The 144,179-nt window shown below is 35.7% G+C and overlaps 2 protein-coding genes, 1 non-coding gene and 1 pseudogene across 11 annotated transcripts; 2 read left to right on the forward strand and 2 right to left on the reverse strand.

Moving 5' to 3' along the window:
* The first annotated feature begins 8,279 nt into the window (after window positions 1-8,279).
* LOC149835179 (fatty acid elongase 3-like pseudogene) lies at window positions 8,280-9,472 on the forward strand (annotated as a pseudogene).
* Window positions 9,462-75,235, reverse strand: LOC149835180 (uncharacterized). Of its 9 annotated transcripts, none has more exons than XR_016432823.1 (23): window positions 75,082-75,235; window positions 69,200-69,525; window positions 68,399-68,502; window positions 65,456-65,524; window positions 51,995-52,055; window positions 50,682-50,821; window positions 41,831-42,020; window positions 27,297-27,358; window positions 25,384-25,472; window positions 24,920-24,992; window positions 24,777-24,836; window positions 23,438-23,584; window positions 23,227-23,265; window positions 22,244-22,281; window positions 18,403-18,489; window positions 13,915-14,080; window positions 13,762-13,839; window positions 13,403-13,534; window positions 11,890-11,966; window positions 11,562-11,631; window positions 11,272-11,334; window positions 9,886-10,020; window positions 9,462-9,749 (listed from the first exon to the last, which is right to left on the reverse strand). XR_016432823.1 is itself a non-coding variant. In XM_090011751.1 (23 exons), exons 1-22 carry the CDS (start codon window positions 75,139-75,141, stop codon window positions 9,886-9,888), a joined length of 2,271 nt encoding a protein of 756 aa, XP_089867877.1. In that variant the 5' UTR covers window positions 75,142-75,235; the 3' UTR covers window positions 9,462-9,749. The 9 variants fall into 9 exon arrangements, 5 of the variants coding, with proteins under 5 accessions (XP_089867877.1, XP_089867878.1, XP_089867875.1 ...); XM_090011751.1 differs by having other exon boundaries at window positions 13,398-13,534; XM_090011752.1 differs by having other exon boundaries at window positions 9,873-10,020; window positions 13,398-13,534.
* A 13,456-nt stretch (window positions 75,236-88,691) lies between these two features.
* Window positions 88,692-104,562, forward strand: LOC149835181 (putative 1-acyl-sn-glycerol-3-phosphate acyltransferase 5). Its single transcript, XM_090010440.1, has 4 exons — window positions 88,692-88,769; window positions 89,335-90,299; window positions 91,394-91,524; window positions 104,071-104,562. The coding sequence occupies exons 2-4, from the start codon at window positions 89,566-89,568 to the stop codon at window positions 104,505-104,507; spliced, it is 1,302 nt and encodes a 433-aa protein (XP_089866566.1). The 5' UTR covers window positions 88,692-88,769; window positions 89,335-89,565; the 3' UTR covers window positions 104,508-104,562.
* Window positions 104,563-143,452: 38,890 nt separating this feature from the next.
* LOC149835182 (U5 spliceosomal RNA) lies at window positions 143,453-143,569 on the reverse strand. The gene has a single exon (XR_016432904.1). It is a non-coding gene; the product is annotated as a U5 spliceosomal RNA (small nuclear RNA).
* Between the last annotated feature and the right edge of the window lie 610 nt (window positions 143,570-144,179).

Raw genomic sequence — 144,179 nt, forward strand, 5'->3', positions numbered from 1 at the left:
TGCTTGGGTACAGAAGTTAAATTAACCTCAAAATAAACCAAAGTGAGGAAGGTACCTTTAATTTCACGTCAAACATGATATTTGGTATAATCTTTCTTCATGTGACCATCGCTCTTGCAAACAAAACAACTAAACTTTGCATCTTGATGTTTTTTTGTTTCTTTTGCGATGGAGGGTCCACTGTAGTCTTTTTATCCTTTTTTCTTTTCTTATATTCATCTTTAGCGGTAACTACCAAGTGAACAGTTTCTGTCTTTTCTTATTTCATTTTTTTCTCCTTACACATAATGGGAAATGAGTTTATTTAGGGTTCATTTATCCTTTTGGCAATTATAACTAACCTTAAATTAACTATATTATGCAAGAAGAGATATCAGAACTAAATACACGAGTAAGTCCTCAGACAACTCTAACTTTAGTGTTGTTATTTTTGAAACAAGATGAGACATTTTCATAATGTAACCCCTTATATTTTTTTTACCTTTATACTTCATTAAAATAAGACTTGAAAGGAGAGTGCTTGTCTCAGCCTTTTCATTTTTAACGAAACATTTTTCAATCTCCTTAAGAAACTTCTTGGCATTAACCACTTCAGACATAGCGCCTCTGATGGTTTCCAGAATTGCACATTTCATGGTCATAAGACTGATGCGATTGGATCGATTCCATCTATCATGGTTTCTTTTATCCTCAATGAAACTCTTATCTATGAGAGTAATGAGTTGATCCTCTTGAAATGCAATTTTTAAATTTATGTACTCGAGAACAATCATAATGTTCTCTTTTTAGTTTTTGAAGTTTGTGTCATTCAAAACAGAGATTGAATTGATATTTATAGCCATTGTAGAAGCAAAAGAATTTACTAAATCAAGAACAAAATAAACCAAAACAAGTTCACAATTAATATACATATTCACATGCATTAGCATTAATTGACATATTTAAACTATGGTGAACCACATCACAAGATATCCAGCACAACATTGATATTTAGTCTTTGGACAGAAATGTCAATTTGTAAGTGTTACTTTTATTACAGTAATCAAACATGGATAATTAATCATGTCAAACAATAAGGCTTTCTTTGGATCGACTTATTGTTCACATAGAAAACATGATAATCATCCCATATTTATTATTGAAAGTATATTTAAGCTCGGCCAAATAGTAATTTTCCTTTAAGCCAGTCACTATTCTCATGAATCTCAAATATACGAACATCTTAATATTCCAAACAAGTCAATTTTTATAAGAGATGTTACTTTTGTAACATGTTTTTTCAATCAGCTCGTTTTAGAACTCATTTTAGAACATCAGACTTTAATTTCGAAGAAGAATATCAAAGTTTGAATATAATATGTAATTACATGCATATGAATAAGAAAAATAAAATCATAATCCAAATTTAGTCGAAAATATCTGAAGTCAACCCACTAAAGAGACTCAAAAGGCATACCTGATGACATGGACCCAATAATAAAAAAAAATCTCAAAAAAATTCTCCCATTATTTTTTTTGAGTTCTAAGGCATATGTGAAACAGTCTTGGGCTGATGGGTCGTGTCAGACCAGACCTAACCTGCGGGTCAGGTCAGACCAGACCCATCCCAGGTTAGACTTGACCCAGCCCGGGTCGGTCCCTGCACAACCTGATGGGGGGCCAAACCCATCCCCACCCGCCACTGGATCTAGGTCACCTGACAGTGGCTGGGGTGCACAGCCAGCCCCAGACCACCATCGCCAAACGCTGGCATGGCGTTCAGCAAGGGTGACCCAGCGAGGACCAGTCGGCCCTCCTGGTGGTTGAAATCCTAAGGGAAGGGTCGAATAGGCCCTCCCATTCGTCAAAATCTTAAGGGGAGGGTCGAATTGGCCCCTCCTTCCGGGTGTTGCCTAATGACGTGGGGAGGGTTGTCCAGCCCTCCTCTGCCTATGCCTTGTCGTCGGGCGGAGGAGGGGGCCATCTAGCTCCCATCCATATCCGATTGAGAAATCGAGGAGGACCATTTGGTCCTCCTTTTCTTCTCCTTTCCTGCTCAAAATCGGCTGGCATTCTGCAAGCCACCTAACATCGTCTGGTGGCCTACGGCCACCGAAAAAGGGTAAACCACCCTTTATGATAGGTCGTCGGTCCCATCTGCCCTCCAACGATGTCGCCAACTCCAACAGTAAATAATTTTTTTTATTAAGAGCCCCTAATATCGACGATCAAAGGAGGAAAAACTATTTTAAAAGCCCAGCCCTGATTCCATATGAAATAGATTTTTATTCATTTTTTTAGCCCAGTCCAGTCCTAGCCCAGCCCTGACTGCAGCAAATAGTTTGATTTGTCCATATGAAATAGATTTTTATTAATAATAGTAGCCAGTTTTTATTTTATCTCAAAAAAAAAATTTTGGGGGCGCTGCACCCGAACCCCCGACTATCACACCAATTTTTTTTTTTTGCCCTGTTTGCCCCCCCCCCCCCCATGAATCCTAGCTACGCCACTGGGTGGTCGTGGGGACCCACCCGAGGTTTTCCTCGCTTCGGCAAGGGTTCCTCGTCATTAAAAACAAAACAAAACAAAATTGGCTTATTCATACCAAATCAGCTGAAAATAGATCCTACAAAAGGCTAATTTGGTTTAACAATATTAAAATGTTTAATATTTTAACCAGTTTTAAATAATTTTTTAATATTTTTTATTGTTTTTTGTAGTGACACGATTCATCTTTTGGTAAAAAATCGAATGATTTCCTTCGATTGGGTTCGATTATGAATGGGCTAAAACTGATTAACAGTTTATTGGAACTCAGTAGTGATTAAACTTATTCTATGGTATTATCAAAGCACTATTATCTATTTTTCTCATGTGTGATTTGTCAACGTACTTTAGGTTGCTCAGCCTAGAAAGCTCGTTACATATTTTTTTTTCAGGAACCAGATGATCATTTCAGTGACTTGTGACCAAAAATTCTAATGGAACCTGCCTTTTGCTTTATTTTTCCACGAACAGAAAACTCCCCACTGTTTCAAACAAACACAACATAAAGTAACCCCTGAGAAAATTTCTTTCTTGGCTAGGTGAACGGAAAACTCTGCACCACCTCCCGTACAGTAGCGTGAAAAGATGATTGCACAAATATTTGTGCATTAAGCACCTCATCACCCTCCATCTTGGGGACAGGGCCTGTCAGGTGTGAGGCCCAAGACCTGATAGAGGGCGATGAGGTGCAATCATATTGCACCTGATCTTGACTCTATATTAGCAGGCTTCTAATCAAGGGTGTAACTGGGTAGGGTATATCCCATCCGACTCAATGAACTGACCCGACCCAATTTTAGTGGACTCATGGGTTCAGGTCTTCTCGAAATATAAGCCCATAATGAAAATGGGTCGGGTCGGGTCTTGGGTATTGCAAACAAAGACCTGAACCCATTTGGACCTGACCCACTTTTATACCGACCAAATGGTTCTCCGTATTGTAAAACCAAACCAACCCAAAAATGGCCTGATCAACTGAACCAAACTCAAACTTGTGACACATTTTGAATATGATATATCATTAATGTCTTTTTATTTCAACTTGAAATGATTGGTTGGTGCCAAAAATATTTTTTTTATTTGAGTTTTGGCATTATTTAGAATAATTAATAAACTTTTCATTTGTTAGCATATAATCTTTTTAATGAATAATTAATTTCAATCATTTATATATTTTTCATTAACAGGTAATTAGATCTGAAATGCCAATCATATCATGACCCCAACAAATCATGCCCGAACCCGTCAACCCATATGAGTTTACTTTTTTCAGCCATACCCAGTCTAGCCACTCCTGAACACTAACCCAAATTAGATCCTGAAATTTCAATGTTTGCTACTGTTTGCAACTGTAGTCTTTGCTGATCATTACTGGTCATGTGGAGCTTGGGTAACTGATGGTTGATATCTCAGCTGGTGAAGCCAGGAATATGCACAGTAAAAAGGGGAAAATGTAAAAAAAAACTAAAATCCAATTAAATGTTCATGTTATTTAAAAAAACTAAATATAAAACCTAAATCCTAACAAATATCATTCATATATAGAATAATTAAAAAAAAATCAAAATTATAAGCATAACTAAAATCAAGCATGTGGGATCAAGTTTAATGTTGATTGAAAAGAAAAAATAAAGAAGTACCTAAATGCTAATTGAAAAAAAAATACAAAAAACCCTAAAACCTAATTAATTATTAATAGCTCATGCTATTTTAAAAAAAAAACTAAATGAAAACCCTAAATCCTAAAACAAACATCATTCACATGTATATGTCAATTTAAAAAAAAAACTAAAATTCTAAGTTTCTAATTAAAATTAAGCATGTAGAATCAAGCTTAATGTTGATTAAAAATAAAAACACAAAAATAACTAACTAAATATTCATCTCATTTAAAAAACAAAAAATCAAACACCTAAATGCTAATTAAAAAATATAAAAAAACCTAAAATCTAATTAAATATTCATGTAATTTAAAAAATAAATAAATATAAAACCTAAATCTTAACAAACATAATTCATATATATAATAATTAAAAAAACAAAATCCCTAAAATTTTAAGTTTATAACTAAAACCAAACATGTGAAATCAAGTTTAATGTTGATTGAAATTAAAAAATACAGAAATACCTAAATGCTAATTAGAAAGAGAAAAACACAAAATAATCTAAAACCTAATTAAATATTCTTGGTTTGTGCTATTTAAAAAATAAAAATTAGATAAAAAAAACTAAATTCTAAATAAACACACACACACACACACATATATATGCTAATTAAAAAAAATCCTAAAACCCAATTAAATATACATGCTATTCAAAAAAACCTAAATAAAAACCCTCGATCCTGACAAATATCATTCATAGTTTCATACATAAGATAATTGAAACAAAAAAATAACAAAACCCCACAAATTTTGACTAAAATCAAGCATGTGGTTTCATGTCTAATGTTGAAGGAAGAAAAATGCAGCAATAACTAATAAATATTTATATTATTAAAAAACCTAAATGCTAATTGAAAAAAAATACAAAAATCTATAAATCTTAATTATTGATATGCAACTATTTAAGAAAAAGTAAATAAAAAACCTAATTCTTTCTTAACAAACATCATTATTAATTTTATATGCTAATTAAAAAAATAAAAAACCTAAACAACTGCAAATTGAAAAAAAACACAAAAATCCCTAATCCTAAATAAGACACAAGAAGAAGTCTGGTTGTTCATCGTGTCAGAGAGACCGTCTGATGGCAGATGGTTGGACGCAGCCATGTACTCAGGCTACCGGCAGAGGCAGTACGCCTGACCACGGCCTGGACATGAATTTAGAGAGAGAGAGAGAGAGGATATGTGCAGTGGCACCTTCAGACGGTGAATGGCCGGAGTCGTCCTCTTGTTTGGTGGCATTCAGAGAGAGAGGTGGGATCATGGTAGAGAGAGAGTGTGTGGTGAGATGCAAACTCGGTTATATCCACTCCTGAACAGGAACTCAAATTAGATCGGGTCAGGTCGGATCTTACTTTTAGACCCGATTCAAAATCGGGTCTGATAAGACCTGAACGGAACCTGACCTGGTTATATCCCTACTTCTAAAAAAATATAAAAAATTATTATTTTACAGGGTATGAACTGGATCTGGTTCATGTAACCCATATAGGGCAAGAATTAGTAAAGATATGATAAAAACATGATACTAAAACTTTTCTTTCTGTTCTTCTAAAAAGAAACTACTTTTTCAAAATTATATGTGCTGATATTTTCCAAGATTTTTTCCAATAGCGCTTTTAACAACTGGCGACAAATTTCATTCAAGTTTGAATTCAAAAATGACAACTATGACAATGACTCAAAAGGTTTTAAGAAGCGGTCGCCTTAGTTATGGGCATGTCAAGATGACTTAGTTAAATATTGGATGATTGGGAATTAGAATGGTGGCCTCAACCTTTGTGGTCCTGCAGTCATGCACTTGCCAAAACATCACCGTCACAAGAGGACACGAAACCGTCGTGAGCGGTATACCAGCAGCAATGAGGCTTGATGAAATTTGATAAGGCTCTCAGGACAGCAAGCGGAAGTATGGCAGGTAGAGCCAGTGCGGCTAGGTCTATGATACTGTGGGTGGTTTCTCCATGTAAATATAAAAAAATAAATAAACAGTACAAGATGACAAACAGACTTTCAATAGGGATGAGTGGTGCCTCAGAAAGCATGACAACCTGATCCCCAAAAAATGGTTATCGAAAAAAAAAACTTCTTAGTTTGGCTAGCAGGCTTCTGATTGGTAAAAGTAAAACCCTTGAGATCGTCCTTGCCCATTACCTTGTGGTAAGATACACAGGACACCCTCTGTAGGTTTTGAATTCATGACATCTCAATCAACTGATGGCAGTGGACCGGGAGAAAACAGGCCACAGCCGGCCTCATCTTGTTTGGACCAGGGGTGGAGAACATGAAACCAGGATAGAGATGGGGATGAAGGTTAAAATCAAAACCCGTGTGGGGATGGAGGCGGTGATGGACTTACGCTTTTCCCCGCCCTGATCTCCGCCCCGCCCCGTTCCCAATCCTTCTAAGGAATGGCAATGGATCGAGAAAAAATGAGTCCCGCCCCACCTCACCCCTTTTGAACCGGGGATTGAGGACGTGAGGCTGGGATGAAGGTTAAAATCCAAACCCGTGCAGGGATGGAGGTCCGGATTTTGAGACAAGATGGGGGTGGAGACCTTGTCCCCCACCCCCACCCTGGTCCACTGTCATCCCTAAACTTGGTGACATTAACAAGCAGATCCTTTTTTCAGAAACCTTAATTGGAAGAGAGTGGATACCGCATCCATGGAGGCTCATTGCATGAATCAGACGGCATCTGAGGGATGCCCCACCTCCCGATTATAATTTCCAAAAGAGCTGCCACGGAGGTACGAAATCAACTGTAGACCGACCTAATGAGGCCAACAAAAGATGTCAATTATTAAAGAGAATGGCAAGGAGGACCCCGATGTGTACCCTCAATTTCTTTTCCTAAGCAACAAGCTTGCTTACGCTACCTAGGCAATGCATACTACAATTCAGTTCCGCTCATCCCCTATGTCATCCTTATCTTCATATGCCGTCTAGAATCTCATGGGTGCAAGTTATTTCGAGCAAATCTGACCCCATGAAAGGATCCAGCATGGTCAATTCGATATCGATCTTTGCGTCGTGTTTTTGACAAAAATATGATTTTTTAAATCAACAAACTTCAACATTTTTACAACCCTTGGTTGCTGGACCACTAAAAGATCCCGCACAAGTCAAATTCTGACACCGATGTATACTAGATAAACCACTGTAGATCACATCAAACGGGTCAGATTTGATAAAAGAAAACAGGTATAAACGAAAAATCCAAGACGAAGTATGACGATAGAGATGACATAGGGGATGAGTGAAACCGAACGGATACACACCGACCTTTCTAGAATCCAAGAACCATAGGGCCCATAACATCGTGGGACGTGCGCCACCAGGCCAACTGCCCAAGACAAACAAGGGCCCGGATGGGCATAAAGTTGTCTTCCTTCCCGAAGCGAAGAGCTCGTGGACACCACCTGAACAATAAACGCCCCCATCTTTCAAGAGCTATAACCCCCATCATTCACATCGTATGGTACGCCACCACAAAGGAGGGCTAGACCTCTAGCCCAACTGCCCAAGACAAACGAGGGCCCAAATGGGTACACAAATTTCTTCCTTCCCAAAGCGACGAGCTCGTGGACACCAGTCACACCACCTGAACCGTAAACACAAGCCATCTCTCTACAGCTATCACATATCAATCCCCCTCACATCGTAGCACCCTTCTCTAGACTTTTGTAACTGCATTGACAAATGGAACAGGTGACACGAGGAGAGAGTCGACTCAGGAGAAGAACCATGAGGATCTGTCGCTTTGACCACCGATCGCCACAGCCAAAGAGGCACGCAGGAAAACTGTGTCCCCACTGCAATCAATGGAAATGAGTTCATTTACTCAGCTAAGATTGAAACACACCCACGGGTGTCACGCTCAGATATTTATGAGGCAGCCTGACCACCAACGCCTAACGTCGTCTTAAGCCGAAGCCCACCAGGAGGCGAGGAGAGACCCACGCACCAGACAGGGACGGAATACTCCCCAAAACAAAGTTCCCCCCCTGCAGCAACACGAGAAAAGGGATCGAGTGATCTCACAAGGACAGCCAAAGACAAAAAAAAGGAAAAAGCAGAGGGAAAGGTACCACCAACAGACCCAACCACAGAGAGACTGGAGGAGATGGTTGGATACAGAAAGAGAAACGTAAAGAGAGACTGATTCAATAAGAGAACCTTCTCTCTTCGTTTGCCTTATGCAAGGAAAAGAAGAGGATGGCGGCGATGAGTAGCATGGTGGTGTTGGGAATGCAGAGATTGCAGTACTATCTAGCAGAGCACCCCATGATCGTAAACTTCAGATGGAGCGACGCCCATTCTTGGGGATCAACTTGGCCATTCTTATTCTCCTCCATAGCCATCTACTTCGCCTCTGCGCTGTTCCTGAGCCTCCTCCTGATCAAGCGCAGGCGCCCCGTCCCGCTCGGCCCCCTTCCGGCGCTGCACAGCCTTGCCGTCGCTGTCGTCTTCGCGACGATCCTTGCCGGGCTCAGCCTTTCCACGGCTGCGGAGATTCGCGACACCCGCTGGTTGTGGCGCCGGAGCATGACCCCAATCCAGTGGCTCCTCTGTTTCCCCCTCGGCACCCGCCCCTCCGGCCGCGTCTTCTTCTGGTCCTATATGTTCTATATCTCCCGCTTCCTCCTCTCGCTCCGCACCTTCATCTCCATCCTCCAGCGCCGCCCGCGCACCTTTTTCCGCCTCTTCCACCACTCCATCCTCATCTTCATGTCCTTCCTTTGGCTCGAGTTCTCCCAATCGTTTCAGGTCGTCGCCATACTCTCCACCACGTTGGTCTACTCCGTCATGTATGGATACCGCTTCTGGAAGGGCGTCGGGTGGCCAGCGTCGTGCTTCCCCATCGTCGGGAATTGCCAGATTCTTCTGCTGGGCTGCTACGTCGCTGCTCATGCTGGCGTCCTGCTCTTGCACTTCAGGAAAAACGGATGCAACGGGATCGGAGCGTGGGTGTTCAATTCCTTCTTAGACGGGGCTCTCCTTTTGCTCTGTCTCGGTTGCTACGTCCAGAAACATCTGAAGAGAAGCAGAATGGTTGATGATGTTCACCACAGTTCTATGGCTGGCAATGGAGCAGAGTCTTCTGAGTTAGAGGTGAAGAAAGAAAGCTAGCAGAGAACCCAGAAACCTGACTCTGGTATACACAACACTTTTTAGAGTTAGCAAATAATGCTATCCCTGAAGAGTGTTAAATTTTTTCCCTTTTTTAAATTGTAAAAATGTTGAAACAGCATAATTGCAGATTCCGTTTGAAGGTAATTCCTCACGTGTATATTGAATTCTTTTCTTTCACTCTTTTTCCACATTTCTAATTGCTCTACACTGCAGAATCTTTATCTCGTTTAATACAATGTCCAAACAATTTATCAAGAAACAAAAATTAAGTGCAGCAAAGCTTAAACAATGGGAAGATTTTTAATCATTATGAGAAGATAAAGTCCCCATGTATGTAAATCATGTCCTGGCACAGTACAAACTCTTTATCTTCTTTCTCGCTTCTGGCATGACTGTTGGTAGAAACAGATTGAGCACCCTCCTGTAAATGCAGAGAGCATCCGTCAAGAAACCTCTGTGGCGCATATACTCTAACAGTAAACCATAGTGGGCTTAGCTGTTACTAGCACCCAAGAAGGACAAACAAAACTGGGTCTGCGCCTACCCATAGAAAATACCTATGCCGTTCTCGTCAAGTACTCAATATCTGCTCCAACTTCTGCAATCTTTGCTTCTTTTGAAGTCATTGCAGCCTTTGCAATATTATCAACATCAAAGTCCAATGCTACTTGCTTCACAAGACCCTCCAGCATCTGTGTTTGCAAAACATCAAGGATAGCAGATAAAGTAGGTGTGTCTACAGGCATCAAATGGCATCCTCATAGGGTACTAATTCACTTTGCGTAGACAAAAAGCTTTTGGTGCAAAGAACCAACCAGATACGGAGGAAATATCTAATGGAATTTAAGCTACAAGAGAAAGTAATATAGCCCAAAGCAGACACCAATGTAGAGTGAGATGAAAAGAAGACATGAATATTTATGTCATATTTTATGAAAAGGAAAATCACATTTAAAAGAGTTACAGCGAGAATAGGCTTTAAAGAAGGGAAAATGGGAAGAGAGTTAACTCATATTCAAGAGAAAAGAAGATTCCAATCGCAAAGAAGAAAGCAAAAGGGAAAACAAAAGAAATATATGAAGAAGGTCAAGATGGCATAAATGCCTATGAAACCAAAAAGTTAAAGAAGATGTGAGCAAAAGATCAAGATTTTGGAAGTGTGTGATATATATATATATATATATATATATATATATATATATATATATATATATATAACATTAAATTTAGATAGATTCAACATTATTAAAATGACTAAAATACCCTTAAAAGAATGGCATTTTTTGAAAAAAGCATGGTTACTTTTTTGGGTATTATAAGACTTAAATTGAAGGAAAAAGAAAAATCAAACACCTTTTTCAAAAAAGTAACTTTATCAATCTATCAAGGTTACTTTTTTGACCCCAAAAAACTAACCATGCATTTTTTTCAAAATTGTCATTCTTTTAAGGTATTTTAGTCATTTTAACGAGGTTGAATCCATAGTGCCATTGATATGATTTATATGAAAAAAAGGCTAAAGTTATTCTCATTTTGATCTGTAGAGTCCAGTCTTCTTTCTCTTCGCAGTCTTCTTTCTCTTCACTGACCTTAATGGAATAAATACATGGGGACTACAATGTTGGACCTCACTATTTATACAAACAACAAAGTAAAAATTCAAGCATATTTATAATATAAACAAAAATGGATCCCTAGCATAATGAGTTACTGCCTTCCACCATGGAAGAGTCAAATCAAAGAAGACCTAGTAAAGACAGTTTTGGAAATCATTCAATCGCCAATTCCTCGTGCAGACATTAATACAAAGAAACTAGCTATACATTGATGACAAAGCATGCGTTCACATGATTTTTATCCATATAGCAGCATCATGTCTTATCTGATTCTATCAAAATAAACTATCATAGTTCACAAGTATACAGGCCTATATCAAAGGATACAAGTGATCCAATTGCAACCAGAGCTCGGAATTTGGTATCTGGATCTTGATTTTCTTCTGTAATCTGCCACCCTAAATCATCAGTATATTTTCAAGGTATCAACTGAATACAATAATATTTGATTAAATAAAATGGTATCGGCCTGAAAATTTTTAAAATGGTATCACTATTGCCACCTATTGACTTGATGAAATGTTCCAGATTCAGGTAGGATGCAGATACAACCACATCCGGATCAATCTTTTATAACATAATTGGAATAAGCACAAGCTTATACTTGATAAACATACCTCTAAAGCAGCTGAGAGAACTTGAGCTTGGCCCTCTTGATCCTTGTCTTGAACCAAAAGCACTGTAAAACTGCAAAACAACTGTAGCAGATTAGTGGTGGCCAAACATGATAAACGACTTTACAGTAAAAGAGTAAAGGAAGCATGACCTTCTTTAAATGTGACGCTATTAAGCACTAATTTTTAAACGGGATTCTCAAGTCGTTGATTTCCAGAGTTCTCAAGCCAACTTTGAAAATGCTCACTAAACATGGGTAATATACTAAGATCTTTGAAAAATACCATCCAGATGCAAAAGGGAAAACTAAGTTGAATCAAAGTGACTTACTTGAGTAACAAAGTGGAATAGGACAGCTGTACATTTTTGTTGGGGTAAGTGCAGCAGATTGAGAATTTATCAAGAATCTGCAGCACCAACAACATAACCAAATGATAAGAAACTCGTCGTATCCATCAAAAAACAGATTATGAATGAGGTACCCTATCCAAAGAAGACCGAAAAGAGTAGGTTAACCATCAAATGAATTGAACACTAAAAGAAATAGAAAAACATTGGACAAAATAAGTCAAGTAAGAAACTCCAAGGGACTCAACAGAATCGTTAAGAATGGATAAAAACGTTAATAGTACAAGAGAAATCCAAAAGAGCTGTCGATGGGTTAAAATAGATGCCAAAGTGTTTGTTAGCTTTACACAAAGCATAGTATGAAGCACATATGATTATGCTTATGGCATTTAAATTTAATGTAAGATAAACTCTAGTTGCAAACCCAATTGTGTGTCTTGTTGAAAAAGACTCGAGTGCATATAGCTGAAAGTTCGAACCAGACCTCAATCCACTATAGGCAACTGAATATGCAGTCCATAATGTGGATTAACATTTACTTTACATATTAACAAACGTGTAGCCATATGCTACATTGCACCTATAATTTAAAGGTTTAAAATCATTAAATGGGATTTAGTCCTATATTGAGTAAAATGAGAAGTAATTTGCCTTTTCTCTAGTATAAAAGTTAAGAAGTACATCAACATATAGCATGCTATGCAATTGTGTGCTGCAGTTTGCAGTGTACAACTGCACATAGAGGGGAAAAATAATATATAAAAGATAAAGGTTAAAAATGACAGCCACAGTTTGGTCGCAGAGGACACAGTCAAAACCATGTCCGATGTGTGTTGGCATACCACAAGTCCTTTTATCGTTATCATATTTAGCGGGAACGCCTGGTGTCTGGCGTGTCCTCATGACAAAGCTAACCATCCATCAAATGAAGAAATCAAGATTATGTTTAACATGAGGAATATGAACTTCACAACTTCATTTACCAGAATTGTAGTCAAACCACTTTAGCCTGTTTGCTGATTTCACATGCAGTCATAGGGCATTGAGAAGGGAAAAGAAAAGCTGGTTTGACAACACAAAAACATGAAATTCTGATAAACGGAAAGATATGACTGACAGGAAAAGCTTGGACAGCAACAAATTGAGGAACATGTTATCCATCAGATAACCAGATTAAAGATTGCACTGACACAAAAAATATGATACTGAATTGGTACACCATGCAGAAATCGGAATTGAACCAGAAGAAGCACATTGTGGCACAAATTAAAGTGAGAAATATGAACCTATGGACTCAAAGCAATGATAGGAAGCAGCCAACTTGATAAGCAAATGTCAGAACTAATAATCCTAGCAATTTAGTTGGTTCTACTCAGGATAATGAGGATAATGATTACCACTAAGATATGAAAAGATAAATAACTAAAACCCAATCATACACGAGCAGTTTAATTCAATACATTATATACATTGAAACAGAAAAAACTGACCTCACTACGATGAAGATGCAACCACTTGTGAAAACAAGAATGCTTGAAAAGATTTACAACAGCTCGGATACTGGTTAAAAGATTTGCTGTCAAGGGTGTGTTTGATGTGGCCTTCTGAACCATCTGAATAAGCAGATCTGTCAGAGGAGAGCATGCCAATTGTAATTCGATGTGTAAAATGAAAAAAAAACTATAATCATACAATGTAAATGATAATCAGAATTGAAATCTACTTGGCAGAATAAAGTTAGGCAACCATGGTAGATGGTACTCAATCGACATGGAGCCCATGAATTTACCCAACATGAGATTCAGCAAGCAGATTCACAATGAGATCAAATTGCAAAATTAATATTACAAATACCATGTCCGTCTTCAACATTCTTGTGAAGTAATCTGGCCCCATCAGGATGCAGAACAATCATTCTCATGACATCAATTACTATACAACAAAACAAATCATCAGAACCAAGGAGGAAACACAACAGAAATATTAAAAATTTCCACAAAGGCTTACCTGGAAACAGCATGGCAATGGGCCAGGAGATTAATAATTTTTCTAACAAGCGAATATCCACATCCGAAAAAGTACTGCTGTGATAATGTGATGTATCTTTCAATACAGTGATAATAGTGTTTAACCTTGACAACTCTGTGTCCATTATTGACAAATGCTTTTGTGCCTGTGTAAAATAAAAAGGCCTCATCATCTTTGGAACACATATATGCATGCACGTATACACACATTTGAAATATTTAAGTTATAGCAGTTCAAGAAAGCATTACACATGATGAAGTGCTCCAAACTCCAGGAGTATACTTCACAAGATGAAAAGACAAGCTTTGCATTTCTCAAAATTCATGCAAAGAAAAATAAAAGGAGCAGGGTTTGCCTCACAATCTCCTTCCAAAATACCCATGAACAGACATGTTCTTAGGTGCCAACTTGATTAGAATAAAGTAAACCAGTAACTAGCTTCTACATTATTCACAATCAATTGTTGCAGGGAAAAAAAGATGAAACACACGCTTGCCTTTATCTATTCTTCTGTATGGAAAATAAACCCCTTGAAGCCTAATAAAGGTATAACATATTACAGAAGTTATTCTCTAGAAAACTACAGATAAATACCACAAGCCAACCAATATTCTCATGCTATTCAAAATTTTAGACAAAATAATACCACTAACATGACATTAATGAAAAAAGGAAATTTTTTAAGGAATGGTGATAATGCATGAAATGCATATCATATTATCATAAAATCATGCAATTATATGAACTTTTATAGCTTAAACACCCTTTTTTATGTTGTTTTAGGTGTGAAGGAGCTAAGGTTCGAATTTCATCAGAATCGAAGTTAAAACAAGAAAATTAGAGCATTTTTTGAGAAATCAGATCCATACCGATACGAACTGGATCCAAATTTGATCTAAATTATACCAAATGGATATCAAATCTGGTTCACACGTCCCCAAGATCTAAAGTCTTTGATTTGAAATTTTGTAAAATATTTTTCTATATATGGGAAACGTCCAGCACTGAGAAAAATGTCATACACATAGGGTTTCACACCTTTTTTTACCAAATCCCCCTTTCCCCTTTCTTCCTCCCTGCCTCTCCCTCCTTTCTGCTTCCCTTCTTTATACTACTTTGCTTCTCTATACCATCATGTTTTTCATTGTTCGTATTTTCTTTTTCTTTATTTTTTTTTGTATTTGTTGCAGGTAGACATGGCCAAAAGCTTGTAAACTCGGATTTGGTGCGAACCACCATCTACCTTCACAATCGGACAGCCGAGAACCCTCTTCCTTTGCAACCGACCGATCTCTTTCTTCCAACACTGATCTCTCCCTTCGTTAACTCGGTTTTCAATCGTACCACAGCAAGAAAAAGACGTATATGACGTGAAATCTGAAGTGTCAGTCCATTCTTTTCTACCCCTTTTTTTTACTTTTTGGTTTTTATTTTTACTTTTTTTAGTGAAAAATATAAAGAAAATAAATTTTGGCCATTTTTCTTTTTCGTTTTGTTTTGGGTTTTTGATATATGCTATTATTTGTCGTCTAGAGTCTAGATCTGAGGTCAGATCGTTTTCTTTTTTGTGTTTTTGTCGACTCTTGAGTCGTCCGAGTAAAAAAAATTAGCCGAAAAAGCTCGTTGGGTAAGTTTTGATTTGTAAAAATTGTTTGTATTGATTCGTAGCATAGATTATTTTTATATTTGTGTTGATTTGATCAATTTTAGAGTAGTTTTAGAGTAGATTTGAGTTTCTTTTTTTTTAGATTTAGGTTTTTTTTAAATAAAAAATAAGAAAAAATAGTTTTTTATTGATTTTATTGAATTTCAGGCATAATTTTAGGTTTTTATTGAAATCATTAGATTTAGATTGATTTATTTTCATTGTTCACATGATTTCTAGTTCAGTTTAGATTAGATTTAGGTTTAGATCAATTTATATTATGTTCTTTGTTTTCGGTAGTTGTTAGATTTAATTTTTTAGAATTTCTTAAATACCCAATTAGGGTTTTGATAGTTTTCTTTGATTCTTTTTAATTTTCACAATTAGATCTGAATATTTCCTGTTTATTTTCAGTATTAGGTTAGTTTATTTAATGTTTAAGTCATGTTCTTGCCTTTTATTAATTGCTTAAATTAGTTTTTATTTAATTATTAGATTAAATTAGAAAAATCAATAGAAAATAGATTAGTTAATTAGAATTTTTTTAATTCAACTGAATAGATTAGGTTTAATTTCTGTATTTATCAGTAGTTTTAATTCCAAAATTTCAATTTCATTAATCAGATTAGAAAATAGATGTTTTTGTGTAATTATCATTTTTAATTAACATTTAATTAATAGCCAAATTTAGATAGTTATTAGTTTCTGTTTTTATTTTTAATTAGCTATTTTAAATTCATGTCTTATTCTTATTTTCATGTTAATTAGATCAGTAATTATTTCAATTTCATTAGATTAACTTAGATGAGTTTGCTTAAATTAGTTTAGATTAAAAGTAATTCTAGCCGATTTCATGCTTTGTTTCAATTATCGTTTCTAGCTTAGTTTAGGTTATTTTCATTTAGTCATATTTTGCTTTAGATACAAATTTTTTATTTCAGTTAGTAGGTTAGTTTTAAATTAATTCACGTCAATGTAGTTCTTGTAGTTAAAGTAGTTTGTTAAAAAATATTAACCAGTTTCTTGCTTTCCTTTTAGTTCATAGTTTTAATTTGATTAAATCAATTAGATTGAATAAGTCAGTCAATGGTCTTTATTTCTAGATTATTAATTAGTTAAATACCGTACAACATATTTGTTATTTGATAGTTGTTAGTTAGTTAGTTAGTACATGAGTTAATTCTTGATTAGTTAGTTTGTTATTTATTTAGTTAGCTTCTTGTTAATCTTTAGAATCTTGATTTTCGGTTAGCTTGATTTCTTGATCTTTTTTTAGTTAGTTAGTTAACGGTAGTAGTTAGTTGTTTCTTGATTTTTGGTTAGTCTTTAGATTAATTCATTGATTCTTGAATTCATGTTGGGTTAGTCATTTTAGTTAGTTAATTATTAATTGCATTAGTTAACCCTTAATGATTTGTTTATTTTCTAGCCGATAGAATAAAATTAGAATAATCATTTTTTAGTTCATAATCATAGTTTAGTTAGTTAATTTCATTCTTAAGTGTTCTCTTAATATAGTTCCATCTTTTATTTAGTCCCTTTAATTTTTTATTTGATATTTCTTTGCTTATTGTTTAGAATAGGGTAGGTCCCTTTCTGTGTTTTTATTTAGAGGTCCCAACTGTGCCAGCATAAGGAGGAGGGTGGGCTGAGGTGGATACAGAAGAAGAGGATCATACAGCTCCTTGGATTTTGCTAGAGGGCCCGAGCATATTAGAACTTTTATTGTTTTTGTTCCCTTTTGTTTTTCAGTTAGATTGTTATTAAGAATAGTGTAATTTTCTCTTTCTAATTATTAATAAAGTATAATTCAGTGAATCATTTTACCTAAGTTTTGTTCCTTGAGGAGACGATCCGACTTCCTACTCTGCAATGAGTGCAAGAACTGGTTTTAGATTATTATTTGGTGAGCAGTTCTTGGTTTAAAAATATTGTTTTCAAAATCGTCACCAAATGGGGTGAAGAATCTGCCAATTAAATCACAGAAAGCCTTGATAGATAAAATGGGATAATTTATTTTCACCTGTTTGACAAAAATTAATACTAGCGACCAAAGACATCAAAATTAATCTTTATTGATAAGTTCCACATGAATCAAATCATTTCTAACTTTCCTCTTCAAAATAGGAAACCAGAAAATTGTTTTCATTGAGCAATTCTAGTTATGCCAGAATGATAGAAGCAAATAAGAAATGGAAATGACAATGGCCACCCTCAGTACGGCTAGTATAGACCATCAGGCTTAAAAATTATCTCAATTTCTCGAACATGATGAAATTATAAGTTCAAAATCAAGTTCCTCTTGAGCCACCAAACAGAGGAAATCATGCCACAAATCAAAATGAACAGAAAATTTGGTTTGAAACAAAACCAAATGCAGTAACCTGTGATCCTGATTGCTACTGTAGTTGCCAGAGTGGGAACCAAAACCGGAAGCAGTACAGGAATCAGAATCTGGAAGACACGGGAGGCAAGTAGAAAAAGTATAGGGAATCATTTAGAATGTGATAAGTGAACTATGTGAACATAAGAATTGAAATTCCTGAACATAGGAATCCTAACCACTTCCACTTCCGACTTCTGGAATCAGGACTTCAACTTGCTCTAAGTATTTCCAATAACTATGGTTGCTACACTCCTTTTGAAATACATATTCATCTCAAGCAAAACACTTACACATCAACCAATCAGAAGAGAGAATTTTCTAAATGCATGCCAAGGAAAATAGATGAAGAATTCGTGGTTCATTCAGCCAGAAGCAATCATAACCAGCAACCACATCACACATATATATTCCAAGTGAATAAATTTATGTTCCTCACCACATCATGCAATAGAGTGTCATTGAACTCAACAAACTTCCGTAGAATACCATCAAACTGAGCAGCATCAAATGACAACATTCCTTTCTGAAAATACAACACCATCCATAGGCATGTTAGAATTCTAAACATCAACAAGAAATTCTCATGGAATTGGGACTTTTAGATGGAAATGTCAAAATTTTCAAAAAAAAAACTAAAACTAATTTCATTCCTTCATGGGCAATAATCAGACAGAGACTAAATTTGTGGACGGAATACTGCAATTGAGGTTTTGGACATAAAGATTCTGCAGATATCACAAAAAAAGAAAAAAAGTATGCCATACGCATCCGCCATCCTCCTTGATGGCTAAAGAAATCTAAGCACGAACACAATTACAAGGTCACCTAGAGATGGATCATTTAGAATTAACTAGGAATAAAAGTTCAGTAGAAGCAGCTGGGGAATATCCTAAAGTAGTCATCCACTACTTCACTAACATCTTTGCCAAAAAGAACCTCAAACAAGCCGCATCGTGATAAATGAATAGACAATTAAGCGTACACAAATAGTGTAAATGTTGTCCACAAACACGCATAATAAATACGCATGGGAACTTTTCTCATTAGCAAACAATCCTGGAAGCTTACAGTTAGTTATAATGTCCTATATGACACAAAGCCTCGATGCAACAGCAGAGCTGAAAGTAATAATAGATGAACACCTCTAGTCCTAAAATTTACATCTAAATGTACAAGACCTAAGATTCCTTTAGGCTTACCCCAACATGAAGGCTAAGCCACATGAAATGCTGATTGCAGCACTCCATAGAATATTCTTTTCGCATTTTTTCATAATATAGCCTTTGTACCCAATACCAACAATTCCACCAGAGATTCTTCCCTAGAATTTTAGGTGAAAAAAACATAGCTTAATCCTCTCAAACCAACAAATCTTAAATCACAAGTTGCAACCGATATCATGACCGGTGTGATACATCTCATTTTAGGGTTCCCTAAGCAACAAAAATCTTGATTAAAGAAAATAATTTTGTAGACATTAGAAAAAACATTGAAAATATAAAAATAAAGAATGATAAAATATTAAACGAAAAAAAAAATCAAAAAAGTGAAGAGAAATTTTAACAGCAAAAGTTTATGCTTAATTCAAAATCAACATTGTTTTTTGAAGCTTTACTCCTTGGACCACCTCATGTCATGCAACCAAACCACTATCATTCCAATCTTCCAAGAACCTCAATTAAGAGAAAACATCCAGTTGCTCCCGTAAAACATTTCAATATATAACCTTTTCACTAAATTTAAGATATCCCTACAACAAAAGAACCTTCAACAACCATTAAATATGTACTTCTCTTTACCAATGAAAAACTACTAGGGAGAACAGTTGTCCTTGATGGAAATTCATGGTGAATTATAACCTTAGTTGTCAAAGGCAGCGCCTAGGTGACCTAGGTGCAGCCCCACCGCCTGGGCTTTTGGGTTTGGGCAGTGGGGCCCTCTTTTACCGGCTAGGCTGAAAAGCCATTTTTTTACTCTCTCTCTCTCTCTCTCTCTCTCTCTCTCTCTCTCTCTCTCTCTCTCTCTCTCTCTCTCTCTCTCTCTCTCTCTCTCTCTCTCTCTCTCTCTCTCTATATATATATATATATATATATATATATATATATATATATATATATATATATATATATATATATATATATATATATATATATATATACCTCTCTCTCGCCTTCTCTCTGTTTCTTGATCTCTCTCTCTCTTTGCTTCTCGCCTTCTCTCTCTGTTTCTCGCTCTCTCTTTGTCTCTCACTCCCTCTCTCTATTTCTCGCCTTCTCTCTATTTCTCTCTCTCTCACTCTTTCTCGCTCTCTCTCTGTTTTTCCTGTTTTTTTCTTTTGTTCCTTCTTATTCTCTATTCTTTTTTCCTTCTTCTTCTCTATTTGTTTTTCCCTTTTTTCTTCTTCTTCCTATTTTTCCTTCCTTTTTCCTTTTTTTTCTTCTTCTTCCTGTTTTTCTTTCTTCCTGTTTTTTCTTCTTCTTTTTTTTTCACTTTTTCTTCTTCTTCCTGTGCTTCAGTGTTTCATATATATATATATATATATATATATATATATATATATATATATATATGTGTGTGTGTGTGTGTGTGTGTGTGTGTGTAATGTAATTTATAATCTGTTCTACTGTTTCTGAGTTATATTTTTGAGTTATGTTTGTGAGTTATACACTTATATTTCTGAGTTATATATCTGTGTGTATAATAAATATATGATCTGTTTGACTGTTCTTTTTCACAGTTCACACTTAACATGCACCCACACATATCTGTGTATGCAATTCATATATAATCTGCTTGACTGTTGTCATTTTTCATAATATGATGTGTTAATTGTGAGCTTTGTGTTAGATTGAATGTGTCTAAGTTTTTTGGCATATTTTCGAATAGTGCAAAATTGTTAGTGCTTCTTATTAGAGTGACTGAAAAAGATCGCATCCATGTTCTAAATTTATTTCATGAAGTTTGGGCTTTTTATTGGATTTATTAATTTCTGTAAATAGATTGAGTTTTGTTAGGTTATTAGTTAATGGTAAAATAATGCATCACATCAATAGTTTATGGATGTGATTTTGTTGATTTACACACATGCACATGGCACACCCACACACACACACTCTTTGATTTGAAAATTATCCATAAATGAGCTCTCACCCACACACACATGCACACTTACAGTTATATATATATATGTGTGTGTTACTGTGCTTCTGTGATTTTTTCTGTGAAATTCTGAACTTTTATGTATATACTGATTTAGTATTATATTTTCTGTGAAATGCTGAATTAGTATTATATTTGTTTTTGTGAATTCATATTTTGTTGATTATACTGATACATTATAAGTAATTGAATATATATGTATATACAGTTTTATATATATATATATGTATGTAATTATGTATATTCTACAATATAATCTGAATTTTTATTTTTCTGTGAAAGCATGCATAGTTAATTTTGTTGATTTTCTTTCTGTCTTTTACAGCCCGAAAGCATGTTAGTTTTGTTGATATATGCATAGTTATTACTTTCTGATTTTTATTTGTTTCTGTGAATTTTTTTATAAAAGCCCAAAAGCATGTTTAGACTATTACTTATTATGTAATATATTATATATTTATATATGTGTGTCAATGTGTGTATCTGTGAAAGACTGAATTCATATTTTGCTGATATGTTATTTGGCAAATTTACATGTTTTTTTTTTCAATTGCTCATTTATTCTTAATTTTTTTGAGCAGGTTATAGTTGCATCATGGTTTGTTTATTTAATTATTCATTTCTTCTTATTTGTCTATTGCTTGTATTATATCTATTGTTGTTGACAATGTTAAATTTTTTGTATACATGATTTTATTTTTTGTATATTGTTCATTCACATTGTTAGTTGTATGATTTGTTTATTCAATTGTTAATTTATTCTTAATTTGTTTGAGCACGTTACGTAATATAATGGATTTACAGTGTTCGACGACATATTATTTGTCTGTTGCTTATTGCTGATTGATTTTATATCGTATACATGTTTCTTATTAATTTTAGTAGTTTGTTTACATACTTTGTATGTTTTTAAAAAAAAAAATATTTGGGATACCGCCTAGGCCCTGCCTAGGCTCACCGCCTAGCGCCTATGACAACTAAGATTATAACCCATATCCCTTGTGCCAAAAGTAGGGGGGAAATGCACGATATACAATTTAGTTTGCCTCTAGCAACTCTGACCAAATAATTTCCAATATGACCTCTTGTCAAATTGTCAATCGAAGAAAGAATTTTACCTTTGGTAGATGCTTGAAAGTAGCCACCTTTGGAACAACTGCAAGAAACTAAGAAAAACATGAACAACATAATACAATCCAAGTCACACAGGTTCAAATCAAAGGAAGAAGGTGATTAAGCATTTTTAAAATGTAAAGAAAACTGTAATATTACTATGTTATTTAGTGATATCAGCAAAGCCAAATTTGATTTTATCATGTTAGTTTTTAAAAATAAAAAGCTTTCCATCTAAAGTAAAAGAAGGAAATAACTGTATGAAAGATAAACTCATAAGATAGAAGAATCCAAATCTTCTTTTTTTTTTACTTCAAATTACAATAAGAACAGAAACATGCTCGCTCGCTCTCACTGCACGCACAGACACAGACATGTATGTATGCATGTATGTATGTGTATATACATACGTACATACATACATACATATATATATATGCTTGAAAATATAAGGGTTTTCTCAAGGGAATGTAAAAGACAAAAAATAGATGGCCTTTTCTTGAGAAACTCTCGGAGATTTTAAAATAAAGAGCATTTAAAATAAAATTTCAACATAACTGAAATTCTCAAAAAAAAATTATGATAATATCACATTGTTAGCACAATAATTTCATTTTATAGGTTTTTTGCAATTTTATTGCAAAATTTTGAAGCTTTTATCTTTTATGGGAAAAACATTAAAAACATAACAAATACAAAATTCTCAAAAAAATGTTATGATAATATCACATTGTTAGAACAATAATTTCATTTTATAGTTTTTTTGCAATTTTATTTCCATATTTTGAAGCTTTTGTCTTTTATGGGAAAACATTAAAAACATAATAAATACAAAACATGATCACTCACATGCACAGAATGAGAACAAAACCACGAAATGTTCTCATAATAATTGCAATGAGATGATTCCAGCCATTGATACATAAAAATTCCAATGAATTACATGATCAAGCAGCTGAATGCAGTCTTACAAATAAGAAAAGGATACCTGGCATGCAAGAAGATCCACCTGGAACATGAGCATTTGCTGAAACATAAAACAAACAGATAGTTCTGTTAGTAAAGCCGGCCAACAATAAGTTCGAGTTCATTGCAGAAGATATTTAAAGCCAGTTGGAGCTAACATGTGCCATCAACATATTTTAGGTGGAAAAAGGCCACAAGTATACATTGAACTAATCAACTATACTGGTACCCACCTCCGGTGTAAGGGTCATGGAAGGATGCATCCAGTGGAATATCCTTCTGTCCAGTATTCTGCAATATAAACTCCACAACTTGTTGACGGTATGAACTTGGAAGGTTTTCTTTCAAAAGCCATTTGTCAGCAACAGTGTAGGGGTTATCTGATGACAGATCATTCTTTAAGAAACAGATAGCATCACAATAAAATATCTCCATTCCCACCATAACATTTAACATGCCAAGATACAACCGTACGAGAACTTTGCACTCTACATTCTGTAATGCACAAAGCTAAAGAAAAAGGTTTACAAGATGAGTTTTTTGAACAGGTTCGGCAGAGTCAAAGGCTGCTTCTGGCTGGATTAACCAAAAGAGAAGGCAAAAAGCCAGCCAAACTCTCATGCCATGCACCTTAGCAGAATAGGCATCAGCCATCATTAGAGACCATAGGTGATCGACACAAACATTTGTGTCTTAAGATATGGTAAACTGAAGTTGGCAACTAGAAAACTAACCATTTTCAAGCAAGATATAGATGATCACAGGTGCAATTTTTAATTTGAGCACTGACAAAACTGTAAGAAACTAAAATGAGTTTGAGTGAGTCTATAAGAGTCGAAATGCTTCTAGGTTAGTCTTAGAGTAACTTCGGTTTTGATCAGTTTGGGCTTAGCGGGTTGAGTCTGATGTCTAGGATGATAGGTGCAATTGCCAATTTGAGTAAAACTCACTTTCCAACTTTTATTGACTCGCTTGGACTCATTTAGATTCTTACAATTTTCTCATGACTCAATTTGCCAATTGCACCTGTCATTCCAGATTCCAGAATCCAGAATGATAGGTGAAATTGTCAATTTGAGTCCTGAGAAAATTGCTATGGATACTAGACATCAGGCGCAACCTGCTAAGCCCAAACCAATCCAAAACTGAAATTTCTCTCTAAGACTCACTAGACTCATTTCAACTCCTACCAACCCATTTGAACTCATTTAGACTTACAATTTTCTCAGGATTCAAACTGAGAATTGCACCTATCAGATAAGGTCTTCAAGTGGCTCAAACTTCAAAGGTGCAATCAGAAACAACTACTTTGCAAATGTGAGCTTTATCAAAGATCACAAAAAACTAATTCCAGCCAATTACCTAGGAGAACAATACAATAATGGATTTAAGTATATATTATTTTATGCATGATTCTACTAGCAACTTGTACATAGTAAACAGTAATTCACAAATTAACATTACATATTATGATGAACAGAAGACTTACAAGAAACATTAAAAAGCATGTGCCCAACATAGCAATAAAACAATATTTTCACATTGCAACCACCAAAAGGAATGATAACAGACCTGTCCTATTGTATGGCAGTTTTCGGGTGGGTTCACCATCCCCAATGTCCACATCAAACACTGGATATGACATACTGTCAGTCGAAAGAAAATGACAAAGAAGAAAATAAAATGAAACTTTTAATTATTTCCTCAAGTCTTACCATAGTCATATCGAACGCCATCAAGAATGTTATGACTTGAATTATCATCAGGCCCATCAACAACTTCACCAATCTGAAATCAGAAATACAGAATCAGCTTAGATATATATTGTTAGATCCATGAGCCGAAGCAAGTGTCAAAAGATTTTTAGAACATCAATACAATGGAAAACAGGATTACAATATGACAGAAAACCCCCACTTTGTGATATTAAAAGCACAGATTACACTGAGAGAGTAGAAAAGGAAAAGTTTCTGATATAATGCACAATGATGAAGTTGCATTACAAAACAGCAACCACTTTGTCACAACTATTTCTCAAAAGATATGCAGAGGTAGCTTACCGAAGATCAAGTGCATCTAAAAGAGAGGAGTGAAGAGAGTTTATAGATTCACTTCAGTAACATTAAAGAGAACAAAAGAGAGAGAAACTACAAATGGATGAGATAAACCAAATAAATACCTTCTCCCACTTTTGATCCCTTAAGTTCCAAGAGTATGCCACACCATTATCTCCTTCTCTAACAACTTTTGTTTGTCCATCATGTGATCCTGACAAATAAGAAATAGAAATAACATTACACTTGAAATATCATTAGCTATAAAAAAATCAGAATAATAGCGGAACGGCAAATGCTATCAGCAAAACACATGCAAAACATATGAAAAAAAAAGGATCCAGAAAAAGTAACACTACATCACAAGTACATCTTCCATAAGAAAAGAGTAGAAAGAAATCAACTATCCTAGTGGTGAACATCTTGAAAAATTTACACTTTATACAGATCATTGGATTGGACTGTAATGAAATGATGGTCTTCAAATGTCCACCAAATTAATACAAAAGTGGACAATCACCAAGAAGGAACTCACTATGGAGTTTACTCACAAAACCCACTGAAGGTCACACACAAGATAAAATATATATATTAATATTTTATTGAAGGAGGTATGCAAGAAGCACAACATAAAAGAGGGGGCTCACCCCCTACTTATATACAACCAAGAGAGCTCAAATGAGCTGTTGGAGCTGGTCCAACGGCTCTAAATAGAGCTGTTGGAACCGTTCCAACAGCTCTTTTTGACTAGTCAACTTTATGTTGACTGGTCAAAAAGGAACCAAAGAAAAAGAAGAAAAGAAGAATACAAAAAGGGAAAAAGTTACAAGAAAATGGAACCAAACAAAAGAAAAAAGAACACAAAAAGGGAAAACAGTTACAGCAAAATGGAACCAAACAAAAGAAAAAAGAACACAAAAAGGGAAAAAAGTTGCAGCATATATATATATATGGGGAATGAAAAGCTACCCACTGAAAAACCTACCAAACCTACCCACTATGAAACATTTTATCGGGTTTTCGGTGTTTTTTCGAAATTCAGACCTTACAGATGTGATATATGTGATTGTTTTTATAGGAATCAGTTCTTGGAGCATTTGATTCCAATGCATGGATAGGTTTTTATGAGGTTTCAAAAATCAACGGCCTACAATTTTCATAAATTTTTGAAGCTCCAAATACTATTTTTTCATCCAAAATGAGTGATCCAAGTGTCAATTTCTAGTAAATCAATCATGCTGAACACATCTGTAAGATCAGAATTTCAAAAAAACACTGAAAATCCGATAAAATGTTTCTTAGTGGGTAGGTTGGTAGGTTTTCTAGTGGGTAGGTTTTCAATTCCCATATATATATATATATATATATATATATATATATACACAATTTAACATGGACACCATCAGCAAAATCTCAACCAGTTAGGTATGGATAGGGTAGAAGCAATCCAAGCCAGCCTGAGCTGACCTGTGCTGCTGTGTTTGCATTAGCTATTCCAGAGGGCATTGAAGCTTGATGCTTGGTAGAAGAATAGCTTCCAATATAGTAAATAAACATCATCAAGATTCAACACCATCATCCTTCCCATATGGTTGAGAAACACCATCATCATCAAGCCCTATCCCAACTGCATGGCTTTTGCTTTACAAGTCCTGCTCCATTCCTTCCTATTTAGAGCTACAACCTTGGTCATTATACAATCTTGCATAGAACCGCTCACTGCCTTCCTCCAAAGTCATCAATGCTTTTTTCTTAAAATTGGAAGCTTTGTTATGGTCAAGAAACATGTCATGAAAACACAGTAATGCTATGTCGAGTGCAGTTTAATGTGATTGTGCATACTCGTTCCTAGATGAATTTGTCCTGTTGATAGCCACAGCACAACCCAGATAATATAGAAACACTTACATTTCATAAGTAACTTACAAAATTTGCAATTTCAGTACACACGTATTTCAACAACTAAAAAATGTGTATGCACAAACGCAGATAACTACACAGTATGCACAGGAGCAAGAGGATATTTTGCATATCAAACCTGGTATTTGCAATGACTCATGCCCGGGTAAATCAGTCAACTTCAGCCCTCCAACCCTCTTCCTAGAAGTAAATAATAGGAGACAAACAACAAACATGAAAAGAGTGTACTTGAAGCTGCATCTATTGACCTTCAACATCAAATCTCTAATCACATATGCTCAATTTGCTTGTAAATAATAGGAGTCAAACAACAAACATGAAGTTATACTTGAAGCTGCATTTATTGGCCTTCAACATCAAAGTTATAATCACAGATGTTCAGTTTGCTTCAGCATCATGGCCAACAGAAAGGAAGTTTAGAAGTTTTACTTTTTTCTTCTTTCTTACTAATATAGAGAATGAAGACTGAGTGTTTGCTAATATGCTTCCCTCTTATCAATGAATATGATTAATAAGAAACTCTACTGAAGAAATACAGTTCACAAGGGAAACATTTTGTGACCAGAATGAAATAGGAAACACACCAAAAATATGTGAAAGTGAAGAAACATCTTAAGGAAGAGATGCAAAAATAGTACATGAGGCAAAATAAATGTTTCAGTAGATCTTTTGTCAAAAATTGGACAAAAGACCAAGAAAAAATGCCCCTGAGGACTGTAGTTTGCCACTCCTAATAAATATGCATCATGTTAGTGTACCAGACACCATAATGCATCACTCAGATGATGGCACGGTAGAAGCATCTTGAAGATATAGGAGGCAAATTTGGAGCTAGAAACAAAGGCAAACTGTTAAGATATATATATATATATATAAAAAAAACAAAATACCCATCAGCAGTATCTCGGTCTTTTTACTGTAATAGGTGCCAGCCCGTTAGGGGCTGATATTTTAATTTTCTTTTTGTATTTTATTTTTCCTTTTAGCTTTTTTAATTTTGTCTTTTTTCAAGATATGATGGGACAGCTCCATATAGCTGTTGGAGCTGCCCCAACGGTCACAAATGTGACCGTTGGGTGCAGCCCCAACAGCCATATGGAGCTGCACCCTTTAGCCTCCATTTGTATTATAAATAGGCCCTTTGTGGCCTTGTATTTTCAACTCTTTAAGAGTATCTTTATGCAGTAACAAAGTTTATTTGACCCTTGTGTGGGTGGTTTGATTATTCAATCAAGTATTCTACATTATTGAAGTGTGTTATTGCATGTTTATTGGGTTGAATCCATTTCATTACATGGTATCAGAGCTTTGGTGCTCTAAAAGCAATTTTTTAAGAGGAAGATCGTGATAGCATCAAGAGGAGGATCATGAGCTTAGCGAATACAACGAATCATGGATTATTGCATTGGAAAGTGCACCATCTCTCAAGCAAATCTAGTATCTCTCTCTCTCTCTCTCTCTCTCTCTCTCTCTCTCTCTCTCTCTATATATATATATATATATATATATATATATATATATATATATATATATACAACAACAACAACTACGCCTTCATCGCAAAACAATTGGGGCCGAAGAAAATCATTATGGGTCTTCCACATGAATCCTTTTCCTCCAATCATTTCTATCAAATGCCATGTCCTCGATGAGGTTCAAAGCATTCATATCCTTTCCTATCATCTCCATCCAAGTCTTCCTAGGCCTACTCTGACCTCTTTTAACTAATATATTTTCCCATTTCTCCATCCTTCTAACTGGAGCATCATTAGGCCTTCGCCGAATATGTCCAAACCACCGTAAACGATTCTCTCTCATCTTATTTTCAATGGGTGCAACGCCTACCTTCTTACGTATCTCCTCATTCTAAATCTTATCTTTTATTGTATTTTCACACATCCATCTAAGCATACGCATCTCAGCTACACTCATTTTTTGAATATGATGTCTCTTGGCAGCCCAACATTCCGTACCATATAATAAAACGAGCCTAATAGTCGTCCTATAAAACTTTCCCTTCAACCGCAATGGCATTCTATGATCGCACAATACTCCAGTTGCACTTTTTCATTTCATCCACCCAACCTTTATCCTATGATTTACATCCCCATCAATTTCTCCGTACTTTTGAATGATAGATCTCAAATATTTGAAACAATCATTCACCGGTATTTCTTGCTCACCAAGCTTCACTACACTCCCATCACTACTTCGTTGCTTACTAAACCGACATTCCATATATTCTGTTTTACTCTTACTCAACTTAAAACCTCTTGCTTCCAATGTTTGTCTCCATAATTCTAACTTAGCATTAACCCCAGCTCTAGACTCATCAATCAAAACAATATCATCAGCAAACAACATACACCACGGCACATTTTCTTGAATTGATCTCGTAAGCTCATCCATCACTATAGTAAATAAGAAAGGGCTTAAAGCAGATCCTTGATGTAACCCAACCATTATAGGAAAATTGGTTGTCACCCCTCCATAAGTGTGGACATTGGTTACTACTTTTTACATATCTTTAATTATACTAATGTACTTGAGAGAAACACATTTCTTCATCATTATCCACCAGAGAACGTCCCTAGGTACTCTATCGTATGCCTTCTCCAAATCAATAAAAGCCCTATGCAAATCTTTGTTCCTCTCGCTATATCTCTCAATAAGTTGTCTAAGAAGATGTATAGCTTTCATAGTTGATCTTTCAGGCATAAAACCAAATTGATTCTCCGATATCATGACAATCTTCCTCAACCTAGACTCAATCACCCTCTCCCAAAGTTTCATAGTATGATTCATGAGTTTTATACCACGATAGTTTGTGCAATCTTGTATACACCCTTATTCTTATATAGAGGCACCAAAGTACTATTCCTCCACTCATTAGGCATCTTATTTGTCCGCCAAATCTGGTTAAAAAGATTTGTCAACCATTTTAAACCTTTCTCTCCCAAGCATTTCCAAGCCTCGATAGGTATACCTTCTGGGCCAACTGCCCTTCTTGATTTCATTTTTTTCAAAGCCTCTGCAATTTCTTTTTTTTGAATCTTACGCATGAAGTCATGATTCATCTCATGAAAAGGAATGGAGAATTCTCCAAGATCCTGAGCATGACTTCCATTAAATAGCTTATCAAAATAATCTTTTCATCTCTCCTTAATCTCCACATCTTTGACTAAAACCTTTTTTGTTTCATCTTTGATACATCTAACCATACCCAAATCCCTCGATTTCCTATCTCTCATCTTTTCAAGCCTATAAATATCCTTCTCGCCCTCTCTCTCTCTCTCTCTCTCTCTCTCTCTCTCTCTCTCTCTCTCTCTCTCTCTCTCTCTCTCTCTCTCTCTCTATATATATATATATATATATATATATATATATATATATTCTTCTCATTGTAAAGAAATGAAGAATGAAAGGGAAGTAATAGTCTTCATTCTCGTACGCCTAAATCATACAAACTATGTGATGTGGGCATCCATAGTAAAGCACAAAATATAAGAAAAGGGACTATGGGGTTTGGTGGACGACATAGTGACAAATATCGCGAGATTTATGAAAATCTCGCGATAATATCGCGAGAAATTGCCTGAAAGTTTAAAATGGCAATTTCTCGCAAGATTTATGAAAAAAACATAAATACCGTGATTTAAATGAGATATTTACGTTTTAAACAGCTATTTATCGCAGAAAAATCATGAATTTTTATTTTTAAATAATTTTTATTGATATTTTATTATAAAATTTATTTTTATATTTTTTAATTAGTTTTTTATTGTTGAGATTTTGCCGAAAAAATGCAAGATTTATGAATTTTTTTATTTCTAGCAAGTTTTTGAAAAACGAAAAATTACCAATAAAAACATTTGTCACTATGGTGGACGATACCAAAAAAGAGCCTAAATTCATTCTCACTAAAATTGAGAATGGAAAGGAAGTTGCTCTTTAAGGAGAGAAAATGTCTAAAGCCATTTCTGATTATAAAAAAAGATGGAAAGAATATAGGATGGGTCATTCCAAGATAATTGGATGGTTCATCAATAGTGTGGACATCCATCAGTGATTTATTTTGGCGAAATTTGATTTCGTTAGTGATGCGTGAAAATATCTTAAAGACATATATAGTCTTAATGACATTGCTCACGTACGTAATGTTCAAAACAAGGTAAGAATCATGACTCAAGGAGAGAGGAGCATTAGGGAATACTATAATGCACTCTCTCTTCTTTGGAATGAATTGGTTCTTCTTGAGCCAAAATGGCATTGCCCACAAGATGTAGAACTCTGTGAAAATCAAATTAAAACATAGTACTTCTACCAATTTATTAATAGGCTTAGGCCTGAATTTGAAGGAACCAAGTCGGCTCTCCTTCGTAAAGGAGGTGTATCATCCATAGTAGAAACTCTTAAGGAATTGGCTATGGAAGAAAATAGATTGAAGAAGCCTTCCGCTTCAAAAGATGAAGGGTGTGTGCTTGCTATGTCAAAGCCTGGCAATCATACTAGAAGCTATAAACCTCCTCATTTTGTAAAAAATGAAAATGAAAGAAACCCCAACAACTATGAAAGAAACGAAAAGATGGGTGACCATGAATACAAAAAGGGTGAAAAATCATATGATATCATTATTATGAATCGGGACACATCAAGTCATTTTGTCCCAAAAGAAAGAAGGATGATCATAGAGAAGACAAAAGAGTTGCTTCGGTTGAAAGGAGTGATGTAGACGTCTCCAAATGTATTGGCTCGCTATCTTTGGCTCAACTAATGGAGGCGCTACGACCAATACTTAAAACTCAAGCTTTTTCTTTCTCGGGAGCGGTCGTATCCACAAGTGATGACCCTGATAAGACTTCTTGGATCCTAGATTTTGGTGCTTCGTTTTATATGACTCCAAATGAATCCATATTAACCGAATGTAATTCTAACCCAAATGACTTATGTTTCAATCGTCGATGGAACGTCCTTGAAAATTAAAAGTTTTGAGATTTTTCAAAGACCACCAATCTTTCATATACCAAATATTAAAGTAGTAACAAAGTTAAATTTAAATCTTTTAGCGGTTTCTCAAATTAAGGACCATGATTGTAAAGTACTATTTTCATCCAAGGGTGATATACAAGATTGCACAAACTATCGTGGTATAAAACTCATGAGTCATACTATGAAACTTTGGGAGGGGGTGATTGAGTCTAGGTTGAGGAAGGTTGTCATGATATCGGAGAATCAATTTGGTTTTATGCCTGGAAGATCTACTATGGAAGCTATACATCTTCTTAGACAACTTATTGAGAGAAATAGAGAGAGGAACAAAGATTTGCATATGGTTTTTATTGATTTGGAGAAGGCTTACGATAGAGTACCTAGGGACGTTCTCTGGTGGACAATGATGAAGAAAGGTGTTTCTCTCAAGTACATTAGTATAATTAAAGATATGTATGAAGGAGTAGTAACCAATGTCCACACTTGTGGAGGGGTGACAACCAATTTTCCTATAACGGTTGGGTTACATCAAGGATCTGCTTTAAGCCCTTTCCTATTTGCTATAGTGATGGATGAGCTTACGAGATCAATTCAAGAAAATGTGTCGTGGTGTATGTTGTTTGCTGATGATATTGTTTTGATTGATGAGTCTAGAGCTGGGGTTAATGCTAAGTTAGAATTATGGAGACAGACATTGGAAGCAAGAGGTTTTAAGTTGAGTAAGAGTAAGACAGAATACATGGAATGTCGATTTAGTAAGCAACGAAATAGAGATGGGAGTATAGTGAAGCTTGGTGAGAAAGAAATATCGGTGGATGATTCTTTCAAATATTTGGGATCTATCATTCAAAAGTATGGAGAAATTGATGGGGATGTAAATCATAGGATAAAGGTTGGGTGGATGAAATGGAAGAGTGCAACTGGAGTGTTGTGCGATCGTAGAATGCCATTGCGGTTGAAGGGAAAGTTTTATAGGACGACTATTAGGCCCGCTTTACTATATGGTACAGAATGTTGGGCTGCCAAGAGACATCATATTCAAAAAATGAGTGTAGCTGAGATGCGTATGCTGAGATGGATGTGTGGAAATACAATAAAAGATAAGATTCGGAACGAGGAGATACGTAAGAAGGTAGGCGTTGCACCCATTGAAAATAAGATGAGAGAGAATCATTTACGGTGGTTTGGACATATTCGACGAAGGCCTAATGATGCTCCAGTTAGAAGGATGGAGAAATGGGAAAATATATTAGTTAAAAGAGGTCGGGGTAGGCCTAGGAAGACATGGATGGAGGTGATAGGAAAGGATATGAATGCTTTGAACCTCACCGAGGACATGGCATTGTATAGAAATGAATGGAGGAGAAGGATTCATGTGGAAGACCCAGAATGATTTTCTTTGTTGGTTCATATCGCCGACCCCAATTGTTTTGGGATGAAGGTGTAGTTGTTGTTGTTGTTGTTGTTGTTGATGATGATTGTTTAATACAGGATCTCCAATCCGAGAAACCGATTGGGTGAGGCCATAGAAGAGGAGATTTCTATATAATGGACAATCTTGAGTTATCAAAACAATTTTTTTGTAATTTTGTGGAAAAGAAAAATATAAAAAATTAGCACAAAAGACTAGGACATCCTATAGTGACCAAATTACACTTGTTTTCATTTCTTTCAAGTTATAAAGAAAGAGATTTTGTGTGTGAAGATTTTATTCTTGGCAAAATGAAGTTTTTGCCCTTAGACTAAGACATTTTATAACTAAAAATCCATTTGAGTTAGTACATTCGGATGTATAGGGACCGACTCCGGTTATATCTAAAGGAGGTGTATCCTATTATGTTGTGTTTGTAGTAGACTATAGTAGACATTCTTAGATATTTTTTCTAAAACAAAAATCATAAGTATTTTATGGTTTTAAAAAATTTCATTGTTATATGAAGAATCAATTTAAAACTAATATTTAAATCTTTAGAACCGATTCCGGGAGAGAATTTGTGTCAAAAAATTCAAAAATTATCTTGGCCTACATCGGATTATTCATCAAAAATCTTGTTCATACACTATTCAACAAAATAGATTAGCCGAGAGGAAGCATAGACACATTATTGAGACCACTAGAACACTTCTTGTGTCTAGAAATGTTTCAAAAGTTTTTTGAGCCGAAGTCGCCCTTACGGCAGTCTATTTGATAAATAGAATGCCTTAAAAAAACATTGAAAATATCTCTTCTATTGAAAAATTATTTAAAACATCTCACGATTATAAAAGGTTAAGGAACCTTGGATGTAAATGTTTGACAAACTTTCTCCAAAAGCAATCCCTTGTATTTTTTTAGGCTATATCGAAAACCAAAAGGGATATAGATGTTATGACATTGAAAGAAACAAATTGTATGTTTCGCGAAATGTCATTTTTCTTAAAAATGAAATGGGTTTTAGCAAGGAAAAAATCCAAGAAAGTTGCTACTATTCATTTTTTTTTATGTTGTCAATGGACATGAAAGGTGTGAAAACATTCATGACATGCATGAGCGTGAAAATGAAGACACTCATGATGCACATGGAAATGAGGATCTTAATAATATAGATCTATCTCATAATAACATACAAACCTATACTCGACGTACCGAAAATCATCCACAATGTGTTTTACAAAGGTATTCCCAAAATCAAGATGTAGATTCTTTTAGTCTTAGAAAATTCATAAGAATTTCAAAAACTCCTAGTAAATTTGTATCACATGATTCCTTTAAACCAAGGTATAGATCATGCTTAATGACCATACACTAAAAATTAGAACCAACTTCTTACCATGAAGCTAAAAATCATCAAGAATGGATTAAGGCAATGAATGATAAATTAGAAGCATTGGAAAAAGCAAAAACTTGAGAAATCCAAACATTACCCAAAGGAAAGAAGACCATAGGATCTAGATGGGTCTATAAGATAAAAACTAAATGGGATGAAACATTAGAAAGATAGAAAGCTATGTTATTAGCCAAGGGATACAGTCAAGAATATGGAGTAGACCACGATGAGACATTTGCTCATGTTGCTCAAATGACCACTGTGAGAACTCTCATTTCTATAGCATCAATTAAAAAATTGCCTATCTTTCAAATGGATGTAAAAAATACCTTTTTGAATGGTAATCTGAATAAGGAAGTCTACGTGGATCTGTTAAATTGTATCAAATCATGTATGTATATATATATATATATATATTTATATATAGAGAGAGAGGGATACATATGCATATATATATGCATATGTATCTACTACTATATATATATTCTTTATGTAGCCCCAGGGGCATTTCTATCATTTCCCATTTTACGCATATTCACGCTTGTGAATGTGCATGTAACTTTTCTTCTTTTTCCTTTTCTAAGTCAAAGGAAGGGGAGACATTGGACTCCCCTCCAACGTCTAGTAGGAGCCCCTCTTTTTGGTCTCCTCTTGTATTATAAATAGGGGTGTATCCCCACTATTGAAACTCATTCTTTTGGGAGCCTTTGTGCTCACCCTTGTTCAATAGATTCAATCTTTTGCATTTCAAGTGTTCTCTTTGTACCTTTGTGTACTTTTATTCAAGTGTTCTTGGTGTGTCTTTGTACATGTATCCCTTTGTGGAGCTTGGATCCCTTTGTAGAGCTTGTGCTTGTAGTGCACATCTTTGAAGATATTTTTACATGGTATCAGAGCAAAGTTGGGAGAAAAGAAGATCGTATATTTTGTTCTCTCTATTGGGTGCTTCGAAAAGCATGCCATCAAATTTTGGTGACCGGGGTAAAGACTAGTTTCTTCATTCAATATTTTGGAAGCATTCTACATCGAGTAGGACTTTATATCTCCTTGTGGTACACATCTCTTCTCTTTTTTCTTCTCTCTAATGGGCGAAAAGGACTCTCACTTCTCTCTTGGCTTCAAATTAAATGGATCTAATTATCATATATGGGCCAGGAATATGGAGGCCCATATCAAAGGTAAGGGTCTTTAGGGATATGTTCAAAGAACTATTCCCGAACCCGAACCTAAAATCACTATCTTTAAGAAGAAAAAGAAAAAGCTTTTGAGGAATACAATAAAAGGCATGAAGAGTGGGAGATGAAAAACTACGAAATCATTTCGTGGTTTTTCTCTTCGGTGGAAACAAAGATTAATGCCAATATATTGAAATTCAAAAAAGCATATCAAGTATGGGAGTATCTTGAACGAATGTATACGTCAAGAGACTTGTCCCATAAATATTACCTTCAAAAGAAAGCTTTGACTCTTCATCAAGGAGAGATGTCAGTTAGAGAATATTTTGTTGAATTATCGACTATTTGGGATGAACTTGCTCTCCTTGAACCTAAATGGAGTGAAGAGGCAATCGAATTGAGGCAAAAACAACTTGAAGATTATCACTTTTTTAATTTCTTAAATGGGCTTAGACCCGCGTTCGAACAGTCTAGATCCTCTCTTTTATCTTCTTTTTCTTCTCCACCTTTAGAAGATGTTCTTACCAAATTAAGTGGAGAAGAAAGTAGATTGAGAATGAATAAGGGGTATAAGGGCATGATTTAGTTTAAGTAATCCTTAAATTCTTTAGATAAAAATTCTTCCCCTGAATCAGTGCGAAAAATTGAAATGTCATCTTTGAATTGATTTTTAACTAACTGATGAAATATTTGAAAGTGTGAAAAGACTTCAGATTTGTGTTTAAGAAAATAGATCCAAGTGTGTCTTGTGAAATCATCTACAAAAATTACATAATAAATAAAGTCACCTTCGGAGCTAATAGGTGCGGGGCCCCATACATCTAAGTGTATTAATTCTAGTGGTCTACAAGAGACAAATGTTCTTTCTTAAAAAGGTAGTCTTTTCATTTTTTCCAGAATATACTTTTCACATTTAAAAGTTTAAAATTTATAAAAAAAAAAATCATCTTTGGAAATAACTAGAGCTTGAATACACTAGGATGTCCAAGTCTCCTGTGCCATAAGTCTAAGTCAACCTTTTGAACATTACAACACAATGCATTCTTAGGTATGTCCAAAAAATCCATGTAGTATAAGGCTATAAGCCTCCTTCTCTATGGTCTTCTCCAATCAGCTTCCCTGACTGGTGATCATGCACTCAACATTCATGAAAAGAGAAAGAAACATTACATTCATGGTCAATTAATTGTGAAACAGATAAAAGATTTAAATTTAATTTGAGAATATATCTAACTTATAGAATACAAAACCTTTTTTAAGTTTTCGAAATTCTCAATTCTTTTAATTTCAAGAGATGTTCCATAAGCAGTAAACACATTTGACCCGTTTGAGTTATGACATTTAGATAAGACAGTAATATTTGGGGTCATATGAAAAGAAGCACTTTAGTCAAGAAGTCAAAGAGATTTACCTAGATCTGAGGTGCTAATGGAAGAGATTGTGGCTCCAGTAGAGGACAATGCTCCCTTGAGCAATAGTTGAAGTGCCCCCACTAGTGCTAGAGACATGCTTCAAATGGAAAATTCATTGGATTCTTGCGAAGGTCCGACAGAGGCAACCTTCTTTTCATATGGTTTCTTCAGTTTTGGACAGTAAGTTTTTACATGTCCTGGCTCACGACAGTAGTAACAAATCATTTTTCTCTTCTCAAAATCATTTCCGTCAATCATTCTTTCATAGTTTGGAGGTTTGTAGGTGCGAACATGATTCCCCGGTCTAGATACGGCTAGAACTGAGTCATCATCACTTTTGGCAACTCTACTCTTAAGCCAATTTTCCTCCATGCTCAATTCTTCTATAGTATCATCTATCAAGAGAACCTTTCCTCGATGAAGATGAATGGATTTAGTAGTTTCAAAATCTGATTTTAGACCATTGACAAATTGAAAAAAGTGTTTCGCATTCATTTGATTTTGACGAAGTTCGATGTCTTGTGGGCAATGTCACTTTGGTTCGAGAAGAGCCAACTCTTCCCACAATTCGGACAAACTATTATAATATTCTTTAATGCTTTTGTCCCCTTTAACCATATTTTGAACTTGATGTTGCAAATTGCACGCATATGCAATGTCTTTAAGAGTATACATTCTCTTAAGATAGTCCCACGCACTATGTCACATGGGTGCGGGTGCGGGTGCGACACGGGTGCAACGCAATTTTAAAAATTTTAGACACGGGGACTCGGCTATATATATTTTAAAAAAAAAGTGCACAGTTTGTGACTGTGCACAGCACACAGTCACTGTGACTGTGCACAACACAGTCTCTTTATATATATTTTAAAGAATATATAAAAAAATCATTTTTTTAGTTTTTTCACCCTAAAATGGATGAATATAGACTCGGTCAAAGTTGACCGAGTCCAAAACATGGATGAACTCAGCCCCGGTGCGTTGACCGAGTTCGACCCTTCATTGACCGTGTCTGCCCCGTGTCCTTAGTCGCACCCGTGTCGGGCTGTGTCAACGCGGGTGCGTCAACCCCCTAGCCGAGTCTGTGTGACATAGCCCACGCATTATTTGCATGTTCAAACTTTGCAAAACTTGAACATATTTTGATGTTCACGCTACTTATGAGCCAAGACATAATCGTGGCGTGTCCCATCCTCCATTCTTTCCATTTTTTCTCGTAAGTGGTAATAGCTTTAGTCTTTTCTACCTCCGTGAGAGGTATTTCTTTCTCACCTTCGATCTTTGTGAGGATTAGTTTAAGTTCCAAGTCGGTTTCATCTACTAATCCCCACAACCCCTTTTCCCATATTAGGTGCTTCATGATTGAAGTTCATGTGACGTAGTTTGAATCATTAAGCTTGATAGGTTTAATGGTGACGTTATCATTGTCATCCATTTTACAAGGCTTAAAAAAGAAGAAAATAACAAGAGTTGAGAAGAGAGATATACTCTACCATGAATGGTAGATGCAAGCACACCTCCAAGCTTTGCTTGAACACACTTTTATATATACTTGAGGAAGAACGTCTCTTCTCCAAAAACTAGAGTGGCACACTTCTCAATGCACTGAGATAAATAGCTTGATCATAATCGTAGCTCTGATACCATGCAAAAAGATGAAGCCCACAAACGAAGCTTCAAATGAGGCTCATAAAAGATCTCTCTCAATGAACACAATGGTTCATTCAAGACACTCACAATAACCGAAATACTCAAAAGAGTATACACAATAAGAGAGGGGAAAATTATATATCATTTAAGTGGGAAAACCCACACTCAAGAGAGTTAATATTACAAGAAAAAATGGACCCATATTTATAGAGCATACAGGATAGAGCTGGAGGGAGTTGTTGGGCTCCCAACGGTTCTAATTGGAGCCGTTGGGAGCCCAACGACTCCAATAGTACATGTTGCTTTTTTACTATGGTCAAAAAGTAACATGTCCTAAATTGTCCAAATTAAAAACCTAGCTAAATTCTAACTAGTTCCTAACTAAACTAAAAAAGATAACTAAACTACAAATACATTACATATGAATATTACATTTTTTAACAAGAATTTCTTAATCATGGATTGTTTTTATCATCCTCTTCCTCATTAGAAGTCATTGCATATTTTGATTCTGACTGAGGAAGGGATGTAAATGATAGACGCTCAACTATTGGTTTATGTGTGTTTATAGGTGATTCTCTAATTTCATGGTGATGCAAGAAGCAACAGAAGGTGTCGCTTTCCTCTATTGAAGTTGAGTATCGTGTCATGGCAACAACCACATCTCAGTTAGTATGGTTGTGGCAACTACTAGAAGACCTGGGAATTCACATCGCAGAACTCTCTAGATTATGTTGTGACAATAAGAGCGTGGTCTACATTGCAAGCAATCGTACATTTCATGAGGGCAAAACATATTGAAATGGATTGCTACTATGTTCATGAAGAATTTCTGAAGAAGACCATCAAATTGCCTTACGTTCCCTCAGAGTACCACTACCAACTAGCGGACTTCTTCCCTAAAGCGCTTCTGTCACCTCGATTTCGTTTTCTACTTAACAAACTCTCGGTTGTTCCACCATGAGTTTGAGGGGGGTGTTAAGATATATATATATATATATATATATATATATATATATATATATATATATAAACCAAAATACCCATCAGGGTATTTTGGTCTTTTTACTATAATAGACATCAGCCCGTTAGGGGCTGATATTTTAATTTTCTTTTTGTATTTTATTTTTAGTTTTATCTTTTTTTATTTTCTTTTTTCAAGATATGATGGGACAGCGCCGTATAGCTGTTGGCGCCATATAGATGTTGGAGCTGCCCCAACTGTCACAAATGTGACAGTTAGGTGCAGCCCCAACAGCCATATATTGATGCACCCTTTAGCCTCCATTTGTATTATTAATAGGCCCTTTTTGGCCTTGTATTTTCAACTCTTTCAAGAGTGTATCTATGCGATAACAAAGTTTATTTGACCCTTGTGTGGGTGGTTTGATTATTCAATCAAGTATTCTACTTGATTGAAATGTGTTATTGCATGTTTTATTGGGTTGAATCCATTTCATTACACAAACTACTTGTATTTCCCAGTGCATAGATCAGACAACAAAAACTAGCAGGGGTGGATCCTGCGTGTAGCTGAGTCAGGCTTAAAATCAGACCTCAGTAAGACCTGCCCCCACCATTAGTCTGCCCTGACTCTTACCAGGCTTAAGTTAGGCCCAGAAACAAATCCTATTAACAAGCATTTGAGGTCAGGCTTACAACAAGCCCACAGGAAACACCCCAGACCCCATTCCAGCTTAGTCAGCCATCAGGAAAGATGGGCCCAGAATAGCCAGGTTTAGGGCTGTGCTTGCAGCCTTGACCCAATCTGGTCTAAGTTGGACACGTAGCCTATATCCACCCCAAGGCATAGCAAAAAAGGGAAACAAAAACACTGATATGACAATTGTGATACTATGCCAAGTGAGATAATGTACTTGCAATATCACCCATCTTCATGATGTGGACATTTTTTTAGTCCTTTGCCAAATTCATACACATGAAAAACAGTCTTTGTGATCTGATGAGAATAAAAAATGGTACTCATTTGAACTCCAATCCCATAGCAGAGCACTTTGAGATAAATACAAGAAGAACCATAATCTGAACTGCGCTTGATGGAAAAGAAAAACCCACACCAGAAACAAATTCAAGATCCCTTTGTGACTTGCAAATCAACATATGTTATTATTTCTATTAGAGTTGCAAACAGCCACATGATTCAAGTTAATAGGTTACATTTTAAGTCTCTCCAAAACCATGTCAATCATGTTATGGTTAATCTCATGTAGACAAGCTTACTCTCTAGTTTAGATTCCTCACACCTTCAAGAGACACTGCTGCCAAAAAAAAACAGTTATCATCTCTTTTACTTTGTGAGTGTGTGAATATCAAATATTGCAACTTAGTTCACAACGTAACAGAAAAACAAATTAAAAAAGGAAGCATTATGGTATTTTCAAAATATCAGTAAATTAAAAACAGGAAGATTTATGCAAATTAGGCCGTCAACAGGTCATGAATTTCTAGAAGTCTAAACTACCTGCATTAGTGATGAATAGTTCTAAATATGGTTTCCTTTTCCCAAAAATGGAAATATTCATTTGACCAAACTCAAAATTATACTGCAACTGCCAATCAACACAAAATATCCAATGGTAGCAGACATTAAAATCACACCTGTTACACTTGTACTCTGAAAGTTGAGCTGCATATGCTTCAATGTCTGATACCCCAGACATCCTGTCTCTGTTTGTTGTCCATATCCTTGCAACACCATCAGAGCAAGCCGTTACAATATCACCATTACTCAGGAATTTAACATCCCAGACACAGCCAGGGTGTTCAATGGTTTGTATACAAGCTCCACCTACAATGTTCAAGATTATACCCACAAAACAGCTTTAGCTAAATCTATTAAAACTTAAAAACCTGACAAGGATTACAAGAGTGATGAGGATGGGTTTGCAAAAAATAGACCACAAAAAATGGCTTTTTAAAAATTCACTGTGTATATGTGTGTACATCTGCATTGGCATGCACATGTTTGTGCAATTGTGCATGTGTGAGCATGGGCCTCTCTCTCTCTCTCTCTCTCTCTCTCTCTCTCTCTCTCTCTCTATATATATATATATATGGAGAGAGAGTAGACGGTAGTTGCCTACACCGTTTCATGCCTACCGCGAGTGAAAAGCGGTTTCTGGGTTGTTTTTCGCAAATCTGACCGTGCAGATGCATTCGACATGGCCAATTTGCTAGGAAACGATACTTGGATCGTGTTATTTTAAAATGTGATTTTTTAAGCCTTGGATATTTATGATATTTATAAAAAATTTACACTTTCAATTTTCAGACCTCATAAAAACCTACCCGGCTTTGGAATCGGACGATGCAAGAGTCGATTCCTACAAAATCAAGTACGTAGAACCAGAGTTACTGAAAGCTTTATAGATAGGTTGGAAGTGTGCTTCCCCGAAACTCGCTTCAAAACTTGAAACTCCTCGGCTTACAAAACTTGATAGGAATCTCGATTCACCCAGGCTTCTCCTATGCTTCTCACATGTTTCTTCCTTGCTTCCCTACATGATTCTTATATGCTTCTTTTATGCTTCTCACTCACTTCTCATGTACTTTCGTTAAAATGGCAACCATTATTTTAAAATACTGAGAAGAATTTAATTCTTACACTACGAAATCACAAAATTTAAGAATAATCAATTTTATTTTAGTTTTTATTTCTTTCTCCTTTGATTTGTATTTTGTTTCCCATTTGATCCCATATCACTTCCTCTTTTATTCCTATTTCACTTTTAAATCCATTTCTCGCTTCCCGTTTCTTATAAATTTTAAAATATCTCACTTATATCTTTACGTTTTGTTTCTCGCTTCCCCTTCATAGTCTGGTAACCTTGGGCAGAACGCATTTGTATGGTCAGATTTGAGAAAAACACTGAAAAGAATCCTTCAAAAGCCCCGTAGGCTGCGGTAGGCACGGATAGATGTATATATGTGTATATATATATAGAGAGAGAGAGAGAGTCGAGCAGGGTCTGAACCCCGATCTGGCTCTGGAGTGGTGTTCGCAGGTTCAGATCCATGTTTGACCAGACTTGACATATGCTAGCCATACACAGGTCTGTATATGGATAACATGAACTAGACCTTGTTAGAAAGTGTCTTTGAATACATTAGGTTCAATAAAGAACCCATACACATGCACATGAAGTGCAAATAAACCCATTAAAGAGAACAACACAAGCACATAATGTGCTAACACATAAACCCACACAAGGGGCAAAAATATGACATAAAGTCATAAGTTGAATATTATTGAAAAAGAATGAAGAAGGGGGTATAAACCCCATACAATGGAGCATAAGCTCCTCTAAGGAGTATTGAATACAAAGGGGGGAGACCCCTATTTATAACACAAGAGAGGGGCCACCAAGGGGGCTCCCAAAAGAGTCGTTGGGAGCCCCCAACGGTCACATTTGTGACCGTTGGGGGCTCCCCAACGACTCTTTGGGGAGCCTCCCTAGGTGGCGCAAACCACAAAAAAAGAAAAAATTAAAAAGAAAATTAAAATAAAATTACAAACATATTCCAAATGGAATATACGTAAAAACTGTGAAATGTCTAAACTACCCCTATGCCTATAAATAGATAAATATATATTTTATATATATAATTAGGATAATACATATGCATATATACCATATATGAATATGTATTATTCTTTATATATATAAAATATATATAATATTACAATTGTCGAATGATACATTTTAACACCCCCCTCAAGCTTTGCGTGGGGGAACGAAAAGATTGAAGAAAGCAAGAGGAAGAATCTCAAGGCTTCAAGAGCCTTCAGTACGAATGCCATTGTAAATGTCTCCCTCCAATGTCTTTAATGATGAGCACCTTCCATGATCTATCCAAGGTACTTCTTTTCCTCTTATCTTCAAGATCCTGAGGAACAACAACAAAGAACAAGTAAAAAATATCTTTGCACTTTTACTCAAAAAGGAACATTCCTAACAAGGTGCAAAATGTATGCATAATAGGATAATTACTTTAGCATGAAAAGAAAATTTAGAAAACCAAAGTTTTCAAAATCATATATCATGTTTAAAGAGTGAGTGGAAACATATTGCAAGAATGCATAATGCATTCATAAGGTCCAATATTGGACAAACACAACCCCATAATGTGGGAATAACAAAATAGTCCACTAAGGAACACCACAATAATCCTATGAAGAGGCATAAGCAACATATACTTTATTGAATGAGATCCTAAAAAGCCATAAAGAGCATATGCATATATTATCATGAAATGAATTAATACGTAAATGAATCATTAATGAACATGCTTCAAACATGTAATGAAGTGTCAAACAAGAGAAACGAAGTCTCCAAGCATACTTTAGACAAAAATAAACACAAGAGTTCACAAGGTTTTAAATCCACTTACGAGGCAAAATGAATAGTGTTATTTGAGTAGAGAATCTTACCCATTTAGGAAAATCTCACTCAATTGACAAAAAAGGACACATTTTGCATTAAAAAGTGGCCAAAATACCATAAGCACTTTAATATATAGATTAAATGCCAAAAAATCAACTTGATTTTAAAATATGCATATCAAAAATATGATTCACTTGAATATCTTAAAACACAAGTCATGAATGAAATTTTGCAAATTTCAACAATAGTTTATCCATTACAAACAACTACCTCATTAGTCCTCCAAAACCCATAAATCAAGTGTATAAGCTACTAGATCAAGAATATAAATATAATGCCATTAAAGGCCAAAGACACACACAAAGGTGTGCAAAAGAACCTCTTGTCTACATATAATAATACTTGAAATGAGTGCATCTACGACAAGAACAAGAGAATACACGCCAACATGGACCAAAAGCATATCTTGTCTACGTAAAAATACACTCAAAACCAAGTATGTTCAGCTACTAGAACAAGAGTAACAAGCCAACCATAGGCTAAAACACAATAAATCTCTTGTCTACATAAGATGGCACTTGAAATGAGTGAAATAAGCCAACCATGGGCATACATCTCAGCGACTAGAGCAAGGACACAAACGCCAACATGGACTAAAATCACACACCATGATGTGAATCAATGTGCCTTGTCTACATAAAATAACACTCAAGACAAGTGTGTTCAGCTACTAGACCAAGAGAGCAAAAGCCAACAAAGGGCTACCAACACACGAAGGTGTAATAAAATTCTTGTCTACATATGATGACACTTAGATAAGGGGCATAAAAGGAGAAGACTTTTGAGGTAATCAAACTTGTAATGACAAACATATATATAAATCAAACCTTGAATCAATAGAACAATATTCTTCAAAAAGAATACCCATAAAAATAACATTTTGGGATAAACTATGTAAAAGTGTCTTCAACAAGATACAACAACCGATAGAACAATATTCTTGAAAATAAATGTGTGAACATACGCACACCAAGAACATATGGAACACTTGTGCACAAAAGCACAAAATCACAAATGTGCAAATGCACTCATAATTTTCATAAACAATGGAAGGTTGGGCAATAATCCCTAAAACCTTGATTTCAATATACCTTAAAACATTTTAAGGTTTCAAACATCATATATCCATCACATTTATATATAGATAAGAGCATCCATAAGATCAATGGCCAACATCAAACTAGTGACACACTCATATACCAAATCATTCTAGAGTCCCAAGGTGCTCATAACTCACCTCAACCCTCATCTATAATATGGTAAGTGGACAATCTAAAAAGACATAACAACGAGTGTTACACTCATAATTAGAGATCATATACCAAATCATTCTAGAGTCCCAAGGTGCCCATAACTCACCTCAACCACCATCTATAATATGGCAATTTGGACAATCTAAAATGATATAACACGAGGTGCCCATAACTCACCTCAACAAACATCTCTAATAAAACAATAATAAGGCCAAAACAATGATGCATTAAAGAAACATGTGATGGACAAATATAAATGCCACAAAAATGCAATAAACACTTTAGGAATCATTTTTCAAAGAAAAGAGGACCGATTAAAAATTGAATCAAAGGTCCAATATAATCAATCACAATAATATGCTTTATAACAATAATTTTGCATAAACATGAATTATGCTTAATCTTCAAAAGAAGTCATTTATACAAAAAAGACTTATTATGCAACTAACACAATTATGAAATATTAAGCAACATCATGCGTAAGAACCGATTTGGAATAATCAAATAGTCAAAAACAAGCCTCAACTATGATAGATATAAAGTGCAATTAAATGCACACCAAATGATAATAAATGCACTTTTATGCAATGCAAGATTTTTAAATGACAATAATCTTGAATAAGCAAATAACAAACTTAGGCGAATATAGGCATTCATAAAGATGGTGAAGTTTGAAAAATCTTATGAAATCCACTATTGTAACTTAAAAAAAAATGATGCTCACAAGCAATCTCAAAAGATCCACAAAGGGTTACAAGTATTAATGAATCGTTGAAGGATATTATGCAAGGAAAAAGATACTTACAAACAATCTTCTCACAACCATGAAATCTTCATAAAAGAGTATATACTCACAAGAAGAGTATAAGGACCGAAAGGCTCTTTAAAGAGAGTTCAAAACACACAAAATTCCCAAAGAAGGGGGAAACTCCACTAAAGTGAGAGAAATTCCAACAAAGAAGAATAATAGATTTGTTAAAAAAAAACTTATGATAAAGTAAGATTGTACTGTGGCATAAATCTATAAAATTAAACATTTATTGAGGAAAAATTCAAAAGCTTTTAAGTTTTATCAAAAAACATGACTTAATAGATTATTACGAACTCCTAATGTAATAAGTACGCAACAAACATTAGTGAAGACCATAAATTTTATAATGAGACAAGCTCTTTAAATCAAATTGAAAAATCTTTTAAGAGTATAAAGATGCAAAGAAAATCACCATATTCTATAAGACTATTTTAAAACTTAATTCAACCGGAATTATATAAAAAAAACTTTCTTAATTAAATGTTGCTCATATAAAAAGGACACATTGGGTAAGTGAATCAAAACTTATTAAGGAATTTAGCATTTTTCGAAAAACTACATCTCACAAACATTTTAATCTTAACATACCTTTCTTTAAAGACTTACCATATATAAAAGGTATTCTTATAAACAAAGTTAGATTTAAAATATAAATTCAAGGCTCCAATGGTCATAAATCTTTACCGACCCATTAAGTTTTTGAGCAATCATATATCTAATTTTTTTGCCAAACAAGTTATCATTTTCAAATTTTTCAAAGAAAAACATACGAAAAAGTATGTATACGAAAAAAATTCAATAGAGTATCAAGTAACTCAAATTTTTATAAAAAGACATAATGACAAAGAGTACACATAAAAAAACATATTAAATTCTTCATACAATACTTAAGGAAATAGAATGCATACCTAATAACTTTAAGAAAGAAAAGAGAGAGAAATAAATACTTCACCATTTTTCTTTAAAAAAAAATTTTGAATACCACGCTTCCCGATGCACCAAAGAGCAATTCGATCTCAACTTGGCTCTGATACCATGTTAGGAAGTGGCTTTGAATACATTAGGTTCAATAAAGAACCCATACACATGCACATGAAGTGCAAATAAACCCATTAAAGGGAACAACACAAGCACATAATGTGCTAACACATGAACCCACACAAGGGGCAAAAATATGACATAAAGTCATAAGTTGAATATTATTGAAGAAGAAGGAAGAAGGGGGTATAAACCCCATACAATGGAGCATAAGCTCCTCTAAGGAGTATTGAATACAAAGGGGGGAGACCCCTATTTATAACACAAGAGAGGGGCCACCAAGGGGGCTCCCAAAGGAGTCGTTGGGAGCCCCCAACTGTCACATTTGTGATCGTTGGGGGCTCTCCAACGACTCTTTGGGGAGCCTCCCTAGGTGGCGCAAACCACAAAAAAAAGGAAAAATAAAAAAGAAAATTAAAAATAAACTTACAAACATATTCCAAATGGAATATGTGTAAAAACTGTGAAATGTCTAAACTACCCCTATGCCTATAAATAGATAAATATATATTTTATATATATAATTAGGATAATACATATGCATATATACCATATATGAATATGTATTATCCTTTATATATATAAAATATATATAATATTACAATTGTCGAATGATACATTTTAACAGACCTGACCAAACCCAAGAAAATATTAATTGTATAAAATTTTGCATTGAAAATTTTGGATCTTAACCAGAACTTGAGTCTGGAGACTCTGGACCTGGGACAGTATGAAATTTTATAAACCATATACTGGTTGGATCCTGTGATTCAACGTGAATACAAAGCAAACCTATTTCAATAGTATTGACTTGGGTCCCACCGGATTTGGTCTGGGTAGGAATTGGGTCATACCCAACCAGTAGACAGGCCTAGTTTTATAAATGAGAGAGAGGGGGGTAAGATAACGAAATTAAAGTCTTTTTAAAATGCAAGTTAACTTTTATTGGATGAAAAGATGGGTTCTGTCACTTGGGAGTGAGGGCCCTTACAAGACTTTGGGCTTTATAACAACCAACACCACCAAATCTCGTGTCAAATTACATGAGAATTACTTAAACTAATATATCAAAACTATTACAGTACTTCAGAAATAAAGCAATTAAACAAAAAAGTGCATCCATCGCCAAAGTTGCAAAGCCGACAACAAGTGGCAATAATGGATTCTTAATATTATTACTTTATAAAACCATGAAAAAATGCAATTGAAATTCACCATTGCAATCCACACAAATTAACATCTTACATTAGAAAACTAAAGTGGAATTTATAAAATAGCATCTAAACAATAGGCAATAATCAAAAACATGGCTAAGGATTTCAAATTATTAAAAATGCACCTAACCTTTTCTCTGATAATAAAAAACAGACTGTTTTGTAGATGACCTTGGGTTTATATTAACTCAAATAAGGTTAAGATCACAAATTCACATTTTTCCCCTTGCTATTCTCTCTCTCTCTCAACCTAGTTCCCTTATTGCAGCGAGCAATGGCTGTTCACCAAGTCTCTCTCCAATCTACCTGTTATTGATGTCTCTTCATTGCTACTATGTTTATATGAAAAAGAAAGAAAAAAAAGAATGCAAAAACAAGGTGGGTATGACAGAGTTAAAAAGATAATGGTGATGGTGGTACTGAAGAAGAAAAAGTGGAGAACGATAGGTGATTGTGGAAGATGTTAGAGCATAAAATATAGATGGGCAATGACAAGAAAAAGAATACGCAGTTGGGGTGGTGGTGGCATATAGATAAAAGAAGTGATGATGGTGGTGCTAAATCATTACTGAGAGTGAAAAAAAAGGAGATGGTGGAAACTGATAAAGAAGGGGGAAGCAGGAAGAATTGCACAATGCACACACACACAGAGGAGGGGAGATGATGGGTGGTGGAATTAAGCAGATATTGAGACAATGAAGAAGAGATGGTGGTGGCTGGGAAAGAATGGGGAAAATGTAGAGAGAGAGAGAGAGCTATTGCAAGGGTAAAATTGTCAATAAAATGCATATTCAAAAGTCGATTGGACGGTTTAGGACACTGGCTTTTTTAATTAACCAACAAAATTTTTAGGTGTGACTTTAAAATTTTCAAAAACATAGTTTCTTTTTTTATTATCACTCAAAACGTAGGTGCCCTTCCCCAAAAATAAACTACATGTGGAAAAAATGTTTAGTCACTACTCTGCCATCAATTAAAGACCATTATCATAATAAAACTCCATATTCATATAATAGTAATATACTAGTAGTGGTGGTAATGATCGTAGTAGCAATAGCAGCAGTAACAATGATGATGATGATGGTGGTGGTCTATGTCACATGGGTGTGACACGGGTGCGGCGCAATTTTAAAAATTTTGGACACGGGGACTCAGCTATATATATAGATATTTTTTAAAATATATATATATAAAATATATTCAATGTGTGCATATATGTGGATATTGTCCTCTTAAAGTTTGGCACCAGCATGAGTGTTTTTACAAACTTTGCAAATTGTACTTTTGCCCTTGCAGAAAGGGGGGCCCAGGGGCTCCCCCCGGAGCGGGGAATTTTTTTTTCTGGGGCTTATGTTTGAGACTCATGCTATTTTTTTTTTTAAATATATAAAAAGATCATTTTTTTGTTTTTTGCCCTTAAAATAGACATTTTTGGACTCCGTCAACGTTGACCGAGTGCAAAACAAGGACGGACTCGGCATCGACTCGTTAACCGAGTCTGAGCCATGTCCGAAGCCGCACCCGTGTCGGGGCGTGTGGACTCGGGTGCGGCGCCTCCCTATCCGAGTCCGTGTGACATAGGTGGTGGTGGTGGTGGTGACGATGATGAAAATAAACCAATATTACAAAAGAAGTGGATACAAGTTACAGCAACATGAACTATGGATTACACAGACCAAGAGATATGACCTTTCCAAATTTTGACTGAACAATCTTCACCGCCACTTGCTATGAGTCCGGAAACATGAGAATCCACAGAGTACACAAGAGATGTATGTCCAACCATTTCCACCAAAATTTCTCCTGCAAACGACCATAACTTAATGGACCTGTCATTACAAAAACATCAGAAATATCATCATTAACATTAAACAATAATATTGGATGTGTTAGATAATAGCAATAATAAGCTAGTTGTGAAGAAAAACTAACTCATAAAAGAATGATAGTTCACCAACCAGAAACTCAATGTTATAGAACTCATGACATTTCTAATATGCCAACTAGTTCTATTTACTCCAAGGAGTCAGTTTAATTCAAACTGTATCACCCAAGAAAAATGCCTAAAAAATGGCCACAAGAAAAGTTTCAAATTTTGTGGAACTCCTGATTGACAAGTGATACAATAGCCATGAGCTATGATGAGAAAAGGTCAAAAAGGTGAGTGCTAAGTTGGAAAACAAAGGGACAAAAGTATTGATCAAGGGCTCACTTACTCAAAGTAGAACATATTAGATCAGGAAGGATTAGTATTATACCTATACTGCTTTCTCTGTTATCATTTATCTCATAATCGAAGTGAATAATAGCAGCTTGCAAGAATAAACTCTATCACTTATCTTGCAAAGGCATATTCAAGTTGGCACAAAAATATGTGAGAAGTGGTCCATTCAGATGACTGCATCTTACAAGATAACTTATCAACAGCATATTATGTTTGATAACCGGAAAGGTGTCAGTAGCAAAGGAATCATAGCCGTATGAATAACATTACTGCTTTAACCACACTGTTTTCCAGCTCTGCATGCCTTAAAGGAATTCCTTTTAATGATACCATCCCATAGAAGGTGAGTGGGAAAAAATTTTAAGTAGTAGGAGAGAAGCATGGTAAGATCATCAGTAATAATCCGTTAATTTTTTACAAGGCAATACACTGAACCAAAACGAAAAATAATAATATTCACATGATGAGAAAGCAGAATATAGCATCACCAGGGACAATGCTGACTACGACCAAAATGCACAAGCAGAAGATTCATCAAATTAAACCAAAGGAAATCAATGTCAGTTCAGAATGAAGTCACAGAGGTTTAACCCCTGAAGTCAGGAAGCACCAATTTCAGAGTAAAAATCTTTTTTTGTTTTGAAATAAGTCAGAGTATTGGATCAATGTTTTCCTCCCAAAAGATCCTGCTATCTAAGGTCAAACAGAAAACAGAGGCAAAATAATATATGTATCATTTGCCTATCGAACCATGAAACAGATGAATTATGAGTCTCACCCATCATGTGATGCAGAAAGAATACCAAGATCAGGAATTACGGCTAAACTTCGAACAGTATCTGCAAAAACCTAACATAACATCAAGAACTGAAGAAAATAGAAACGGTACATGTTTTTGTAACCTTACAAGCATCAGCAGCAGCAAAGTGAACTTGAGACAAAAACAGCATCCAGTAGGCAGTAGATTAAACACTATTTCTCATGCATTAAGCACATGGCCTATGTACATATCAACCACTCTATCAGAGAAATAACAAACAGATATTCATTTTTGATAAAGAGTTGCTTGCCCAAATTCTCTCCAAATCTCATCAGGTGGCAATAATGCCATGTCCAGCTTTGTCACAGTAAAAAAAATATACTGCAAAAGTGCAAATGCATAATATAAAAAGATCATATATGGTCAAGAGAGAACATATATAAATACACATGAAACCAAACTCCAGCAAAGCATCTGATATTGTAGTTTCCTTTTTTTCTGAACTTTGCAACATTGCTTACGGGCATGAAAGAAAGAAAACATCCACATACTATCAAACAACTGCAACTGAGACTCATAGAGACTCAAGGATCTTTTACATTATTCTTGCTGCAGGTATCATAGACTCAAGGATGTAGACCAAGACAATGAGATGAACACATCTAGAAAGGTCTGAAGAAGATAAGGCATGCTAATAATACAACAAAAAGCTCAGTCTCTAATCTATGCAATCCGAAGTTCAACGGGAGATAGGATATGATAGCATTCCCCAGTAAATTAATTGGCAAAGACTGCGACACCACTTTCAAAGATTGGTTACATAAGTGCAAAGCTAAAAAAAAATTCTGATGTAAAATATCCACCTAAATAATGAAATATTTTAACTATATTAAAATGGCTAACAGGCTAAGAAACCACAGGAATAAAACAAATAAAAGCAACCCCAAGAAAATTTTCTACAGCATGTTTCCACTCCGGAGTTCAAGATTTTAAGAACGAAAACTCATTCAAATCTTAATAAACAAGAAACACGAAAACTTGAACTTGTTCAGAACCAAGTAACTAGGATGGTTTCATCTGAATATGCTATTAGAGATTATTTCTCACTTAATACGATGAGAAGTGGTATATACCATAGTCACCTATATTGTTCAAGGTAATTGTAATGAAATGAGAAAGAGAGTGTCTCTTATGGGCTTACAAGCACACAATATCAAAGAACTTCAAGACCACTTATGGGTCAACACAAAAACACATGCACGTAGGCCACTTAAGGGCCAAGAACACACTAAAAAATATAGAATTTTATATAACAAAATGCTTGAGAAAAGATTGCTTTTACAATAAGGAAAATACCCCTATTTATACATAACAAAAAGGCATTAGAGCCATTTAGGGATGGCAGTGGACTGGGGCGGGTGGGGGACAAGTTCTCCACCCCTGCCCCATCTCAAAATTTTGCCCTCGATCCCCGCCTCCATCCCCACACAGGTTTTGATTTTAACCTCCATCCCCGGTCCATTCTCCGTTTCATGTCCTCTATCCCCGGTCCAAACGGGGTGAGGTGGGGCGGGGCCCCGTTTTCCCGGCCCTTTCGCCGTTAGAAGGAGAGGAGAGAAATTGGAGCTCGAGAGGAAGGAGAGAGGAGAGATTCAAAAAAGGGTTTTATGTTAGGGTTAGGAATATATATATATATATATGTGTGATTTTATTATATGTATAAGGGTATAATAGTAATTTTTTAACAAAAAATGGAGACGGGGTGGGGCAAGAGTAAGTCTATCCCCGCCTCCATCCCCGCAAGGGTTTTGATTTTAACCTCCATCCCCGTTTCATGTCCTCCATCCCCGGTCCAAACAGGGCAAGGCAGGGCTGGCCTACGTTTCCCCCCGGTCCACTGCCATCCCTAGAGTCATTCGGACACTCCCCAACGGCTAGAAATAGAGTCGTTGGGGAGGTCCCAATGACTCTATGCATTGATTACCATATTGCCATCAATAACAAACTAAATTCTTAATTTGTACAAAAATAAATAAAAAGACTGTTGTGCCCCTAATGGGCATAACCTATTACAATAATGTGAAAAGACAAAGATACCCCTAATGGGTATTTACCAACTACAATGATAAAGAATATGTATAATATATATACATTATATTATATATATTTATATACATACATATATATGATATAACCATATATATATATATATATGCATATGTTAACAGTAATTTCTCAGAGATATATTCAAATGAGGGGAAATCTCATAAGCTTAAAAATTTGAAAAAATATAAACAATAGTAAGAAAGAACAGGTTTTCTATTATTTTTCTTACAAAAGCATAAAGAAACAAGTTTTTAAAGTTTTCAAAATACAAAAGAAACAAAAAATTTGAAAACCCGAACTTAAAATATATAAAAATAAGATTTTTTTAATTTGAAAAAGTATCATGATATTCGATATGATCGGCTACCTTAAAATATCAAAATTTCTCGTGAATTTTCAAACTATCTCCGATATCGATGACTGGTATATACCTGTTAAAATGTAATGCTCTTTATATATATATATAGAGAGAGAGAGAGAGAAAGAGAGACATATACATAGTATATATATGTATATATATCTATCTAAGTATATATATATATATTCAAAACCCGATAAGGGTATTTCGGTTTTTCCCACATTTTACGCATATTCTCATTTGAGAATATGATTGTACTTTCCTTTGTTTTTTTATTTCTTTTTAGTCCTTCTTTTCTTTTTTATTTTTTTGTCTTTTTTTGTTGTAACATGGGGGGCCCTCAACATATACGTTGGAGCCCCCTCCAACGGTTATATTTATAACCGTATGTTGGAGCCCCCCCCCCCCACTACTCCAACTTGTATAAATAGGGGTGATTGTAATGAGATATTGCGGAAATATAAAGAGTGCATGCAAGCACATACAACAATGAATAAAAGAGAAAATATCACAAGTCCACGAAGGGACAATACAAGCACAAGCCTTTAAGAAGGCAACAATATACAAAGCCTCTTATTGAAAAGAGAGAGGAGCTCTCCAAGATGAGAATACACAAGGGGATCACCCCTATTTATACAAGAGAAGGAGGAGGAAAAAGGAGGGCCAAAGGGCCTCAAAAGGAGAGCCAAAAGGGGGCTCCCATAGAGTCGTTGGGAGCCCCCAACGGTCACATTTGTGACCGTTGGGGGCTCCAACGACTTCTATGTTGGAGCCCCTTTAGGTCCTCAAAAATAATAAAAAAAGAAATGAAAAAATAAAAAATAAAAATTACATTTGTTCAAAAAAAGAAAAATAGTTGTTTTCTAAAACAACTGTGAAATTACAAAAATACCCCTATCGGGTATTGATGTAATAAACAGAATTTATATATATATGTATATATATATAATAGGTACATTTTAACACCCCCCTCAAACTTTACGGGGGAAGGACGGAAAGTTTGCCGAGAAGAAACATGAACTGAGGAGCCGGAAGAGCTTTAGTGAAGAAGTCTGCCAACTGATATTCTGAAGTGACATATGGCAGGGCAATAGTTCCTCGTAAAAATTCGTCACGAACATAGTGGCAATCCATTTCGATATGTTTCGTACGTTCATGAAAGGTATGATTGCTGGCAATATAGATAGCACTCTTATTGTCACAGCACAGCTTTGAGGCTTCAGTAATATCAACTCTCATATCTTTAAGCAAACTGCGAAGCCATACAAGTTCCATTGTTGTGGTTGCCATTGCCCGGTACTCAGCTTCAGTGGATGATAGTGAAACTTTCTGCTGCTTCTGACATCGCCAGGCAATCAATGAGTCCCCTAAAAAGACACAAAAACCAGTAGTTGAGACTCGATCATTGGGATTACCTCCCCAATCTGCATCAGTATAAGCAAGAAGATTCAAAGGGGAAGAGGAGGATAGAAATAACCCTTTATTGATGGTATTCCGAATGTAGCGGATGATTCGAAGAACCGCACTCATATGCACGGTTGTAGGAGCATGCTGAAATTGACTGACTGAGTGAACCGCATGAGTGATATCTGGTCTGGTGATGGTTAAATACGTAAGAGACCCAATGAGTTGTCTGTACGGTGTAGGATCTTCCAGAAGAACCTCATCCTCTAACCGCAACTTGGCATTAATAACCTCGGGAGTCTCTACCTTCTTATCATCAGAAATCCCAGACTTAGAACATATATCTGCAGCAAGCTTCATCTGTGACAAAATATATCCTCTAGGAGAATATGCAACCTCAATTCCAAGAAAATATCTGAGAAAACCTAAATCAGACATATCAAAATTATCTTTTAACATATTTTTAACATTAATAATACTACTTTGATCATTTCCAGTGATAATCATATCATCAACATAAAGCAACAAAATTACGATACTAGAACCTGCATTTTTAACAAAAAGAGCAGTGTCAGTATAACAAGAATGAAATCCTAATTTTATCATGATATCACTAAAACGATCATACCAAGCCTTAGGAGCTTGTTTAAGACCATATAATGCCTTTAAAAGCCGAAGCGTTTGACCTTGCTTAAGATTTATTCCGGGTGGTGGATCCATATACACTTCTTCACTTAAACTTCCATTTAAAAAAGCATTTTTTACGTCAAGTTGATAAATAGGCCATTTTTTGGTTGATGCGACAGCTATTAAGGTTCTGACACTTGTCATACGAGCTACGGGGGCGAATGTTTCTTCGTAATCATTACCATATTCTTGGGAGTATCCCTTAGCCACCAATTTTGCTTTATATCGTTCCAAAGAGCCATCGCTTTTAGTTTTAACTTTGAAGACCCAACGACAACCAATAGGTTTTTTGTGTGAGGGTAGATCAACTACTTCCCAAGTATTGGCCTTTTTTAAAGCATTTAGTTCAACTTGCATTGCTTCAAACCAATGAGGTATAGATTTAGCTTGATTATAGTGAGTTGGTTCAAAATAAGAGTGTAGAGTTATCAAACATGCCCGATAGTTGGGAGTTAAAGAGTCATAGGAGACAAACCTATTTGGGGGTATTGATATTCTAGAAGAATGCCTAACTTGTGGTTCCTCAATGGATTCGGAAATTTGAGAGTATTTTTCGAGGGCACTAATAGGTTTTTCTTGATTTCTTCTTGAGTAAACATTTATATTGGCATTGCTATCATGAACATTTGTATTTGAATTACTATCATTTGAGAGTGTTATGTCAAGAGGGGATACCTCGGGAGTGTCATCTATGTTTTCAAGAGAATCTTCTTGTATGTCATCAATAAGATCATATAAGAATACATAATCGATTTCATTTGTCTCTTCTATTTTATCAAAACCGTTTTCTTCTTCGAGAAATGTTACATCTTTTGAAACATATAGTTTATCATTCTTAAAATCATAACATCTATACTCTTTTTGATTTTCACCATATCCAAAAAATACACATTCAATTGCTTTGGGAGATAACTTATCCCTTTTATGTAGTAGGACAAAACATTTGCAACCAAAAATACGAAGTCGATTAAAATCGGGTGAAAACTTAAAGAGTTTCTCATAGGGAGAAGCATTTTTTAACTTAGAAGAGGGCATTCTATTGATTAGATAGGTTGAGGTAAGAACGGCTTCCGCCCAAAATTTTTTTGGAATATTTCTAGACACAAGCAATGTTCTAGCGGTTTCTATAATGTGCCTATGTTTCCTTTCCGCTAGGCCATTTTGTTGAGGAGTCCTAGGACATGACTTTTGATGACAAATGCCATTTTGATTTAAATAGTTTGGAATTCGTGAGATAAGTATTCACCACCGGAATCGGATCTTAAAATAGATATGTTACTTTGAAATTGATTTTGAACCTTTTTATGAAAATCTTTAAAGAAAGTAAATACTTCCGACTTATGACTAAGGAAATAAATCCAAACATACCGAGTAAAGTCATCAATAAACGTAACATAATATGAATAACCCACTTTAGACATAACCGGAGAAGGACCCCAAACATCCGAATGCACCAATTCAAAAGGCCTTGATGAGAAAAAAGATCTAGTTGGAAAAGGAATAGACTTTATTTTTCCAAAAATGCAATCTTTGCAATTAATTTCTTTTTCCTTACAAAATTTGTTTCCAAAAGGAAAGAGATACATTTTGGAATAACTTGGATGACTAAGTCTTTTATGCCAAGTTTCCATATTTTTTTCTTGGACATAAGAACAAAAAAAGTTTGTAGGGAGATCAAGATGGTCCATATAATAGAGGTCTCCCTTTCTATGGCCTTGCCCAATCCGCTTCCCGGACCGGAGATCCTGCACAAAGCAACCATTAGATGAGAAAGATATTTCACATCCATGGTCGGCAATTTGAGAAACCGAAAAAAGGTTTAAATTTAATTTGGGAACAACTCTTACTTTTGAAACACAAAAATTTTGAGAATCTTTAAAAGAGCCAATACTTGAAATTTTCAAAAAGGTTCCATCGGCCGTTGAGACACAAGAGTCCTTTGAATTGATGCAAACATCACTAAGTGCATTCTCATGAGGGGTCATATGAAAAGAAGCTTCGGAATCAAGGATCCAAGAATACGTACCGGGTGATGATGTTGAAGCAATGGCCGCACCCGATGTGGAGGAAGAAACTTTAAGCATTTGTTGGAGAGCCATAGATATTTGTCCAAGAGTTTCTTTAATGTCATTGTTTTTGCCTTCATCTTCTTTGGAGGTGGTTTCTTCAAGAGAGGCTACTTTAGGCTTGAAGGCTCCCATAAGCTTTGGACAAACGGGTCTAATGTGACCCGGCTCATTGCAATAATGGCAAACAATCATTTTTCTTCCTCCATTGAAGTTCCCTTGTTTCCCAAAATGAGGAGGCTTATAGGTTCTAACATTGTTACCCGGTTTGGATACGGCAAGGACTTCATCAACATGCTTACTCATGCCAAGCCTTGTCTCCTCTTGAGTGATTTCGGCAATAGCATCCTCAATAGGAGGAAAAATAGATCTATGGAGAAGTGAGGATCTCACTTGCTCAAATTCGGGGCGAAGCCCAAAAAGAAATTGAAACAATCGCTCTTGTTCCATTTGTTTTTGTCTTAAATCAACATCTTCCATAGAAACCCACTTTGGCTCTAAAAGAGCCAATTCATCCCATAGTGGGTTAAGGGCACTATAGTAGTCTTGAATGCTAGAATCACCTTGCTTGGTGGTTCTAATTTTTTCTTGCAAGAAGTATGCTCTTGCAAGATCCTTTTGGGTATACATACCCCTCATAAAGGACCGCCTCATTGGCTCTACGAAATTTAGCTATATTAGCACATACCTTAAGCTCCACATTGTTCATAAACCACGCAAGGATTTTTGCGTGATTGCTTTCCCAATCTTCTACTTCCTTTTGATGACTTTCAATGGCCTTGAGACGAGCATCTCCCTCAAGAGCTTTTTCTTGATCTTCTTCCATTTTTGTGAGCATAAGCTTAGGTTCCGGAACGGTCCCCATGACATAACCCCAAAGCTTCTTCCCTTTGAGATTATTCTCCATTGTCGATGCCCACATCATATAGTTCTTTCCATTGAGTTTGAAAGAAAGATCAATCTTTGTCTCCATGATGTTGCCAAGAAGTGAGAAGATGTCCACCAAAATAAGAGATACACGAACCACACCTTTCCTTCAAGAATCGAGTGGCTCTGATACCATGTAATGAGATATTGTGGAAATATAAAGAGTGCATGCAAGCACATACAACAATGAATAAAAGAGAAAATATCACAAGTCCACGAAGGGACAATACAAGCACAAGCCTTTAAGAAGGCAACAATATACAAAGCCTCTTATTGAAAAGAGAGAGGAGCTCTCCAAGATGAGAATACACAAGGGGATCACCCCTATTTATACAAGAGAAGGAGGAGGAAAAAGGAGGGCCAAAGGGCCTCAAAAGGAGAGCCAAAAGGGGGCTCCCATAGAGTCGTTGGGAGCCCCCAACGGTCACATTTGTGACCGTTGGGGGCTCCAACGACTTCTATGTTGGAGCCCCTTTAGGTCCTCAAAAATAATAAAAAAAGAAATGAAAAAATAAAAAATAAAAATTACATTTGTTCAAAAAAAGAAAAATAGTTGTTTTCTAAAACAACTGTGAAATTACAAAAATATCCCTATCGGGTATTGATGTAATAAACAGAATTTATATATATATATATATATATATATATATATATATATATATATATATATATATATATATATGTATATATATATATATAATAGGTACATTTTAACAGTGATTCCCCTCAAGCTTCCTTAAGTTTTTTGTAAAGCCCATTTGGGATTCAATATATTGAAGTTCATATTTTTTATGCCTTTGTGCATGTGTATCCGTGCCTTTGTGCACTTGTGAGAGTTCTCCTTGTGCCTTTGTGCACACTTTGTGTGTCTAGCATTGTGTTTATACACAAATACTCTTTTTATAGAGATTTTCACATGGTATCAGAGCAAAGTTGCTTGGAGAAAGAAAGTTCTTCACAACATTTAGTGCCTCAAAAAGCGTGCCTTTAACTTTTTGGTGATTGGCGTGAAGACTCATCTCCATCTAAAATTTCAGAAGATTACTACAACAAGTAAGATTTAAAATCTTATTGTGGTATGTATCATTTTCTCTCATCTTACCTCTCTAATGGGTGAAAAAGACTCTCATTTCTCTCTTGGCTTTAAGCTTAATGGCTCCAATTATCACGTATGGGCCAGAAATATGGAAGCCCATATTAAAGGAAAAGGGCTTTGGGGTTAGGTTCAAGGCTTGATTCTAGAACCGGAGACTAAAATCACCTTGGTTGAAAGAGGGAAAATCAAAATTCTCGAGGGAGATGAAAAAACTAAGGCTCTTGAGGAATATAACAAAAAACATGAAGAGTGAAAAATGAAAAACTTCAAGATCTTGTCATGGATCTTCTCCTCCGTTGAGACAAGAATCAACACCAATATTATAAAGTTCAAAAAGGCATCTCAAGCATGTGAGTACCTTGAGAATATGTACACTTCTAGGGACTTGTCCCATAAGTATTACCTCCAAAAGAGAGTGTTAACCCTTCTTTAAGGGGATATGACTATAAGAAAGTATTTTGCCGAACTCTCTTCCATTTGGGATAAGTTTGCTATGCTCGAACCAAAGTGGAGTGGAGAAGTCATAGAACTTTGTCATAAACAATTAGAAGAAGATCGATTTTTAAATTTTTTGAATGGGCTAAGGCCCGAGTTTGAGCAAATTAGATCTTCTCTTCTATCCTGATTCACATCTCCCTCTCTTGAAGACGTCATTACAAAATTAAGTGGAGAGAAAACTCGTATGGGCATTAGCAAGCAAAATCCAAGTGTTTGCAATGCCTACAAATCAGGAAGAGTGTGATGGAGCGAATGTCGTTTCTAGGCCTGGGAAGAACTTGAGTACATATAAACCTCCTCATTTTAAAAATCAAAGATCCAATGGTGGACAAGGCAGAAGAAGAGACTATAGCAAAATTGTGTGTCACTTTTGCAAAGAACCGGGACACATCAAACCGGTTTGTCCCAAATGGAAGAAATTATTGGCTATGGCAACCACATCCCAACCAAAAAAAAAGTGCATCTACTTTCACAAATTAAGCTCTCTCTCTAAATCAAATTATGGAAGTTCTTCAACCTTTTCTTAAGAGAGCCATTTCCGGTGTCATCGTATCTACTTCTTCCCCTCCAGGTAAAACTTCTTGGCTTTTAGACTCGGGTGCTTCATTTTATATGTCTCCAAACATTTCTTCTCTTTCCGAATATTCTAAAAATTTGTCACCATCTTTTGTTTCAACCGCGGATGGCACTTCTCTTGAAATTAAGGGGATTGAAAACTTTGAAACCCAAAATTTCTTTATTCCCAAAATTAAATTTATACCAAAATTAAATTTGAACCTACTTTCCGTCTCTCAACTCTCGGACCTTGAATGTGACATTCAATTCTCATCTAATAAGTGTTTAATACAGGATCACCGGTCTGGGAGGTTGATCGGGGAATGCTCCAAGAAGGGAGACTTGTACTATGTGGACTCTCTTCAAATTCCTAAAACTCCGTTTTGTAACGTGGCCCAACATAAATGTTTAGCACAAAAGACTTTGTCATCCTAACATCACCAAGTTATCCTAATTTGCATTTTATTAAAAAACTTTGCAAAAGTACTTTGTCTTGTAATGATTGCATTCTTGGAAAAATGAAAAGTATGCCTTTTAAAGAAAGATTTATGTTTACCACAAAACCTTTTGAAATTATTCATTCGGATGTTTGGAGACCGGGCACCCGTCATATCCAAGGGAGGCTTTGCCTATTATATGATTTTTGTGGATGATTTTTCTCGATATTGTTGGATACATTTTCTTAAACATAAGCATAAGTATTTTCATGTTTTAAATCATATCATATGATAATCAAGAATCAATTTAACAGTAATTTAAAGATATTTAGAACTGATTCCGGAGGTGAATATCTCTCCAATGAATTTAAGAAATATCTTAAAGACTATGGTATTGTCCATCAAAGATCGTGTTCTAAGACTCCACAACAAAATGGGTTGGCCGAAAGGAAGCATAGGCATATCATTGAAACCACTAGAACTCTACTTATATCCCAAAGCATTCCAAAAAAAAATTGGGTCGAGGTTGCTCTTGCATCCGTTTATCTTATTAATCGTCTTTCATCCAAAAATTTAGATAAAATCTCTACTTTTGAGACTCTACATGGAAAAGAACCCGATTATAATAGATTGAGAGTTTTTTGTTGTAAATGTTTTGTCCTTACGGATAAAAATGATAAACTCTCACCAAAATCCATTCTTTGTGCTTTTCTTGGCTATTCTGAAACCCAAAAAGGATTTTGATGTTATGATACTAAGAATGATAAGTTATATGTTTCAAGGAATGTGACGTTTTTGAAAAATGATAGTGGTTTTGAAAAGAATAAATCACACTTAGAAAATGTTGACTATTCCCTTCTATTTGATTTATTATCTAAAGATAGATGAGTTCTCTAGTGATGATTAATTAACATATGATAGTGACAATGAATTGATTGAAAACAACAATGATTCTAATCCTCCTACCTCTCAAGAAGAAAATATAACTAGAGACCCTATCACCTATACTCATAGAGATAGAAGTACTTTTAGAAGTGCTATTAAACAATACAGTGAACCTAGCGAATCTATCTCCACACATGATACAAATCCTAGAAGAACTGAAAGAACTAGAAAAACTCCCTCTAGATTCGTGTCTTTTGATTCTTCCTCTCCTAAATATCGGGCTTGTTTAAGTGTCATTCACTCATATTTTGAACAAAAAAATTTTGAAGAGGCCAAAAGATGTGTAGAATGGAGAGAAGCCATGGAGAGTGAACTGAAAGCGCTTAGGAAAGCTAACACTTGGGAATTTCAAACACTTTCCAATGGAAAGAAAACTATAGGATGTCGATGGGTGTTCAAAGTGAAAATCAAGAGTGATGGATCTCTTAAGATGTATAAAGCTCGCTTAGTAGCTAAAGGGTATAGTCAAAAATACGGGATTGACTATGAAGAGACATTTGCTCCAGTAGCACGTATAGTTACTGTCAGATGTCTCATCACCATTACTTCAATTAAAAAATAGAATATTTTTCAAATGGACGTCAAAAATGTTTTTTTAAATAGAGATCTTAATGAAGAAGTCTATATCTCCACCTCGTATGGAAATCCCTAAAAATAAAGTTCTTCGTCGTCGTAAAGCTCTTTATGGCTTGAAACAAGCTCTCAAAGCTTGGCACGATAGGTTTAACAATATAATGATAGAAAATGATTTCTCTTCATGCTATATTGACACTGCATTGTTTGTTAAGAAATCTGATGCAGGAATTGTTATATTAGTGTTATATGTTGATGATATGTTAATAACAGGTGATGATACCAAGGGAATCAAGAGCATTAAATCTATCTTGACTTCAAATTTTGAAATGTCAGACTTAGGATTTCTGACATATTTTTGGGGAGTTGAGGTTGTCATATTCTCACGGAAGCTATTTTTTGTCTCAAACTAAACTTGCTTGTGAGATTCTTGACAGATCAGGAATCACAGATGACAAAGTCTGTGAAACTCCTGAAATAGTGGGTTCGAAGATGAACATTGATTATGGGATTCTCCTAAAAGATCTCACACCTTACAGGCAATTGATTGGATCTCTAACGTATCGCAGCATTACTAGGCCTGGTATCTCTCATGCAGTACATGTTGTTTGTCAATTTCAACATACACCTACTACAATTCATATGAGTGTCATTCTCCGCATCATCATATACATAAAGGTACAGTCAACAAGGGGAGTATTTCTATCTTCTTCTTCTTAATTGAATTTAATTGCTTATACTAACTCTGATAGGGGAGGTGACCCGAATAATCGTCAATCTACCACTGGTTTTTGCATCTTTTTAGGTGAATCTTTGATATCTTGGAGATGCAAGAAATAACAGAAGGTCTCACACTCATCCACATAAGCTAAATATAGAGTCATGGCATCTACTACCATAGAGATTGTTTGAATTCGCAGATTGCTGGAGGATATGAATATTCAAGTTCAAGGGCCCACAAAACTATGTTGTGATAATAAAAGTGCAATTTACATTGCAAAAAATCATACATTTCATGAATGCACGAAGCATATTGAGATGGACTGCCACTATGTTCGTGAAGAATACTTAAAAAGAACCATAGACCTTCCATATGTTACATCAGAATATCAATTGACAAACTTCTTCACCAAAATATTGTGCTCTCCAAGATTTAACTTCCCTCTTGGCAAACTTTCAGTTATGTCACCCTAAGTTTGAGAGGGGGTGTTAAAATGTAATGCTCTTTATATATATATATATATATATATATAGAGAGAGAGAGAGAGACGTATACATATATATATAGTATATATATGTATATGTATCTATCTAAATATATATATATATATTCAAAACTCGATAAGGGTATTTTGATCTTTTCCACATTTTACGCATATTCTCATTTGAGAATGACTGTACTTTCCTTTGTTTTTTTATTTCTTTTTAGTCTTTCTTTTTTTTTATTTTTTTGTCTTTTTTTTGTTGTAACATGGGGGGCCCTCAACATATACGTTGGAGCCCCCTCCAACGGTTATATTTATAACCGTTGGAGGGGCTCCAACGTATATGTTGGAGCCCCCCACTACTCCAATTTGTATAAATAGGGGTGATTCCCCTCAAGCTTCCTTAAGTTTTTTGTAAAGCCCATTTTGGATTCAATATATTGAAGTTCATGTTTTTTTTTATGCCTTTGTGCATGTGTATCCGTGCCTTTGTGCACACTTCGTGTGTCTAGCATTGTGTTTGTACACAAATACTCTTTTTATAGAGATTTTCACAATACCAAATCACATGACCTGATGCAATAGAATAGTACCTCAATTATGAAAGAGTACAACAACTAACCTGTGTGCCCAGTGAAAGTGCCTGTACATGTTGTCCCTCTCCAAAGCTTTAATGTTGCATCACTTGAACCTAATTGAAGAGGGACTAAAACATATTAGAACTGCAAAAAATAGATAACAAGGAAAACACAACAATTCATTATGTTTCTCTTCAGTCACCTGAAACCTAAGCCCCAAATGCAAGAGAAATTAAAAGATTAGAAACTGAAAAAAATAGATAACAAAGAAAGTTTTTTTTCCTTTTTTATTGATGTCTTTTGCTTTAAAGTGATTTGTGGTCTTGCAAATTTGTTCCATGTACATGTTCGATAAGAGCAACATCACAATGCTAGGCACCAGTTAAAGACAGTCCATCCTTAGTAACGAGTACTACTAGTTGAGACAAGGAGTGTACATGGTCATCACTGGCATTGAGATACCAAAGTTTGATGTAGATGGGACTACATGGCTGTAAGGATTCGATAAAGACCAGGCTGAAGCAAGCTTCTTGGGCCCCGCAAGCACAGACCAAGTCCTCAGACCAGTCTAAGTGCAGATCATATGAAAATGTTGAAGTAAGGATCTATCCTGGAGGTTTGGACATGATTTTAACAAAAATAACACTTTAAATAAAACAATTTTAAAACATGGAATAGTATATAAAAAGGAAAGAGGAAATGATTTTTTATTCTTTAATGACACAAAAAAGTCAAATAGCATTTAAAATTAGAAAACAAAAGAAAGTAAGAAAGATTTCGCAATAATATCAGAGTATACTTAACAAATGTTGACAGCTCCAAAGGTACCAATCCAATACCTTTAACTATTCAGGTCTAAATATAACTACATGGCATTCCTGCAGTCAACTGATTATTTTAGACATGATTTAGAAATTTGTTCTTTTCCAGTATATGTCTTTGTTGATATCATCTTCATTTTTTGAATCCAAACTAAGCATTCTTTTCTTATCATGGTTCTTGAACTTTGAGCTTCGTTTTTCATGTTAGAAAACTATACATTTTTATAACAAGCTTGCGAGTTGGTTTTATATTGTTCTATATTTGTGTTCACGTCATTTCTTATTTGTCTCCGCCCGTGCTTCATATTGCTTTCTATGTGTTTCCTTTTCATTTTTTCATGTACTCACATAACCGCTTCATGCTACTTTAAACACTCATTTCTCCGCTTCTGCTTCACACATCGCTTCTCATATCCATTTTGTTTCTTAGTAACTATAATTAATAGTAATATATAGCAGGTGATCAAATAAAAGCATTCCCTGATATTATGCCATTATATAAATCTTCATCAGCTAACAACTTTATTTGCTTAACCTCGATGAATAAAAAACTCATATAGATGGATGCAATGCACAAACCATAGTTACTGAAAGTACTACTATAAGGTGGGAATCATCATTCCCAGTAAGCGGGAACTGAAAGCAGCGTGGAATCACGCTTCCTATGCAGTATGCATGGAATTCACGATTCCCATGTGATGGGAATCCCGGTTCCTACCCATAGGAATTCTGATTTACATACTGGAGTTTTTATTTTCATTGGAATTCTATTTCTCAAGTTGAAGAATTCAATTCCTCATATATAGGAATTCTAGTTCCTCACTATTTGTAGTGTGATTTTGTCTAATGCAGCCATAGGCCCCTCTTTTTCTCTTGATCATCTCAACTAAATGCACAGAGTTACAGTGTATAGAATATAAATGCACATTATTATTTTGATCGAAAAAACAGTTCCTTTTATTTTTTTTGAATTACCATATCTAGTTTGATATGTTTTCTATGTGCATGTTGGATTGTTGTGCTCTCTCTTAATTGCCATTGTTTGTTCTCTGTTTCATAATATAGCTACAATTGTTCAAAACTTCAAATTGTTGAATTCTTTAACATAGGAGAAATAGCTTATCAGCGTAATTTGTATTACCTTTTGCACAGCGACTCAGTAGCTTTTATGCATCTTATATGCAGCTTGACTATATTATAATTGCTATATTCATACCCACATTAATATGAAAGCATTAGCAATACATAATTAGCTATATGTTGTTTTGTTAACATATGATATGCATATATAAATAAATAAATATTATATTATATATATATATAACATTGACCACTCTTGTGCATTTCTTATTGTTTAAAGGTATCATATAGTAGTTGATTATATTGTTAGGCTTACTTGAAGTTTCTTAGAATTGTAATGTGTGATGAGTTACACATCAATTGTGGAACAAATTTTTTATTATTTCAATCCTTTGTATCCAAACTCCGAAATAAACTTATGAACTTGTAGTTAATAAAGGTTTTGCATTTTTATTGATTGTATGTGTTATTTAGTTATTCTATTAAATGATCTTAGGTAGTTTTTCTAATAAGATGATATAATTGTCGATTGTGGACCTCATTTCTTAATTATTCATTCACATACTTCTTTTTTCTTCAAAGAACTTCATTCTTTAAAAGTTTTCTTACATCCATCATTTTATCATTATTTATCGTAAGTCATAATTTTTTATATCACTTCCTGAAAGATTCCCCTTATCGCTCCCGATTCGCTTCCCAATTATGATTCTCGTACCGCTTCCTGTTTTTTATTCCCGTTCTGGCAACTATGGCACAAACTGCCTGTGGTAATAAAAGATCAGAATGCCATTTTTTCTATGGTCAAGCTGGGGGAGGATCTTGATGGAATTCAAACCCAAGATCTACTAGTAAAAGCCTGCTAGTCTAACTGGTCCAACTATCTTATTCAAACCCAAGATCACAATACCAACAATGACAAAAAAACATGCAATTGGCATATATAACTCAGCCACCTAAATATATCACTAAACTAAGAAGTCTGCTTCCCAAAGAGGATTTAGAAAATGTATCCTTTTATCAAGTTATATTCAAAAAGATGCCACATCACCAAAGAGGGAAAGGGAAAAAATTGAAAGAAAATAAAACCTGTAACAAGCTCCCCTGATGGAAGCCTTAGAACAGCTTGAATGGGAGCCTTATGAGCCTCCCAAGACTCAACAACTTGTCCTTTCCTCCACCTTCTAATGGTACTGCACAAACAGTTCAAGCAAGATAAATTATTATAGCTGGGAATAAACAGTCAAGACCAAAATCAAACAAGTAAATTGTTCTTTTAGTTCTTCCAGAAGAAATGACTAATGGAATTCTTTTAATTACAATGCACATCCATTGGTATATGGCTTTTCAAAATATATTCATTAATATATGAAACCAAAACATTTAACATAAACATGAAATGATTAAATCACCAGTACAGCGTACACCACCCATAATCATAGTAACAAATATAGCCAGTAATCTCAATTTATTATTTTTATGATAAATTGAGTTTGACTCTCTTTTTACATTTATAGATATTTATCACAATTTTTTTAGAAAATCACAATAAAAACATGAACTAAACTACACCATATTCAAACGAAATGTTTACAAATCTGCGTGGAGGAATTATAACAACAAATTAAAGAAGATATTGGGTTGTGTTGCTGCAAGTCAGATCCCTTCTCACAATTTGGTGAAGTTGTACAGGAAAAACAACTGTGCCCTAATATATGTGGTAAACAGGGGTATTCTATTGGAAGGAGAGCATAACACACCAGTTTATCCCATTTAACTAGCTAACAGATGCATTCAAACATCAACAAAAGAGCTCTACTAAACCAAATAAAGAAAATTATGTGTTGCAGAAAAGGACAATAAGACTCATGGACAAAAAAAAATGTGTACCAGTCAATAGATGAAGAAACAATGTCACAATTGTCTATTGCAACACCTGTGACCTGGAGCTGATGACCTTTCATTCTATGCAAAGTTTGTGCTGAGCTCAAGTCCCAAAGTAAGACAATCGTGTCCATGCCACCAGAGACAACCCCACCTTCTGGAAAATCATTACAAGGAGGAATCCAAGCAAGTGGTCCCACAAAACTAGTATGTTCTGCCAATGTTTTCGACAATGAATATCCATGATCAGAATGCAGGGCCCAAAACCTCACAGTTTTATCTCTAGAGGATGTTGCTATCCCAGAATCTCCACAGACACATATTCCACGAACCTGAGAAGATGTTCCTTGTAATGTCAAAACCACTTGCCCACCACAAACAAAAACCAGAAATATAGCAACACATATGCACATGCAAATAATAATATTCAATGCCAAGGCAAGTACCATGCTGCAGAAGCACATGCATTTGTGTGTATGTGTGTGTGCGTGAGAGAGAGAGAGAGAGAGAAAGAGAGATTTGAAGTGTTCAGTACCATATCAATGAGTAGAACTTCACATATTCATGCATTTTCAAGAAGATTGGAGTCATTAGACTGTATGGATGGGTTCAGCATAGACCATTCGGTGTAAAACGGGATTTCCATCTAACAAATTGAGCATGCAATCTTTGATGGTCATGTTTTGGCGCTATCTGGACCATTCAATTCTATCCTTCCCGAAAATGCATTTTAATACTTAAATGTATTGGTTTAAAGTGCACTTTAGAGTAAATAAACCATAATAAATCAATATATGTGGTCAGATTACTTAAAAATGCATGAATAATGAGATTTTACTCATCGATACCAAATTTGTGCTGCACATATCGACACCAAAGAAATATCTGTATATATAAACATGTTTGTATAGGTACACCAATCATGAAACATCATAATAGATATAGAAGCTAGAGATGGACACTGGGCTGGGTAGAATTGACTTAGCATACCTAACTTCACATCCAATTTCTTGGCCTTCACATGAGACCCAGGGTTTGATCAATCCTACGGTGCTCTTTTTTTCCCCAGTTACTCAAAGCCTCCAACCGCTTTTGAAGCCAAGCTGAAAGGAGAAACAGGCTTAGGAGCAAGGGCAGTGGCACAGGACTGAGCTTGGCTTCCCCCATTACTTGGTGTGTCCATGCAGGTCAAACTCAAGCCCAACTCAGCGATGCCCATAAGCCATGCCAATCACCAGCTGTCTATACCATCTAAGCCATTGTGGGGCACCTAACCACAATTATGCCATGTTGATTATCAACTACAGGATGGAGGAACTAGCTGGACCAAGAACAATAAGATTGCACCATATTTTCGACACAGAGCAGATGTAACATCCACAACTACAAATGCATCTACTTTCAGATACACACAAGTAAGACTAGTAAACGAGCCGAACAGGGCATGTTTGGGCTCGGACTGTTTACCAATTGACCAAGCTTGTGACTAGGCCCGTGTAAAATAATCCATGTTAATTGTCATAGAATATATATATATATATATATATATATATATATATATATATTCCATGCATCTTTCTCTTTAGATTTATATCCTATGCATTCTTCTCTTTATATGTTACACTAAAAATTATAAATTAGACATGAAATATATACATAACTCCGCCTGTGTAGTTATACACTGCCGGTCCCAAGCCCGGATAAAGGAGGAGGGTTGCGGTAGGCCTGTGACAGCCAGCATAAAAACTTTGTCATATCCTATGAAAATGAACCAATATGAGAATTTCGTTGGGGCGTTCCCTACTGAGCGACGCGCTGTACTCTCTAGGCCCGGAGGCAGTGATAAATGTGCAAGGGTTGCTAGGTCGTCGCCCAGAAGCGACGCGTCACACCGGCGCCCGGGTGTGGTGTCAAATAGGCAAGGGTTCCCTCACTTTGTTGGACGGGTGGGGGTAAAGAAGTTAGTCCAAGACCATAAAATTAGGTTAGCCACTTGGAACATAGGGTCTTTAACTGGTAAGTTGGTAGAGTTAGTAGATGTCATGTGTAGGAGAAAGATTGATATTTTATGTCTTCAAGAGACCAAATGGGTAGGTGAGAAAGCTAAAGTGATAGAACCTTGGGGATATAAGATTTGGTATACAGGAATAAATAGGAATAGGAATGGAGTAGGGATTGTTATGAGTCGTCAGTTTATAGATAATGTAGTTGAGGTCCGTAGGAAGGGTGATAGAATTTTACTTATTAAATTAGTATTAGGTACGGATATTATTAATATTATTAGTGTTTATGCACCTCAAGTAGGTTTAGATGATTCCATTAAGCATCAATTTTGGGAAGATTTAGATGGAGTAGTACAAGAGACATCTTATGGAGAAAAGCTTTTCATCGGCGGTGACCTTAATGGACATGTAGGCATTAGTAGGGATGGATTTGAGAATATCCATGGAGGCTATGGTATAGGAGAAAGAAATGAAAGTGGAGAAAGGATTTTAGATTTTTGTTTGTCCTATGATATGATCTTAGCAAACACTTGGTTTAGGAAGAGGGAGTCTCACCTAGTAACATTTAAAAGTGGGGTTAATACGAGTCAGATAGATTTTTTCCTACTTAGAAAGAGAGATAGGGGTTGTTGCATCGATTGTAAGGTTATACCAGGAGAAAGTGTAGCTACACAACATAGAGTCTTAATTTTAGATCTTAGAATTAGACAATGCCGCAAAAGGGATAGACATAGGATAGATCCTAGAATTAAGTGGTGGGCACTGAAAGGAGCTAAACAAGGAATGTTTGTAGAGCAGGTAGTTAAGGAAGTTGATTGGTGTCTCGAGGAGGATTCAGAATCAATGTGGAATAAGATAGCGGGTGGTATGAGAAAAGTAGCTAAGGAGGTATTGGGTGAGTCTAAAGGCGGTGCACCACTAGGTAAGGATACATCATGGTGGAACGAGGATGTCAAATTAGCTATTAAGGTTAAAAGAGAGTGTTATAGAAATCTAAGTAAGAGTCGTGATAATGAGAATTTGGAGAAGTATATGATAGCAAAGAAGGAAGCTAAAAAAGTTGTTCGAAACGCGAGGGCTAAGGTATATAAGGAGGTTTATGACAAGTTGGATACCAAAGAAGGCGAGAAGGATATTTATAGGCTTGCAAAGATGAAAGATAGGAAATCGAAGGATTTGGGTATGGTTAGATGTATCAAAGATGAAACGCAAAGGGTTTTAGTCAAAGATGAGGAGATTAAGGAGAGATGGAAAGATTATTTTGATAAGCTATTTAATGATAGTCATGCTCAAGATCTTGGAGACTTCTCCATTCCTTTTCATGAGATAAATCGTGACTTCATGCGCAAGATTCAAAAGAAAGAAATTGCAGAGGCTTTGAAGAAAATGAAATCAAGAAGGGCAGTTGGCCCAGATGGTATACCTATCGAGGCTTGGAAATGCTTGGGAGAGAAAGGTTTAGAATGGTTGACAAATCTTTTTAACTTGATTTGGCGAACAAATAAGATGCCTAATGAGTGGAGGAAGAGTACTTTGGTGCCTTTATATAAGAATAAGGGTGATATACAAGATTGCACAAACTATCGTGGTATAAAACTCATGAGTCATACTATGAAACTTTGGGAGAGGGTGATTGAGTCTAGGTTGAGGAAGGTTGTCATGATATCGGAGAATCAATTTGGTTTTATGCCTGGAAGATCAACTATGGAAGCTATACATCTTCTTAGACAACTTATTGAAAGATATAGAGAGAGGAACAAAGATTTGCATATGGTTTTTATTGATTTAGAGAAGGCATACGATAGAGTACCTAGGGACGTTCTCTGGTGGACAATGATGAAGAAAGGTGTTTCTCTCAAGTACATTAGTATAATTAAAGATATGTATGAAGGAGTAGTAACCAATGTCCGCACTTGTGGAGGGGTGACAACCAATTTTCCGATAACGGTTGGGTTACATCAAGGATCTGCTTTAAGCCCTTTCCTATTTGCGATAGTGATGGATGAGCTTACGAGATCAATTCAAGAAAATGTACCGTGGTGTATGTTGTTTGCTGATGATATTGTTTTGATTGATGAGTCTAGAGCTGGGGTTAATGCTAAGTTAGAATTATGGAGACAGACATTGGAAGCTAGAGGTTTTAAGTTGAGTAAGAGTAAGACTGAATATATGGAATGTCGGTTTAGTAAGCAACGAAGTAGTGATGGGAGTGTAGTGAAGCTTGGTGAGCAAGATATACCGGTGAATGATTATTTCAAATATTTGGGATTCATCATTCAAAAGTATGGAGAAATTGATGGAGATGTAAATCATAGGATAAAGGTTGGGTGGATGAAATGGAAAAGTGCTACTGGAGTGTTGTGCGATCGTAGAATGCCATTGCGGTTGAAGGGAAAGTTTTATAGGACGACTATTAGACCCGCTTTACTATATGGTACGGAATGTTGGGCTGCCAAGAGACATCATTTTCAAAAAATGAGTGTAGCTGAGATGCGGATGCTTAGATGGATGTGTGGAAATACTATAAAAGATAAGATTCGGAACGAAGAGATACGTAAGAAGGTAGGTGTTGCACCCATTGAAAATAAGATGCGAGAGAATCGTTTACGGTGGTTTGGACATATTCGGCGAAGGCCTAATGATGCTCCAGTTAGAAGGTTGGAGAAATGGAAAAATATATTAGTTAAAAGAGGTCGGGGTAGGCCTAGGAAGACTTGTATGGAGATGATAGGAAAGGATATGAATGCTTTGAACCTCACCGAGGACATGGCGTTGGATAGAAATGATTGGAGGAAAAGGATTCATGTGGAAGACCCAAAATGAATTTCTTTTTTGGTTCATATCGCTGACCCCAATTGTTTTGGGATGAAGGCGTAGTTGTTGTTGTTGTTGTAGACATGAAATATATACATATTTTATCTATACAAGCCGAGAAGAGTCGAACGCCTTATGTTCGGGCTCAACTCGTTTAAGCTGAACTAGTTCTCATGGCTCAGCTCGGCATTTATACGAACCTTATCACGAATGAGTTCATGTCGAGCCAAACTGAGTTGAGTCACAAGCTGCTCAGTTCGTTTACCAGCTCTACACATAAGTTTGCAGTGTCCAATCATAGATGAGCACTACAACACCCACATCCATGCGTTGTGTATAAGAATCTAAGCCTATACAGTGAATGTGCATGTATTTATGCATCTTCTACAAGCTTCACGTACAAGCATAAGAATCGACTCTTCCTGAACAATATACATGTTCCATCGCAGGTGGAAGTATGTCAAACGCTTATGACCAACAACCATACAATCTCTTGAATTGTGTCCGCCATTCTTTCAATCGTGTTTCACAAGACATCAGAAGTTTGCATTATGAATGCACGTCACCCATTGCAGAAAACTATAGATGGATCAACACACCGCAAGATCAACTGCTATATGCATCAAGTAAAGATCAATTCTCGCATGCTTCATTGCAATCAAGCTCTTAAAAAAATCAGAAACGTGAAATTCTCCCGCTGAATCCGCAATTACAAGAAGCAAAATGTAAGAGATCCACTATCCATCCACTTTCCAGAAGCGAGCACACCCAAATCGTCTGGAAAATACCGGATTCACAGCATTATCTTCCAAGATACCATGAATTTGGCCTTAATTCGAAGATCGACCGCCAAAATCAATAAGGAAACAAGCAGGAACCAAGAACGCCGGATTTAATCCTACCGAGGAAACAAGAAATTCGCATCGTTTAAAGCGTCTTAGATACGTAAGGGGCGATGGTAATGGATCGAATTATGGGATGAATTGAGAATGAATGCGAACGCAGTCGGCCAGCGGTGGAGAAGACAGAACAGGAAGGAGGGGAAAGGAAGAGAGATGGGAGTGTACTTACGTCGGCTTCGTGGCCTCTGAGCTCGCAACTGAGACGATACTCCCCGGACCCAGCGTCCATCCTTGGGGTAAGAGTTCAGTGGTAAGATGCCGCACCGACCTCAACGCGCAGAGGGCTTTTCAAAACTTCGGGAGGGAACGAAGCAGCGAGACCCCAGTTTGATGCCAGAACCCCTTTTATGAAGGTTCGGTTTCGCCTTGCTTTTTCTTCTATTCCTGTTCCGTGACTCGGTGGTGAATTTGAAGATAAATCCCTGCTTACTGGGATTCCACGTGTAGCATAGGAAAGCTTTTCATACTTTTGTGATTTTTTTTCAAAGATGCTTTTCTTCTCGTTGTGCAGATGCTTTTCTTGGCAACGTGACAAACATTGAAATTGATTAGGGGTGACAGTGGACCTGGGGGAATGGGTCCAGCCCCGCTTCGCCCCGACATGAAATGGAGATAGAGGCGAGGATGAAGGTTAAAATCAAAACCCATGCGGGGGATGGAGGCAGTGATGGACTTACGCTCTCTCCCTCCCCACCCCATCGATATGCTCGTCTTGCCCTATCGTGCGCTGCCCCGCCCTCAATCTTTCTAAAGATAGAAATGGACCGGGAGAAAATGGGATCCTGTCTCGCCCTGTTTGGATCGAGGATGGAGGACATTAAACTGGAATGAAGGCAGATGTGGAGGTTAAAATTCAAACTTATGGGAATGGAGTCAGGATTTTGAGACAGGGCACGGGTGTCTTCCACCCTCGCCCCGATGAAATCAGGTCAAGTTGAACATGAGTGTTTTTGCTTATGCCGACATGGTGGTCATCCCATTTGCATTTTGAAAAGCTCAAAAGTCAACAAAACCATGTGGCATTCATCCAAAATGCAAACAGACGGCCACGATGTCGCACAAGCAAAAACGCTCATGTTCAGCATGACCTGATCTGCCGCCCCGTGTCCAGTGCCATCCCTAAAATTGATGTTGGATAGTCCGTGTTTTCTTGAGATCCCCTTTGTTTCTTTTTTAGTTTTTTTTAAACAAAGTATCGATACAAATTACAACCGTCCACATGGCGAAGCTTTGCTTCTCTGTGAGTAAAACAATTGGTTGATTAATATGATTGGAATTAAGTTTATAAATAATATAGTAGATAAAAAAATATAAAAAGAATAAATACTAACGGTGCACAATGACTTGTAGCTACTCCAGCTTGGCCTGGGCTCGTTCAGATTCTGGCTCGTTTGTGAAAATGAGCCGAGCTTGGTCAATTCCATTAATTGAGATCGAGTATACTTGATTAAACTCGTTAAATGTTATTATAGTCAGGTCATGTACAGTTTTTGTTTCACTAAAAGATTATGAATCAATTTTGAATTTTTGAGGGACGTGGCAAATTCGAATCAAGCCCCTTGAATTTTTGAGGGACGAGGTCATGTACAGTTTTTGTTTTCTTGAATAAACTTAATCGAACTCAAACCGAGCCAAGCTCGAACAACCTTGGCTTGCTTGGCTCGGTACTAATATAAAAAATGGTTAAACGAAGTGATTGCTTTTTATACCATTTGAATTTCTAAGAAGAAAATTACGGGAAAAAAGAAAACATAAAGGGATCTTCGGCTCGACATGGGGAGAGAGAGATGACTGGCAGTAGTTCAATATCAACTGATTTTGAAGAAGAAAATGGTATGGTAAATTGGGTTTATGTTTGCTACAGTCATTTGGATGTAAAAACGACCTAGCAAATGGGGGTGGAACCCCTTATTTTTCTCACATCTAACATCATATATATATGATATACAGGTTTTGTTTAGTGGGAACCAGTTTTGGAATTGCCGGAATCCGACCAGAATATAAGTTTTTCTGACATTTCAAAGTTTAGAAAGCATCTATTTTTCCCTAAGGATGTGCCTTTTCAAATACTAATCAAATTGATCAGCATTTGCCTACAAATCTCAAACTACACTTGAGCTATCAAGCTACACTGGAAAAGGAGTTTAGACAGACGACAACAACAACAACTACTACTACTGCTGCTCTTTCATCCCAAAACAATTGGGGTCGGCAATATGAACTAAAAAAGAAAATCATTCTGGGTCTTCCACATGAATCTTTCTGCTCTAATCATTTTTTATCATTTAAATCCTTTCCTATCATCTCCATTCAAGTCTTCTTAGGCCTACTTCGACCTCTTTTAATTAATATATTTTCTCATTTCTCCATCCTTCTAACTCGAGCATCATTAGGCCTTCGCCGAATATGTCCAAACCAAGGTTGTTAAATGCGATGAGGCGAAGCGAGGCGTTGAGCCTGTTATGAAGCGAGGCGTTGAGCCTGTTATGAAGCGAGGCGTAAGCCTCGAGACGTTGAAGCGTAAGCTTCATAATCAAAATAATAAAATATATAATATTAATAAAATAATGAATTTTTATTAATAATTTTATCGTAAAACATAGATGATAAATGGTGCAGGCCTTTTTTCTTATTTTTTCTATTTCATTTTTGTTAGGTGTAAGAAGGGAGGGAGAGAGAATTCCAAGAAGAAACATGGGTTGTCTCTACTTTTTTTAAAAGGCTTTGGTTTTGAATAGTCACATATTGATTGTGCATGAGTTTGTTGTGGGCTTTATAAGCCACATGTAAACTCATACTCTTGTTCCTGAGAACCAGAGGGTGGGATGTACACCACACACACGCGCGCGCCTGCCTGTCGTGTCGTGTCGAGCTCGGGTTCGGGTAATTGGCCCTTTAGGGCCATATCCAATCAAGACCAAAGTACCTTTTTACCCAAAGTTTCTGTGGATACGGGTTATGAGAAATGATAACGGGTCACGACTCCTCGTAGTTCATGCCTGTTATGGCTCTTCGGATTCTGTAACGGATCTTGATCCTTCGAAGTCTGTTATGGGTCACGTCCCCTCCGATTCCGTAACGGGTCCCTTACATGCTTTGTAACCGTTCGTGGGTTATAAAAGCGTGGTTTGGGATGGGGTTACGAAGATATGTTGAGACAGACGCGATTTTGAGGCTCTGTGTTTTCTCTTTTTCCTGTTGCTCTCTTTCTCTTCTGAGTTATCCCGAAAGGGGTTGTTCTGCAACATTGGTTCAAAGAGGCTATTTTCGAAGGACGATTCGTCGGAGTGCACCGTTCGGTTCATCGTGGCTATTGTATCCTGGGGGAAGGACTCGGACCCTGATTTGCACTGTATGTGGGAGTGAATCTTCTCTAAGGGGAGTACTTTCGTACGCCTTAGCCTGTTACATAATCTAAACATGTTTTCGTTGTTTTCTTTATGTTTTTTGCATATGTTTGCTCGTATGTTGTCATCTGTATTTTGGTTGTTTGCGGAAACCGACATGCCTGCTCCCTGTTGTTGTTTCGATTGTCTGTTCATCATGTTGTTTACACTGCTTTATTTCCTGTTTTCTATCATGTTTTATATCATGATGATGATTGTGAAACTGTGTGATCTGAAATATGATCCAACAGTCTTAGAGAAGATTCGAAGCATGTCGACCTCTTCCGCTTTTGTACCAAAAGTGGACATGTCTGGTATGCCAGAAAAGTTTGCCGGTCAGAATTTCAAGTGTTGGCAGCAACGCATGAAGATCTAGTTCACTACGATAGGGTTGTTGTCGGTTCTGGAAATCGACTGCCCTTCGGTTTCTGATATTGACCCTGACCCTGCTGCAGTCATTGCAGCAGTCCAGTGGAAAGAAAAGGACAATATATGTTGTGGCTGCATACTGTTGGCTTTGTCCAACACATTGTTCGATGTGTACTGTTCTTCGTCTACCACTGCTAAGGGTCTATGGGATCAACTTGACAAGAAATACAATACCGTAGACTAGGGGTGGCAATCGGGTTGGCGTGTCAGCATACCTCAACCCGAACCCGACCCGTTTATTAAACGGGTCGGCTGTGGCAAACACGAACCCAACCCGTTTAATAAATGGGTAACCCGACACGACCCGCCAACCCATTTAATAAATGGGTTGGGTCGGGTAAACGGGTTTTCAGGTTGGCGGGTTGATGGATCAGGTTGGCAGGTTGGCGGGTCGGGTTGACGGGTCGGGCATACGGGTTGGCGGGTTGACCCACCCGCCTAACCCGTTTATTAAACGGGTCAGCCGGGTTGGCGGGTTGGCATACCCCCAACCCGAACCCGACCTGTTTAATAAACGGGTTACGCGGGTCGACCCGTTTATTAAACGGGTTGGCTTAAGCCCAACCCGAACCCGCCTAAGAGGCGGGTTGGTGGGTCGGGTTGGCGGGTTGTGTCAGAAATTGCCACCCCTACCATAGACCAAGGTCTTGAAAAGTACTCAGTTGCCAAGTTTCTGAAATATCAAATGGTAGAGGGCAAGTGGGTCACTGAGCAAGCACACGAGTTTTTGTTGTTGCTTCATAGTTTGGCTGAGGCTGAGATGAAACTTTCTAAGAAGTTTCAAGTTATGACCATCGTGGAGAAATTACCTATGTCTTGGGTAGACTTTGGTATGTCTCTCAAGCACCGTAGAGGGAAGATTTTCTTAGATGATCGTATGGTAGTCATTGCTATTGAAGATGAGCATAGGAGCCAGAAACAGATCGTGATGTCAACTGAACCGCCTAAGGTGAACATGATGACCGGATCTTTTAAGGGCAAAGGACAAAAATTGAAATCTGTAATGAAAAAATTGTTTAAACCTAAGGCCAAAATCCAGAAAAAGACAAAAAACAAACCGTGCTGGAACTATGGGCAGGTTGGACACTGGGTTAAGGAATGTCCTTCCAAGAAGGCCATAGCTCATGGGACCACAAATGGAACGCCTCAAGTCAACATGGTGACTGAGGTCGTTGGGACCAGTGCTGGGTATGTTTCTGTTAACCCACAAATCAGTCACGTTTATGAGCCAACTGAGTGACTGGTTGACATTAGAGCTAATGTGCATGTTTGTGCTAATAAGTCTGTATTTGTCTCATACCAGGCTGCTGCTGGCAGATCCGTGACTATGGGCAATTCAACGGCTGCAAATGTGTTAGGGATTGGACGCGTGGATCTAAAGTTTTCTTCAGAACGAGTTCTATCTTTACACAGAGTGCACCATGTGCCTGTAGTTAGAAGGAACATTCTAAGTGATTCATGTCTTGTTAGACAGGGTTATGAATTTAACTTTAAATGTAATAAAGTTGTTATTTTACATTCTAAAACTTTTATTGGCAAGGGGTATTTAGATGATGGTTTGTTTAAACTTCGTGTTGAACATGTTTGCAGTGATAAATTAGAAAATGATGTTTCTTTTGATTCATTGTCTAATGTTATATATAACATATAATCTGATTTGTGGCATAATAGATTAGGTCATGTGAATTTCAATTCTGTGAAATGCATGATGAACTTGATAATGATTCCTGAGCATTTCATTGATAAAACTAAAAAATGTGAAATTTGTGTGCAAGCAAAACAATGTAGGAAACCATTCCATGCGATTGTTAGAGATTCTAAAATATTGGATCTGGTGCATACAGATATCTGTGAGTTTAATAAAGTATTAACCAGAAATCATAAAAAGTATTTTATCACTTTTATAGATGATGGCACTAAATACTGTTATGTGTATCTGCTAAAATCAAAAGATGAAGCTTTTGATAAGTTTCTTATTTTTAAGAATGAAGCAGAAACACAAACTGATAGAAAACTTAAAAGATTGAGGTCTGATAGAGGGGGAGAATATACCTCTAATAAACTCGATGAATATTGCAAGTTTGTTGGAATAGTTCATGAGTTTACTGCTTCATATTCTTCTCAATCTAATGAGATTGCAGAAAGAAAGAATAGAACTCTAACTGACATGATAAATACTATACTTGAGAGTTCTAAATTACCAACCTATATGTGGGGGGATGCTCTGAATATGACTTGTCATATTCTAAATAGAGTACCTCAGAAGCATAAAGATAGTAGCCCCTTTGAACTCTGGAAAAATAAGAAAGCTAGCTTGAAATACCTTAAAGTGTGGGGGTGCCTTGCTAAGGTACTTGTCCTAAAGCACAATAGGAAGAAGCTGAGTCCTAAAACAGTAGATGTTGTCTTTTTGGGTTATGTAGAGAACAACTATGCCTACAAGTTATTAGTAATTAAGTCTGAGATATCTGGCATAGATGTTAACTCTATTGTTGAGCTTTGAGAAGCTACATTCTTTGAAAATGTATTTCCCATGAAAGTTGGTGTACCTCAGAATCTTTATTCTTTAGATATACCTTCAACTTCTGGTTTCATTCCCGAACATGTGGAAATGATGACAGATGTGGGGGTAGAACCATCTTGTTCCGATCCTAGACCCATTGAGTCTGAGGAAGTGGTTGAACCTAGAAGAAGCAAGAGACCATGGATTACCAAGGATTTGGGAAGTGATTTTATCACTTACCTTATCGAGGATGATCCTCCCACTTTCCGAGATGCAATGGCTTCACGTGAAGCAATGCATTGAAAAGACGCCACAAAGAGTGAAATGGACTCCATTATCTCTAATGGTACTTGGGAACTGGTTGACCTCCCTCGTGGTAGTTCCACAATTGGGTGCAAATGGATCTTTAAGAAGAAGTTGAAACCGGATGGATCCATTGACAAGTACAAGGCGAGACTGGTTGCCAAGGGGTTCAAACAAAAGGAGGGAATAGACTATTTTGATACCTATTCTCCGGTTACCCGGATGACCACTATTATGGTGCTTATTGCACTGGCTTTCATTTATGATCTCTCGGTTCATCAAATGGACGTGAAGACCCTTTTCTTGCATGGCGATCTTGAAGAAGATATCTATATGGATCAACTTGTGGGTTATGTGACTCTTGGTAATGAAGATAAAGTTTGTAGACTTGTTAAGTCATTATATGGACTAAAACAAGCCTCTAAACAATGGCATGAGAAATTTGATAATATTATTTTATCATTTGGCTTTGGTGTCAATGAATCTGATAAGTGTGTTTATTGTAAAGTTAAAAGTGATGGTTGTATTATTTTATGTCTGTATGTAGATGACATTCTATTGTTTGGTTCCAATATGAGAATTGTGAATGAGACAAAGCTGTTTCTTAGTAGTAAGTTTGATATGAAAGATATGGGTGTTGCAAATGTGATCTTAGGTTTAAAGCTGACTCGTTCAGCTGAGAGAATAGCAATTTCTCAGTCTCACTTTGTTGAGAAAGTACTTGTGAAATTTGGTTATAACCAAGGGAGATCTGTAGCAACTCCATATGACCCTTCTATCTCTCTTCATAAGAATGTGATTGGTGTTCCTGTGTCTCAATTGAGGTATTCCCAGATTATTGGAAGTTTGATGTATCTTGCAAATTGCACGAGACCGAATATTTCGTTCTCCGTGACAAAATTAAGTAGATACACAAGTTGTCCAAATCGCACTTATTGGAAGGCATTGGACATGGTACTTAGATATCTGAAAGGAACCATTTTCTTGAGTTTACATTACAAGAGATTCCCTGCAGTCCTTGAAGGATATAGTGATGCGAACTGGATAGCCATGAACTCTGGAAGTTATGGCGTGACAGGGTATGTATTTACCTTGGGTGGCGGCGCAGTCGCCTGGAGATCAGTAAAGCAGACCATCTTGTCTCGATCTACTTTTGAGACTGAACTTTGTGCTTTAGATGTTACAGGATTGGAAGCTGAATGGCTAAAGAGACTTCTTTAGGAACTTCCTTTAATGTGCAAGCCAATTCCTGCGATATCTGTGCATTGTGACAATATGACCACTATTGCAAAAATTAAAAGCACAAAATATAACCAAAAGCGGAGAAGACACATCCAAGTCAGAATAAAATCTCTAAGGGAACTGGTGTCTCAGTTAGTGGTTGTTGTGGACTATGTTGGATCCAAAGATAACACAACTGATCCATTAACGAAAGGACTAGATAAGTCTTTAGTCCTGAAATCCAGATAGGGGATGAGACTGAAACCCATCAGTAGTTCATCTGCAGTAGCAACCCAACCTATCTGAGTGAAGATCCCACAAAGTAGGTTCAATGTAGTAATAACAAGTTGTAGGGTGAACTGTATAGCACCTTATTAAAGTGATACTAAGTATCTGTGTCTGTTCCCCTGTTTACTCTGGAAATGTGTTGTAGCTGCAAGTTAAGAAGGAGTTAAAACTGTGAATGGGTTCAAAGCCTTATACGCGAGATGTTAGCAGTGCATCTTTGGAGAAGCCCACCTATGTGAGTGTGACTGTGTGACCGTAGTTTAAGGAATTGGGTTATTCCTGAAGTCACTCATGAAACAGGATTCAGACGCATGGCCTTTAAACGCGCTGCCCCTAAAGATTACAACCAGAACCTTTATCGTGTTGTTGCTAATGAATACTCCTACACTTAAGGTTCAAGTTCAAGACTTCAGTTCACTTCGTTCCTGTGGGGGTAAAGTTAGTCAACTAAGGTAGTGGTTCAAACCGGAAGGTACCATTGCTGAAAGCATGATATGTCCTATTGCAGATTGTCTCATCTTGCATCTTGGTTTCCTCCCGTTTCATTCTTTGAATTTATGGGGGAATGTTAGGTGTAAGAAGGGAGGGAGAGAAAATTCCAAGAAGAAACATGGGTTGTCTCTACTTTTTGGAAAAGGCTTTGGTTTTGAATAGTCCCATATTGATTGTGCATGAGTTTGTTGTGGGCTTTATAAGCCACATGTAAACTCATACTCTTGTTCTTGAGAACAAGAGGGTGGGGTATACACCACACACACACACACACGCGTGCCCGTCCGCCGTGCCGTGCCGAGCCGGGCCGAGCTTGGGTTCGGGTTCGGGTAATTGGCCCTTTAGGGCCACATCCAATCAAGACCAAAGTACCTTTTTACTCAAAGTTTCTGTGGATACGGGTTATGAGAAATGATAACGGGTCACGACTCCTTGTAGTTCGTGCCCATTATGGCTCTTCGGATTCTGTAACGGATCTCGATCCTTCGAAGTCCGTTATGGGTCATGTCTCCTCGAATTCCGTAATGGGTCCCTTCCACGCTTTGTAACCGTTCGTGGGTTATAAAAGTGTGGTCTGGGATGGGGTTACGAAGATATGCTGAGACAGACGCGATTCTGAGGCTCTGCGTTTTCTCTTTTTCCTGTTGCTCTCTTTCTCTCCTGAGTTATCCCGAAAGGGGTTGTTCTGCAACATTGGTTCGAAGAGGCTGTTTTCGAAGGACGATCCGCCGGAGTGCACCGTTCGGTTTGTAGTGGCTATTGTATCCTGGGGGAAGGATGCCAGACCCTGATTTGCATTGTATGTGGGGGCAAATCTTCTCTAAGGGGAGTACTTTCGTACGCCTTAGCCTGTTACATAATCTAAACATATTTTCGTTGTTTTCTTTATGTTCTTTGCATCTGTTTGCTCGTATGTTGTCGTCTGGATTTTGGTTGTTTGCGGAAACCGACATGCCTGCTCCCTGTTGTTTTGATCATTTGTTCATCATGTTGTTTACACTGTTTTATTTCCTATTTTCTATCGTGTTTTATATTATGATGATGATTGTGAAACCGTGTGATCCGAAATATGATCCAACACTTTTTTCCTTTTACTTTTTTTTTTCTTTTTTCACCCTCTCTTATAAATAGTGTAGGCCCTTTGGTTTTCCCCTTTTACGAAAGGGAAAACTGAGAGAAGATGGAAGGTCGGGGGGCCAACGCCGTCCTCATCTCCGTCACTATCGACAAGCTCAACCTGCCCCTCTTTAGAACCACCGACATGGGATGTTCGGTGGGTGGAGGTTCGACGGAGGGGCAACTTCTGATCATCGATTCAATCTATCGTTCTTGCCCTAATTCGCATCTCCAATCAATGATGGACGCCACTTCCTTGCTCTCCTGCTTGGAAAATCTCGAAATCAAAAACCTTCGTCAGGGACTTCACCGCCTTCTTTCAGCCTCTCCTGCAACACCAGAAGGAGAAGCAGTAGAAGAAGAAAAAGGGGTTTTCCTGCAGAGCGCCTTCTGTTTCAGAACTCGCTCGCCGTCTTCCTCGAAGTTGGAGATTGTAGAGCTCAGCAAAAATCGTAAGATTTTTGGGGATTTCGTGAGGGAGATTTCCTTTTTTGGCATTCTTTTTGAGTTTAAATTTGCATTTTTTTTCGTTACGTAGGCAGAGCGCCTTCTGTATAAGAAGATTCAGAACTCACTTGTCGTCTTCCTCAGAGCTGGAGATTGCAGAGCTCAACAAAAATCGTAAGATTTTTGAGGATTTTTAGTGTTTCGTGAGGCAGATTTCCTTTTCTGGCGTTATTTTTTAGTTTAATAGAAAATTTGCGTTATTTTTCTTTTTTGTTACGTAGGCAGAGTGCCTTCTGTATCAGAACTCGCTCTTCGTCGTCCTCAGAGTTGGAAGTTGCAAAGCTCAGCAAAAATTGGTAAGATTTTTGGGGATTTTATACGGTCTCGTGAGGCAGATTTCCTTTTTTGGCATTTTTTTTTGAGTTTAGCAGAGAATTTGCGTTATTTTTTTTCATTGCTGAGCTCTGCGTGGAGGCCGAGCCTGGTGACGCTGATGCTTACGCCTTAGAAGCGAAGCGCTTCTCGATGCGAGGCGCACACTTCACCCATGTGAAGCATGCGCTTCAAGACTCAAACACTTCACTATAACGCCTCAGTACCTTCAGCGTGTGCTTCGCCTCTGAAGCGTACGCTTCAGGTACTGAGGCGTTCGCCTCTCACAACACTGGTCCAAACCAGCGTAAACGATTCTCTCTCATCTTATTAGTTAGAGAAAAATAAAGAGCAAAAATCATTAAGTTTACAGTAATCATTTATCAAACTAACTAAAAAGTTTTAAAATGAAGTATTTATAATGGAAAAGAAATACCCTAATCCTATGACAGATTTTGGATAGATATTAAATTCAAACAAAACCCAAAAATAAATGGACATAAAACAGATCCTAATGAATCATAGAGCTAGTACTCTTCTCACTTCTTCTTGCCTTTATTATTCATTGTGGACGGACTTTGATCTGGCTATGCCCATGCATTATTCTCATGCAGTTGGAAAAGGCTTGCCCTCGAGTTTGATTTTGTATGTGCTTCTTTCAATTTATCGCAACATGCAAAAACTGTTGAACCAATACAACTTGTACATGGACGTCTAACTACGGTGGGATCCCATATGTAGAAACACCAATTACCAAGTGTATATGGATTTTTTGGATGGCATAAAAGGTTTTTAAATGGATCCAAACCAATGTTAAATCGGTCAGAATCGACCCTCTGCCAATTTGTTAAAGGGCTCGATTTTGGGTGTAATCGCCTGAATAGGAGGTGAATCAGGTTTTGCATGTAACAAGAAAATGAAAAAAAAAAAACTTAAGTCGATATTCCCCTAACCCTTGCCCTCTTTCAATCCTTCTTTCGTGCCTTCTGGCTTCTGCCGCCTCCCCTCCGGTGCTCATCGCCTTCCATCTCTCTCTCACTCTCTCTCTGGCTGAAAATGGGCACCCATAACCATTTTTCGGATCATCCATTGAGTCTTCACATTCTCTCATGGGGATTCTCTCTCTTGATTTTTTTTCATAACCAGAAGAAACCACACCAGGCACAAAAACCTGGTTGCACTAGCACACCCTGCCATACCCATTGTTGTCGTGCTAGCAGCATAAAACTCTGAGACTAGGGACCCTACCCCCAGTGGCATAGCTAGGATTCATGTGAGGGGGGGGGGGGGGGGGGGGCAAACAGGGGTGTAGCAAAAAAAAACAAAACATTTGGTGTGATAGCCCGGGGTTTGGGGGCAGCGCCCCCGATTTTTTTTTTTGAGATAAAATAAAAAATGACTACAATTATTAATAAAAATCTATTTCATATGGACAAATCAAACTATTTGCTGCAGTCAGGGCTGGGCTAGGACCGGACTGGGCTAAAAAAATGGATAAAAATCTATGGAATCAGGGCCGAGCTAGGACTGGGCTTTTAAAAAAAAAAAATTAACTGTTTCGCAGCCCAGTCTTGTCCCCCCCCCCAGCTCCACCTCTGCCTACCCCTGAGACCTATGCTACACAATGACTTGCATAGAAGGGCGACGCCCCATGTCAAACCTTGACTGCCCGTCTAACAGCCAAGACCCCACCCCACTAGGCCAACCACCCTTGGGGCTCTCTCTTAATTCTTGAAATCGTAACCAAGTGTTTCTTTTTCATAACCAAATGTTCCTTCCCCAAGCAACAAAATCAAGATAACAACAATTATGTTAGAATTACCAACGGTAGGAGCAGATAGTGCACATCACCTTGTGTTGCAACTTTGCAAGTTCGAAACCCAATGGTAGCGTTGTATAACTGATAGGGGTCTGCCTAACCCCAACTTGCATATAAAAAACAATTATTTAAAATTCGGTTCACTAAAAAGTTATATATTTTTATTTTTTTAATAAAATCACAGTTTAAATGTACCTATTTGATTAAGATTTTTTTTAAGAGAATGACACACTTTCTAAACCAATTGTATCAATATTGATCCAAACCGTGAAAGTGGGTAGAAATAAGGTTTAGACTACGGGTTTGGGGTGTAGGGCTATGAATTAGATCTTGAATGGATCAGGGTAAGCTTAAAAGGGCATTTGGGCAATAATGGGTCAGTTTACACATGTTATGGGTGAGACTTGGGTCCAAAGGAATGTTCAAAAAAGTATCCAAATTCAAATAGGTTGAACAGAGTGGATTCAGCTAGGTACGGATTTGAAACTTAGAAATGAGTCCAGACCCACAAAGAATGGGTTTTAGACTACGGGTTTGATTAAAATGCTCAACCTGTGCTTCAACAAATTCTATGAGTTCAATCTTTGAACTGCATGCCATCATGATTTTCATACTCTTACCATTTGATGCAAATCAAGATTGACCAAACTACGAGCTACGAACTGCACTTAGGCTATCAAATTACTTTAAAAAAAGAGTTTAGAGATAAGAGAAAATGAAGAATTAATCAAGTTTAAAATAATCATTCATCTTTTTTTTGCAGATCTTGCACATTTTTTATTAAAATGCTTAACGTGTGCATCAACAAATTCTATGAGTATAATCTTTGAACTGTGTGCCATCACAATCGTAAATTCTATTCTCTGTTACCATTTGATGCAAATCAATTATCTGATTCAGATAAATTTACCAAATAGGCTATCAAATCATGATGAAAAAAAGTTTAGAGAGAAGAAAAAAGGAAAAATCAATCAAGTTTAAAATAATCATTCATCTTTTTTTTGGACGATGAGAAACCTTCGCCGAAGCAAGAAAAACCTTAGGTGAGGCTCGACCACCACCCTGCCTTGCGAGGTCCATCAGACACACCCACACGCAAATGGGGTTTGATCTGAGGTCTTAATTCAAGACTTTCACAACAAACCTGCTGGCCACTGGGCTACCCGATTGTAGTAACTACAAACTTTTAAACTAAAGTATCTATCATTGAAAAGAAGGAAAGATTTTGTATAGATCCTAAATCCAAATACAACTAAAAAATAAATAAGCCTAAATTAAATACAAATGAATCGTAGAAGTAAGAACTAAGTACTCCTCCCACCGATCAACCTGGATCTGGATCTGGATCTGAATCTTCCCTTGCATCACATTATAAGATGATTTGACTCGACCGAAAAATCCACTCTCTGAGGAAAACACATCCACTCCTCTCTCTCTCTCTCTCTCTCTCGGCGAGCACGAGTGTTCCTCTGAGGAACCCGGTGAGTTAGATTCTGTTTGGTGCTCACGAATTTCATGTGTTTCTTCGTTTAATGTATGGAAAAAAATGCGTGGTTTCTTCCTCAATCCGCTAAAGTTTTTCCCATTATTCGCTGGGTGCCGCGAAAAGGGGCAAATTTCTCTCGGTGTCGCCGGAAAATCGATTTTTGCGATTGGCATGTTTGATGTTGGAGAGTTACTACACATCACCCTCTACCCCGCATGAATTATAGAGGAAATCTAGTCTGATCCTTGTTGAGTCGATACGGGATATTCTTTCTCTACTGGAAATAAATTTTGATTCTACTCGATTTTTAAATAGAAATCCTGTAAATGTAATCTAATCCTAACTGTGATAACTTTCTAATTTAATATTTTTATCTGATCTTGAATCTAATATGATTTCAAGTGCATGCACCCCATCAAAATGGATCATTGGGTTGAGCCCCATGCCTTACATGCATCAAATAACTACCATTCTGCTGAAATTTTATGTTTTATGAGAAAGTTAACATTTGGAAAACTGTAAGGGCAATATTTCTAATTCAAAATTCTTATATCTTGCAGGCATTTTGCCTTATATTGTAGGCTTTTTCAAGTTTCAACTGCAGCATTGGGAGTGACTAAGCTGCCATTTTTTAGCGAGAGCTTTGGCTGTCTGTGTTGATAAAGTGGCAGAGTCCTGCTATTAGGATTTAGAAGCTATCTAGTGCCAACTAGATATTCAAATGATGAGCAGTAACTGGGTTCAAGTATTTATTTTTCTCTAGCACTACTATCAAGTATCAATATACATCAATGTCTGGCCAGCTCTCTGAAGACGTAACCAACGGCAATGCAAGCCAAAGCGGCGACCATTCGCGAGCTTCTCCTGTTGAGAATGCCTTCAATGGTTGTGAAACATACTCCAGTGAGATGAATAATTCAGTTGACGGTGAGGATGGAACTTCATTGACGTCGCGGAAGAGGCATTCTGATCCAATGCCTGGACATCGTCCTAGACACAGACCTTTATCTCTTCTTAGGATTCTAAGGGGTCTTATATGCCTGGTGGTTCTACTTTCAACAGCATTTATGATGTTGGTTTACTTGGGCTTTTTTACTGCTGTCCTGTTGAGAGTATTCAGTGTGCATTATAGCAGGAAGGCAACATCCTTTTTGTTTGGCAAGTGGTTGGCACTATGGCCTTCTCTATTCGAGAAAATAAACAAGACTAGAGTTGTTTGGTCAGGAGAGATGGTTCCCCCCGGTGAGCGGGTCCTGCTTTTTTGTAACCATAGAACTGAGGTTGACTGGATGTACTTATGGGATTTTGCAATAAGAAAAGGGCGCCTTGGATATATTAAGTATATACTCAAGAGCAGCTTGATGAAACTGCCAATATTTGGCTGGGGTTTCCACGTTCTTGAATTTATCCCAGTGCAAAGAAAGTGGGAAAATGATGAACAGATGATGCGTCAAATGCTTTCAACTTTTGATGATCCGCAGGATCCACTTTGGCTTGTTGTTTTCCCCGAGGGAACTGATTACACGTAATTACTTTTTATGCTCAAAGTTTATCCTTGTATGATTTTTCACTTGCAATATTTCATAGTATTTTACATAATTTATTGGATGCCATGTGCTTGCTTACATGCTAGTGCTTCTCTGGGTGCTGATGTATCAGTATTCGGTACATAGTATGGCCTCAAGGTTGATCTTTAGAACTAATGTTTTTTATCACTATAGATGGAAGCTGTGCCTGCCCATATGCTTGCAGGCAGCTCTACCTGCATTGGTCTGGACTACTGGTTAATATAGAATATCTGTAACGTATATGATCACATCACAATCTGTCACACCTGTTGCCAATTAGATATTCTTTATTGTTATTACTTTTCCGTTTTAGTTGAATATTTAGATGCAACGGATTGCAGGAAATGGGTATGTTTATTAGCTTTTGTCCTTTTATTCTTCCTTCAGTTTTGGTTTATTTTCTGGCTCTCGTGTACATATAATAGTAGTGCATTTGCTTCATTATCTTTTGAGTGTTTGCTTGTGAGTGTTCTTTGGATGCTTTTGTCGGTACATTTGAATGCTCTTCTCTAACTGGGGTTTGCAAATGTTCTCATTGCTATTAAGACCATTCCTTGTGTTTTGGTAGATTTGTTTCTCTATTTAGTTTTCAAATGGTTTGGTAATTTGTTTGATGAGGTGCTCATATTATCAGTGACCATGTTCAGATGTTCATATCTAGTGGCCATAGTTATGTATGGGCCAGGCGTGTAATGTGTTGGTAACCAGTTCTACTTCTTTCCTTTTGAAACTGAGACTTTGAAATGTTTATTTAAATTTCGGTGGCTTAATATTTTTCTCTTCATATTTTTGAGAATAATGTATCAGTTCTTTTCAAGATTGTGAGGTATTGGTATATATGAGGATTTGCATAAATATTGTCATTTCTATCATTTTTTGTTGTAATCATCACAAACCCTTCCTTTTTCAGCTTCTCTTTTTGTCTTTATAGGTTAGTGAAATATGCCATGTGCCACTCCATCAAATATCTAAAGTATAGTCAAAACTGGTTCCCGTTATGTAGGCATCTCCACCATCCATATTGATAATTTCGTCTTGATTTCTTTGACAGTGAGCAGAAGTGCTTAAGGAGCCAAAAGTTTGCAAAGGAGAATGGTTTGCCCATATTGAAACATGTGCTTCTTCCAAAAACAAAGGGTTTCACTGTCTGCCTGGAGGTGCTTAGGAATTCCTTAGATGCAGGTTACATTTCTTTGAACCTTTGTTTCATTCATCATATAAATCGGTATAATTATCTGCATTCTGGGTTAAATAATTATCTGTTATCAATGTTAATATATATATATATGTTAAAATATGTTGTATATATATATATTTATATATTTAGATTATGACATATACACATATATATTGACATATATATGTCTATATGTCTATCTATATATATAAATATATATATTTATATTGTAATACCCGATAGGGGTATTTATGTCATTTCACATGTACACGCATATCCTAGATATGCTTCCTTTTCTTTTTCCTTTCTTATTCTTTTTCCTTTTTCTGTTTTTTTATTTATTTCTTTTTATTGTTAAAGGGGGTCCCACATAGAGACGTTGGACCCCCCTCCAACGGTCATAAATATGACCGTTGGAGGGGCTCCAACGTCCCTATGGGAGCCCCTCCTTGGGTCCCTTGCTGTGTATAAATAAGGGGCATGGCCCCATGTATCTCTTAAGCTTCTTGTGAAGCATTTAGTGAATGAAATATATTTTTTTTCTTCTTTGTGTGCTTGACCACCTTTTGTGGTTTATTGTGTGCCCTCTAGTGGCCTCTTGTGTATGTGCGTGCTTCCGTGCTTGCTCTTGGAGTTCTTGCCTCTCTCGATTGGCACTTCATTACATGGTATCAGAGCCTTGGTTGAAAAAGCTTCATCGGATCCTCTTTTGACAAGCAATATCCTTCTCTTTCTTGCCTTCATAGTCTTCTTCTACAAATGGCAAACAAGGATGCAAAAATCGATCTCTCATTCAAATTGGATGGGACCAATTATCGCATGTGGGCAGCCGCAATGGAGAACAATCTCAAAGGTAAGAAACTTTGGGGTTATGTATGTGGAACCGTTCCGGAACCACAATTGAAGTTGACTAAATTTGAAGGTGAAGGCTATCCTTGACTATTCTTCTAAAATAGAAGATTGGGAAAGTGAGCATGCTAAAATCTTAGCATGGTTCATGAACAATGTCGAATTGAAGATTTGTGCAAATCTTGCCAAATTCAAGAAGGCTAATGAAGCTTGGTCTTTTATGAAAGACATGTACACTCAAAGGGACCTTGCTAGACACTTTTTTCTTCAAGAGAAGGTAAGGGCTACCAAGCAAGGTGATATGAGTATTAGGGACTACTATAGTGCCCTATCATCTCTATGGGATGAACTTGTCCTTCTCGAACCTCAATGGGAAGGTAGTGCTATTGCCATGAGGCAAGAGCAAATGAAAAAAAAAAGGTTCTTTCAATTTATTCATGGGCTTCGCCCCGAATTTGAGCAACTTAGAGGATCCCTTCTTTATAGGGCCTCTACTCCTCTAAGTGATATTTTAGCCGATTTATGTCAAGAAGAAACTCGTTTGGCTTTAAAACGAGATGTTGATGAAGTTCATGCCGTGTCTAGACCCGGCAACAATGTAAGAACATATAAACCACCACATTTTTGGAAGAATAATGGTGGTGGAGGAAGGAAAATCGTTTGTCATAATTGTAATGAACCGGGCCATATTCGTCCGGATTGCCCCAAGTTCAAGAAGAAGGTGGCTTCCGTTGGTGAAACTCCTCCAAACGCCAATGAAGATTCAAAGAAGGATGGAGACATAAAGGAGTCCATCGCTCATCTAACTGAAACTCTCCAACAATTCATAAAGATGAACTCTTCATCATCGTCTTCACCCTCCACGTCCGGCGCCGCCATCTCCTCTTTTCAAGGTATGACCTCTTGGATTCTTGACTCGGGTGCCTCATTTCATATGACCCCAAATGCATCACTTTTGTCAAAACCAAGTCTCAATAAATTTAAATCATACGTCTCCACTGCCGATGGAACATCCTTGGGTGTTGAAGGCATTGGAAATCTTGAGAAAATCTATGACCAAAATAAAGAATTTTTTGTTCCCAAAATCCGTATTATTCCAAAACTTAACCTAAATCTTTTTTCCGTGTCTCAAATTACCGATTTTGAGTGTAATGTCTCCTTTTCACCTACTCATTGCTATGTGCAGGATCTTCGGTCCGGGAAGCGGATTGGGCAAGGCCATAGAAGAGGGGATCTTTACTATATGGATTTTTTGTCTTTGCCATCCAAATCATTTTGTAATCATGTCCAAACTAAAGATATTGAGACTTGGCATAAGAGGCTTGGACATCCTAGTATTTCCAAGCTAAATCTCTTTCCATTTTTGGAAAAATTTTGTAATACAAATACATTTACATGTAATGATTGCATTCTTGGAAAGATTCACTCTCTTCCATATTCACATAGTAATTTTGTGTCAAAAAGACCTTTTGAACTTGTACATTCCGATGTATGGGGGCCGGCACCCGTTATGTCCAAAGGAGGTTATTCTTACTATGTCTCTTTTATTGATGATTTTACTAGATATACTTGGGTTTACATTATTAAAAATAAATCCGATGTCTTCACTAATTTTAAAGAATTTCATGTTCTTATTCAAAACCAATTTCAAAACAATATAGCCATATTTAGATCAGACTCGGGAGGAGAGTACATGTCTAAAGATTTTCAAAATTACTTTAAAATAAATGGAATTGTGCACCAACGTTCTTGTCCTAAAACTCCGCAACAAAATGGTCTTGCGGAAAGGAAACATAGACATTTAATTGAAACCACAAGAACTCTTCTTGTGTCAAAAAAAGTTCCCAAAAACTTTTGGGCCGAAGCCCTTCTTACCGCAACATATCTTATAAATTGTATGCCTTCCTCCTCTTTAAAAAATATTTCACCTTTTGAAAAACTATTTCAAATTACTCCAGATTTTAATAGACTAAGAATCTTTGGATGCAAATGCTTTGTACTTAGTCAAGGACAAGATAAATTGTCTCCTAAAGCTCTTGAATGTGTATTCATTGGCTATGGTGAGAATCAAAAAGGCTATAAATGCTATGATATTCGAAATAATAAATTGTATGTGTCAAGAAATGTGAACTTCATTGAAGAACAAAATGGTTTCGATATCCACACATCTAGGGAAGACATTGATTATTCTTTTCTATTTGACTTAGCTCCTAGACTTGAATCCCCTGAGGCAATTATTTGTGATACTACTTGTGATGGCATCTTACACTATAATGATATCTCACAACAAGATAATGGTTCCCAAAATGAAAGTCTAAATGATATAAATGTATATACCCGGCGGTTAGGAAATGAACATCAACCTGCTATTGACAGATACTCTCAAGACTTCTCCTTAGAAGAATCTATTGACGACAATCCACCTAGGAGATCTTCTCGTACTAGTAGGCCACCACAAAAATTTGTGTCTTATGAATCCTTTTCTCCGAATTATAGGTCTTGCCTTATGTTAATACATTCATACCATGAACCTTCGTCATTTAAGGAAGCTAAAGATCATCCACATTGGATTGAAGCTATGAAAATTGAGTTAGAGGCTCTTAATAAAGCCCAAACCTGGAGCATTATTCCTCAACCACTAGGAAAAAAAGCAATTGGGTGTACATGGGTATATAAAGTCAAAACCAAATGTGACGGATCCCTAGAAAGATACAAAGCTCGCTTGGTTGCAAAAGGCTACGCCCAAGAATATGGGATTGATTATGAAGAAACCTTTGCTCCTGTAGCTAGGATGACTAGTGTACGAACCTTAATTGCTCTAGCTTCCATTAAGCAATGGCCGATATATCAACTTGATGTTAAAAACGCGTTCCTAAATGGAAATCTGTGTGAAGAAGTTCTTATGGATTCTCCGTCGGGTCTTGAAATTGGGAAAGGAAATATTCTAAAGTTGAACAAAACTCTCTATGGTCTTAAACAAGCACCAAAAGCTTGGTATGATCTTTTTAGCAAAGTAGTGCTTGATAATGGCTTTTCTTCATGTTACACCGATACTGCTTTATTTGTTAAATCCTCTAATGAATACATAACTATCTTATTGCTATATGTTGATGATATGATTATCACAGGTAATGATAAGAAATGTATTGACCTTATTAAAAATATTCTTAAGAAAAATTTTGATATGTCTGACCTGGGTTTTCTAAGGTATTTCTTAGGTATTGAAGTTGCATACTCCCCCAAGGGGTATGTCCTATCTCAGATGAAGCTTGCCTCTGACATTATTGCTAGGTCTGGGCTGACAGATGACAAAAGGGTGGAGACTCCAGAAGTCATCAATGCCAAGATGAGAGCCAGTGATGGCACTCCTTTAGCAGATCCCACGCCTTACCGTCAACTGATTGGATCTCTAACATATTTATCTATCACCAGGCCCGACATTTCTCATGCAGTTCATAGTGCAAGCCAATTTCAGACTGCTCCCTCTACTATTCATATGGCAGCAGTAATGAGGATTATCAGATACTTGAAAAATTCCATAACTAAGGGAGTATTCTTATCCTCTTCTTCACCTCTTACTTTACTTGCGTATACTGACTCCGATTGGGGGGGTAACCCCGATGATCGTATTTCTACCACAGGTTATTGTGTGTTTCTTGGTGATTCACTTATCTCATGGAGGTGTAAGAAGCAGCATAAAGTCTCTCTCTTGTCTACCGAAGCAGAATATCGTGCGATGGCCACTACCACAACTGAGATTGTATGGTTAAGACGTTTGCTTAAAGATATGGGTGTCTCCTTCTCAACTCCTTCAAAGTTGTGTTGCGACAACAAGAGCTCTATCTATATTGCTAGCAATCACACCTTTCATGAACGAACAAAGCACATTGAGATGGACTGTCATTATGTTCGTGATGAGTTCTTACGGGGCACCATTCAACTCCCATATGTTCCTACTGAATATCAGCTGACAGATTTCTTCACCAAAGCCTTGCCATCGCCTCGCTTCTTATTTCTCCTTAGCAAACTCTCGGTGATTTCCCCGTGTGTTTGAAGGGGGGTGTTAAAATATGTTGTATATATATATTTATATATTTAGATTATGACATATACACATATATATTGACATATATATGTCTATATGTCTATCTATATATATAAATATATATATTTATATTGTAATACCCGATAGGGGTATTTATGTCATTTCACATGTACACGCATATCCTAGATATGCTTTTTTTTCTTTTTCCTTTCTTATTCTTTTTCCTTTTTCTGTTTTTTTATTTATTTCTTTTTATTGTTAAAGGGGGTCCCACATAGAGACGTTGGACCCCCCTCCAACGGTCATAAATATGACCGTTGGAGGGGCTCCAACGTCCATATGGGAGCCCCTCCTTGGGTCCCTTGCTGTGTATAAATAAGGGGCATGACCCCATGTATCTCTTAAGCTTCTTGTGAAGCATTTAGTGAATGAAATATATTTTTTTTCTTCTTTGTGTGCTTGACCACCTTTTGTGGTTTATTGTGTGCCCTCTAGTGGCCTCTTGTGTATGTGCGTGCTTCCGTGCTTGCTCTTGGAGTTCTTGCCTCTCTTGATTGGCACTTCATTACAATATATATATATATATATATATATATATATTTTCTATTGTAACAGGTCTTTGCCGTTATAGGGGCGTTGTAGTCATTTTACATGTATATAATTAGTATTGCTCATTAGGGGCAGACTTATAATTTTTTTCCTTTTATTTTATTTTTTCCTTTTACTTTTTGTATAAGGGCATATTGGTCTTTAACCAATATAGTTGTTGGGATCTCCCCAACGGCTATATTTATAGCCATTGGGAGCATGCCAACGACTATATTGGCCCTCTTGTGGTCTATAAAAATTGGTTAAAGTCCCCTCTTGTAACTAATGCTTTTCATAAGCATTTTTATGACCAATAAAGATCCTATTTTTTGCTTTGATGTGTTTGCCCTTAGTGGCTATTGTAATTTGTAAGCATTTATTTGTGCTCTTGTTATTGCCATGGCTCTTTGTATTGTCCTTTTTGAGGACTTGTGATTTTTCTGTATTCCCTTTGTATGTCCTTAGAGGCTTTTATTATTTCCACTCATTTGATTACAATCAGCATTATAGCTAAACAGTTATATGGAAAAAATATAAGATACCTATGTGCACATGGGCTACAGTGTTTACTTCAACCGTTTTGTTTATCCATATACTGCTGGTTTAAGCAATTTGATGAAGGATGCATAAAGAATGTATCAAAACTCTGGCCAAGTAGCCATGGTTGTTATTGTAACTTAAATTTTCTCTGATATAATGTGATTTTTTTATGCAATAGCCGCCTTGCTTGTCCCTGCTTTCTTCTGTTTTCTGTTCTGTGCATGCATGCATGCCTTCTATTTTCTTTTTGTCTGTGGTTTGCCATGAATCAATCTGTTAAAGCTGTTGCTGGAGTATTTCAAAATCAGATTAGAGTCGGTCTGACCCATGACAACCCTAGATGTGCTAGGAGTAGGAGCAGTCTTCCAAGGTGTTGTCATGGACATGAAAAAGCACGTTGGGAATTCTAACTGTAGAATAATTGAAGGTATGTTGGCTAAAGATATTATGTTAGGCGTGAAAGACATTGCCCAATGTTTGGTTAGTTTGTTACAATGTTTGGGTTCCAAAGATCACATTATCTTTAAGGAATGAAAGTTGATATATGACACATTATTGTTGTGGGTGGCATCATGAATCATGGGGAACGACAAATAAAAAAATTTGTAGATTGAAAGAGTATCAAAATTACATATGGTTTAAGGAATGAGTCTTTTGCATTGAAGTGGAATAATTGAGGAAAAAGATATTCATTTCCACTGACATGTACTTGTAATGAAACAAGGTACAATGGAACAATAGGGAAACAAACACAATGCCAACAAAGGGCTTTAATAAACTCACTTAAAGTTGGTCACTAATGGACCAAATACAATCTCAAAAGAGATAAAAATACCAAACAACACAAGAGGCATACAAGCCTATAAGATGAGAAAAAACTCTAGAGAAAACCCTCAAATGCTTCTAAAAGCATTGAGGAATAACAAGGGACTCCAACACATGGGAGGCAGTCCAGCTCTTTGGACTGCCTTCCAACAGTCATTATTATGACTGTTGGGCACAACAGTCATATTTTTGACGGTTGTGCCTAAGCTGTACAGTTTATTTATTATAATGTTAAATTACATTTCAGTCCCTAGTGGACTGTACTATATGATAAAAGACAAAAATACCCTTATCGGGTATTTGGATACAATTTTATTTTTAACACTCCTCAAACTTATGGGGAAATCACCGAAAGTTTGCTAAGAAGATACAAAAATTGAGGTAGTGGAAGAGCTTTGGTGAAGAAGTTTGCAATCTGAAATTCGAACTGAACATATGGCAATGTAATGGTCCCTTTCAAATATTCTTCGCGAACATAGTGACAATCCATCTCAATGTGTTTTGTTCGCTCGTGAAATGTGTGATTGCTGGCTATATAGATGACACTTTTATTATCACAACATAACTTTGAAGGTTCTGAGACATCAACACCCATATCGGAAAGTAGTGCTCTCATCCACACAACTTCAGTGGTTGTGGTAGCCATTGCCCTGTACTCAGCTTCCGTAGAGGATAAAGACACTTTCTGTTGTTTTTTGCATCGCCAAGAAATGAGAGAATCACCTAAAAACACACAAAAGTCAGTAGTTGAGTGACGGTTATTGGGATCTCCTCCCCAGTCAGAATCAGTGTAAGAAATAAGACTTAAAGATGAGGAAGAGGATAAGAATAATCCTTTAGATATAGTTTTCTTGATATATCGAACTATTCTTAATACTGCACTCATGTGGACGGTTGTGGGCGCATGTTGAAATTGACTTGCAGAATGTACGACATGCGCAATATCTGGCCTTGTAATGGACAGGTACATCAACGATCCAATAAGTTGTCGATAAGGGGTTGGATCATCTAATAATACTCCATCTTCAACTCACATTTTCGCATTTATTACTTCAGGAGTATCAACATATTTTGTGTCCGTGATTCCTGAACGCTCAACAATATCAGCTGCAAACTTGATTTGAGATAAAATATATCCTCTTGGTGAGTAGGTTACTTCAATTCCTAAAAAGTATCTCAAAAAACCAAGATCAGTCATATCAAAAGATTTTTTAAGTAAAATTTTAATATCTTCAATTTTCTTTTGATCATTCCCTGTGATGATCATATCATCAACATACAAAAGAAGAATGATCAATGAGGTACCTGTAGATCTCACAAAAAGAGCAGTGTCAGTGTAACAAGATTTAAATCCAAGTTTTAATATCGTACCACTGAACCAATCATACCATGCTTTAGGGGCTTGTTTAAGCCCGTATAGGGCTTTTTGAAGACGAAGGACCATGCCTTTTTCAATAGACAGACCAGGGGGAGGATCCATATATACTTCTTAATTTAAGTTTCCGTTCAAAAATGCATTTTTAACATCTAACTGATATATCGGCCATTTTCGAATGGATGCTATAGCAACTAGAGTTCCAACTATAGTCATACGAGCTACTGGGGCAAAGGTTTCTTTATAATCTATACCATATTCTTGAGAATATCCTTTTGCAACAAGTCTTGCTTTATATCTCTCAAGAGACCCGTCACTTTTTGTTTTAATTTTAAACACCCATCTGCACCCTATTGTTTTCTTTTCGATAAGAAGAGGTTGAATTGCCCAAGTGTGAGCCTTGTGTAATGCATCTAATTCAATTTTCATGGCTTCGACCCATTCGCCTATATTTTTGGCCTCATTATAGTTGGATGGTTCATGATAGGAATGAATGGCAGGAATGAATGGCTAGAAGACATGCCCTGTAGTTTGGTAAGAAGGATTCATATGAGACAAACCTACTCAGAGGCCTATGTGTTCGTTCTGACCTTCTAACACTAATTTCTTCAGTATTTGTTAATTGATTATAGCTGTCAAGGGCACATGGATGCTCCCCAGTATTTCGTCTAGAGTATTGAAGAAGATCTTGAGATGGTTCACTACTTGAGTCATTAATAAACTCGAAGGTTTCAATATCATTACTAATACCTTTATTGGGTAACAAATCAAATAAGAAAGCATACTCGGATTCTTTCTTAGGAACTTCAAAATCAAATCCACTGTCATTTTCTAGAAAGGTAACATTTCTAGAAACATAGAGTTTATCATTTGTTTTATCATAACATCGATATCCTTTTTTATTATCAGCATAACCAAGAAAGACACATTTTATGGCTTTATGAGAGAGTTTGCTATATTTTTCAAGAAGCACGAAGCATTTACAACCAAATACCCTTAGCCTTTTTAAATCAGGAGAAATTTTAAAGAGTTTTTCAATAGGAGACTTGTTTTCCAAAGTTTGAGAAGGCATTTTATTTATCAGATAGACTGCGGTTAGGGCAGCTTCAGCCCAAAATTGCTTTGGAATTTCTTTTGAAATAAGTAGGGTTCTAGTAGTTTCAATGATATGACGATATTTTCTTTCAGAAATCCCATTTTGTTGAGGTGTCCTAGGGCATGATTTTTGATGCACAATTCCATGATTTTTTAGATATAATTGAAATTCATTTGAAAGAAACTCTCCCCCAGAGTCGGAGCAGAAGACTTTAATATTTGTTTTAAATTGATTTTTAACTAGATTATGAAAGTTTTTAAAACATGAAAAGACTTCAGATTTGAGTTTTAGAAAGTAAATCCAAGTATGTCTACTAAAATCATCTATAAATGTAACATAGTACGAATAACCACCTTTTGACATAACAAGGGCGGGACCCCACACATCCAAATGCACTAATTCAAAAATTTTATGTGTCACAGAGGTTCTAGACCCAAAAGGTATCATTTGCATTTTTCCAAGTATACAATCTTCACATACAAAATTTTTATCTTTACAAAATTTTTCAAAAAATGGAAAAAGAGATAATTTGGATATACTTGGGTGTCCTAATCTTTTATGCCAAAGATCTATATTAATGTCTTTGACATGATTACAAAACGAGTATTTTGGTAAACACAGAAAATCCATGTAGTAAAGGTCTCCTCGTCTATGGCCTTGCCCAATCAGCTTCCCTGACTGGAGATCCTGCACCCAACACGCCTTATATGAGAAGAATACTTTACAACCATAGTCAACAATTTGAGAGACCGAAAAAAGATTCAAATCCAGTTTGGGAATGACTCTCACTTTTGAAACAAAGAATTTTTTTGAAATATCATCAAGGTTTCCTAAGCTTTTGACTTTTAAAGAGGTACCATCGGCAGTTGACACACATGAAAAATATGATTTAGTGCAATCAGATAATAAAGACTCATTATGAGTCATGTGGAAAGAAGCACCTGAGTCTAGAATCCATGAGGTCTTACCTGGAGGAGACGAGGAAGAGATGGCAGCTCCGGATATAGAAGGTGCAGCCTTAAGAAGTTGTGAGACAACTTCTGCTATTTGAGCAAGATTTAATTCATTGAAGCTGCCCCTTTTTCTTGATTCTTGAGGTTCTTCACTTAAGGCGGCCACCTTTTTAAATTTGGGACATTCCGATCTTATATGTCCGGGTTCCTTACAATGATGACAAATAATTTTTCCTTTGTATCCTCCCTTGTATCCTCCTCCATTGTGTCCTTCTCCATTGAACTTCTTCTCAAAGTGAGGTGGTTTATATGTTTTCACAAAATTTCCGGGCCTTGCCATTGCAAGGACCTCATCATTAGACTTGTGCATTCCAAGTCTTGTCTCTTCTTGACAAATTTGAGCAAGGGCCTCACTTATAGAAGGAGAAGTGGTCCTATGAAGTAAGGAAGATCTTACTTGCTCAAATTCCGGTCGAAGGCCATAAAGAAATGAGAAAAGATTTTCTCTTTCGATTTGGGTCCTTCTCATATCAATAGCCGAACCTTCCCATTTTGGTTCCAACATGGCTAATTCATCCCAAATTGGAGATAAAATACCGTAAAAATCTCTTACACTTTTATCTCCTTGTTTTGAATTACGTACCTTATCTTGGAGATAATAAAGTCTAGCCATATCCTTTTGGATAAAAGTACTTCTTAGAAAGCTCCATGCGTCACATGCCTTCTTGAATTTGATGATATTGGTGGCGATCTTGAACTCCATGGTATTCATAAACCATAAGAGTATTTGTGCATTGCTTGCCTCCCAATCTTCCAATTTATTTTGGAATTCTTCCAAGGCTTTTTCTTTTTCTTCTTCGGACAAGGCTTTGACTTGATCTCCTTCTCTTCTAGTCAATTTGAGTTGTGGTTCACTAGTAGAACCACTAACAAAACCCCACAATTTTTTCCTTTGATATGATTCTCCATAGCCGTTGCCCACATCAAGTAGTTGTTTTCATTGAGTTTGTAGGTGATGATGGTGGGGAACTCTCTTTCTCCCATAATGAATACTTGAGTTTAGACTAGAGGAGATAGGGAATGATCAATGATCGAACACTTCCTTCACGAGATTCTCCTTCTTTCAAGAACCTCGCTCTGATACCATGTAATGAAACAAGGTACAATGGAACAATAGGGAAACAAACACAATGCCAACAAAGGGCTTTAATAAACTCACTTAAAGTTGGTCACTAATGGACCAAATACAATCTCAAAAGAGATAAAAATACCAAACAGCACAAGAGGCATACAAGCCTATAAGATGGGAAAAAACTTTAGAGAAAACCCTCAAATGCTTCTAAAAGCATTGAGGAATAACGAGTGAGGCTCTATTTATAAAGCCTCACTCCAACACATGGGAGGCAGTCCAGCTCTTTAGACTGCCTTCCAACAGTCATTATTATGACTGTTGGACTGTTGGGTGGCAGTCCAACGTCTAGTTGGACTGTTGCCCAATGTGCCTAAGCTGTACAGTTTATTTATTATAATGTTAAATTACATTTCAGTCCCTAGTGGACTGTACTATATGATAAAAGACAAAAATACCCTTATCGGGTATTTGGATACAATTTTATTTTTAACAGTACTTTGCTTTGCTTCTAGAAATCAAAATCATGGTCTTGGAACAAGGAGTGTTTTTCCTGATGGTTTTTTGTTGGCTATTATATTATTGTTTCTGTTGTGTTTCATGCAGAATTCATTTATAGCATTTTAAGGAACTTAAGGTAAAGCCATTGGAAAAGCTTTTCCAGTTAGACAAATCAGTGCTTGGCAAAAAAATCATCACATGCATTTTCAGTTTGTTGCTTCTGTATGCAGCTTTTCTCACCAGTTTGGCACCACTTTTAGGGATATGATCAGATGTTTCCAGCATCACTGCTGTAACTCTCCTGTTTTATTTGTTGGAATATCTTTATGTTCATCAAGTTGATTAATCTTTCTGCATTATTGAGAAAAGATATTTTGAGTAAGTGTTATTCTGCTTGGTATTGCTGCCTTTGTGGCATACCATATGCACAACGTTGATGTTAGTATATTTTGGGTGGGTTACCTATCGCTGCCACTAATACCGTGTTGTCCATCAGTGAAATGAACAGATGATGTCTCACTTGAAAAACAAAGTAAATAACAAGTAAAACTATAAACTGCTTGCACTCTATGCTACATTAAGATTTTGATTTAATTATTCTTGTATGACGAAGTAATTTCTTGGCCTAATTAGAGAATGGATGGCTGCAGTTTATGATGTAACTATTGGTTACAAGCATCGGTGCCCATCTTTCATGGATAACATCTTTGGTGTGGATCCTTCTGAAGTTCATGTTCATGTTCACCGTATTGCACTCCATGAAATTCCATCATCAGAGCCTGAAGCTGCTGCTTGGTTGATCGACATATTCCAGCAGAAGGACAACCTACTTTCTGAGTTTGATGCCAAGGGTCATTTCTCGCAGCAAACCATGGAGTTCAATCTCTCTATGCTTAGGTGCTTGGCAAATTTCATTTTTGTCATTACACTAACCGGTATATGTACATTTCTAACTTACGCATCTCCCTGGTTTAAATTGTATCTTACATTAAGCTGTGCTTATCTCGCTTCTGCAACATATTTCAACATCCGGCCTGTGCCATTATTTGGTGCAAGAAACCCACCTTCTGATCATAGTTGTCTCTAGACGGGCTCATCTTTGGAGAAGTTATATGAAAGGTTCAAGGGGGCTTTTTCTGGCCTTACAATGTCTCTCATTGCTCATCTGAAAAATGTTCTTGTGGTAACTATTGGATGAATGCCACCTCCCTTTCTCTCATATGTTTCCTTTTGCCTTCTCTTTTTGTTGTTTTTTGCCTTGGCAAGCTAACGGTTTGGTGACTGAAATTAGATGCAATCATTTGTGGATACGATTCAATAGTTTTGTAGATGCACGCACACCTATGTCACATGGATGCTGCTGTGAATACGGGTTTCAATACTATTAGTATATAAGGGGACACGATACGGGGGCCAAAATGGAGTATCCGTGTGACATAGATGCGCACCTGGTTCAAGATATGATTTTTGTTTATGTATTAGTTTTCCTTTCCAAACATTCTTCTCATTTACGATCAATATTTCTTGAGAGAATGCACTATTCTGAAAGAATAGAACATCTTGTAGTGGGCCCTCTTTATGATTCTCAAAGGTGCCTGATTCTATGGTTCTTCAAGGAACCTTTGACGTGTTAAGTTAGGTATTAAAAAAATCAATTATAGCTTCAAAGTGAACTAATTTACTGAGGAAAAAATAAAAATATTACCTTGAAGTTCTGGCAGTGTCATTTTCTTGGAAGCAAGAAAAATTCTCATAGGAAAAGAAAATTTTGTCTATGATAAGTTTTGATATGATAATTTTCTTAAATAAAAAGTTTTTAACATGAGAGAAACAGTGAAAATTGTGAAAAAATGAGAGGGAGAGAGATGGTCGATCAACCCCTTTGAGAGAGAAAGAGAGATTTGAAAATGGTGGTGGACAGCTCTTAGAAAGAGGTGGTTTGACCAGACAGAGAAAATGATAGTGAGTTCTTAGAGAAAGGTGGTTAGAGAGAGATCTGAAAATAGTGGTGGGTAGGAGGAAGATGAAGATGGAGGAAACTCTTCTTCTGACCACCTTGAATGAGGTGTGTTGTGGGTGAACGGTTGCCCTAATGCAAAAAGGAAAGTTTTGAATTCCTATCAAAAATCAAAATTTTTAGAATAATTCTTCTTACAAAAATTTTCTCTCATTTGGAACAGTTAAAAAAGTCATCATTTTTTCTTTGCTACTTGCATTTTTCTACCATTTTCTCGCTTCCAAGCGTTTTTTTGGTCTCAAGCAGGTAGGTTCCATGTGCGCTTAAGAGAAAGTCCTGAGCAACATCAAGGAGAACAAATAATCCTTAACATTCCATAGAGTTTTAAACCTTTTGTCCAATACCATCATTAGTTTTCATCCTGTTTTGATAGTAAAATTGGTTGATCTTGAACTCTTTTGGTGCATTTCTTGTCTTCTTTTATCTTAGGGTCTACCAGATATGGTTTTTACATGTACTAGTAATTCTATGTTAGTCGACCCTGTTTTGTTTTGTTTTTTTCATGAAGATCAATGTATTTGACCCTTGTGTGCGAACCGGTACCAAAGGGTGACAGTCATGTCCAGGTTTGGAACTCTACTATGAGACTCAAGACATATATATCTGGATCTGGAAGAAGATCCATTCGTTAAATGTTGGATCCAGAGCTGGATCAAGCTTGACCCGACCTATATCTGGATCAGACCGTTTGCGTCTGTAACAGGGACTCAAGGGGCTGAGCAGGGAATCATGTGATGTGGATTCGAGTGCAAGATAACCTCGGCCATGTGTTGAATATGAGAAGTCAAGTTTGGGGAGGCCAAGACTTCAGCAGATTCACTATGGTTGCGTGAAGGACAACAACTAATTTTCCACTTTAATCTACAGATGGTCACTATGCCCATGGTATAACCACCCATAACTAACCCCTTCTATGTTTCCTTTACCAAAATTTATTTACAATAAATAATTTCCCTGTTACGTGTCTGCTGGCTGACAAACAAATGTGGCTATGTCCAAAGTAGAGTGTAAGTGCTTAATGATACGTGTTTAATGGGTTTTTTCTGCTCTTTCAGTATTTTTTTTGCTGTTCTGACTCCATAAATGTGTTTGGCATGGTCGATTTACGAGGAATCCACCTCTGGATCATGTGTTTTGGATGAAAAACATATATTTGGAGCCTCAAAAATTTACAAAAATTTTGGACCATTGATTTTTTGAACCTTATAAAAACCTACCCATGTGTTAATCAAACACTTCAAGAGCTGATCCCTGTAAAATCAACTTCATAGATTAGATCTGTACGGTCAGAATTTAAAAATAAAATGACAAAAACCTCAAAAATCCATTAAGCACATATCATTAAGCACCTACGCCCTACTATATATATATATATATATATATATATATATATATATATATATATATATATATATATATATATATATATGTGTGTGTGTGTGTGTTATTTGGTATTAATGAAGGTACAAAACTATTAAGCTAAAAATTATAAGTTTAAGTTATATCTTGACTCAATTTATCTCTCTACATAGACGTGTGTTCATCATCGTTGGTTTGCTAAGAATCAAAACTTGGGTCATGTTTTTTCTAATCTAAAAATATGACTTTTGAGTTGTAAAATTTTGGTAAACTGTGGGCAGTGGTTTTTGATTCGAATAGCTGGAGAGCCTAGCCACAAGCAGCTCGTTCAACTTAAATGAGTTGAGCCCGAACACCCTATGTTCAGCTCGGCTCAAGAGAGCTCGCATAGTTAAAAAATATATATTTTATGTATCATATATATTTTAAATGTAATATATAAACAATAATGCATAAAATATATATAAAAGAGAGAAGATTGAATGAAAAATATATACATAAAATATGAACTATTAAGTGTAATATATAAAAAATATATATTTTAAGTGTATTATATATAAATATATATTCCATGTATAAATAACAAGCAATGTTTTTACACCAGCCAACTCTTGTTTGCTCGTCTGGTTCAGGGATGAGCCAAGCTAAAAAATGAACACGAGCTGAGCCATGAGCTCAATCCACTGGTAAACGAGCTGAGCCCGAACATGCCCTGTTCGGTTATTTCAGCTCATTCACCAGCCCTACATATCACAATCATATGTTTTAAAACTTATTTTCTACTAAATAAACCTTGTAAATCACATTCATGTGTAAACACCCCAAATTTTTCAGGTCCATTTTAGATATTCTTTTCGCAGATGTCAAACCCCTGCAGGGCAGTGTAGAGTCTCACCCTTAGGTTCGTCTCGGTCTAGAGGTCAGTTTTACCCTATTTTATCAATGAAATTGTCATTTCCCCCCTAGGTCACCCTTAAACCTTTGTCGGTTAGACTTAGCCAAGCTTAGCCTAAGTTTAGAGAAGTTAGAATATCAGTCATTTATAGCTCTACTAAACTCATGGCGAGTTGTGTCAGTTCATTCAGGCTAAATTTAGTTTATTTTAAGCGAAATGAGCTCATTTTAGCTTGAATTTTAGCCAAATTGTTCTCGAGTCAGTCAAACCCAATAGATCCTATCCCCCTGAGTCTAATCCGAGTTCATCAAGAGTTTGAATAGTCCGGTTTCAGTTCAGAGTCACTCTCTGCATCCCAGGACCTTCATTTTTGCTCATTTCAGCTCATTTTAGCTCGTTTGATCTCAATTCAATCCAAATTAAACTAACCCCAACTAGTTGAGCTAGTGTCTTAGCTCCGAATTCAGTTCACCTTAGTATAACTGGCTTCTGATTCAGTTCATTCCAATCCTATTTAGTTCAAATTAGTTCAGACCAGTTCAGTACTGTGTTTCTACCCTATAGAGCAAAAACAAAAAAAATAAAAATTTACTTAGAACGTTGTTTCTACCAAATTTTTCAACTAGGATAGGCCTTAATTCGAACTCGAATCAATTCCTACATTTGATATTTTATCAATATCTGAGATCCAATCCATTTTAATTCAGATATTGGATCCAATGCTGGATCTGGTGTCCAATTTTCATCCCGGACCTGAATTTTTATCCGATTCATTCTAACATTCCATATCCATAGTCCAATTTATTCATTGAACCTGAAATATCTCATCGAATACCCAGGATCTAATTAATCATTTCAGATCCATTTTTATCTGGATCCACCTTCTGATCCATTCAGAAGGACAGTCGAATCAATTTTTGAATTTTGAACTCAGATTCATCTAACATCTGAGATCCAATTTCACTTCTTGGATTCTGATTCAGATCCAAGATCCAATTCCATTCTCTGAGCTGGATCCAAGATCCAAATCCCAATTTTCATCATGAATTTGGGTTTTTTCATTTCAATTTTCAGAAATCCATATTCAGGGTTCAATTTTCAATTTGGAAAAATTTCCTTCAATCGCGATCTAGATTCGATTTTTATTCAAAACCTCAGATCCAATTCCTTTTCAAAATTCAATTTTTACCCTAATTTCAAAATCAATTTTTGAATTTCAAATTCAAATCCAGAATTTTGTAAAAATCTTTCAAAAAACACATTGGATCGAGTTCATAATTCAATCTGGATTTCGAAATATCAAAATGAATTTAGATCTAAATTCAAAATCCAATTTTTATTCAAAATCAATTCTTGGATTTCAAATTCAAAATCAAAACCCAATTTTTATCCCAATTCAAAAAAATAATCTTTGAATTTTAAATCCAAATTCAATGTTTTTATAAAATCTTTCAAAATTCAATTTGGATCTAGTTTCAATTCAATTTGGATTTCAAAAATTTCTAAATGAATCTCAGGTCCAATTGAGATCCATTATCTTTAAATTCCAAAATCTCCTTTATTTTTCATTTTTTATTTTCAAATCTCCCATTTTAATCTTTTAACACAAAAAGAAAAAAATATATCTTTTCTAAAGGTGGTGCCATTTGGTTTTAAATAAAATTCATCTTAAAATCCCTTTTTAGCTTAAAAATCGTTGATTTTAAAACTCACTTTTAAAATCCTCTTTGCTTTTAAAAACCACATGGGCACCCACTTGCAAAGTGGTGCCATGTGTCAATTTTTTATCAAACTACCCTTTATACCCATTTGAAAATTTTGAAAAAGACCCACATGGGCACCCACTTGCAAAATGGGTGCCATGTGTCAAAATTTAGGCAAAGTGGCAACTTTGCCCATTTGAAAAAATAAAAAATGCCCACATGGGCTTGGCGCCAACCATGAAAGATATTTTCTATATTTTTGATGCCCAAAATTCCCCCAAGTTGGGCTATAAATAAGACCCCTTGGGGGTCTCTTTTTCATAACTTGAAAAAATTTGGAGAACTCCCTTGAAAGGTAAGAGTTCTCCTCCTCTCTCCTTAGAGATTGGCGCCACCTTTGAAGCTTCTCCTCTCCTTCTTCCCCATTTGGTGCAAGGTAATTTTCTTCTTCTTCTTTATTTTGATTTGATTAACATTTTATGATTTCTATTTTCATTCTAGCCATTTAAAATTAATCTCATATTCAATGGGCTAAATCAATTTTAATTTATGGTTCAATGCTTTAAATTTTATTTTTAGATATTTTAATTATATTTTTGCATCATTTTCATCAACATCCATGATCTGAAATGATAGATCCCATGCTTGATCATTAGATCAATTTATTAATGATGTTTTATTCTATTCAGTCATGTTTAGATGATATTTTTAATTCTGATCTCATTTTAATTCCATCAATTCGCATATAATTAGGCATCATTTTAATATAATTTTTTACTGCATTTTCCTTTATGTGTTTTCGAGATCTTCACAAAAAATCAGATCATTTTGAGTTGGTTTAGTCCACCAAAAAAATCGAGATTCGGACCCTGTCATTCTGGGCCGCCCAAATTTTTTCTGAAACTAGACCAACTTGACAGAGTGATTTCTCCCTAACCAAGGATGATCTTTATAATTTATAAAAAGTGATGTTTCCATCATTGAATCTAGTTTGTCCATGCCAATTTTATCAATTTATATGGTATTTTTATGCCCAATTTTGGTCAGAAACCATGACTCTGTTATACTGTATCATTTTAATGGTCCAATTTTTAGCCCATTTTGTATGAGTCATATCTATCTAATGTGAGATCATTTTTGAGATCTGAAAAAGACTTTTTTTTATCTGAATGTCTAGTTCATTTTTGTAAATGTTTAGCGATTTCTATAGAGTATTTTTATTTCGTTTGTATTTTAAGTCGAAACCCTGTTTGTTTGTAATCTTAGGTGTTGCTCAGACCCAGGATCAACTTGTTGCATTCATATCTCCCCAATGAGAGATAATTTTTCAGATCTGTAAAAAAAGTTTCTTTCTTATAATGTCTAGTTTGTGCATGCAAATTTTCACAAGCTTTCATTTTCTTTTCATCTGTCATTCGGATAAAAAACCAGAACCATATCGATTTTCTTTGACAGTTTTTTCTCAGGTTTTGACCCGACTTGTTTGGATTAAATCTCTCTAATGGAAGATTATTTTCTAGATCTCTAAATTGAATCTTTTTTTTATGCATGTCTAGTTTATCTCTGCAAATTTTCAGCAATTTCTATGGAATGTTCATGTTTGATTCTGATCAAAATTTAGAACTCTATCATTTTGCCTCATTAAAAATTGCTTAAATTTTGTTTCAACTTGTTCAGCTTAAATCTCTCTAATGAAAACTCATTTTTGAAATCTGTAAAAAGTGTTTTCTTCTATTTTTTATATAGTTTATCCATATTAAAATTTATAAACTTCCATATGTGAACAATCCAAATTTTTTAAAAATCCAAAAAAAAAATCCCTTTTTGCCCTGACCTCCAACTTCTGAATAAATTGGGTTAATCTTTGATAAATCTCCATTTATTTATCGGAATCACTAAAGTAAAAAATTCAAATCTTACATCTGACCCAATCTCGGATCCAAATATGATATCCGAACCCAATTTTGAGCCCAGATCTCTTATTTTCAAAAAAATTAATTTCTTTATATTTTCTCAGAGGTTTTTCTCAATTCTGGGTCCAATCTCAATTCAAAAATCCGAATTCTAATATTTTATCAAAATTCCCGAAACCAGATCCATTCTGAGATCTTATTCCCAAAATTAATCAAGTATTTTTCCCAAAAACCCCATTTTAGAAAATCTTAAATATTTCAAAATAAATATTTTACAAAAATCTTTCAAAAAACCTCATTTGGATCCCATTTTCTAAAAACCTTCATGTTTTTCTTGTATCCTAGACTTTCAAAAATTTTAGAAGAAGCTTTTTTGAAAAAAATCTTCATGACCTAGACCCCCCTTTTGAAAAATTTTCGTAACTAAATGTCTTTTGAAGAAAACCTTGTAAAGGAGCCCCTTTTGAAAAATTTTGAAAATCACGAAGGACCCATTTAGAAATATTTCTAACGGCCTTGCCCTATTTAACAAGGCGCAGGAGAGTCGATACATTCATCGCCTTCACCCCTGCACCCTTCTGCTTCTTCACAATCATCCTCTCTTTCCCCATCCTTCCCTTCTTCTCATTTACTCCATTTTTGCTGAATCAAGAGAGATTTCAGCCCCTGCAACAACAAATTTGGAGAGTTCCTACAATTAAGAACTGAAGATCGATCTGTCTTCACCCTTCCCCCTTTCACCGCTTCTTCACCCCAGCACTCTCTACGATCGCTTCTTCATCTACGCATCACCCTTCTCTCTTTCGCCCTTCTCTCATCTTCCCTCCGACTTAATCAGTTGAAAGGAATTTTTGCCCAGCGAAGACACAAGGAAGGGACTCCTTTCTTCTTATTTCCTCACATTCACGGTAAGCAATCCTTCTACTCTTTTTCCTTTATCATTCTTCTTTTATTATTGTTTTTCTTTTTTCTTTCTTTCTTTCTTCCTGTTTTTATGAAAATCTGAGTTGCTCTTAGTTATCTGATAAACAAGCCCTTTTGTAATGTCGTCCTGTGTATAACAAAGTCGACTTACCTATGGCGATATCAACGGAACATTCATGTTCCAACAAAATTTTTTTTCACACTTTTTTTATGGTTCTAATTTCTTAGTTTTATCTTGATTCCCCTTTTTATTTCAGTTATTGCATCACGTTCGATTCTCAATTCCATTTCGCTAGTCTGTCTATGCTCTGGTCATTTTTTATTATTATTTATTATTGAATCTCTATTTTGATCATACATTAATCTGAATTTCCTGCTCTATATTGGTAATCTGTTATACTACGTGAATGCATCTAGTCATCGTACTATTCCTTTTAGGATTTCCCTTCTGCATCCTCTGCAATTTTTTAGCTCACCATCTTTCGTCCGTGATAGCATCATTTTTTTAGTTTAGCCTTCACACTCAATAATTCTGTAATAACCAATTTTTTTTCGTGTATTTTCCTTTATAAAATAATGCAAAATGTGCGAATGGGCCTAGGATCCGTATTTCGGATCCAAGACCCATAAAGGGGGCATATATATATATATAGTTAACATATATATATATAAAAGAAATAATATATATAATAATAATAATAATAATAATAATAATAATAATAATAATAATGCAAATAAATTTTAGTGTGGGGATCCACAGTTGGATCCAACTTGTGGATCCACCTTGCAGTTAAGATGTACGAATCCAAACTGCGGGCAAACCACGACTTCACACTGCAATTGGGACCCAGACCCAGACCCGGGCCACGCCCCGTTACGGTTAAGTAACAAAAAAAAAGAGGAACTCTTAGATCTGGGTCGGACCCGACCCGGATCTGTAACCCGGTAGGGTTTTTAAACCCGATATCGGGTTGCTGTTTTTAAAATGAGAAAGGAAGGCAAGAATCGTGCCTAGGGCACGATTCATGTTGTATCGAAAGGAAGGAGGGGGGAGCGGTTACAGATGGAGTAACCGAAACCCCGCGCCTCTCGGCAAGAGGAGGGTTTCGGCGATAAAAGGGAGGTGGAAGAGGGGGTCTCACTCTCTTCCCTCGTCTCCCTCGTTTCTCTCTTCCCTCGTCTCTCTCTCTCTGTCTGTGTGCGTGCGCCGGAGGGTAGAAGATCGCCGGAAAAAGCTGCGGCAACCCACATCCACCATCGCCGACCTCCAGCGAGCACCCTATCACGGCAGTGAGAGGAGCATCACCAGCCGGCTCTGCTTTGCGTCCCCAGCCTCCGATCGCCGAAAAAACTTCAAAAAGGTACGGGTTTCTCTCTTGATTTCGAGTGAGAAAGAGGGTGCAGATTTGCTTTCCATGGAATATTTTAGGGAAATCATTAGAGAGAGGCAGATTTGGGGGCTTGAGGGGCCGAAAACCCCAAATCGACAGATTTGTGAGATTTGATGCTATGGGATTTATTGGTACCTGTTTGGGTGGGTTTGAGTTCTCTAGTGTCGGTTTTATATAAGGAGGCTATTGAAATTAGTTTTGGGGCTGATATGCTTGTTAGTACAGGTTCTCTTTTGCTTCAATCAAGAATGGGAGCATAGGTCTGTATCCCATGCGATAGCTTGGTAGGGATTAATGTTGGGAATGTGAGTTGTGTTGCCAATATATTCTGAAAGGAGGTGAAGGAATCATAGTCATCCATGCGTTTGGGTTTTTCCTTTTGCATGTAAAAGGGATGCCTTAATGTGTTGGTTTGTTTTTCATCGATACCTATCTGAGTGACCTTTTGCACGACTCCAACTGAATGAGCCTCTGTTTATTAGCTGGCGTATGTATTATGTTTTCTGGTGAATTCCATCTAGATAAATCTCTGCATGTTTAATAGTCATTCGATGTTGCTTTAAAATCTTTGTAGTCTTGTTAAGTATTGGAATAGGCTTAACGCTTGCTATATTCCGAAGTCTGGAAATTTTATGGACAAATTTCTGAAAGTACATTATGTTTTGAGGTTTATGAACTCTGTGGGAAACAACTAAGATAAATTGCAAACAAGCTGAATGGTACACTCTTGCGATCTGATTTACGTTTTGAGGCTGAGAAATATAATGAAATCTTAGATTGGTCCTTTTCAATTTTTGCACTGGTATATATATATATTTGTTGGAAAACACAAAGAGAAAGTCTGTTAAATACCAATCTCTTTGGGTTGCTCTCAGTGACCAGTAGTAACAACTCTCGGTATGTAGAACTCTTGTGTGCTTACTGAATAGGTCTGTCAACATACCGATTCTGGTATATATATATATATACACACACACACACGCGCAGATCAACATGTATATGTATTCAGGGTTGCAGTTAAAGTTTTCTGAAGTTTTTGATGTGGTGATTCCTTGACTAACGATCCTGATTTTTTTCGCATACATTGCCTATGTGCTAATACTTGAAAATGGTTTACCCTGTGTTTAGTATGCTTATGCGTTGCTTATGTTGTTAATCTGGAGTTAGTGCATTGACTGTCATGCTTTAAAATCTGGTTATAGTTTCATGTGTGGAAAATTGCTTTCTCCAATCTGACTAAAATTATTTTGTTAATAATTCTAAAAAAAAAATCTGATTTCATTAATTATGGTTTTGGGAAGCAGGTGTAAAAGAAATTTGGTTGGAAAATCAAATTGGAATCTAAAATTTTAGTTGCCAATAACTCTGTTCTCCATTAGGGAGTGTTAAAGTTGATCAGTCTTGGACAATCACTCAATCTGCAAGAAATAGATGTTGAATGTAATAACTATAATAGTCGGTGTATAAAACTAGACCTCTACATGCTAAAGAATGAAATCTTTTCCTACGCCTCTACTAGTCATAAATATGCTAAATTAAAGTACTACGGCAAGGCTGCATCTTCTGCATGGGTGTAACGCCCCAACTTTTTATAGTGAAAATTTTGGAGTAATTTTTTTTTGAAATAGCGGAAGTGCGAAGAACACAAGTCGGGTGCATTACAGGGTAAAAGCAGAGAAGTACTAAAAGCATACCATTCATTAATTAAAGCATTAATGTCATTAATTACATCCCATTACAAAAATGTAAATCTACTAATCAGAGTTCAAACAGAAAACACTGAAAAGCTGAGATTTCTTGACTACTTCCAAATGCGACGCCACGATGCTCCATTTATGCGTTGCCTGAAAAACATTTAAAGCAGAAGGGTCAGACTCCCCTGTCTGCGTAAGAAGCAATGTATTTATATGTGGTGCTCAGTGTCCTGTGTACAAATATGTGCAAACATCTAAAGTTATAACCAACAGGTAATTTGCATTATTCTAATAAACATGCTTTTTACTTCATGATACAATACGAGAGATAATTGGACTAAAAATACATTTATTCATACTAGCATAAGTTGTAGTTCTACAAATGCCATATCAAAAGTTAACAATCTCTCAAGAATTAGTTTCCAGTCAACTTAAATTATTTAATGTTTATCTTACTCTTACCCTGTGGGTACACACGGGCATAGACATCGTAGTAAACTGAGACCCTACGGTGATATGCCTAGCTCTCACAAAAACATGAACGTTTACGAAGCTTGTACCACATACCCTCTCCAAGGTAGATCAATGGGTCCAGTAACATATACCGTCTTTCAGGTATACCCAGAGCCCAGAGAATCCGGTAACATATACTGCCTTTCAGGTATACCCAGAATCTCGAAAGTTTTATGTTTATGTTATCATTTAACATCTTCTTTATAATCACGTGCGAATCATCACACCACGAGGGGTTCGGTAACATACACCGACTTTTAAGTGTACCCAGAACCTAGGGAAAACTAATAACATATACCATCTTTCAGGTATACCCAGAATCCCATAATTATTATATATGTGCATGATTTTCATTCCTGTTTGTTTGGGTCTAGTAACATACATCGTCTTTAAGATGTACCCAGAACCCTGGGAAACCAGTAACATACACCATCTTTCAGGTATACCCAGAATCTCATATTTAGGTTATGTATGCATATTTTTAATTTTATTTATTCTTATGTGCAAGTCATTGCACCACAAGGGGTTTTCCAAAATCCCAACCCACATTCGGGGTGATCTTAGTGTATGCACATTACCCACTAGAAGCCCAATAGGCGGCAACCATAATTTCTCAGAATTCTGGTTCAACTTTGTGTCAAGTACTTATACATTCGGCATTTTAAATTTTTGTTTATTAGCTCGAGTATATGTTTCGTACCCCCATTGGTTACGCCGCAACATGACATTATCCAACTTTATCATTTATTAAGTGCTTATCTGACACTCCCAACATTTAACAAAACCACATGTTCATTTTTGAACTCTTATATTATCCTGAACAAGAAATGATCTTCGTTGTGTAAATATCTGTATCATGTGTGTTTCATGTATTGGACATAATCCTAAGGTCCATATGTGAATCACATATTTAGTTTACCATCAAAACTATTTCCTTCATAGATATTTCAATTGCATTTCTCCTAAAAAGTCTTTAGAAGAACTTTTCTAAAAGAACCCTTCATGAAAATCATTTTAGAAAACTCTTTACTTAATTTTTCATGTTTATTAATCGACCAATAGACTCACCGGTCGACCAACCTTTTTGCTTCAAATCTTCTAAGCAAAAAATTACTTTTTTTATAAAATTAGTCGACCGAAAGTTTTATCAGTCGACCGGACAGAATGTCTGTTTTCTGGAAAAATTAGCAATAGTCGACTGAAGGGTTTATCAGTCGACTGATCATAAAATTAGTTGACCGAAAGTTTTATCAGTCGACCGGACAAAATGTCCGTTTTTTGGAAAAATTTAGCAGCAGTCGACTGAAGAGTTTATCAGTCGACTGATCATAAAATTAGTCGACCGAAAGTTTTATCAGTCGACCGAACAGAATGTCTGTTTTCTGGAAAAATTTAGCAGCAGTCGATTGAAGGGTTTATATGTCGACTGATCAAAATGTCTGTTTTCTGGAAAATTTTAGCATCAGTCGACTGATCAGAATATCTGTTTTCTGGAAAAAATTTAGCATCAGTCGACTGAAGGTTTTATCAGTCGACTGAACGTATTATCAGTCAACTAACTATTGTTCCAGTCGACTAATTTTGCCATTTTTCTGTAACTTTTAAAAGGGTGTATCTTTTTATTTTTTAAACATTTTGATCATTCTAAATGGACTGTTTTGCCACCCCTTTCATCCTCAATGTATGAAATCTTTCAACTATAAATATGAGTGCATTCTACACTAAAAAACATTAAATCCAATCGAATTACCCAATAGGAATGATATATCTTTATTTTACCATAATGTGAAATAGCAATCACGTATACATAACCTCAGACTTGATTAAGACCATTCAATCTACAAAGTATGAAAGGTGTATTGAACAAGAAAATACAACCCAACATTAATTTCATGAATAATAATCTGAGATACTTAAGGTTTCACGCCATTTGCCTACCTAATTTTGTTTCGATCTTGAATCCGTCATGACTAACGCCTACACCAAAAATATATGCATTTCCCTACATAGATTCGAACTGTAGGTTTTGATATGAGTACCACATGACACTAGGCACACACATAGGAACACAATGCCCTTACAAAGAACACCATAGTGCCCCAACGTTGGCCAAGGGTGAGAACCATTGGCTGAACCACTACCTATTGACCTATTGACGAGTAGGTGTTTCAGCTCATGCCACCTCGGTCTCGAGGCCCTAAACATACCTACATATATGTGGTGCTTGTCGCGTAAACTTCATGATATTGCAACATAGATGTGCAACAAGACATCAACCACTTACATACAAATAGCAATGCTCCTTACCTCTTTGGAGTTTCACGACGGCAAGGCTGCAACCCCTTCTCTTTGTTAGAGCGGCACCCCACGTCGATAATGGATGTTCACGCGTTCAGCAAGGGAGGTCCACACAGTCCAACAATGGAGGTCGACCACCACCGAGAGAGAGAGAGAGAGAGAGAGAGAGAGAGAGAGAGAGAGAGAGAGAGAGAGAGAGAGAGAGAGAGAGAGAGAGTTTTCATCCAATTTAATTCTCTTCCCTATTTAGGAAATTTTTTGATTTCCAAAAAGATCTAACCTCCAGCTTCACGCTTTGTGTGGTTTGTTTAGAAACTTCCTAGATTGCCCCCCTTTCCTCATTAGCAAAGTGTTTTTCCAAGGTTGCTTTATAGGTACCCCCACCACATTTGGGGGGATTTCCCATATTTCTTGGAAAAGGGAAAACACAAAGGCCAACTCCCACACGTTTATTGTGGGAGAGGGTCTAGAGAGTAGGGTTTTAACTCCCCCCCCCCCACGATTTTCCTTTTTATATATATTTTTTTTCAAGTAAAAATTCTAACTTGTGTGTGTAAAAAGAAAAATCGTGCACATGGGGTTTTGAAACTTGGGTTGTGGTATCACACACTGTGTGTCCTACCACAACACCACACCATCACTTGGTGTTTACTTTTGCAGAAAATTCTCTTTATGTCACAATGGGACATTTTTCCTTGTTGATGGATTTCTTTCATTTTCACATGGATTTTTCACCCGTTTGGTCTAAACTTGCACTCGCTTACTCTAATTGTGTTTTGGATCTCAGGCTATCATCCTGAAACCATCGAGTTTCCTTACTTGGCCTCGTGAACCGGGTCAGATCATTGAATCTCGTCAAAGTCCGAATCCAAGTACCCTTTTCAGTATTCGTTATTGGGTTCGCTCGACTGGCCCGCAAGCCTCAAAATCACATTGAATATCTCTTAAACCATATTATCTCACGTAAACACACATTTTTATTTCATTGAAAATTCTTTAAAACTCATGGGTTTTACAATGGGTACATTGAATTTATGCGGTTGGTAAGTACACCATAGCATGGTTGTTCATTTGTTCATTTGAGAAGATTCGTAAATAGAAGCATGAAATTGGCGTGATTATATAATCATATGCATATGAGGATTTGTTTATTTCACAACTCAAAAGTTTGCATACATGAATATGCATTGAAAAAGGCGGGTAAAAAATAATGCATAGAGGCATGTGATTGATGAGTTTTGGTTGTGAATGCATTGATGGTCAATTGGATCATCAGGGGCTGGGTGAGCTTCGAGAACCAGTTGTTCTCTATTTTAGTTATTTTTGATGCATTGCACAAATCAGAGGTGATGTTATGGTTTTTATTGCACTGTTCTTTGTTGCTACGGACTATAGTCCTGTTAAAAGCTTGGCATGCTGTTTTGCAAGCTTATGTTATTAAAATTTTTACATATTGATTTGCAAATGTAAAAAAGATGAATTAATAATTAGATAAAAGAAAGTAAAGAACAATGTAATTCATTTTCTCCTTGATGTCCCTGCTTTAGCATGAGAATCTTGGGTATTGCGGTTTGGGGAAACCGTGAGGATACAAAAACTCCGTGTGCGTATTATTGCCCCTGAACCCGATATTGAGGTTATTCTTCTGGCCACAGTTTTAGGGAGAGTCCGCCACTTTTTCTGGAGGTGGTGTATTTTGACACAGTTGTTGTTTTGGTATACCAATAAAGTGGCGCCAATGGATGCTGTTTTCCCTGGTGTCCCCGACTTTGGATGCTGTTTTCCAAGGTTCTGATGGATGGTGCTGTTTCCTGATATCGGTCGAGGGCTAAGTTTAGAACCCGGTAATAAAATACAAATTGTGTGTTAAGCTACCCCGGGAACCCTACTTGACCTCGGAGGCTGTACCCGTTTGGTGTATCCACGGGCAATGGTAAATTAAAAAGAGGAACTTAAGGATTGCGTGCATTTAATAGGACATGTATATGGAAAGAGGAAAGCTTAAATGAAAGATAATAAGTGTTCATGCATCGCACATAAATCATGCATATTCTTGCTATGCATTAGTTCATGCATGTTTACCTATTCACTTGGTTGTTTTATGTTGATCATTGCATGATGTTGATCTCTTTTGCATTCAAATGCCCTTATTGATTAAATTATAATCACTGTTACTTACTTAGTGTTCCCTCATGCATAATGTTTATTTTATTTTTGCATGAATGGTTAATTGCCTTTTAATTTTGTTATAATTGTATCCTTTTAAAATATTACATGGATCTTATTTATGTTCGTTTTCTTATTTGATTCATTAGGAAAACCTGTATGCAGAATTCTTTGGATTTCTGACCATTTTCTTTTATTGTTTTTTCCCAGACACAGGTGATCAGTGAAATCGACTCGCTTCTGGGGGGATATGAGGGTCACATTTGTTTCAGACGGCTTCACTTACAGACATAGTGACTCTACTTTTGTTTTCTTTCAGTTCTTCTTATTTCTTGCAGGTTGTTATTTCACGTTAGACATTGAGTATGAGACTCTTATTGATTTATTAATAAAAGAGTTTAGTTGGTTGGTTATGGATGATAAATGTAAGTTTGTTTGTGGTGTTTAGTTATCCAACTGAAATTGGAACTGTAAGGACCCTGGTCTCTGGGAAGTTTTCTGCAACTCTTAGAAAAAAAAAATTCCGCATTTTTCAAAGGTACGAGTTGGGGTCGTTACAAATTCAGCCTACTATCATTTTCTTCCCTTCATCTGTGCAATCTTATCCATTTATTTTGATTTAACGTCACTTTTCTTTTTTTTTTCTTTTTTTTTTTTTTATTTCTTAAATCTCATCGTGATTCCTTTTTTTTTCCAATTAGTATATCACAGTTAAACTCTCAATTTCGTTCTGCATTTCTTGTTTATTTTCTTCCACTCTTTGAATTCCTGCATATTCATTCATCGTGGTTTCCTGTTTTCTGCATTCTTTAATGTCTTGTTTTATATTCGATTTTTCCTAAATTTTTTTATTCAATTATTTTCTGTTTTTCCTTTATTTCATTTTCCAGTTTTTAATTTATTTCCCATTTTCTTCATTAAAATTCCTGTTTCCATTCTTTTCATTTTCGATTCCTGTTTTCTCTGATTGTCTTCATTCCTTGTTTTTATTTTTTTTAATTTCCTATTCGTTTTTCCTATTTTGCTTCATTCAATGTTTTCTGTATTTTTCATCTTTCAATTCCTGTTTTCTTCTTTGATTTTTTGTTCTTCATTTCTTTTCCTATTTATGTTTTGCATATCTTGTTGTTTTCCTATTTTTCATATGAATTTCTGGTGTTTCATATTCATTCATTAGTTCTTTATGCATATTTCTTTTTTTTATTTATTCTGGCAAAATTCCTGTCCAGTCTTTGTTTTTCCTCTGCATAGGTGTTCATGTTCCCTAATTAGGTTCATCTTCATTGCATTACATCACTATCATACTTTGTTGCATCGCACCTCATTATTATCATCAGCATCCGTTAGTTGTTTTCGCAGTGTATAGCATATGCATTTGAAAATTTGAGTCTTCTGTAGGATTTGAGCAGCAAATTGATTAGCATTCTGAATATCACTGAAGCTGCACTTTTGTCCGCACTTGAAGTAACTGAATTCATAGCATCCATTTGACATTAGCATCTGTCACTCAGTATCATTTCCCCAACCTGCAAAACTTCACTTCTCACACCATTAATACCCATTTTCCCACTTGCATACACTCCAGTTTAATTCCCATCACCATCCATTTCCAGTCCACGTCTCCTACCCACTTACACTAACATTCACATTGTCCCACACTTTAAGCACAATATCCCATATATCACAACCTATGCCCATTACCACCTGTATTCCACTTCTTATCACTCACAACAACATATTCTATAGCACTTCCAGCGCACAACACCATGCACATTCACTATTTCCATACTTCATATTCAGCATTTAGGCTAGTTGTCACCCACACTCCAACAACACATCCTCACTTACACCACACTAAAATGGATCATTTGCTTATCCTGCACATACTTAGATATCCTATATTTTTCTGCATTTCACTTGCCACCCATCACCTCACAACACTATTACATCTCATCCCTACTACACACCCATATGCTTCTAGCCTACCTTCATCACATCCCATATACCCCATCTCCCACAGTGTGCACACACACTGTGTGCACATTCCATCTGCAATACCCACCACACTGCTGCATCGCCAGCTCCTCCATCGCCAGCCATGCCTACAACATATCATTCACAACCAACTTCCCCTTTTCATAACCCTACAATTTCCATTTATTGTCACCCATTCACAACACTGCATTCCGAGCCCTCACCTTCCAAAAGGCACCTCTCATTCCTTTATCTTCACCTATACCAACACAACAATTCTCTGCTGTCACCATCTACCATATGCAGCTCCAGCAGCCTCATCACTAAATCCATCGTGGAAGCCTTCGAACATGCCATACACAACCTGCCATTCTTGTATGTAATTTACTTATGCTCCCTTTGCACAAACCCACCACACAACATCACTTTTGCTGTAATTTACACTTCATTCACCCAGCTCACTCCCATTCCCCACATTAATCTCCTGCTACAGTTGTATTTACAGTAGCCATCCCATTTCCTGTTGTAAACCATACCCCACATCACATCATTTTACCCCGTCATCTATACCGATTATCCTCATCACTTCCCCATGCGCAACCTCACCTGTGTTGTGCCCCCTTTTACACCAGCATCCACATGCTACTCACAGTAAGTCACACACTCACAACACCCACCTATTAAATGCACTGATCACCACTTACTATTCACTATTACATCTCCAGCATACACCCCATTCTCCTTGACATTCAGTTTCACTCTCACATTTTCACAACATTCCTTTATATCATAACCTCTTATCTCATTTCCTGTTTCCTGCATCATATACATATTTGTTTTTCTCATTAGCCTAGAAAGTCATCCCTACATTTCGATGTCCCTTCTCATCATTAACTTAGGGTATTGTATACATATGTTAGCACTTAGTAGTTTGATATATTACACATGCACTCCAATGTATGCTTTCTCATCATTATAAGATATTGCATAGACATTTTCATGTATGATTCCTCATTAGCACTCAAGTATCATCATGTAACTTCTAAATTTCTCTTTATACTTTGTATTTGGCTCTATATTAACTCTATTTTGCAGGAATACATAAGAAATAGTGCTTTCTTTTTTAGTTTAGTAATTTTGATTTCAATTCAATTCAAAAATTGTAATAGCTAGATATTAATGAGAATCTTTACTTTCATGCCTTAGAATATAAATTATGAACATTGTAGATATCATAAATTGCTTGTTTCATATCATTTTCCTCTTATTTATCAAAAATCTATGATGGTAAAACATGAATGACACGTGCACCATTCTAATAAAAGGTAATTAATCCTAAGCAAATGATTCACATTAATGACCATAGTCAAAATGTGGACAATGCTTAAGATTTTTATCTTTTATGGAATAACATTGGATCCACACTGGATCTCTTTTAAAAAATCATCATATTTTTTAAAAATCTTTTCTTCCTTTATCAGAGTCTAGCTTAAAATTAACTCAAAATATATATATATCAATGGCCATAGTCAAGATATATTGAGAGTTAATTTCATTTTAAACTCTATAAAAGCACCAAAAATGTGTTTTATTCTTCATTTGAATTTAAATATGATTAGTATATAATACATTTTATGACCATAGTCAGAAATGTATTACATTTTCAATCTTGTTTCAATTCACTTAAATAATGAAATATGCTTTTCACTATCCAATTTCAAATTCTTTTTAATTCATTCATCATTTAGGATAAAATTACATCATATCTTCTAATAAATTAAAAAATCCAAATGATTTTGAGATAAGTTTTCAAAATATCTTTTCAAATCCTTTTCCAATCTCTATTTCCCAATTCAAATTCATCTTTTTCAAAATTCTATCTTAAACTCTTATTTTCTGCATTCACATTCTTTATTTCCATTTTTATTTTTAAAAGTCAAATCCATTGTCAATCCCCATATGGATTTCTCAACTCCAGTTCCAACCTTAAATCAAATTCTAGATTTCAATTCCAATTCTATTTTCAAAATCCACTTTCTTTAAAGATTTCAATTCCTTCTTTGAAAATCAAATTCAATTTCAGATTTTAAATTCAATCTCAAAATCAAGATTCATTTTCAAATTTAAATTCTATTTCTAAATCCAGTTTTTAAATTATGTTTTAAAATCTAAATTCAATTTCAAATTCATATTCAATCTCAATTTCAAGTCCCATTCTTATTTCTAAGTTCTATTTGAATTCTTATCTTCAATATTGAATCTTTCTTCTTCAAAAACAAGCTTAAAGCCATTGTTTTCAAATTTTTCTAATGTAAGATACGATTTCAATTTCAGAATTTCAAGTTATCTTTTCAAATTCATTTTAAACTTCTAAGTTTTGCATTCAAACCTTAAGATTTCCAAATCAAGTTCAACCTTTTAAAAACATTTTTTCACAATATTTTCAAACTTATTCCAAAACCACTTGGATAATCCCAAAACTTCTGAAATATTCTTTCTCAAAAGCATACATCTCTACATTCGCATTTCACAAGCATGATTTTTTGTGCATTCTTAAACTTAAAATAAATTCTTAGATAATATTTAGGCAAAACAAAAGGCATAAATTCGATCATTGGTTCGATTACCCCTGTTAAAGGCGTCAGGAACGGTCGAACCTTTTACCAATGAGTGAACCCGTCTCTCAATTTTCCCGCAGTATTTAAAAAACGGAGGTGAGTAATTTTCAAAATCTTTTCAAAATTTAGGTCAAGTGAGAACTTTGCAAAAGAGCTCCTCTCTTTCTCTTCTCTCTTATTTTTTATCTTTTATTTTTTCTTTAAAAAAAAGGGAAAATAGAGGTTAAAAAGGAAGAAGAGAAGTAAAAAGAGGGAAATAAGAGAGGAAAAAATTTGCAATGATCACACCATATTCATTTGATATTTCAATTCTGTTAAAAACTGAGACTAGTAACAAAACTTCAAGTTCTCTAACATGACCATTTCCTGAGATGAAATAGTGACATCCAAAAGTTACCATTTCCAAATCAGGATTGGGTTTTCATTTCTGTAAATTGAAGTTATTTTCTGGTTGAATTGAACAATTTCTTCCACAAATTTGGGAGAAATTGAGTCAGTTTAGTCTCTAAAACACTAAAATTACAGAAAATTGTCTGCTAAAATCCAATTTCATGTTTCTAACTTAATTCTCTAATGTTTTAGTTATGTCTCAAGTTTTAAAAATGATTTTGAAGTTCTGTAAAAAAAATGTTTCTCTGATGTGTCATGCATCTATGGATTCATTTTGAGATTCATTTGAGTCATTTTGCACCTTCATTCACCCGAAATACTCTTACAGGGTCTGCTTGTATATCTCAATTTTGCAAAATCCTGTTTTAATTGGATAAAAAACCCTAATTTGGGTTTTCTTTAATCTTTTCTTGTATTTTTCAATTCTAGAGTATTTCCAAGGTTATTAGGAGTCTTAATATCAATTTTTATAAATTTCTATAGTCATTTCACCCTTCATACATTATATTTTTTAAAACTGATTTTGTAGAAATCATTGTTCTTGTTAAAATGAAGTTAAATTGGGTATTTTAACTCTTTTAAATTCAATTTTCAAACATAATTCATGTATTTCATGATTTAAAAATATTTTTTATCAACTTAGAATGCCTTAACTTCATTTTAAACAAATTTTAGAGTTTATTTGCCTCGTATTTAAATCATTTTTAATATATTTTCATAAAAACCTCAATTTCAAAGTTAAATTCATTTTAAATTCAAGTTTTAAAATAATTTTACATGTTTCAAACCCCAATTTCAAAACTTTGAAACTTTAAAACATAATTTCAAAATGCTTTTGCAAAGGCCATGCATCATTTGCATTTATTTCTATTTTTTTTATTTTTTTAGCTTAAAAGACTAATTTAAATATTTCTTTAAATTTTCAATAATTGAAGAAAAATCCTTAAATGCCTATATTTATTTCTAACATATTTGCTAATTTTGCAAGAGATTTTTTTATTTTCTTTTCAATTATTATAATTAATTCAAGAATTGTAATAATTCTATTAATAAGAATTTTACTTTATGCTTAGTTTAGAATGAATGAGCATATAGTTTAATTTTAATTTTTCATAGTTAATTGTTGCATTTTTTTATCTTACACTATGGTGAAATACGAATGACAGATGCACCATTTAATAGAGGATAAATAAAACAAAGTAAAGTTCGTATTTGTGGCCATAGACAAAATACAAATAATACTTAAAATTATCATTCTTTATTAAATAAAAAATTGATTTACACTCTTAGGTTATTTTTAAAAATCATCACTATTCAAAAATCAATTTCTCTTTTCTTCCTTTATTAGAATTTAAATGAAGATTAATTCAAAGTATATTTGTGGTCATAGTTTTGAATATATTAAAAATTAATCTTGTTTTAATTCTATAAAGGCACAAAATCTAATTTTATTCTTTATTAAAATTTTAATAATAATTAATTCAAAGTATATTTGTAGCCATAGTCATGAATATATGAAAATTAATTTTGTTTTAATTTCATAAAAGTATAAAATTCTATTTAAAATTTAAATAATTTAAAAAAAATAACATATTCATGATTTAAGATAGAATTGCATCATTGTTTTTTATTTTTTAAAATTATTCGAAAAAGCTTCAATTCCAAAGTATTTTTTTGAAGTGATTTTTGAAATCTATCTCCCATTTTTGTAAATTCAAAACTATTTTTGAAAATGAATTTCAATTTTAAATTTAAAATCATTTGCAAATTCAAAAGTGTCTTCAAAATTATTTTCAAAGTTCAAAACAATTTTAAATTTAATTTCAATTTCCACTTTAATATCAATTTTCTAATTCAAATTCAATTTTTAATTTAAAATTTCAAGACAAATTCAACTTTAAATTTTCAATTTTAATCTTAAATGCAATCTCAATTTCAATTTCTATTTTTAATCTAAAAAAAACATTTTCCAAGTAATTTTTCAAGTTATTTTCAAAAATATGATTTCAAAGTTCAATCCTAAATTTCAGTTTTAAAACTCTAATTTCAAATTTTAAAAGTCAATTTCAAATTCTAATTTCAAATTCAATTTCAGTTTCAAATCCAATTTCAATTACAAATTCAATTTTTATTTTCAAATTTTGATTTCAATATCAATTTTAATTTCGAAATCAATTCCAACTTATTTCCATTTCAATTTTAAATTCATTTCTAAATTTCAATTTCAATTTCAATTTCAATTTCAATTTCAATTTTAATTTCAATTTCAATTTTTTTTTTGTAATTTTATTTTTGATTTTAATTTCAATTCTGATCTCAATTTTAAATTTCAATTTCAAACTCTAGTTTCAAATTCAATTTTCAATTTCCATTTTAATTCAAGATTTGAATTTTAAACTCTGGTTTTCATTTCAAAAATTCAATTTTAAATTTCATTTCAGAATCAAATTCAATTTTCAAACTCTAATTTCGATTTCAACTTTAATTTCAAGTTCAAACTTCAAATTTCACTTTCAATTTCAATCTCAAAATTTAAAACAATTCCAAGTTCTTCTGAGCGATTTTTAATCATTTCAAATCAATTTCAAAATCATTTCAAATCAATATCAATGATTTTTCAAATCAATCTCAATGATTTTTCAAAATAAGTTTCCAAGTATTGCTATGTCAAAATCAAGATATTGTGCATCAGAAGTTGTAGTAACTGAGGTAAAAAATCTCAAGGTTTCTGTCGTTACTACTATTTGTCAGCTAGAGAAGATATTTCCGCCAATATTTTTCAATGTTATAGAATATGTGATTATATATTTGCCATATAAACTTAGGGTTGGTGGGTTTGTGCAATATCAGTGGATGTACTCATTTGAAAGATAATTTTTTTTATATTTTTCTCTCCAATGCTATTAGGAATTTATTGTATTATGAGATGTATATTGTTGACAGATGCATATTTGATTTAAAAAAAAGGTTCAGAATAAAGCAAGAGTGGAGGGTTCAATTTGTGAGGCATACACTTTAGAAGAGATTTCAAATTTCTTATATATGTACTTTGAACCTCACATTCCAACACATTACACTTTCCCACCTCGTAATGATAATGAAGAACAAGTTACTATGGCTGACAAACTATCGATATTTAAACCACTTAGGCATACCTTTGGCAGTTTTCGGCCAAGAGTCTTTGAAGATCGAGAGCAAGATGCAACACAAATCTATATCCTTTTTAATTGCTCAGCGATCGACCCCTACATCAAGTAAGTATACTTAATATGTTACACTAAGTTCTCTACGTATGTACATGGTTCGATAATATAATTATTTGTTAAGTGCAAACGATTTGATCTGGAGTTGCGAATAAAACTTTCACATCTCACTGATTTAGAAGTACAGAAACAACGCGAAAATAAGTTTGTGGCATGGTTGAAAGAGTTGGTAAGGACAATGACATGCATTCTTTCTGTGTAAACAATAATATGTTACTTAATTGGTCGTGATCACAATCATTATTTATGCTTGTAGGTCTGCCATGGTGATGTTAATGACCAAGGAATATGTGATTTATAAAATGGTCTGACCAAAATTATGCAATGTTACAATAGGTACATCGTAAATGGTTATTGATTCCATACAAAAGACTACGGTGTAAACAAGTCAACGATGAATAGTGACGTGTGTGTCAAGGGTAGTAGCTACGGTGAAAATGAATGGTGGTTTAAATATAAAAGACTTGCAAGCTCAACAAGTTTACTATATTTCATATCTGAATACAAGGAAGTCAGATAAAAATGAATGGTGGACAGTTTGCAAGGTGAAGTCTAAATTATACCCCGAGTATAATCAATTATAAGAAGACAAGATTGCTAAAGAGGGCGATTACTATCAATCAGATGATATGTATACCTTTTTTTATGGTCACAATGTCACACATGATCTGTATGTCACATCTCCATTGTCCAATGACACACGTATGAAAGAATGTGATCCAAATGATATACCAAGTGGATGAGCGCCCAATGAAGAAGAAGACAAAGAGGATGAAGAAGAGGAGGAGGAAGAAGAATATGAAAGTCAAACAAGTAATGAGAAAGCATACTCGAGCTAGTGAAATACATCTTGTAATACATACCACATCACTTTCTCATATGCTCTTATGTTCATATCATGTTACATTCTATGCATACTTATCATGTACATGCACATTTTATATATAGTTATAAAATTGATTCATGTAGGACTTTTAAATCTTTACATTTCATGCATATGTCATATCCATGATAAGATCAAGAGTTATGTAACTGATCCAAATAACATTTTTATTTGTTAGAATATGGTTCATGGAGGTCACAGTGGTCGAGCACCCAATGCTCGATGATCAAGTGAAGGCCGTGATAGTCAGTCTCAACCTTTGTCTTCACGTAATGCTTCAATAGGTATATCATTTAAATAATTGTATACTTGATTAGTTTAAATGTGCATTGTGTGAATTTCTAATTCATTTTTCTACAGATGATATTTCGCCTGCACATGACCCACCTACACCAGCTATTCATACATATCATGAGACAACGCCGGATGTAGGGTCTTCTCAGTCTGACACACGATGACTCATTCAAATAGTATATATTGATAGTCGATCGTAAGTATTTCATTTTCACTTATCCAATATTTATCTTATAAATAGTGTATATCGATAGTCGATTGATAATGTGTACCAATTCATGTGCAACGTGAGGTTCGAGTCACAAGAAGTAATATGAGAAATTAGGTAGTCACTAGTTCAACATCTTTTAGGATCGGTCGCTTAATGAAAAGAGTACCCGAAGGAGGTATTGGACAGATTGTGGTCATCATTCATGGTATACAATCATTTATTATAGCTGATGTGTTTCATATTTAATTTTTTGTTATAACCATGTGTACTAACTTTCTAAAATTATTTGCAGGCTTCGAATCGTTTTGCGACTACAAAGGAGAAGCAAGATGCGATGCGGGTGTGGCAGAAGGTGGCTGCCTATCGATTTGCCGACATATTGCACAATATGAAGACTGCAACAATCAAAGCATCTGGTGAGATAGATGATCCACTGCAGTGAAAGGGTCATGGCCCTTCTACTATCAGGTCAAATTATTGGGATACAATGTGCGACAAGTGGGCAAGCCATAAATTTCAAAATCACTCAGCAAAGGATGCACAAAATCGAGCAAAGATGCCCGATGCCCATCTACACACAGGTGGATCTAGAACTTTTAGGAGCCACTAGAAGAAAATGGTAACTCATCAATATATATTGTCAAATTTATAAGTATTGTTGCATACTTTTTAATTGATTTTTTATCATTTAATCTTGCAGGAAGCAGAAAAATGAGGCATTGTGCCATACAAGGATGTGTTTGTTCAAACACATAAATGTAAGAGTATGAGAGAGTTTGTATCAGAGAAGGTGAGAGCGACAACAATATGTATTTATTGTATTAATAAACATTATAATAGATAAGTTACCATGAACATTGTAATTCTTAATTATTAATATATACTGTAATCATTACTTTGTAGGAGTCATACGAGCAGCAGATGGTAGAGCGATATAACGATGACTCCACTCAGCATTCGCCTTTTGATCCTGTAGCATGGGTGACTGCAACCGGTGAACCAAAAAAAGGTCGTGTGTTCGGGTTTGGGAGTAATATGAACACCAGACTAGTTGTTGCCTCCTCCAGCCAAGGCTCTCAGAGTTCTCCCGCCAGCATTATCTCTCAGCGTCCAATTGACCCTGCTAATTCTTGGGATGGTGTCTGTCAGCTTCTTAGGGATACAGTGCATGACTTTTTACATGAAGCCATTTCTAATGTTATTTGTAATGAGTTGTGAAGCTTTTTTCGGGACAAGGGAACTTCATCTGCAGGTGCCCGTCAGGTATGAAAGTTTCAGGTCATTTGTTTCATGTCGTTAGATTTCAAGCTAGTATATACATGCTTTCATCATATATGAGCACAATTTCATTACTATGAAAGTTTTTTGATTGCCTTATAACACATATATGCATGATTGAATCACTATAAAAGTTTTTTGACAACCATAGAACACATATATAAGCATGATTTCATCACTATAAAATTGTTTGACTGCCTTATAACACATATATGCATGATTGAATCACTATGAAAATTCTTTGACAACCTTAGAATACATATAAGCATGATTTCATCACTATAAAAGTTTTTTGACTGCATTATAACACATATATGCATGATTGAATCACTATAAAAGTTTTTTGACAACCTTAGAACATATATATAAGCATGATTTCATCACTATGAAATTGTTTGACTGCTTTATAACACATATATGCATGATTGAATCACTATATAAGTTTTTTGACAACCTTAGAACACATATAAGCATGATTTCATCACTATGAAAGTTTTTTTACTTCCTTATAACACATATATGCATGATTGAATCACTATGAAAGTTTTTTGACAACCTTAGAACACATATATGCATGATTGAATCACTATGAAAGTTTTTTGACAAACTTAGAACACATATATAAACATGATTTCATCACTATAAAATTGTTTGATTGTCTTATAACACATATATGTATGATTGAATTACTATGAAAGTTTTTTGACAACCATAGAACACATATAAGCATGATTTCATCACTATGAAAGTTTTTTGACTGCTTTATAACACACACACACATGATTGTGATACATAACACATTTATTTGACAGCCTTATAAACCATATGTACATGCTTGAATCACTATGACATTTTTTTGACAACCTTAGAACACATATCTGCATGATTGAATCACTATGATTTTTTTTTGTCAGCCTTAGAACACATATGAATTTTGTTAATGTTCTTCACTTTATTGGTAGTCTATGTATCATTCATCCATGTTACTTTGATTGCCTTAGATTAGGTGCATTATATATAATTTATTTTATTATATTTTATTTATCAATACTAACCTTTCGGTTCTCTTGTAGGATGCTGGAGATAATCAACATAAAGGAGATGATTGAGGCATGGATGAAGGGGAAGATCAAGACAATGAAGAGGATGATGCTCTGAATTTTGGCAATGATTAGATTTATGTGTTGAATTTGTTGCACCTTCTTGTTGTTTCAAACAAAACTCTTTGTATATGTTCACTTTTACATAATTATAACTTGGTGAGGATTATAGTAGATCGATAATTTTTTTCCCTTGTAACTTGTATTAAATTTGTTTCAACTGCTTTGTATATGTATTTTTTATGTGTACTTTATTTTTTATACACAGGATATATAAATTGTATAATGAAAAAATGTTTTCTCGATATTTATATTTCAAACAAATTTTTTTATTTTTGTGATGAATTAGCAACATATAATATTCGTCGCTAATTAGTATTGACCTCCAATTTAGTGACAGATTAGGGATGGATATTTATCTATCGCAAAACTGAATCAGTCGGTGTTTTGCAACAAATTATAATCTATCGCAAATCCATCGCTACAATAGTGATGGAATTAGCCATGGATGTATATCTATCGCAAAACCAAATCTCTGCGGATTAGCGACGGCCTCACGATGGATCATGGTATTTGCTAATCCATTGTAAATTAGTGACGGAAGTAGTGACAAATATGTTTCATCGCAAATTAGTGATTAGAAGATTGTGATGAAAGTTATCCGTCGCTAAACTATTCAGTGACGGATTTGCGACGGATTATGTTCGTCACTAATCCACAAATTTCTTATAGTGAAGGACGATGAAAGGTCAGTTGTATCCTGAGAGCATAGTCGCACGAGTACCCATTGCATCAATGTCTTGATCATAAGTGGGGCAATTATCACTTGAAAGACAACACATTTACACATGCCTTCGAGCTCACTGGTTTAATCTTAGTTGCCATACCCACTAAATCAGGTAAAAGTATCCATAATTGTTAGCGATAGTTATGTAAAATAGAGACTGCAAAGATTGGAAATCAAGAGCTTTTCTAGTTGTCCCAATTCAGTGGCACCAATTTTAAATGATGGCAACACAAGGTGCTCATGTTTCTCATCATTGCAAATATAGTGTACGTACTCATGGAGGATTGTCCTAAAGAAAGGGATGACAAAACAATTGTTGAAAACTGCAAGAGACGAAAGTAAAAGCGGGATGGCTTTATACACTCTCCAACATTCTATTCGACCTCTAGTGAGAAGTCAACACTGCAAAGAGGTCATGGAAAGCACTTGAAAGAAAGTACAAATTAGATGACGCAAAAAATTATGAGTTTTTAGTTAACAAGTACATAGATTCTAAATTCTTTGAGGATGAGCCACTGCTACCTTAAGTCCATGAGATGCAGATCTTGGCTAATCAAATCAAGTATGAGTGTATGAACCTTGATAAATCATTTAAGGTGAATGCAATTGTTTGTAGACTGCCCTCATATTGAAAAGATCATCGAAATGAATTAAAATATAAGAATGAAGAGTTTACCTTTAAACAACTTCTTCGACATAATAGAATGGATGAGGAAGCTCGATCTCGAGATAAAAAACTAAAGTAAAAGAGGTTTGTGTTAAGATGAACATGGTTGAATGCAAAATAAAGTTCAAACTCAGACTTAGAGATAAGAACAAGAAATTCAAATTCAATGCTAAAAAGAGAAAAATGTTTTCTGCTATACTTATGAAAAATCGGGTCACTATGCAAGAAAATGCCGACCCCGAAAGAAATTTTAAAGCAATAAATCTAGTAAACTCGATGACGACTTGGTGACTTTAGTTAGTGAGGTATTTATGATTAATTCAGATAAAACCCAAATTTTGGTTGATTTACCAACTAGTTTTAAACCCTTCGGATGCAAATGGATTTTCGAAAGAAAAGTTTGAGCTAATGACTCTATTGAAAAGACTAATGCTAGACTTCTAGCTAAAGGTTTCAAATAGAAACCTGAACTTGATTATTTTGACACCTATACTCTTCAAAGTAGGATTTCATTAATTAGAATAATAGTTGTTTGGCATTAATTTACAATTTTAAAATTAATCAATGGATGTCAAAATTACTTTTTTGAATGGCGTCTTAGAAGAATAAAATTTATATGCAACAACTGGAAGGTTACATAACACCAGGTCAAAAAAAGAAAGTTTGCAATCTCTTAAGGTCATTGTATGGATTAAAATAATCACCTAAACAAACGTTTATATCACCCGATCAAGAAAAGAAAGTTTGCAATCTCTTAAGGTCATTGTATGGTTTAAAACAATCACTTAAACAATGACATGAGAAATTTGACAAAGTAATCATTTAATATGGTTTTAGAATTCATGACTTTGATAAATGCATATACATCAAAATAAAAGATAATAATATTATAATTATTTATCTCTATGTGAATGGTATGTTAATAATGAGTAATAATGTAGAATGCATAAACAATATCTAAAGCTTTATTTCATCTAAGTTCGACATGAGTTTAGCTGATGTTATACTTGGTATTGAACTTATTAGACATGAAAATGATTATGGATTAACTTAATCCAGCTATTTTGAGAAAATAATAAGAAAATATAATCAGTATAATTATAATCATGTTGCTACTCCGATTGATCATAGTGTTAAGTTGTTGATTAATACTGAAAAAAAATATATCCCAGTTAGATTATGCAAGTATTATTGGCAGCCTCATATGTGCAAGTTGTCGATCCTAGTGTTAAGAACTAAACAAAATATAACATTTAGCATGAGTGAGTTGAGTTGATATACTAGTAATTCAGGACAAGAGCATTGGAATGCAACATATCGAGCCCTAAAGTACTTAAGAGGAACTTTAGAATATGAAAGATTTTATGAGAGAGAACCATTGTACTTGAAGGGTACAATGATACAAATTGGATTTCTTATTTAAATAAATCAGTATCCATAAGTGGTTGGATATTTACCCATAAACTTGAAGTAATTGCTTAGAGATTCAAGAAATTAATTATGATAATCCATTCTACAATGAAAATAGAGTTGATAGAACTAGCATCAGTTAGTATCAAAGTTGATTGGCTAAAAAATCCCTTAATGAAGATACCATTAGAAGATAAGTTTGTACCCCCGATAGTTATGCATTGTGATAGTCAAACAATTATATATAAAGCAAAAAGTAACATTTTTTGTGAAAAAATTAGGGATATAAGTCTAAAGCATAATTATGTGAATAATTTACTCAAGTCAAAAGTAATCTCAATTGAATATGTAAAATCTTGTAAAAACTCAGATCCGTTGACAAAAGGATTTTCTCGAGATATTGTATTTAAGATATCAAGAAAAATTGAGTTAAAGTCTATAAAGGCAAACATCATTCATGGAAATTCAACCACAAGATAATGGACAAACTATGATGAGTGGTTTAATGAAAGAACAAGTCTCTGAGTAACTAAATTGAGCACTTAATAATTTTTTCATTCTTGATGTCAAGTGCTTGAAACTTGTGTATATAGCTTTATTCAAGTTGAACTCTTAATAAGATCCATATGCCATATAGTTGGGTTTGTTTCGAACAAGTTAACACCCATGATGGACTTACCTATGTGAGTATAAAGGTGAGGGTTGCCTTATATGAGACTTTGAACTTTGTCTTTAAAGCACTCTTCAAACTAGGATACAACACACAACCCTTAATGTGCGGCTTTTATAAATTGATAGAGACACTTTTGACCACCTAAAGTGAAAGTGTTTATTAAAGTGTCTAGAAGGTCAATTGGGATTCTCAATTCAAAACTAACATCATTGAGATCCCAAACTAACTAAGACTAAGTAACACTAACATAGGGGTTTAAATCCAAAAGGTACCTTCACTTATACACTTTGCGAATAGCCTCTTGCGACCTCTTCTTATAGTTTTAATCCACATGGGGATTATTGGGATTATATCTTAAAACTACCTATGTTTCCTACTTATTTTCTTCATTTGTTTAAGTTATGGGTTTTGAGTTTTCTACAACAGTTTGGTCTTGAAAGTTGTAGGAACTTTCATTGACTTTATATAGAAGGGTGGTGCCTTACAGTGCATTGCCCTCAAGGGCATTAGATTTTGGGCTTGAACAAACTTATAAACCCACAATTGGATCTTGGATCATAAATAATATATATTTAGATTTAGATTTAGAATTGTGTTTGTGGATTGCAGACCTAAACTCGACCTGACTCGGTTTGGTTTCATCTTTGACTTTTTTTTAGTACTTAGAACTGTTTTAATCCTCAAGTATATTTTTCACCTTTGACCAACCATTAAATCAATTTTGACTTTCCATTAAAACTATTTGAATCTTTTTGGACACTGACCAGGATCCGTTCGGGCCTTGCCAAACATTTTTGCTCGGGCATTAAAGGTCCAAACGGTCCATAGCCATCCAAACTTATTGACCTTCTATTATTGACCCAGTATTGGTTGACTTTGACCCTTCCATGATTATTTTGGACCCAAAATGGGTGCCCTCTCTTTCTAGCCGTTTGGGCATTCATGGCTGACCGTTTAGTCGTTCATGGTCCATTTATTTATGATTGTTTGGGCCTATTCAAAGCCCTTTATGACCTTAATTGATAATTGTTGGGCTAGGGCCTATATAAACCCCAACCCTCTCCCATTCTAAGCATCTCATTCTCTTCTCTCCTCTTTGTCTCACGAGTGATCTCTGCTCACTATATTCTCCATGAGTTCTACTTTCTCTTTCCTCTTTTGGTTTTCTAAGTTTGAAGTTCAGATTCAATTACTATTCAAATCCAGGTTTAGTTGCTATCTCGATCCGGTTAACCCAGATTCAGTTAGCCCAAATTCTTTTGGTCCTAATCGAGTTAGCCTAGATCCAGTTGTGATCCATAGCCAAGTTGTTATAGGATCCAGATTCATACTTGTGTCCATACTCAGAATCTATACCCGATTCAACACTAGTCAATAGGTTTTTTAAGGCGGTCTGTGTCGAGGTTGTTCAAGTCAAGCCGTGTCCACATCTTTTGTGCCTGGCAATGTTTTCACGGAATTTGGACTGACAACTGCAGTGATCAAGTATTAAGGATAGGCTGAATATTCTTAAAGATATTACCGAATTTAAGTGGGAGAGAAAATAATGAAATTAGAGAGAGAAGGGAGCAAGGAAAAGACATAAATTTTTTTTAACGAGAGGCTTTAAATGGATTGGACCTGCATTGCTCGGATCTGGATATGTTATGTTTTGGATTTAGCAAGGCTCTATATGATTTACATCTTCAAATCCAGAGTTCAATAAAAAGCAATCATGCTGACAGATCCCCTACTAGTTATACAACCATATACCATTGGGATTCGAACTTGCAACGTCCCAACACAAGGTAAAGTGCACTAACTGGTCCTGCCAAACAAGCATAGCCCTTCGTTGGTAATAATTGCAGAATCGATGTTCCATAATGCTTACAAGAAGCCCACAATGATTCGCGCCCCTAAGTTGGAGTGCGTGTCAAGTCATTGTTTGGCAACGTAAAACTTTGTAGGCACCTCGCTCAACTCACAAGGATCCTCGTACTTAGGAGTGTCAACAAATCGAGTTGGTTCAGAGCCCGGTGAAACCAGACTTTGCTCCGATTTTCAGGTATGATATTGTGTTCACACCCATCAGACTCACCGTAAGAGAAACCATACCTGGGCCCGATAAAAACTATATGAACCAGACCCAGGCCATACCTGATAAAATACTATTTTTTATCAATTTTACAATGAAAAATTAAGGGTCTTAATCCTCGATCGGGCCCAAGTCTGTTATAAATTTCACAAACTATACCCACATCCATGTATTAATTGGACTTTCAGGTTCAGACCTGAGTCTTAATCATGCCTTCTTATTTATCACCATACCAGATTTTATAAGGTTTGGCACGGATTGGGTCCGGGTAAACCCGACCCAAGTAAAATCCTATGCACACAAAAGAAAGAACCTTGTACGTGAAACATGATAATAGAGTGGAGACAATTCAAATCAAACAACCTTTCCTTATGGCTAATATAGGGCAATAGGGCATACCTTCACTTGTTTCCTCATTTTCTCATCTAAGATGAGAATGGCATAACTACCCTTCCTAACATTTTGTTAGGATTGTACGTACTTACTCCTATTACAATGGCCTACTGATAAGCCCACAGTTTTTTACTCTCAGAGGACAACAATAGTAAGTATGACAGGCAAAACCAATGTGACTAAGTTTCTGATCACGGCGACAGTTTCTGCGTGTATATATCAAAAAAAGTTAAAATCTTTAAGAAAAGACAACTCAGCCATAATATACAAGTTAGAAATAAAAAAGGGAGGAGAATGGATCGGGTCCAAAGGGCCCTTGACAAAAAACCGTCCAAGTCACCTTAGTTGTTACCCAAAACCCATCAAATAAGATAGTCTTCATATGGATGTTCCACACAAAAATTTTTGGTGACATTCATTTCATAGATGAACAGCATGAAGCACACTAAAATGAAGGGCTGAAATTCATCAAAAAAAGAAGAGTTAGTTCATTTTTGGGTTCTGTTCATTTTCTTGATGGACGACATCCAAGGTGTCGTGAATGGTTTTTTGTACAAGGTCACTGGGATCTAATATGTTCTAAAAGGGGGCGAAGGTTACTGAAAGCAAACCTAACTACAAACCAAATAAATTATAGGAAAAATTATAAAAAAAAGTCTAATTTTTGGCTTATTTCGAACAAGCTTAACTTTTGAAATATTTGAGTTAAAAAAAGCAATTCTCAAAAGTTTCACATGCAGTTGTAATATTTCAAAAGTTAAACACGTGTTTATAAATAGGCCAAAAGTTAGGTGTGTTTTTGTAAATTTTTCTAAATTTTACATTGAAGATTAACCATTGAAAAAGCATGCTCTCTCTCTCTAATATATATATATATATATATATAGGCATGAACCATGAAAAATGTAAGGGTAAAGGCTTTTGGTAAGGGCTCATTTTTTTAGAGACATTTTTATCTATCCAACAATTTTGTCTATGTGACAAACTTTTTTTTGAAATTTACATCACGAACCCACTCTCTAGAACAGAGACTTAGCTGCATTAGCTTTGCCTGCCATACTTACAGTCGCTATCTTAGCAACATAAAACTCCATGGTCTGACCCCTTTCCCCCAAGAGAGTTGTCACGCTTTAGCTTGCACAAAGAGTGACACCCATAAGATTTGAACTGACACCGACTCCCTAGTGGCCTACACCCCATATCCAAGAGGCAAACTTATCGTTCTTTATTTTATTGAGAAGGCACTCATGAGGGTTCCACTCATTTGGTAGGGGTGACTCTCAAACATGTCCAAGCTGAAAGGACATCACGAGTTTGAAATTTATGGGCGTGCATCCTTTTTGGCGAGGCAAGAACTGAATGTATTCCCCGGTGGGCAAGAGACACCTGAAGTTTTTTTACACCAGCCAGCTCCAGAGTTGGTACGGTGGGTGTAACGCCTACAAAATTTTAACCTTAATTATTGTACAAATATTAAAATTTTGAGATTATTTTTTTATAAGTATAAGTAAATCAGATCTTATAAAGCGAAAATAATTTTAAAAAATAGTTAAAACTTTAGGCAGAATTACACTAAAGATAACAATCAAATTAAAATGTACGGGATATACACATTTCAAACCACGTACAATATAAGACTGAAATATGAAGAGTTTTAATTTCATTTCAAATAAGAGTATAAAAACAATAGTTCAATTTCTACATGATCAACTACTTAAAACAAAAAGATCGTGTCTACCAAGATCGAAAGGTAAGAGTGGACCTTCGAAGATGTAGGTCGATCAGTGTTTCACTCCAACTACGCATCATACTTTACCTGCATTACCTATCTCCCATAGCATGGGGTTAGACTCACTGAAGTTTGATAAAGCAACCCAAACTCAAAATTAAAGAAAACATATCAAGCATTTAAAGGTAAATACATGATATATTATTCTTCAATCATTAAGTGATAGACAAGGAAACAATGTCCTATAAGTCATTCATTGCAAGCATTTGTACATAAAGCATTTAAAAGCATTTCATCACTTAATATTTTATTCAACCTTAACTCACATAATAATGCAAAATCTATATGTATTCAAGTCATACAGATCATCGCATATATATATATATATATAATGACTTGTATGACTTGAATGCATCTAAGATATTCAGATCATTGCATCATTTTCATATGCATTCATAATTCTTATAAACAATACGTCAAATCACATTTGACCATTCTAGCGTGAAACACACACACATACCTTTTAACAAATTTTGTTAGATATTCATGATAGACATCAATCATGATACATAGGTGTGATATATTCACTCAAACATTCATAATGTTATCATTTGCATTGAAACTATATGGGTGTGATGTAACATTTACCTAATAAGTCAAAAATAGTCATTTGTAGGCGTGATGTGTCATTCACCTATACGCTAACATAAACGTCACAATCATAACCTCATATCAAGGTATAAAACAAATAAGGATCTTATTCTCACATATGAGTTCAGTATATAATTATGCTACAAAAGAAAAGTCAAATCTATAGATTCATAATTGTCTATCTCAATCAACTCAAAAGATCATTATAATTCATCATAACATTTCATTTAATTATATAAATATTCACAAGATCCATGCCGAATCACCTGTTCTGAGAAATATACAACCTCACAAGGAATTATCGTCCTAGATGAATGGTCTACTCGATCTTGGATAATGCACTTTCTCACAAGAATATATCGTCTTCGCGGGCTACCTGCTCTTGGACAATGCACTTTCTCACAAAGACTTACTACTCTAACCGGATTATCTGGTCATGTGCACTCTCATAGAGAATCTTGTGGGAACAATTTTTCAATAGGTACCATATCCAGTAAAAATTATTTTCATACATGCATCAATATAATTGACTACTCTCAAGGTCTATAGCCACCAACACGGGCACAAACCTGTATACAATCAAATGCTTCGCATCGCACTGCACATCACTTTATAGGGCATCTAAATCATAAGATCACACATTTAATCCATAAGGTTCTATGAAACATAATTCACTATTGAACTTAAACATTTATTGCACACATTCATAATTTTATATCACATGGCATTTAAATCATATCATACAAAAGAACATTATCCTATGCATCATATCATCGCCACAAGAAATATTGTATTTCATGAATTGAACATCGAAGCATGCGTAAACAAACATAAGTTCTATGCATGCATACGTGAACATGCACATTTCATAATACGAAGTATTCAATGCATACTTGTTTATAGCCATTTTGATACTTAGCATAAGTATCATATTTTTTGTATATCCTGCACTCAAATCAGTTAAACATATATGGCAACTTATGTATACATAACAACCCTAGATATCCACAACTAAGTACGGTGTGTGCGCATAACTTGTATTTGCAATTCATTTAAATATTTAGTGCAACAACATCATACTTACACAATTAATGCCTAAACATGTTTTCTACAAGTTTAGTTAAGGTATCTTACCTTAATAGTGTGAAGAACAATAAATCAAAACCTAAATGATAGAAGGGTTTCGAAGTCCGTAAAGACCGCTACCCAAGAAATACAATGAATCCTTTATGTGCGATCGCAAATGTCAAAAACTCTAAAAATGCCAATTATACTAAGATTAGCCAAAAATGACAAATTACCCTATAAACCATTACCATGATCCACATAATACATAAATACAATTTAATAATTTATAAACTCCATCAAAAATATATTTAAATATAATATATATATAGTGATTTATAGCTCAAAATAGTTCTATAAATGCAAATTATACTCTGATTGGCCATAAATGAACAATTGAATATATAATATATCAATAAATAAAATTCAAAAGCTAAAAAAACATTTATAATTTAGAGATAAAAAATAAGTTCTTTATTTATTAATAATCCTTAAAAAATAGGTTTCACCAATTGTCTTCAAAAAATAAAAAACATTTTCATTTTTTTCAGATTTGAAATACCAAAGTCTTTTTTTGAAAATTATAAACATAGAAATCTTTTTCAAGAAGGTACTTCCAGCATTAAGTTACCCGACTAAAAAGATACTTAGGCTCTGGTTGAAAAATGATTGTTTGAGGAAGTCTATGCATTTGGAAAATTGGTAGCTGCCAAATCCATTCCTTGGTGCAAATATAAAGGAGAGATTGTCTCATTTCTTCTCCCAAATGCAGAAATTCCCATCCCAGCAACGGGTTTCCACACACCCACCACCAAGGTGGTTTGACCATGTATTTACCAAATCCATAAACTCCCATCCCAGGTGCCACTTACCAAACAGATTTGACTTGCAAATCCTACCCAAAACCATATATGTGATTCTTCAAATTAATCACCCTTGGGTGCCTTTGAGAGCCTCCGATCTCTGATCTGATGATCCGATGTAGGGTGAGGAGCACATGCCTAGATTTTTTTTATATATTTATGCGGAGAAATCACCCCCCCGAATCAGAGACCTAGTGGCGCTGGCTCTGCGTAGATCATATAGACATATCGAACTCTGGACTAGCTTTGATCATATTGACTGTTTTTTAACTTCAATTTTTGTCATTAACTTTGTATTATTTGGCATTCAATACCATCTAGTGGTAGAAAGTTTAACAAAACTTACGTGACGGGGTTTAGACTCAAAATTGTTGTTTTGTGTTATCGAACTCTTTTTTTATAATAATTTTAGTTCTAATTATTTTATTGTAAATGACGATTTTTTTTGTGGTGATTAATCATGATTTTTCAAAGAATCTAAATGATGAGGATGGTCGAGGCTGATTAATCACTATTTGCCAATTAAAGCACTTACGGGGGAATTACGGGCCAATTAAATCCAACAACTTCCAAGGTGTCATGGAATCCAGAATGAAGATCCAATCCACGACCCAACCTATAACAAATCGGTTTTCACCTCCTGTCTTTCATATCCAAACAAAGGGAGCCGTCCGTACCAAATGAAAAATTCATTTTTTGTGTAAAAAATTCAAATAAGTTTAAACGATTTTACAATAGACTTAAAGAGACTCGAGACAAGTTTGGACACGATAAAACATGACAAAAAACCATAACCCCATCGAAGCAAAGAATTTAAATCAAGAACATTGCTAGGGTTTTCCCTTGAGGGAAACGCCCTCCAAAAATAGGCGTATGCCGTTTAAGTGGCGAGCACACGGTATTCTTTAGTAAAAGGCGAAAGAATAGTTCGCTCTGTGCTCACCACGCGGCTGCGTGATTTTAAATGGTTGCATGCCACCCCCTTTATATACAAGAGACTTGGCCACCAACATCTCTCGCTGATCGATATGGCACTAACACATTCATTTGTTGAAACCACCCAATAGAACAGACTACAACGTTCCCTCGTATGCGGTTTCAACTCTGTTGCTCGTCTAAGCCGCGTCACATTGGTCTCAGGAACAGAGCCTCTATCGTTGAGCTCGGTTTGGACCTGAAACTGAGCTTCTATGGTTCGGGTCATGCTCCACTTTCTAGGTTTACTCCTAAAACTGGGACAGCCCAGTCTTTAGTTTTACATGTTCGAGGTCTGCTTGTTTGGGCATCGTGAGCAGCCCAAGGGCTTGATGCCTTACATAGGGGCGCAAGTAGGTGCGGCACTCAAGGTGTAAGTAGGTCCGAACAGGAACTAGGCCAAGTTCATGAACAGGGCTACCTTCATCTGGACACGGAACTGGATCCTACTGGAACATACTGCCTTAATTAGATCCTTGTACCGATCCAGCATGATCTGAAAATACGGTTGGCCAAGACGAATATCAAGACCGATTATTTATTGGACCATATCCAAAAATCAAGGGGTGGATTGGAGTTCAGCTGTCG

Source organism: Nuphar pumila, chromosome 6, assembly GCF_984573655.1.
Source record: "Nuphar pumila chromosome 6, dmNupPumi1.hap1.1, whole genome shotgun sequence".
Lineage (NCBI taxonomy): Eukaryota > Viridiplantae > Streptophyta > Magnoliopsida > Nymphaeales > Nymphaeaceae > Nuphar > Nuphar pumila.

Excerpts from the sequence above, each read along its gene's own strand:
- LOC149835181 (XM_090010440.1), top strand. The coding sequence starts at position 89,566 with ATGTCTGGCCAGCTCTCTGAAGACGTAACCAACGGCAATGCAAGCCAA. Across the intron at positions 90,300-91,393 it reads CCCGAGGGAACTGATTACAC|TGAGCAGAAGTGCTTAAGGA; the intron begins GTAATTACTTTT and ends TTTCTTTGACAG. Across the intron at positions 91,525-104,070 it reads TAGGAATTCCTTAGATGCAG|TTTATGATGTAACTATTGGT; the intron begins GTTACATTTCTT and ends GGATGGCTGCAG.
- LOC149835180 (XM_090011749.1), bottom strand. The coding sequence starts at position 75,141 with ATGGACGCTGGGTCCGGGGAGTATCGTCTCAGTTGCGAGCTCAGAGGC. Across the intron at positions 42,021-50,681 it reads TTCAGTCAAAATTTGGAAAG|GTGGAGCTTGTATACAAACC; the intron begins GTCATATCTCTT and ends TGAACATTGTAG. Across the intron at positions 25,473-27,296 it reads TGAGTCATTGCAAATACCAG|GATCACATGATGGACAAACA; the intron begins GTTTGATATGCA and ends CTTATTTGTCAG.